The 144179-nt window shown below is 41.1% G+C and overlaps 4 protein-coding genes across 8 annotated transcripts; 1 reads left to right on the top strand and 3 right to left on the bottom strand.

The window, feature by feature from the left end:
• Positions 1-23182: 23182 nt before the first annotated feature.
• On the bottom strand, positions 23183-37817 carry LOC114215845 (methyltransferase-like protein 21E). The gene is made up of 4 exons (XM_028112051.2): positions 37748-37817; positions 26900-27060; positions 26041-26158; positions 23183-23600 (listed from the first exon to the last, which is right to left on the bottom strand). Exons 1-4 carry the CDS (start codon positions 37815-37817, stop codon positions 23197-23199), a joined length of 753 nt encoding a protein of 250 aa, XP_027967852.2. The 3' UTR covers positions 23183-23196.
• Positions 37818-43826: 6009 nt separating this feature from the next.
• ERCC5 (ERCC excision repair 5, endonuclease) lies at positions 43827-76311 on the bottom strand. Of its 2 annotated transcripts, none has more exons than XM_028112003.2 (15): positions 75840-76309; positions 70603-70778; positions 68561-68676; positions 67979-68065; positions 66564-66624; positions 64032-64175; positions 61189-61396; positions 59662-60753; positions 56271-56518; positions 53404-53523; positions 53024-53237; positions 52140-52284; positions 47465-47665; positions 46228-46312; positions 43827-44533 (listed from the first exon to the last, which is right to left on the bottom strand). In XM_028112003.2, exons 1-15 carry the CDS (start codon positions 75925-75927, stop codon positions 43925-43927), a joined length of 3594 nt encoding a protein of 1197 aa, XP_027967804.2. In that variant the 5' UTR covers positions 75928-76309; the 3' UTR covers positions 43827-43924. The 2 variants fall into 2 exon arrangements, with proteins under 2 accessions (XP_027967804.2, XP_087878018.1); XM_088021892.1 differs by having other exon boundaries at positions 44436-44533; positions 46228-46302; positions 75840-76311.
• Positions 76312-78411: 2100 nt separating this feature from the next.
• Positions 78412-120704, bottom strand: BIVM (basic, immunoglobulin-like variable motif containing). Of its 4 annotated transcripts, none has more exons than XM_088021893.1 (10): positions 120303-120704; positions 114223-114822; positions 108284-108410; positions 99957-100052; positions 99223-99327; positions 98908-99002; positions 85229-85361; positions 83849-83935; positions 82218-82314; positions 78412-80946 (listed from the first exon to the last, which is right to left on the bottom strand). In XM_088021893.1, exons 2-10 carry the CDS (start codon positions 114698-114700, stop codon positions 80653-80655), a joined length of 1512 nt encoding a protein of 503 aa, XP_087878019.1. In that variant the 5' UTR covers positions 114701-114822; positions 120303-120704; the 3' UTR covers positions 78412-80652. The 4 variants fall into 4 exon arrangements, with proteins under 4 accessions (XP_087878019.1, XP_087878020.1, XP_027967806.1 ...); XM_088021894.1 differs by having other exon boundaries at positions 83849-83932; XM_028112005.2 differs by having other exon boundaries at positions 120407-120704.
• A 112-nt stretch (positions 120705-120816) lies between these two features.
• Positions 120817-132395, top strand: POGLUT2 (protein O-glucosyltransferase 2). The gene is made up of 10 exons (XM_028112097.2): positions 120817-121331; positions 122629-122834; positions 122962-123167; positions 123530-123607; positions 125813-125985; positions 126109-126346; positions 127633-127842; positions 128750-128839; positions 130026-130133; positions 132182-132395. The coding sequence occupies exons 1-10, from the start codon at positions 121150-121152 to the stop codon at positions 132197-132199; spliced, it is 1509 nt and encodes a 502-aa protein (XP_027967898.1). The 5' UTR covers positions 120817-121149; the 3' UTR covers positions 132200-132395.
• The last annotated feature ends 11784 nt before the right edge of the window (positions 132396-144179 follow it).

Raw genomic sequence — 144179 nt, 5'->3', positions numbered from 1 at the left:
GCTTTTTATTGTTTTCATCAAGTTTTATTTATTCTTTTTCTCTCCTCTACTTGGAAGCTACAAGTTCAGTTTCCATTCTTTTAGTGTTTAGTGTTTTAGGATTTTTGAAAAACTGTCCCCATTTCTGGGTACACAAAAATAGGGGGGTTAATTGGGGTAATGGGAGTGGTATCTAAGACAGCATGTGAGGGCAGATGTGAGGTGGTCCACTTCCAGGCCTGGCCACACTCATCCTGTGTGACACCCCGGCCTCTTTCCTGTCTCAGTGTGCAGAGAAACCATGTGCTAAAGGCTGTGCTGTCCCCAAGTCGAGGAAGGTGGCTTGCTGAGTCATCACCTCAGAGGAAATCACCTTGAAATTTCAGGGCTATTTGTTACCTCAGCAGAGTCAAATGCATATTTAAGGTCCAAAGATAATCAATATCTCCAACTTTAGACAACGTTGGAATGATTTATGTCCAGACACTCCCTCCCCACCTTTAATGTTAAGATTGTGCAGTAATTTCAGTCCATCTTGAATTTTCCACCCTTCAAATTCATTGCCATGCTTGTTGCTTATACATATTTACCCACATGCTCACCACTCTTTTTTCTTTCTCTTTTTTCTGAGATGGTGGGGATGGGGGAGTAAGCGCCTGAGCAGGGGTGGGGCAGAGGGGGAAGGGAGAGAGAGAATCTCAAGCAGACTCCCCACTGAGCGTGGAGCCCGACTCGGAGCTCGATCTCAAGACCCGGAGATCATGACCTGAGCAGAAACCAAGAGTTGGATGCTTAATTGACTGCACCACCCAGGGGCCCCTGCTCACCATTCTTTCTTATACTCCTCACTCCTTCCTTCTGGGTTCCATTTCCTTCTTCCTGCAATAAATTTATGCCGATGTTTTTGATCAAGAGTTTTGTGGGTCGCAAACTACTCAGTCTTTCTCTACTTCTAAATGTCTTTATTTTGCCCTGTCCCTTTAGATACAGTTTAACTGAGTACAGAGTTGTTGCTAACCATTATTTTCCCTCGGCACTTTGAAAATATCGCTCTGTTACATCCTAGCATCTGTTTCTGCTGAGGATAAGTCTTCTGCCAGCTTAACAGTTATTCTTTTACAGATGAGCTACAGTTTTTCTCTGGTTGCTTTTAAGATCTGTTTGCCTTTGCTGTTTTGAAATTTCATCAGATTGTGTTTTGGGGTGGATTTATTTTATTTATTCAGCTCAGTACACATTGAATTTCCTAATCTGAAGATACACATCTTTAGTCAATTTTTCCAAAGTTTCAGTCATCAAATCTTCAAATATCTCCTTCCCCCTTGCTTCTCTTCTTTCACTCTACTAGAAATACGCCAGACCTTCCAGTTCTGTCCTCCGCATCTCTAAACTTCTCTTAACCTAACTCCACCTCGTACTCTTTCTGTGCCCGTGTCCTTGATAACTTCCTTAGATCAAGCTTAGCTTCCAGTCCACTAATTCTCTCTTCATCTGATCCCTACCTTTCTTTAGCTCTACTGGACTTTATTTCTCTTACCTGCTGAGATTTTTATGTTGATAAACTATATGCTTTCAATTTTAAGAAATTCTATTTGGTTCTTTGTCAAATCGCTCTGGACCATTTTGATAGTATTGTTCTCATTTTGATCACATGTTTTATGCCTTTAACGCCAGCATACTTGCTGTTCGGTACTTCTAGCACCTCACGTACGTGGAGTCAGAGCCCACTGCTCACCTTCTTTGCTCACTCCTCAGGATATACCATTTTCTAACAGGTTTGAATCCTGGTTCCATAACTGAATAGGCATGTACCTTGAGTTTCACGAGTTACTTAACTAAATTCAGTTTCCTAATCTGTAAAATGGAATGAAGAGGTAAAGCATCTCTCCCACAGTAGTGTTGCAAGTAGCAAAAGAGATAATACATATAAAGCTCTATGCTCCAAAAACATAGCTTTTGTTACTAGCCCTCAGCTCTGGATTTTCCCCAGTACCTATCAAAGGTCTGCTCCATAAATATTTGATGGAATAAAACAAAATGTAGATGAAAAACTTTAAAACTTAAAAGCACAAAATGTAGATGAAAAAAACTGAAAGTTAAGTCAGTTATGGTAAATTTTACTCCAGATGCTAGTTCTCCTTGGCCTATAAATGCCTAACTTATGTCTCAAACATCCATCCATTCATTCATTCTCTCTACAAGAACAGCCACTGTTCTAAAGATGAGATAAATGGCAATGAATGATACAAAGTTCCTGCTCTTACAGAGTTTGCATTCCAGTGGGGAGGAATTGACAATATATAGATCATCTACCAGATAAGGAAGGAAATAAGGGAGGAGGGAAGGAGGGAGGAAGAGAGGAAACAGATTATGATTAAGACTTAGAGAATCAGGGGCGCCTGGGTGGCTCAGTTGGCTGGGCGACTGCCTTCGGCTCAGGTCATGATCCTGGAGTCCCGGGATCGAGTCCCGCATCGGGCTCCCTGCTCAGCGGGGGGTCTGCTTCTCCCTCTGACCCTCCCCCCTCTCATGCTCTCTCTCTCTCATTCTCTCTCTCTCGAAAATAAATAAAATTAAAAAAAAAAAAAGACTTAGAGAATCAAACTAAATTGATACATTTTGGAAAGTCGCTGGGTTAATACTTTAGATGGAATGGACTTACTCTACAATGCCACTGAGCTGAGGCTTCAAGAGGAGGGAACCAGCTATCGAAGATATAAATAAGAACACCCAGGCAAACAGGACAATGGATAGACACAAAGGTTCTTAGGGAGCAGGTTCTGTTCTTTCAAAAAGCTCAGAAGTTAGTTTGTCTAGAATATAGTCCGATTAGGGGGCTGAGAAGGTCGGGGCCATATCTTGTAGCCCTTTGTAAACCAGGGTAAGGAGTCTGGGGTTAGCCCTACTGGTGCTGAGAAGCCATTGGAGAGTGTTGAGCAAGAAAATGTCCTCATCTGAGTTCCATTTCTAAAATCTCACACTGGTTGATCCATGTTTGAGGTGGAGAACTGTTTGAGGAGATGCTCAGCACGTGCATACTTTCTGCCTGATCCCCAACCTGCCCTAAAACTGCAGTTGCTGCCACCAGCACTGACCACACCAGCATCACTGGGTCTTCTGGTCTCGTACCGCCATCTGGTGGCCATCATAGGAACTGTCTGGGCCATCATAGGGTCTAGCCTCTGAAGATAACCCTGATGTTCCCAGAAAATCCCCCGGTCTTCTCACTTCTCAATCTCTAATCAACTGCTTTCCAGCCCCACTTTTAAAAGTATCTGTTATTCAATTTAGTTCTTTTTTGTTTTCATAAATAAAATATCAATAGGATCTCTTATCATTTTTCATTGTAAGTAAAACAAAGTCTGAACTAGATTAATAGATTAGGTTATAATCTTAGCAGTGAAGTTTATTATTAATTAAAATAGGTTTCATGGAAAATGTGAGTATCAAGTTGTCCTCCACCTTACAAATCACTAACAAACACTTCTAGAACATAACTATGGAGTAAGTATGATAATTTGTGATGTTACTTTACTCAAGAGATTGGGAAGTCAACCTCCTGTACGTATTTTTAGTTCACAATGTGGTCCTAGATGTGTAATCATAACATCTGGAACAGCTGGTATGAGCTGAAAGAAGTTCACCATTTTTTTTCTTTCCTTAAGAAAGTAGCAATTTGAAAGATGAGGCTTTGTTTCAAATGGGAAAGCTATTTATAACTGGCAGTTGGCAATTGTTGAAGCTTGCTCAGGATATATATATGAAACAAACTGCCTTTTTCAGCAGTATAATGGTCAAATCTGAAATCTGAAAACTCTCAACTTTTTCTTGCTAATACAAAGCAGCTCTTCTTATATTAATTTAAAAATATGACGCCAGGGCCACCAATCCCCTTTGAGAGGATTTTCCACTTGCAATCATGTGGCTAATTGCAATGATATAAGGAGACCTACTTCGCTACAATGATATTTTCTCATCCATCAAGTTGAAAGATCTTAAAAGAAATGCTTACTGGCTCAACTTTATTCAGGAAACTTTGACACATTATACCAAGTCTGTTAAACATTTATTTCGCTGGGCATAAAGATGTCCTGCTGCTTTGTTAGGCGGAGTTGAGGCCCTGAATTTTTACCCCGGATATAATTAGATTGACTCTTCCTTTGGGGATACTTTTGGGTCCTTCTACATCAAAGTCAGATCTGGATAAGAAGGAGCAAAAATTCCTTTTTCTGGGAAAATTAATTAAAGTGTGATTTCAGTAGCTGTTAGTGTATTATAATGAGACAGGCCTGTTGAAAACCACTGCACTCTTGGTAATGATCTTCTCTCCCCCAGCCCGGCCTTATTGCTATATTATCCCAAAGTACCTCCTCTCATGGGCATACTCTATACGAAATGAGTTAGGGGTCTTAGCCCTCTTCTTAGCAGAGACTTGTCGCAGAATCTTTCACCACCATCGGCAGCAATTAGCACTAATTGGTACCCTGAGCAGCAGTCGAAGGGAAAGGTCAGTGATGGAGTGAGCAGGCAGAAGGAATTACCCTTTCGCCTCTGGAAGTGAACTTATTGGTTCTGTGTGGAGCTGCTCTCTTCCTGCTACCTCTGCCGGGCCTGGGAGGTAGATGAAGGAAGGATTTATTCTCTCAGTCTGTCAAACAAGAGTACTGGGGAAGGTCAGCTCACTGAGCGGGCACAACAAAGCTGCTGAGTTATGACAACTTAACAGCCAGAAATAGGGCTCCCCTCTGCACCCCACGTTACCTCACCCCTTCCTATCTCTCCCTCTTGCTTTCAGCTTCTTCCTATAATATTATAAATCCAATCAAAGCAAGTGCTCTGTCAGCATTTTCCTCTCCCTTGCCACAGAGCCTACACCGTTTCTGCTCATTACTGTGCACCCAGGTCACTCGGTGGCTGGGAAGAGATGTCGTCATTTGTCTTAGCTTTGCTTCTCTATATATTCATCCTACCCACTTCATGAGGGATGAGGGGGATGAGGTGAAAATAAGTAAAATAAGGCCAGTGCAAAACTTTCTCTTTATAGAATATTAATTCTACTAAGTGCCTTTGTGTTTGCCATTTGAATCTCCTTACCATAGCTACTTTAAGTCAGTGGTTGGAGAAATCCTTGAGAGAATTGTCAGGGAACAATTAATAATCTTTCCTCTGCTACAAGTAGCCACCACATAACTTGGCATCACTTACAAGACAACAGAAGGCAAAGGAACGTTGGCATTCTGCCACCTTATAAAACTTGCCCCTCCTGTTGACTTAACTCAGATGCCAGTACTATTCTGAAGGCTGAGCAGACAGGAATATAGAAAAGGGAGTGAGCATTTGATTAACAAAATCACAACAAGTGAACTAGAATATCAGCATATAAGTCAATGCCCTTCTGTCTCCTAAGAAGGAATCTGAAATTCAACAAAAACTAGGCACTGTCCACTTTGCAGTACCTAGAAAATACTTCTCATCTGACTTTTTAAGCGTTCGCTTGGAGGAAAGAACCAAGAAATGGTTGACCTAGAAATAATTCAGCCCTGCAGAGCTGCCTGAGCCCAGATGTGAGCCAAACCCAAGAGGAACCTATCGGGATCGTTTATAACTAGATCAGTATGTCAACCAGCCCTACCCTCAACTCACTCAAGTGTTTGTTGGAATTGAAAGATTAGCCCGAAAATGAAACTGCCAGAAGAAGCATGCAAGGAAACAAATTTGTTCCACTTAGTCCTCTGTTCCCGTCCTAGAAACAATCCAAAACGAAGTTAATGAGGTACCTGGTCTAGACATCATTCTATTCTCAAAGGCTGGCAAAACACCAGACAATAGTAGTATTCACTACTGTTTGTGATATGAAAGATGGATACATAACTGGATGGTCACTTAAAAATCTAGTAGAGGAGTAAATTTTATGGCAACTAATTGACTTCATTCCATTCAGCCAAACTGATGTCCTTGGCCAAAGTCCAGAATTAAAGTGCCTGGAGCAAAATGAAAAATGTGTGACACTAGCTAAAGAGGTGACATGCTTTCATTTATTCAATCAACAAACATTTATTAACACGATGTGGCAGACCTGTGCTAGGCACTTGAGCACAATCGACTCTGCCTCAGTTTAGCATTCAGTCCATTTGAGAGAGTAGAGATGGAAGCAAATAATGACAAAGCAAGTGGTATATCTATCCTCGGCTGCACCAGCAGATAGAGAGAGGGGCTACCAGCTCTGGGGAGTTGATACAGGAAGAACATTTGAGCTGGGTCTTTAGAGAGGGAACAGGAAACCAAGATAGGAGAGGGAACAGTGTTCTGGGCTGAGAGCAGGCAGAAGAGCAAGGAACGGACTGTGAGAGATCATAGCAACCCTGGGAAGAGCAAGCAGTTGGGTATCAGGTCCATGAGGGAAAGAGAACAGGGTTGAGAAGAAAGGAAGCAGAAGAGAAGGAAGGAGAGGGAAGGGAACATGGTGAGGACTAAGAGAGCATGCATGGGAAAGTCTGACAGGGGCCCACATGCTACCTAGAAGCAAGTCTGGACTGTAAGCAGGTGCACGAAAGAGCGAGGTAGGGAAGTGACCTGGTCAGAGCAGCTGAAGGACAATTCACCCGGTTTGATCAGTGCTCCTTTTGCTCCCCGTTCACCCCCTGTGTGTCCTTCTGGATGCTCTGAATAAATAAATGTTTGCAGAGAGATACTGTAAGACTCTGGGATTTTTTTTTTTAAGATTTACTTATTTTTTTAAGATTTTATGTATTTATTTGACAGAGAGAACGAACACAAACAGGGGGAGCCACAGAGGGAGAGGGAGAAGCAGGCTCCGCACTGAGCAGGGAGCCCGATGTGGGGCTCGATCCCAGGACCCTGGGATCATGACCTGAGCCAAAGGCAGACGCTTAACCGACTGAGCCACCCAGGCAACCTATGATTTACCCATTTATTTTAGAGAGAGAGAGAGCGTGAGAGGGTGGGGGTGAGGGACAGAGGCAGAGGGAGAGAGAATCTCCAGGCGACTCCCCACTGAGCATGGAGCCTGACTCGGGGGCTCAATCTCAGGACCCTGAGATCATGACCTGAGTTGGCTCAGCAGGCACTCAACTGACTGAGCCACCCGGGCACCCTATAAGATTCTGTCCTTTAAAACAACACAGTAGGGGCACCTGGGTGGCTCAGTCGGTTAAGCAGCTGCCTTCAGCTCAGGCCATGATCCCAGAGTCCTGGGATTGAGCCCCATGTCCAGCTCCCTGCTTGGCGGAGAGCCTGCTTCTCCCTCTCCCTCTGCCTGCCTCTCTGCCTACTTGTGCTCTCTCTCTATCTCTCTGTCAAATAAATAAATAAAATCTTTAAAAAAAAATAAAAACAACACAGTAGAGGAAATCATCTGGAGTAGAAGAAAAAGCCAGGGAGACTGCTGTGTATTTTAAGGGCAATATTTAGGAGGTAAAATTGATAAGCCTTGATGATTAAATGCCCCACAAGAGAGAAGATGGATGAGGTTTCTAGAGGGACAATGGGGTGGTTGAAGAAATGCTTACCAGAAGAAGACCAGAACCTCTATTTTTAACTCCAAAAAAAGAGGCACTTGGCCCTCAAAATAGTCTCAAAATTTCCATCACTATGTTGAATGACTGTATGTTTAAAGGCATGAGCAAATGGCATGTTTCCTATTCATGTCAGAAAATAGCAAAAAATACTTTAACCCAGATGAGACTCACAGAGATCAAGGGAAGTATTATCTTAAGATATTATAGTTTCAGGAAGGTATAGTTTGTGCTTTAGGTACCTACGGTTTATAAGAAAGCAAATGTGACATTTGGAGTTAAGAACAAAAACACGTTTCAGTGAAAAAATCCCCATGTTCGTTCACTCCTAACCTCCTGATTTTAAATGCAATCTCAAATTTATCCTCATCTGAGAAGAGTATGCATTAGTTTTCCTATTAAAGTTGGAGCTCAGAAACCAGTGCCACTGCCCAAGGTCCGGAAATAATGAACAAAGGATGGAGAGGTGAACCACATTTGATGTGCATCTGAGACAGACTACGAGGCAGCAGGTCTGGGCCCGGGGTGAACCCCTCCCTCAGCCTTGCAGACGTTTGCCTGCTCTGCCCCCCATCTTTGGGGATCCAAGCCTGTCCATTATTCATTTTGCCTTTGGCACCCAGAGCACACACTTTCAAATACTCGGACAGATGGATGGACACAGCTATGCAGTCTCCTCCCCGTTGCAAAATGTACCTGAAAATCACATTTTCCCAAGCTTCCCCTCAGGCATTTTAAATACTCAAAACCAGGTAAATTTTTCCACTGACTCTGAAGTTAACAAGTCCTCCACTATGCAGGAGTTTTACTCCATTCCAAAAGGAAAGGGTGTTTTTTTTTTTTTTTAAGTTATAAGCCACTTAAGTATGGTTTTGCACAGTAAGTTATTTCATTTGGTATTTAATCTTTATCAAAACTACGTGGTAACATTATTACTACTTCCTAGCTGGTCCCAGCAAATGTTTTATGTTCCGTTCCTACTCTTTCTTTTCTTCACAATCCCAGGAAATTAAGGATAAAATGCGTGTTAACGAAATTCGTTACAAATGTACACACAGGGAAGTCAGAAGACATCTGAATAAGGTTCTGAAAGTCACTGTAATTCATCCATGCTGCTCTCATGCAAAATCATACTTCCTTGTCCTGGTTTCTAAATATATAGTTTACTGAGGAATGCATCTGGGTGGGTAAATCCCTGTTTGCAAAGAAAAATCTTCATTTTTACGTTTGTTGACTTAAATTTGTAATTCAAAGAAACTGAACTACTAAATTGTTTTACCTGTACTCTCAGTGAAGAGCATAATTTTCCTGATTGTATAGCTTGGTAACACCTATCAGGACAGTTGATCAAATCAACTATTCATAATCTACTCTGCCTCCACAAAGCTATGTCTTTTTTCTCTCCAATTCACTCTCTGAAACACACCAAAGATGATCTGAAGCATGAGCGAATTTTAATCCTATAGAAATGGTGCCTGGCATTTGTATTTCGCCTTCATTTTCAAGAAGAGCTTTTCTGATGAACTCTCTTACAGAGACTTTGAAGAAAACAGAAACGAGAGGTACCACACTGAGCAGCCTGCGGAGAGCCTCTCTACCAGAGGACCGTGGATGCTGTCTTCTGACTCAGTGCTGCCTAGACAGGATTTGTTAGTGGCAAACAACTTACTCTTCCCGAGCCCTGCATGAAACATTTTAAGGATCTAACTCCCAAGACAACAGATTACCTGACATTGAATCACAGCTACCTGGTTGTATTGCTGCTAGTCTATTAAAATTCCAAATCAGCTTATTACTGTCTTTAAGTATTTCTTCAGTGAATAAAAACAAGAATTCTAACAGAACTGTCTTTTTAAGTCAATAACAAAGCTGGAAACCATCAAAATGATAAGGCCCAAAAGCCTGGAGAATTCATTTTAAGTCGCTATCAAAGGAAAGGAAAATAAAAAATGTAGAGGTCTCTCAACATAGCAACAACCTCTCTCCTAATAAAAAAGAAAATGCCATGCGTGCAGACACTGACCAAGACAAAGGAGCAAAGTTATGTCTGTTAAAGATTTTCACCCAGACGGCCATTTTCATTTGATCCTGAGCATTGTGAGAAAATTAAGTAGATTCGAGGCATCACACCTGTACGTACCTATTTCCATGAGAGACTCAAAATAGTTTAAAACAAGATGATGTGGTAAGATGATCTATCAAGACAAATAATTTCTCTAGAAGGAACTGAAGTTAGAAAATAGAAGTTTCTCCCCAACGACGTCATGGGGACCTATGCTCTGCTTGGAAACTACATTGTCAATAGAAATAGAGCGACGAGAGGTGTCTGCGACAACTTGACATGGACTAGAGACCCCTGGAATCCCCGGCAAGGGCTTCCGGGACTTCTGCAGAAGTCTCAGGAGACTCAGAAACCTCTCCCAGTTTTTCAAGACCAAGCAAGCTTTCTTGAGCAATCCAAAGCGTAGAGCCATAATAAGACTAATATTCTTCTGCTAACCCTGGAGATTAGAGAATACCAATTTGTTCTTAATCTTTTAAAGTGGGAAGCAGAAGTATTTTTTTTTACACCAATATTATGGTTCATGTTTGTTCCATAGTAAAATATAAACAGACCTAGAAAATTCAACTCAAATGAAAAGTTGACATGAATATGCCAACTCTAGGGGTCAGTATGCCTGTCTTTGGCTCTATGCTATTTTGAAATGATGAGTCTGTGTTGAATGGTAAGTAGGATTTCTTTTTAAAAGGAAAGTTCCAAAACAGGTTTATGACTGTGACTTGAGCTTCCTGAAGAAAACAAATAGTTAAAGAAAATATTGAATGTGGCTTTCAAATTCCCTGAAATATATCTACATAGATAGGAAAAATGCCTCATGTCAAATATAAAGATCACACCCCTTCCTGACCCTTCAGTTGGGAGCCAAGTTCAGGGAGGTACTCGAAATTTCCCGGCTCTTCCCGGACAGTGCCTACTCCCTCCCACATATTACTCAACTCCTGCATGGGTTTGGGTAATGTCATCAGTTATCCAAAGGGAAACACTGAACCCTGATCTTGCCAAGCAAGTGATTCTTTGAGTGTATAGAGGGCAGGAATTTCCACAGGAAATCCCAGGTATCATACTCTCTCGGGTGGACCCAGCCATGAACACCAGTGCATTCCAGAACTGTTATTTCCTACAGACTGAAGTCAGATTCCTGGAAGCAAGAGTTCTCCATCCCTACCATATCTGTGAATTTCGACCACTGCCTGTGTGCCATTGGTAAAAAATTAAGTATTTGTCTGGAAAAAGTGCTCTCTGTCTTGGCCAGGCCACCTCTGCAGCTCTGCCTCAGGTTTTGGGGACAACAATTTAAAAGGAGTTATTGAGTGACTGGAGTATGCCAAGGGATATACTCAAAATTCTCAAAGTAATGTCCGATGACAAATGATCGAAAAAGGACTAGAGATGTTGAGCCTGAAAAAGACAAACTGTCTTATACGCTTCTCATTACAATTTTATAGAAAAGGTTTGTTTAGGAAAGTCTTCCTTTTTTGTTGGATATGAGAGGCAAGCAGATTTCAGCTCCATATAAGGAAGTACTTTCTTATAATTAGAATATACTGCCTTGTCAGAGATCAGGGTCCCCTCCCTGAAAAAAATTCCATTCACCATCTGCTAGCAATACTTTAGAAGACTATTTTGCACTAAATAAGAGGTCATACTCCTAACCTCCAAGGTAGCTTGAAATTCCAAGTTTCTAATACTTTATGTACTTGGTTAGTTCATAATATACTTACAAAAAAAAAAACTTTTTGTGCATGAGAATTCTGAATCATTTCTGGAACCAATAGTTTCTTCTAAAGCAGTTCAATAAGCCAAAAACATTTGATTTGATGCCAGTAGGTATGATTCCCATTACCTTACAGATGGGGTAGGAGATAAAACTGTGAAAGCGTAGGCTTCAATATTTGACTAAAGTTCAAATCCCTACTCCACCATTTGTAGACTATTGTGACCTAAGCAAGTCTCTTAAGCTCACTAAACTTTAATTTCCTCATCTGTAAAATAGGATAATAGTATTTAGCTACAAGATTGTCGTAAGGATTAAATGGGATAATGAATATAAAGAGCTTAGCAAAGTCCCTGGCTCAAGGAAACTCAATATAAGGCAGCTGTTATTATTAGACAACTCATATGCCCTTCACTAACCCTGTGCCTGAGCATTGCACTGTTTGCAGACTTTTCCGCCACATGCCTCCTAGACCTCCACATACAGAAGAAGGTGGATGGGGGAGGGAGAGGACAAAAACTTGTCACGCATGTATGGGTGTGTACATCACCCATATATAAACAAATACATCTTAACATACATGTCTTTTAACTTTTTGAGATAATTATGGGTTCACAGGCAGTTGTAAGAAATAATACAGAGACATCTCATGTGCTCTATACACATTACACGCCCTTTTATGTAATGTTATTTTTTTTATAAAGTTAGGCATTGTTGTCAGGTCTTTTTTCTCCATCCAACTTACTGACGCAGAGTAGAAATAATAAACGTTGCTGAAAGCCCAGAGAACCTGGGATAGCCCCCACCCTTGGGACCTGTGCATTCACTTTCGATTTTTCCCTTTAGCTTGACACATCTCACTCCCTGCTGAGGCTTCCTTTCTACGTAACACCAGTCCACAGCTTTGCGAAAAACAGAACCCCTGTTCTGGGAGACTGAACTCGGGATCTTAGAAAATGGTGGTGGTGTGGCTCATTGAGCAAAGGATGTAGTTTTTGTTTAACATGGCAATATTCCAATTTCTATTGATTAGATCAATTAATATTCCAGTGCTGAGGTGATGTAGTATGTTTGCGCTCATCCAAAAACAATTAATTAATCTGTATTGACTGAGCTCCTGGGGAAATGTATCTTAAGATATGTCTGGGGTTGGTTTCAATACAGTTAGAGGCATTCATGTGGAAAATTCTCTATTTAGCAATTACATGCAATGAGAAAAGTTGAAATTCATAAGTAGCTCAAAAGCCATGAAGAGTGTGGTAAGAGCCAAAGAGGGACAATCTGGGCATGAGTCAATACACCAAACCAATAGTTGCCCCCAAATGGCCAATCAACAGAATTGGGAATGGGAGGTTTTTAAAAATACAGATTTCCACACCAAATGCACCCATCCCAACCCCTGAGGGTTCTTATCCAATGGGTTGAGGCAGGGCCAGGGAAACATTTCTGATTGACAGCCAAGGTTGAGCACTACTGCTCTGAGCAGGCATATTTCAACATGACAAGTGTGTGCTCATATTAGGAAAGTGAAAACACACTTCCTTCCGCCCCAACTTCCAGAATTTTCTGATTGCTTTTATTTTTAAATTATTTTTTACAATGGGGATGATGAATTGCAGTTACTTCATGGACATTATCTAGTTGGAGGTATTAGTATGCCAATTTAATGGAAGAATAGGACTCTAATTCATCACAGATTTGAAAAAAAGAAAAAAAATATTATACCCTACTACCAGAATAATTCACTTGTGGTTAAAAAAAAAAAAAATCTGGTAAATGCCAATATCTACCTTATCCAGCATGCGGTGATGGTAGATTTGTGACCAAAGGGGTGCTTAACCAGGTACAATTTTTTAAAGATTTTATTTATTTATTTGAGAAAGAGAGCAAGAGAGAAGGCACAAGTGGGGGAAGGCACAGAGGGAGAGGGAGAAGCAGACTCCCCTCTGAGCAGGGAGCCCGATGCGGAGCTCGATTCCAGGATCCTGGGATCATGATCTGAGCCAAAGGCAGATGCTTAACCAACTGAGCCAACCAGGCGCCCTGGCCAGGTACACTCCTACAATGAGAGAACAAGAACTCTTCTTGGCTGAGCTTGCCACACCCCAACCTCCTCCTGACAAACCCCTTAGCACCACCACAGATCCGGCCCCAAATGCTATCACTATTTGTGTGTACTGGAACTTTCCCTATAAAGACAATATAAGGGTTGGGAGTCAAATCTCTAGTATAGGAGCATCAACACATTGTTTAATTAAAAGCCCATCTGAATATGGAGCTATTACATGCTGTAGCAATAAAATTAAACATTGTCACTGTCTGTTCTTTAATAGCTTACAAGCATTTTATATTCAGAGTCCCCAAGCTAGAATTTCCAGAAATATCCCTTTAGTCTTTGACTGTGAAATAATCTCTGTGCCATTTTTCTCATTCCCTCTTTACTTCAGTCTATTATAACTATGCTTAAAGTGTTCGACTCAAAATGGACATAAATGGTGCATAGACATAAAAGAACATTAAGTGCAAGCAAAAAAGATTAGTCTGTAATCTGCAATGTTGAATAAAGGTGTCCTCCCAACAACTTAGAAAGGATGGATGAAGCCTTCAGGGATTTACCTAGGCGGGGTTCATGGAAGGTTTCATGGGGAAGAGAAGAGTATTCATTCCAGGAAGAGGGTGCATTTTAAGATATGAATCATCAGATACAGAAGATGAATTGAATAGAAATACTTGAATAATTGAATAGAACAATTAGATGGAGGCATCTCCCTTATATGTCAAAAGGCCCTAGTCTCAAATGAAGAACTCCAAACGTTAGAATATAATGTATGACAATAGTGGTTCTCAAGGTGGGGTCCCCAGACCAGGAGCATCAGCATCACCTGAGAACCTGTTAGAAATGCAAGTTATGGGGCAGGGGCGGGGAGGGTGCCTGGGTGGCTCAGTCAGTTAAGGGTCCGACTCATGATTTCAGCTCAGGTCATGATGTCAGAGTCATAAGATTGAGCCCTGCATCGGGCTCCACGTTCAACGGGGAGTCTGCTTGAGATGCTCTCCCTCTGCCCCTCCCCCCACTCTCTCCTCCGTCTCTCTCTCAAATAACTAAATCTCTAAAAAAAAAAAAGAAAGAAAGAAATGCAAGTTATCAGGCCCCATTCCAGGTCCACTGAATCAGAAACTCTGAGCCCAGGTTTGAGAACCAATACATTATAAGAAATCAAAATCTGGCAAGTCTGGCCAGGTATTTCCTCCCCGCAGGCTGCAAGAATCAGAACCTGCCCTCCCACTGCGGTACAGTCTCTTTCAGCTACCCCCCCCCCACTCTTCTCCTCCCTCCCCGCTCACACACCTGCAGAGACACACACACACAGCCAGGTGAACACCTGTACAGCATTCAAAGACCTGGAAACCAGCCCTTACTTTCCTTTTCTTGGAGAGTTTATTTCATAACTGTGCACAGTGTTGAGGCGAAGGGTGGCATTTAAACAATCCCTAATTAAGGAGGACGGCACCACATGTTTATCACATTATACTGTTGTGTATTTACCCCTTGCCGCTCTTGATGCATTTGCATATAATCTTTCATAATTCAATTCACTTGTTTAAATCATTTCTTTTATTCTCACTTCTTTATTCGGAAGGGAACGCTCATTTTTACAGAGCACTGGGGCCCCCCAGTGGCAATCTTAGGTAATTTCAGACTCTGGTTTTAGTCTGGAAGCTTTGGAGGAATGGCATCCAAATCCTTAACTTGTCACCTACTTGTTAGAATAGGGTGGAATCAAATCCAGCTTTTTGTCTGAGGTAGATTATACGTCCTCGGATGTTGGCCTCAACTTCTTGCATCTATCAGACTCCTCGTTGAGTCACTTGTTTACTAGAGACGTCCGGCAGCAGGGGTCATTTCGTCCCGGTGGGTGTAAACCTCCACCAGGAATACATCCAACAGAAAGACGACCAGAGAAAAAAGTATCCTGCGATTCGTCTTCCACGCTAACTTGAGGTTTGCTCCCTAGAGTTTCCGTTCCTATCATCCTGCCTTTGAAGCTGTGACTGCCCAGAGAAGCCGCCTCCCACCAGAAGTTTCAGATACATCGTTTTCCCTCCTCTGGACCCTGGAACATTCCGCGGCTACCCGGGCTCACATCACTCGTCAGTGGCAATCGGCACGGTTCTCTGAGCTACACCCTCACAGGACGGCCTCTGGGAGCATGCCCTCGCCTCTGGCATCATGGAAGCACACACTGAACCACAGCGGCTCACGTCCCGCCACCTGTCCAGGCCGCCAGCCAGGGTCTGAGGCTTAGTCAGCAATCTCAACCTCCCAGAAATGAGGTGCCTGTCACCAGATGAACCTCGGGCCATTTCAACAGAGACAAGCACTTTGCCACGGAGATGCCGGTAAACTTCCAGTCTCCCTGTCAGAGTCCCTTTGCCCTCTCTTTGGCTTCAAAACCACTGCCTGAGTCAAGACTGCCCTCACCCTGAAAGACTGCTGAGAGGTGGTTTCTGGGAACTGGTGTGCTCGTCACCCCAGGGCTTAGCTCTGTGCTGATGCAGCGAGGGTCACCACCTAGTAACAGACCTGTAAACACCCGCATCAGGGACAGACAGATCGGATGATGTTTGAAAGTTCAGCCCCACCCCCTTAGCCTCTCCTGCTGAAAAGTCACCCGAGGGCATCCTATACTTCCTTCCCTTCATTCGGCCTGTGCCATCTTTCAAGAAAAAGAACAGCTTTTGCTTCCCCCTTCAAGGCACCTTTTATACAAGAGAGTCTTTTCTTTAAAAAAAAAAAAACTTTATTTGTCAGAGAGAGAGAGCATGCACACAAGCGGGGTGGGGGGGTGGAGGCAGAGGGAGAAGCAGGCTCCCCGTTGCGGGACTCGATCCCAGGACCCTGGATCAGGACCTGAGCCGAAGGCAGATGCTTAACCAACTAAGCCACCCAGGCACACAAGAGGGTCTTTTCTGACCCCCACACTGGCTGTTTGAAGATCACTACATATCTTTAATGTAATATTTGTTCAATATTCCTTGCAAAGAAAAAATTAAGTACTTGCTGGGTATATACATACATTTATAAAATCATACTCTTCTTGATATATTGCGAAAGGGAGTTCATCTTGGTAGTGTTCCACTAAAGCTAATTTGTGCTCAGGAGGCAAACAAAGACAATATTTAGTAAACTGGATTGCTCTGAATTAGCTAAAATAAAATTCAAATTTGGGATTTTCTTGCAGGGCTTAGAGTGGAAAGGGGGCACGAAACAGTACCCTGAAAAGAGCACAAGCTTTGGTGCCACAGGGACACAGGTATAACCTTGGAGAAGCTGCTCACCCCCACTGAGACTCAGTTTCTTCATATGTAAATTGGGCTAATAACTCGGGTATTAAAGGTTCAGTGAGTTGCCATATGTAAAATATCTAAAACAGTGCCAGAAACATAAATGGAGTTATTTCAGCTAGGGACAAGACAGGCTACCATTTCTCCGGTGAGTATTGCACTGTCTCTAAAGTTTCCCACATGATGCTCCTTCTGCCCAGAATGTGTCCCCTCTTCCTTCTATCTCCTTTGTCCATCTATTCAGTTTTCTTCTCTAGGAAGCCCTCGCTAACTCCCTGCTTGTGGATTAGGTCCCCTCCTATCAGGACGGTCCATTTCCCCTCCCCATGCACTGATTTCTCCATCTGCCCAGTCACACCTAACCCTAGGTCTCCAGGAGGAGTGGCCCATCTACCTTATTCACCGTGTGTCTACAGCCCCTGCTTGGCATATTGTGGGTTTTCAACAAATACTGAATTGATGAGTGAATGAATGACAGCCATCAGATGCCTTCCTAGAGAAGAATAAAATCCAAAGAAAGTAAAACTAGTTGCATTAGCTATTTTGCCTTTTTATAATTGCCTTTAAACCTCCTTGAGTTCTTTCATAAATACAGAATCTGTTCCCAACCCATAGTAGCAGCTTGTCCTCTCTACCCCAAGAATGCTGTACATTCTTATTATATGCATTTATTATAATAATTGTATAATAGGGGCACCTGGGTGGCTCAGTGGGTTAAGCATCTGACTCTTGGTTTGGTTTTGGCTCAGGTCATGATCTCATAGGTTGTGGGATAGAGGCCCTCGTCGGGCTCCACATTAAGTGAGGAGTCTGCTTAAGATTCTCTCTCTCTGCCCCTTCCCCCAGTTGCACATGCTCTCTCTCTCTCTAAAATAAATAAATCTTAAAAAATAATAATTGTATTATTATAAATAATTATAATTTTATTATAAGTATTCCTCAATTCTTTTTTAACACATGATTATGAAATGTGTTTATCATGTTTGACATCTTTCTAATTCTTAAATTGACTATCTATAAATCACAGAACTCCTAAGGAAGGAGGAAATCCTTGGTTAGAAAAGTGTTAATAATTTACTAGATGCAAAGTGTACTTTTACCTCTGAACATCAGGTGGGTAGAAAACATTACTCATGTTTTTTAATCTAAGAATTTCTTACATTTTTATGGCCTGTTCTTTGGGCTTATTTATGATGGTTTGTGACAAAGAGACAACCTTTGCTATCATGATTTATACTCTTCCAACAAAGGAAATACAGAAAGAGATAAGAAACCCAAATTAAATCATGGCACTAGATAAGAAAACCCAAATTAAATCATGACACTAAAAAAAATCCAGTGAAGGTAAGGGGCTACTCATAATTTAAAATTATGGACAATGAAAATATGAAAAGTCTCAAACCCTAAACTACAAAATCTAGCATTTACCAACTAAGTAATTTTCAGAAGTCTCGTGTCCTATATTTGCGGCATTATGAAATAACGTCTGGCTATTAAAACATTTCTTTAAGGGACTGTTTTAATTTTATTTGGCTATGCTTTTGTTTGGAAAACCAAAGAATATTTTTTTGGTATGGTAAAGTGTTAGTAGTTGACAGCAGATATCCTGTATTCTTCTATTTTTTTTTTTATTAATGCCATTTTCACAAAACTGACCTGGACATCTGTTTTCATTTTTAATGATGCTTTCAAATTCCTTGATGTTCGAGTGCCAATTCTAAAACTTGATTGGATTTCAGGGCAAGACAACTGCCTTAGAATCAAAGAAACTAGGAGAATTGAGAAGAAAAGAATCCTGCCTCTGAGCTATACCAATAAAAGCACTGTTCAAGGCAGAGGCCAAAGGTTAGTTGGGTAGAATAGACAGCCAGTGGTGTATGCCCAGCAACCTAAGTACTACACAGGTATACAAAACCTGCGTACACACCGGTGTCCAGCCTGGGCCCTCTTCGTAGAGGAACTAATAGGAACTAACTGACACTAACTAAGGCCACCGAGAACACAATTGCCCCATTAATTCGGCCACATAAGAATACAGAACACAGTCTTTGATTTTGTGTGGAACTCGAAAGCAGAGCAGACATTGAAAGTGGGCTTGCAGGTAAATACTCTAGACTGAATTTCACGTCACAAACTCAAAAATACCAAAACCTGGATGTGGAAATCATTTGTGAACTATTTCCAGGCTTCATAAAGACTTAAAGAATTAGAAACACAAACATACTCACAAATGTCTATGGTTTTTAAATTTACTTTGCCCCGATCGCCTACACTTTGTGAAATTATTTATCTGTTCCAGACCCAACTTTGTTTCTTATTATAGCCCTATAATTTGGTGAAGAAATAAATGCACGATTTTTTTCCTCTCCATGCAGACTTCACTAAAACTAAGTTAAAATGGAGTCAAAAGAGGAGGCACAATATATGAATTTCCTTCTAAGCTTATCAATAAGTATCCTTAAGTAGATCAGATACTTTTATTTCTAGAACCCAAGGTTCCCAGTTTGCCTTCAAAATTAGTACATGTAAATCTTTTCTTATATGAAAATCCTACCCAGTGGACATGTTTTACTTCCAAAGGATATTTGGAAATGATTTACCTGCCCATACACCAACAGCAAGTGGGAGATGGTCTTTGTCTCTAAAGTGGGAGATGGTCTCTGTCTCTAAAGACCAGGCATTTACAGAGAACACCATGCTCCTGGAACCCAAGGATTCAAAAAAATAAAAGAACATTCTGTTATGCTTCCTCTCTTCTTTCTTCCACAACAGTGAATTCATACTCTTGGCTCCAAATCTGTTAGGAAGTTACCCAATGTCACAATTCTTTACCCAAAAAAGAAACAGAATGAAAATATGGAATAAAAACCAATTTTTGAAAAATTCTGGTTGACAAAAATTGGCACAAGTGCAATAGATATATTAGTAAATTCTAAGATAGAAGATCTTAGTACAGTATTGTTTCCTAGAGGCGATTGATACAGTCTGGGTCACAACAACTTTTGTGGTTACGTGTGTTAACATGGACACTTTAAGCTGCAGAGTATCACTAGCAAGTTGGTATGTCTACTGTGAAGTCAAAACTATTCTGTGATAACTTCTATTAAAACCTTGACAATCAGTGTGTTTATTCTATTAGAAATCTGGAAAGTTACTCCAAGAATTGGACCAGGTTCTCAGCACAGTTTAACTTGTCAAAAAAAGAACACACACACACACACAAAGAGAAAAAAGTGGAGTAAAGGGAAAATTCACAGTCAACTCTTTTGGACTAAAGGTAACAAATCAACTAGCCATAAAATAAACTTTTAGGGTAGAAAAAGCCTACTCAAATTACATCTTTTGAAATTAAATTATTATGAAATTAAATCTAGACAAGTGTGGAGACCCTAGAGCAAAAAGATCATGGTGGGTGTTAAGATCTGCAAGTGAATGCTATAAACAGAGTAAAACAATGGCTGTAGAAACCCTTGTGTTTGACAGATTGACACCTACAGAAAGAGGAACCATATGGTTGGTTTCATCCTAACACAGTCTTTGAAAAGGACCCTTTATCTCTTCTACCTAAAAATAGCTTAGTAGTGATATACAGACATTTAGCAGAGGAACCACTTAGTTACCCCTAAAACACTCCAGAAGCCCCTGAGTCAGCTGGAAGGAAATTTAGAACTCTACTGACCAGTTCAAAAACCACTGTGGTAGTAAATTCAAATCCTTCAAAAGTCAACAGATATTAATATAACTTGTGGGTGAGGGGCAGAACCTCAAAAAAAGTCTCAAATACACACGTCTGATCTTAATGTCGGCCAGCCTCGGGGCTCCATCCTTCTCTTATTCTGTGTTCCTCCTACTCCCTGAATGAGCTTTACAAACCATCTCTAAACTGCGGACTCTAACTTGACATCCAGTAGCTGGGATCAAACACTAATTTAGAGTCAGCCTTGACTCCTCAATATGGCGGGAAGGTCTGTTGGCTCTAGCTTCCAAACGTGTGTAGAAATGACTTCTCCTCACCACCTCTAGCCCTCAATTCCCTGCTGCAGGCTCCTCCTCACCTACCTAGATAGCTGCCACAACCTCCTAACTGGTCCCTTCACCCCTTCATAGTATTCTCAAAACAGCGGCCAGAGTGGTCCTCACATGGGGTGATACTGTTCCACTCGACTCCAGATCATCTGGTGATTCTCCCCTTCCCTGGAGAAAAAGCCAAAGTTCTTTCAACGGCCTGAGAGGCAGTGGTGCACACTGTGACGTGCTGCCCAGATCCCCTCCAGACAAACTGAGTACCTGGATGCTGCAAGATGGCCCTCCGCTGAAGAGTCACCTCCTGCAAGGTCACAGAGCCTTCTGGGGGCAGCCCATATCCAGGGACGAGTGACACGGGTCGTCAAGGCCCAGAGGGCTTACCCCGAAACAGGACCACCCAGAAAGGCCAATCTCGGTCCAGGGCCCTGTGTGGTTGGGCCTGCCCTGCAGCTTGACCTCTGTCTCTCTCCCCCTCCCTCACACAGGTCTCGATCCTAGAGGCACACCGTGATAAATGCCTGGCAAACCGAACTCCACCTTAGAGTTTGCTTCTGAAGAAGCCAGATTGCCACGAAGATCGGACATGACCTGGCCCCCTTTGACCTCCCTAACCAGTGTCCCCTGCTCACCCTGCTCCAAAGCACACTGGCCTTTGCTGTTTCTGCCAGATGACTGGCATGCCCTGGGGCACAGCTGTCCCTTTTGCTTGGAACACACTTCCCTAGATATACGTACTGCTTCTTCCCTCATCTCCTTCCTGCTTTGCTTAAATGTCACCTCCCAAATGCACCTGCCCTGACCACCCAGTTAAGGCCAGAAACAAAAGGGGAAAATATAAGGAAGGGCAATTCTCACTTCTCCTAATGTATTTGCTTGCCTTTCTGGGTACCGATCCCATTTTGAAGAGATGACTTCACTCATTTACAAAAGAGCTTGAGAATTGCTGCTTTAAAAGCATATAGACAGTGCAGTGGTAAGAACACATGCCCCAAGCTCAGACAAGCCCTCTGCTCCATGTGCCTGGGGCAAGTGACCACCCTCTCAGCCCCAGCAAGGCTGGTTGTGAAGTAGGGATAATGACATTCCCTCGACTTCTTAGAAAGGTCGAAAGGATCACATGACTTCATGTAGTAATGGGCTGTGAAAACGGGAAGAGACCATGTAAACTGGGAGACAGCCCTATGTGCCACACAACCAAAAACCCACTGGGAGTATACATATGCATCCTCCTTATACATCAGGACCCTAGGAAGTCATTTTGTCAGTTGTGCTGGACCCTGCATGGCTGAGAACTTCCAGCAAAGCATAGGGCTGGGCCTAGGAAAATAAGCACCACCCCAGGGGCACTGTGACAGCCTAAGGACTATTGCAAGAGTAGCCACCCACCAACGGAGTCTGAACCACTGGGACACAATCATCATTTTTTACCCTCCCTGCACTGACTTTAATTACTTCAGTCTTTGTTATAATCTCTAAGGTCCATGTGAAAAAAAATCACATATGATTTCAAATATCTAGGTCTACATATGTGCATCACAAAAGCTTGGAACTTTAAAACCAGTCCTATGTCTGGTTATTTGAGATTAGAGGCCTAAATCTTTTCATGTGTATGTGTATTTTCAACCCAGAGTTTTTATATTTATCTCTGTTTCTGTGATTCAACATAACTGTACTTGGCTTAAAAATAAAACAATAACTCCTCCAAAATCTCAGCTGTGTTTATGTTTGCTTCCATTCATTTCTCGTTTACTAGAATGAAATGTCCTTGCCCATAACCTCAAATCCACAAGCATGATTGATTTCAGAGGTTGCACTCGAGGCCCACCCCACAAAGCAGAGACAACAGACCACCTATAAACTGGCACTAATGAAAACCACAAAATATAATCTCACATTTACCATCACATTATGCATCTGCCTTTTCAGATTTACCTGCAGATCCCATTATAAGCTATTTCTTTATTCCTAAAGAGAGAATCAGAGCTTAGGTTTAAAACAATAAGAATGTTCATTTTAGAGATATTATTAAAAATTATCCTATAGTGGGGCGCCTGGGTGGCTCAGTTGGTTAAGAGACTGCCTTCAGCTCAGGTCATGATCCTGGAGTCCCGGGATCAAGTCCCACATCGGGCTTCCTGCTCAGCGGGGAGTCTGTTTCTCCCTCTGACCCTCTTCCCTCTAGTGCTTTCTATCTCTCATTCTCTCTCTCTCTCAAATAAATAAATAAAATCTTTAAAAAAAATTATCCTATAGTTATACATTAAAAATAATAGTACCATTTATTAAAATGATAATAATAATAAATGGTGCTATAGAGGGATAAGGAAAGCAGACCTTGTCCTAACCAATGACCACACAGTATGACAGACCCAGGTGCTGTATCTGGGAAACTCCCTGTCTGGAGTGAGGCAAGTTCATTGGGGGGGGGGTGTCCCCCTTGGAAAAGTCATGCTACATCAGATCATCCAGGATCTTCTTTAAAGGAACACTCTACTAGAAACCACCTTTGCTTTTGAAGCCCTCCTTTGAGGGTATCACGCACTCCTCTGACTTTTCTTCACAGCTTTATACAACTTAATATTCAGGCTAGGGAAATTGTAAATCTCCTCTAGGTCAAACAACTCCTTAAATCTATCTATAAATTTATTTTCTTTCTCCAACCTGAATTTCATGACCCAGAGGATGATGGTAGTTTCTTTGCACAGATGGTCAAAGGTAATGAGGAGTTCTTCCAGGAAAGGGTGGGCGTAGACAACGTCAGCTGCCAGGATGTAGTCAAAATTGTTGGAAGACCTGGGGAAGTTCTCATCTAAAGCTATGCCCCAGGAGAGCTCTTTAACCTGAGGCAAATGCTTGCATTTCATTTTGGTGTTTCGGGAAATATTATATTGCAGGTTTCCAAGTAATTCAGGTAAGTCTGTGGCAGTCACGTGTGCACCTATGTATGAAACAAAGAACAGTAGGAAAAGTAACCCTCAAGGGATAAGGTAAAGCAATCAGGTTTCAAGCCAACGTGCATTTGCAATTCTGCACAATCACTAACCCCAGGGAAAGACTGGTCGCTACACACAGAAGGGAAATTCCTTCAAAACAGATGCTAAGGCAGCTTTACACCTCCCCTCAAAAAAAAATTTTAGATTCCCACTGCACTTTTTAACTCCCTTGCATTTTTCTGTTCTCCTGGGTTTTTTGTTTGTTTTACCATTGTTGCTGTGGCTATTTGCTATTTATCTACTACATGCTAGGAGAAAAATAAGCTAGAGAAAGAGAAAAATCAAAATATTTGGAATCTTCAATGGGACAATCAGAAGTCACTGTTGAAAGGCACATCTGTTCTTTGCTAAAAGAATTCTGAGCCCAAGTCATGTGAGGCCAAATGAGTGTATTACAACATCGGGCATCCTGTTGTTGAACAAGAGGAGCTCAGGTGTGCAAAGAGGGCTTTTCAATAGAATTACATTGGAAGCATCATGACGTCCATGTTTATGCCCAAGTTTTCAGCTTGACCCCCTTACAAGTATGAATCTTCCCAACAGAAAATGTTTAAAACCTAGCCACAACACGTGCATAGAGTTCCTACAGCCAAAGACCATAGATGCAGGACAGAATACTCAGATGAAGAAGATATGAACAATCTCCAAATTAAAAGTGAAGAGTAGAAGGAAGAAATTGGAAGAGGCAAAATTATAGAAACCGAAAATCAATAAAATTTGGCCCTTAAACTATGAGCTGTGGCAGAGCCTGAAAATAATGTGTAAATAAATCTAGGATTGGCCAATTCCACACATCGGACAAGAACAGACTGGGGTAAGAAATAAGAAAGCAGAACTGGGAGAGAAGTCTAGTGCAGCCCAGACCAGTTAAGAACCCATTCCTTAGTCACAATGACAAGTTTCTCTGGCCATTGTGATTATATTTTGTGGGAAATATTAAAGTGGGAGGACAATATGCGTATCATTGGCAGAATCACAGAAATATGTTGTCATATTCTAGTGTGGGTGGGTCTGTCATTTTCAACAAATCCTTTTAAAAACCCAAGAAAAGGGAGATTCCCCCATCTACAGTGAATATAAACCATCTGACTATTAAGATTTTTGTCTAGAGAGGTAAACACTAACTAAACAAAGCCTCTATCTTTTATTATTTGTGTCAAGTTATACAAGCAGCCTAAAAGGATCAATTCTTTTTAGTGAAACAAATAACTTCCCAAAGCACAAATGTGCTCCTGATCAGGAAGCCTTCCGGTATAAATCCAGTGGTACCACTGACTACCCATATTAAATGGAATGGTGACTTTAGAAAGCAATATCAGGAAGGAGCAATTTTTTAAAAAAATTATTTGGGGAGGACTTCATTTCCCCAGTGTTTAGGAAGTTGTAAATTACTAAATCTTGAAATCCTCTCAAGATTTTAGAGTGGCAGGTGTGCACTTCTAAAGATCAAGGAAATCAGGAGAGATTTGGGTAGCGCACATCAGAGAAGGCAGCTAAATTAAGGCAATGAAACAGGTAACAACAGAGAGAGACTGAAGTGAAGCAGGCTCAGGCATTCATAGAGGCTGTCACACATGTCATGAGAAAAGGAAATGCTGGTGAGATAAGAAGGGGGTCCCCAAAGAAGAATGAAGATGAGCTGAGAAAAGAAATTCAAGGGGAGCCTTGGTGGCTCTATCAGTTAAATGTCTGCCTTCCGCTCAGGTCATGATCCCAGGGTCCTGGGATCGAGCCCCGTGTCAGGCTCCCTGCTCAGTGGGGAGTCTGCTTCTCCCTCTCCCTCTGCCTCCCACTCCCCCTGCTTGTGCTCTCTCTCTCTCTCTGTCAAATAAATAAAATCTTTTAAAAAAATAAAATAAAATAAATTTTAAAAAAAGAAAAAACATTTTCCAGGGAAAATGTGTAAAATTAGAAGCAGACGTGATTGATACTACTCCTTTCTAACAGGTGCTTTCTCATGAAAGCATAGGACTTCAAAATCTACAAGGAATGTACAGCTATCTGGGAATGTTGAAATATGGCTAACATCTAAATAAAGACCACCAGAGTCAGCAGCAGAAGGTTCTGCCTGGGCCTTGTGTCCCACAAGCCTCCTCCAGCAGCCAGGTGCCTCCTCCAGCAGCCAGGAGGCCTGAGCGCACCGCCCAATTAGAATACACTTGTGACGTGGGTGCTCCATGAGCAGAACTAATACAGCTTCACAGACAATTCTCAAACAAACCAGTAAGGTGACTTTAAAATTGGTAGTGTTTCTTGATGAAGCCCATTCAAACAATTAAGGAGTTAAAAATAGGCCTAGGTCAGAGTAAACTGGGTAGTAAAAGCAGCTAATGACATCCGATCATTAAACCCTCTGACCCCGTTCAATCAAAATTACCTACTTACCAAGTAAACTTGCCACGATGGAGACTAGCCCTGTTCCAGCTCCGATTTCAATCACATTTTTGTCAACCATATTACAGTGCTTCACATTTGTTTCCAGAAAATAGCATAGAACAAGGGCCTATGAAAGTTTTTAAAAAAGAAAAAAGTAGTGCTTGGCAAGTAATAACAGAAAGTAAAATAAAAGTCTATTATATAAATATACTATATACACTAATGCTATGACGCATGGACACATGTGAATGTATGTGTGAATATATACACTTCACTACAGGGAATTATCAACAGAAGTATATCCTCCAATAGGTTCAACATTTAGACTAGAAAAAGTCCTTGGGGGTTGTTGGGAGATAAGAGAAATGAAACTATGGAACTCAGTTGCTTAGACATGATTATCTTTAAAGAAAGCAATTTCTAATAATAATAATAATAGTCACTTAAAAGAAGTACGTGGGATTGGGGCAGACAGTGGAGGGAAGGGGGTCTGGACCCTTCCTGAACAACTGCTAAAGGGTTGGTGACCGTGTAAAACATTCTGCATGTTGAGACTGATAGATTTTACTATGATTATTTAACTCAAATGGAGCCAATTGAACGGGAAATAAAAATGTTTGCTATTCTAAACTCCCATAGTCACAAAACACTGAAGGTTTAAACAGCATTCTCTATTAATCCTACAAGCCAAAAATAGAATTAATTGGTGGAAGCGTTTTCCCAATTTTGTGATTTCTAAGTTTTAGCATTGTTTGAGGTCACAAAATAGAACTATGGAAACTATTTTTTCCTTCCAAATAGTACACAATAAGGAGCAAAACTGTTTGGAAAACCAGTGAAATGTAACAAGTTTTGTTTGAAATTATACCGATGGCCAAACAACAGCACCATAACAATCCATGGCTTCAGTAATCCGAATCTCATGACCGACAAAATGAAATCCCTCCCAGGAGGTGGTTGTTATTAGACTTGGAACAAAACATCTTGCCATGATCTCTGCAACCACCTTCTTGTCATCATCTCTCTTCTCTGAAAGGAAAACAAAAAAGTCAATAGTTGTGGTTGTGTTGGTAAGAACCGGGAAAAAGAACCTGAGGGAAATGTAGCATGTCTACTCATTCTAAGTTACTTTTGAATATTCATTGACTTTAAGTGCAGTGTAAGAGTAAGGTAAACTATTTTAAAATAACTCATACTGTAAGCTAACATTTCATACAGCCACGTGAACCAAATAATAATTCATTTCTGCAAAGCCATGTGAAACAAATAATAATTGATATGCTTTTTAAAAAGCAATATATTTCAAGGGCTACCAATCTATTCATCTAGAACAAGAGAGAAAGATTGGTGATGGAACATAGGATCTTGACTATTCACATTGGCTACATAGTGTAATTCCAGCTGTCAATAATGTATAGTAGTATATCCTTTATGACCTGCCTTTACCTAGGCAAAAGATATTTAATATCATCCAAAAATATACCTTTGTATTATTTTATTATTACTTATTTTTATAGCATTACTTTGGGCAACTCATGGCACCTTAACATCCACAACATTGGATAAAGTTCATAAGCAACAATATCAATTACTGAGCACATAGTTAACAAGCCAGACCATGTTAAATATATCATATCTGATATTTCATGTAATTTCATTTTATTTCATGTAACTTTTACAATAATTTTGTGAGATAGGCATTATTATTTCCACTTTTACAGGTAACAAAACTAAGATTCAGAGAGCCTTATTAACTTGACCAAGTTCATGCAACTTGTAAAAATGAAGGAGCCAAAATGTGAGTTTTTTTTTTTTATTGTTCCAAAGCCCCCTCTCTACTCCTAAAAAGCTAGAATGTAATTTAAAAAAACTAGTTGTCTCTAAGAATTTACAAACTAGTTATGGAGCAAGACACACATCTTTCTCCCTGTCTCTGTTTCCTTCTTTGTAAAACGTGAAAGATAGAAGAACCTCCACCAAACAGTGCTGGGCGATTTAAACAAGATGCTGTATGTAAAGTGCTTAGCACCTTGGCTATTACATGGAACTCAATAAGTCATTATCATTATTATAACTTATTATATCTTGGTCATGAAACCAAATAATATTAACATGATCACCATATAAACAAAAATATTGGATTGTGAGGTATCAGAATTGAATTAATTGAAAATTCTATACTTACTCATAGAAGCAGAGAGTAGAATGGTGGTTGCCAGGGGCAGCGGTGGGGGAAATGGGGAGATATTGGTCAAAGGGTGCAAAGTTTCATTTACGCAAGATTAATAAATTCTGGAGATCCAATGCATAGCATGGTGACTATAGTTAATAATAATGTATCCTTGAAATTGGCTAAGAGAGTAGCTCTTAAGTGTTCTCATCACAAAAACAAGAAAACAGTAACTATGTGAAGTGATGGATATGTCAATTAGCTTGATTGCCGCGTTCATTTCTATATATCTATACATCTATACATCTATATATATATATCAAAACATAATTCACACACCTTAAATATCTACAATTCTTACTAGTCGATTATACCTCTAGAATAAAAGAAAATTCTAGAGTTAAATAAGTAAGGGGGAATGCACTGTGGTGAAGGTCACTAATGAATGGCTTCAGGAAGGAAATATGTCTTAAGTTTAACCTCTGATCTATGATTTGCTTTAATATTGAAGCTTTGTATTTCTTATACCAATTCTTAAAACCCATTGACTTTTCAAGTCTCGTTTCTGTTCTCTGAGTCTGGCTAGAATCCTGCTAGCTACTTCCCCGACCCAGCACTAAATCCAGGCCTAGTTCTCTTCAGCATAGTTCTTTTTTTTTTTTTCTTTTAAAAAATGTTTATTTAAGGAGCAAGTTATAGCCAGTTTTTCCTCCCAAACACCTAGGCAATTGCCCCAACTTTGTTGAATACCCCATCTTTTCTCCCTGATTTGACATGCTATCTTTACAAGAAGCTAAATTTCTGTACACAGTTGGGAAAATTTATGGACTATTCATGCCCAGATTCCTGTCTATTTCTGTGCCAATACCATTTTTTATTTACAGTAACTTTATTAAAATATTTTAATACCTTTGGGACACTTGCCCCCCTCATTACTATTATTTTTCAGCATATCTCTGACCATGCTCTTATTTTTTCTTCTTTTTATATTAATTTAGTAATATTTGACCCAAATCACCATAAATCATGTTGGTGTTTTCATTATAATTGTAGTGATTTATAGATTTAGAGAAAACGGACATCTTTATAATGTTGTATCTTTCCATCCTAAAATAATGTGTATCTTCCTCGCCTAAAACAAATTTTCTCTCCCTCAAGTTCCTAAGTAGAATTTGAGAAACTCGTGATTTTGTAAATTTACTTTTTTACTTAGCTCTTTTTATTATTTTATTGTTTTATCTGTTCTCTTGGCTTTTCTAATTTTTCTGAGTCTCTACCTTAGACATGTAGTTTATAGATAGTATAGAGTATGGTTTCATTTTTGGACTCAATCTGAGTTTTTCATTTTCTAAGGATTTTATCCCACTTTCATGTAGTGCTATCACAGAGGTTTGTTCTGCTTCTGCATTCTTATTTCAAAAAGTCTTCGTCTATTTGGACTGCTGTAACACAAATACCATAGGCTGGGTGGCTTAAACAACATTTATTTCTTCAGCATAGTTCTTAATTGCTTAAAAGAGGAAGTAGGGAAAGGGAGGGGCAGGGAAAGGAGGAAGGGAGGGGAGGGGAGGGAGGAGGGGGAACATACAGATGGATGTACATACGACGGTGGAGTCTTGCCTGATGGGAGTGCATCATGACCTGATGGGGATGATTAACTCACACCTCAGTCCTGAGATCCAAAAATAAGCAAGTAAATAAACAAATAACAAACACAAGTATTTCCAAGAAATTTGGGAGCAATACAAAAATTTCTCATTCTGGTCCTCGTAGAAGACAATCTCCTCCTAGAAAACTTATTTCCCAAATCTCAAAAATTAAAAACTTTCACAATTTCCAACACTGCAATTATTCAAAGTTTTAAAACAGATGCATCACTCAAAAATAAAATGTCATAGAATCCTAGAATGTCAGGGCACCTGGGTGGCTCAGTCACTAGTCGTCTGTCTTCAGCTCATGTCATGATCCCAGGGTCCTGGGATCGAGCCCCACATGGGGCTCCCTGCTCAGCGGGAAGCCTGCTTCTCCTCTCCCGCTCCCCCTGCTTGTGTTCTGTCAAATAAATACATAAAATCTTTAAAAAAAAAAAAAGAATCCTAGAATGTCAAGATGGAAAACACTTCAGATACCTTCTAGTCTACCCTTGCACCTCGTGCTCAGGTTGGGTGTAAACTACATATCAGCTTTTCAGCCTCTTTGAATATTCTCAATAACGGTAAATATGTTACTTCATAAGATACATTTAGAAAATATGATTATTGAAAATTCTTCTCAATATTAAGCCAAAATCTGACACCATAGATTTTTTGTCTATTACTCCTAAAAGTAAGCTCCAAGATGAGCAAACTTTTATTTTTTAAAACATGTTCCAAAATTTTAGGACAGAGGAAAACATGCCAAAAAAAATTATATATATATATATATATATATATATATATATATATATATATATATCTCTAGAGCCAGTCTTAAAAATTCTGGACTCAGGAGTATGTGAAAGCCTCAAGAGACTTTTAAACTTCTCCACTGCACTGAGGCAAGAATAAGTAGAAGTGACAGTGTTGAGTCCCTAAGTCCTAAGAGATGTTATTTCCAACCCTGTCCTATGAGATCCGATAACATCATTCCCCAGTATTTGGGGAGCAGAATGGCTAGATGGAGGTAGATCAAGTTTGACATTGTTGAAAACTTCCCTCAGAGGCCACAATTCCGGGGGGACTTCCTGTCAACATGATTTCCTGTCCTATATTCTGTGATCTCTCAGTAGAGTCCTTCTAAGGATCCACACGGAACCAGGTACTCCTAAAAAAAACTCTAACTTAACTTCATGCCATAGGAAGGGCCCAGTCTACACCCGCTCCACCACCCTCACAAACATTGACCCTTGGCAGAGATACAGGAAAACAAAGAGATGAAAAACTGATATTCTTCAGCAAGAGCCACCTCTTCAAATCCACTTCACTGTACTTCTTCAACTATGGCATGCGTTCACATGCAAGAGCTCTAAGAACCAAAAACATAGGGGCGCCTGAGTGGCTCAGTCAGTTAAGCATCTGCCTTCGGCTCAGGTCATGATCCCAGGGTCCTGGGATCGAGCCCCGCATCGGGCTCCCTGCTCCGCAGGAAGCCTGCTTCTCCCTCTCCCACTCCCGCTGATTGTGTTCTTTCTCTCTCTGTCAAATAAATAAATAAAATCTTTAAAATATATATATATAGGTAATATGTTTTACCGGAACGTGAACTTTCCTTTCATTATATTCACAGGCCTTGCTGAGATGGGTGGGGGTGGGGGCAGCATTTGCTGCAGAATTTCCTTAGGGAAAAGCAGGCAACAGTAATTGCTTCCTTGACCTTTCACTGTATGTGCCCTCTTGGGCCTCCTTGCATACTCTTTGTAAGTGGAGCACTTTTTGACAAGTCACCCAAGGTATCAGGGATTAATAGATGTTAGAGTACACTAAATCCCAGGAGCATCTCCTAAAGTTCCAATCTTTGATATAAAAACTTTGACAGTGAATATTTACTGCTACAATCTGACGTCTTTGACTTTGCAGTTTCTTTTAAAGGTTAGTGGACCAGATTAGTGCTACGGTCCTAAGAACAGTATAATAACAAATGATTCCTGGTTTTTAACTCTTTCTAAATAAACAAAACCAGCCATGTTTTTTAAATTGGCCACATCTTTACCTTTATAAGGAAGTGAGATTTAAAAACATATATGTGAATATATTATTACAATCAAAAATTACTTATACCTCCCAAAGTAAAAGATCTTCAAAGAGATTTAATGAAACAATAGCCACTATTAATTGCATATACACTTAAAAGAGCAGTTCTATCCATCTATATGTGGTCATTCAAAATTAATTACACACCCAGGATGACTATGTATCATACAGAAAATATTGTCAGGTTGAATAAAAATTAACTGATAATGTTTTATATTAATACTCTCTTTTGCATTTAAATACTATATAAACACTACAGGCATTCCATAAGAAGTCAGTCTCATAAAATGTTAGTATAATTTATAACAGGAAACCAAAATGTACCAAACTTGGCTGCTTAAAATAATTTGTCTAGATGTAATATGTAGGATTTTAAAAGCAAATATACACGTGCGGTTATTTCTATCTTAAAATTTTGACTGCTGTTTTTCAGCATTAACTTTGATTTAAAGATTTTGAGGTAACAATTTTAACAGTAGTTATTTAACAGTTTTAACAGCAGTCATTTATTTAAACCAAAAGACATGTTTAATATTAAGTTTTAGCAATATCACCACCTTGATGACAAGAGCCTCTAAACTGAAATCTAGTGGAAAGAGCTGCACTATATATCCTTATGTGAGCCTTGTAATAAAAAGGAGAAATCTATCCCCCAAATAATATTCAAAGAATATGTTCCTTAAAATACATGCTTAGTTATTTATTGAATATGGGATTGAATCTTGAGAAGATTAATGAATGAGTAGAGTAGATATTCTTTGACCTTTAGTTAAGATCTGAAGAGTAATTTTCTCCAAAAATTAATAACATTATCATACAATAGAATTCTAATTTACCTTTCTGAAGAATATTGTTTCCACACATATTCTCTCCTTGTTACCTAGCACTTAGGCCCTGAGACAAGTAACTAAAACTGAGTAATGTTACACAAAATGTTGAATCTTGACTTTCCTATATGAAAAGCAGAAAGCTGTGTCTTTTGATAAAAGCTATCTACTACAATCTTAAGAGTATTATTTTATTAATGAGTTTAATATTAAAATATAAATATCAAAACAAACTGTAAATAAAACATAATCAAGACAACATTACAATTATGTTGCTATTTTGGTCTTATCTTATTTTAATGCTCTTTGATACAAAAAAGACTTAACACCATTTTCCTGCTATTAAATCTTTGCTGATAGTGAATAAAATCTACCAGGTGCTCTTGTTCTCCTGAGAATTAACAATTTCAAGTATGAAGTGAAAATTAGCAGGATTCTGCTACATTATGATGATGCTTTTCTTAGGAGGAAAATCTAACAGTGAATTCACTTCAGAGGCTAGATTACAGCTAGCCTTCAAAAACAGAAGCACCATCTATATTTTTCTCTTTTATAATTTTAAGGTCAATAACAACAATAATAAATGGAAGGGTTACATCACAGAAATACACCAAAAAAATGTCTTTAATAGCTATGGCAGGTGAATTTAAGCTTCCATTTGAGGGCTGTCATGAAAACCTGTCAGCAAAATTTAAAGTAAAATCCCCTCTACTACATGAAAGGGTCTTGTCATTCAACAGAATCTTCTATTCAAAGATGAATGTCATGTGCCTCTTAGAAATAGCCAGAGATTTAAAAAAAAAAAATGTTAAAGATATTTTCCAATTAGTAAATGGTCACAGGCTAACCTGAAAGATAGAATTCTGAATGCCTCAGCAATGTCAAGGTCTTGGGCCTGATGTTAAAATTAATTCTTGAAAAGAGTTCACAAATATTTTTTGTCTGGAGGTCTGCTTAGTTTCAAGAATATACTGAGGCTGTCTCTTTAATCAAGTGGATCAAATGATGCTACATTTACAGAAGAAAGACAGTTCATCTTTTACTGGGCCACTCAGGATGCAAGTGGGAAAGAAAAACAAAACAAAACAAAATTAGTTGTACTCGATGTCTGCTGCTGGGATTGTTGTGGGGACAGACACCTAAGCAACTGTGAATGAAGTATGATAAGCACAATAAAAGAAGTATTTCTAAAGTGCTTTTGGGAAGCACCACTGGTTGGTGAATCAGGAGAAGCATTCTCAAAGAGGAGACATTTGAGCATGTGGAGGGAAGAGGAAGGCAGCCAGGCTGAGAAGGGAGATGAACCGCCTGCCACTGCATGGAGACAGGCCAGGGGAGTGGTCAAAAGACCCATGGAGCTGGTGTCCAAGGTACCTGTCAGGGTGTTGCAGAAAATAAGCCTATGGAAGCAGGTCGAGGTTGCACTTGCGGGAACAAATAGAACAAATGTTGACCTTTGTTCTCTAGGTGAGGAGTTAGGGCAGGAACTGATGTGAGCAAATTTGTCACTGAGGCACTCACCTCTGGCAGCAGTGGCTGAGGCTACCTTAGGAGCTCTTGGAAGACTACTGCAGTAATCCAGGCAAACCTGCACTAAAGCAGCAGCACTTGGTCTAGGAGCCAAGCATGAATTCCTGAGCCTTGGAAGTGGTGGTAGACCCCCAATCCAGGGCAACAACTGACAGGCAAACTTGATACTCAAACTTGTGTTCTGAAGACTTTTGAGGCAGATTGATATATTTAAAAGTGATTTTTATTCAATATGTGGAAAATGTATTAGTCTTAGCAGATAGTTGTTCAGGTTACTTTTTAAACACGTACCATGAGTTGATGAATGATTCTCACATTAGTAATTATACGTGCTGTAGTCCTTCAACCACTACGTTAAAACTACTGCCTCAGACTATAGTTTGATTCGTCCCTTAAACAGCAATAGAATTACTCAGATAAACTTTCTTCTTCATAATCCAACTCTGTAAAGATTTATAAAGATGCTTGTGAAAGATTTTCACCTGATATCCCAAAATAATACATTATACTCAGTTCTGAGAAGAGCCAACGGACTGGGGACCAGAAACACAAGATCATTACCAATGAGCAAACTGCAAGTCTAACAGGCCTCAGTTATAGCTAATTCATTCATTCACTCGCTTTATTCAGTAGCTGGGCGCTATGAATATAAAGATAGAGCAACATGTAAGTGTTATAATACACTCAAAAATAGAAAGAGAAAGCTCCACATCTTGGAGAGCTCAGAAAAGAATGACCTGAGCCCTGATGATGATGAGTCTACGAGTCAAATGAAAAGACAAGACACATTGTGCAGAGAAAACAGCACGTGCAAAAGCCCCCTGGCAAAAAGACTCTTGGCCAGTTTTCCAGTTTGGGAAACTCTGAGGACTAAAATGTAGGATGAGTGGGGGTTGTAGCATGAGATAAAATACTTAGGTCATGCTAAGAAGTCTTGATTTTGTCCTATTGGAAATGAGACATGGAAGAATTTTAGGCAGAAGGCGAATGTGACAGGATTTGAATTTTGAAGAGATCATGCAGCTATAGAGAAAACTAAAGAGGAAGATGTAGAGAGGAGAAAGAAAGGGCGCTGGCCCAGAGTGGGGGTAGAAGGTACTTACAACAGTCACAAGAAGAAATAATAAAGACCTGAATCAAGACAACTGGTGGTGTCAGAGGGTATGAGGAGTCAGGAAATATAAGTTGGTAAAATTGGTGGGATGGAATGATGAACGGTATGAGGAGGAGGGACCAGGATGATTCTAGATTTCTGGGCAGCCAGGGAAATAAAGTTGTCATAAACTGAGATAGAAAATATAAGTTGGGCAGGGGTGTAAATCTGCAAATTATTTTCTTAAAGTGAATTACTCTGTGGTATGACACGCTGGCCACAGAGGTATGCTGTTCAGGTTAAGGGAGGGTGCCTCTGGGAGCACAGCTGCCCAATGGCTCCAGCTGGGTCCCTTTGGCTCCTCAGAGGCCATGCCTCCCCCAGGACTGCCCGCTAACGCCACTTCCCTCCCATTCCACAGACAACATGCATCTAGTGGGAGACTTGCTCCCTCTCTTCTCGCATGTGTCAGACCTGCATTGTGATCTGATGGCTCTCCCCACCCACTTCTGTCCCCTCTTTCTTTACCATCCACAAACATTTCCCCCAGTAAATCTCCTGCACATTTAATCCCATTTTGGCATCTGTTTCTGGAGGGCTCTGAACGGACACAAGGTAGTACAGAGGACATTTTAAAGGGGCAGATTTGGGAGTCATGCACAGAAATCACTGAGCCTTGGGTTAGGACAAACCTGCTCCAAGGCCGCAGAGCCTGAGGAGCTATGTTATAACACACTGCTGTGTGGGCTAACAGCTGGAGGGTAGCTGTTGGCAAGAGGTAGGCAACACAAGATATTTGGAATAGTTAACGTGGATAAGGTTTTAGACAGCTTAGACTCTTAATGTAGCATTAGAAACCATAGACAGAGGACTATTTGGTATGTGCCATAGTCCTAACTGTAATCTGTGTATAACTTAGTGACATCCTATAATTCTTGGACCTTCAGGCCAGCGCTGAAATAGAAGAACTGGGCTATAGGTTTGCTCCATCTTTTTCAAGCACAAGATACTAAGTATAAGAGTTAGGACAGGTAAAGTCAATATCCTTCAGCACTGAAGAACTGAGTGTTCCTCTGGTTAGCGGAAGTCTTTCCAACAAAAAGCCATCTGACTCTGCCCCAACAGCACACACTTAATCTGCCTGTGAACATATTTTTAAAGCTGTAGGCTATCTGAATGATTATGGGTGTGTTTTCTCGTGTTATAAAATATTTTAATACTAGTTCTGTCTCAACCTTACCTTGAACTTCTCCCATTTCTTTTGTAATTTGACAAATTATCATATGCACAGTTGAAACCAAGCATTGTTACTAATGATAATGATAATGATGAAATTTTATTCAGAAACTGCACAGAAATTGCATCTTCATTCAAATCATCTAAATGGTTGGATTCTCTAAGTGATTATGACTTCAAATGTTTAGGTTTGCAAAAATCACTACAGTAAAACCATTGTGTTGAAGCTATGTAGGCTGCCAACACCGGGCATACGCCCAGCTCTCTTGGCCTAAAGATATGCTCACCTAGGTAGAGGCACCTGGTATGCCTAAAAAGGGGAGAGGGGAAGGACTACAATTCTTAGAAAACATCCATGTGTAGATAAAGAAGAGAGAAGAAGAAAGAAGCCAAGATAATTAAATTTGTATGACAAATGTTCTACAAAAACAGTACTAGCTCTTCAGGTCTACATCAAGAGTGTCTGTCTGCACTTTTTATTTCGAGTCAGTGGGGATAGCTACATTACATAAGCCATGCAAAGTCACTCTTGATATTTAAAATGATGTAAAAATGGGAGGTCAGTTTCAAATAACTACAGTTATAGCAGAATTCAAACTTAAAGTCTCCTTATACTGAAAGGTCAAATCAGATTATATATTTGTCTCTATTAATACATCAGAGGAACCATAAACACAGGCTAAAAATGTTTTTACAGTCTAAAATCATCTTTCATGCAGGCATTTATAAAAACTTTTAGACTTACACAAAACTAGTTTTCTCTCTCTTCCTACCTAAAAAGAAGTATGTTAGAAATCACAATCATGTATGTAGTGTATAGCACTTGGGGAAAAAATTTATTCTTCTTTTTCATATCAAAAAAAAATTCTAACTACTTAGCAAGTCTGTACATTTAATTTGTCAAAATTATCCCTAACATATCATCAGGACCATAGGTATCAGAGTAGACATTACGCATTATTATAGATATTTTCAGGTTAGCAAACAGAAGCCAAGGTGCAATATGCAATTGATAAGTCTTCACTCTCTTTAAGACGTTAGGGAACACTGAGAAGTTAAGCACTTATATTCTATTAGTTGTTTGTCTTCTTAGAATTTGTCAAATTATATAAAGAAACATAAAATAATTTACCTTTTTCAACTCCTGGATCCATTAAGCGATGAACTAATGGATGGCTATATATTGATGTTTTCTTGATCATTTCTTGAAAACTAGGCAAATAATACATTACAATATCAACTAGTAATAATTCAAAAGTGTGTGTTAAGTGCTTTTATATACCTAATAAAGCTGAAGTAACATCAAACATACCATAGAAAATTCTATTAAAATTTCATATATTAATCGTGATTTACGATAGACCCCCAAAACACAATCTATGCAGTACAAATCAAAATTTGGACAAAAGCTTCAGAGTCAGAAATTTTAAAAGCTACTGGAAGAAAAAAAGACATTACTTCACCAGAGACTACCTCAGCTATCACCAAGAAAGGCATCATCTTTATATTGACTGGTCGGATAGCAATCTTCACATTTAAGAGGTGATTAAAACATTGGGAGAAAATGAATTTCGTTCAGTGTAGTGAAAACCACAACATTAATCTAAAATAGCAATAGAGGCAAAGTTCACTTGTTTCTATCAGTACATCATTAGTAAGAACCCAATGTCTAATAGCCCAACCACCAAATGGTCTTTTGAGTAGCTTTCACTTTAAAGAACCCATACCATCTCAGCAAATATATTTAAAATTGAAGAAATTAAAGTATTTTGTGCCTCTCAAATAGAGCATATCATGTGAATAAGTTTAAACTAGCTGTTACTCCAACTTCGGGAAAAAACGATTTGATGTTTTACATCTCAGTTTTGGTTCATATTATAAATAATCACCGTACTCCCGTGAACTTATATAGCACTCCTTTCTTCCAAGGATCCCAGAACACCTTTCACAGCCACCACATTTTTCTTTGCAGTATGTCTCAATAAGTTAGAAGACAAATCATTTTCCCCTGCAGCTTACAGATGAAGAAAGCGTGAAGTTAAATAATGTCCCTGAGGTCACTGGCTAAACAACAGGAAACATGGTCACGCGTCTTGTTCCCAATTTAGTTCCTCTTCCATTTAAGGAAAAAAAAAAGCAGTCTTCCTTACACGTGTCTGCCTGAAGGTCAACGTTTATTAAATGTTAAGTCCGGACATGCCTAAACGGGTTAGCTGAGTCTCTGGAAGTTCAAAAAGTATCATCCACACAGCTTTTGTTTTGCTGGAGAGACCTCTGAGGGTGCTTGAAAGGCTAGCCCCGAAGCAAGCCTGCAGTTTCCTACTGTACACACTGGCAGCAAGTCCTCGCAGGAGGGTTTAGGATCCTGACAGCTGCAGCTTCCAAACCTCGGGGGTACAGCAATGAGGCTGGAATGCACGTAAATAAGGGGGCTGAAGAATAGGAATATTCCATGTGAGTGTCTCACGAACAGAACTAGAGCCAGTGAGTGAACATAAACCACTCCTACAAGCGAGTGAAGACTATTTGAGCAAAGTGACCCCTTTTTTTAACTTCGATGCCAAGAGTTATTTAGGACTCCACAGCTATGACGTCCAGTGAGACGGAGGCTGCATACTTTTTCTGTCACCTGTCTGGGTGTGAACAACATTTTTAGAATCAGAGAGCCGCACCAGAAAGTTAGAGAATGTGTGCATAGTGCTCTGGGCACAGGCATCAAATTGTAATTCCTTCCTACTAGGACTGAAGCGGAAAGCTGAGGGTGCCTGTTACCCATACAGTTGCACGTGAACATGCATGGCTGCATCTCAGAGCACGTATAAATCACCCTGGTCACTCAGAATGTCCTTAATAAGAAGTTACTATAGGTAACAAAATCGAGCAATATTGTAAAGTTACATAAACTTAGAGGAGTGTAGGTACAGCTTCTAAGAAATACTTTATACAAAGTTGACTTGAGGTCACGTTAATATATTGGATGGAACTAGCAGTCTGGGAGCCTAATTTTAAATTTGCTTGGGATTTGAGGCATTTACTTAATGTGTTTCTTGGCTTCCTTATCTATAAAACAGGGATATAAAAGGTACTCAATATATACTTGTGAGAGGAATATGGTAGGTAAAAAAAAAAAAATCTGCAAATTGCAAAATCCTAAACAATGAAAACTATTATTCATAGGCAGTTAATTCTGGGCAGAGGACATCCTCTTTTTTGGCTTTTTTTAAAATAAGAATAATCATTTGGTGAATAAAAATTACCTGTCTTTTTCAAGGAGTTATTTAAAAGATCATGAAACCTCAGTGCCAGATTTCTTAAGAGGCAGAATCCCTAAATTGATCATTTAAACTGACATGACAATGATTATTTCAGTTACACTGAACTGTTTGAAAAGTACATAGAGACCTCTGCCTCCACCTGTAAGTAGCTTATAGCACACCTCTGCTTCCAAGAACTAGGAAAGCAGATTACACACACACACACACACACACACGCTAGTGGTCAGGAAAGAACTGCCAAGGTAGCCAAGAATTCCATGTTTGTTTGTTTTTTTAAAGATTTTTATTTATTTATTTGACAGAGAGGGACAGCAAGAGGAGGAACACGAGCAGGGGGAGTGGGAGAGGGAGAAGCAGGCTTCCTGGCGAGCAGGGAGCCCGATGCGGGGCTCGATCCCAGGACCCTGGGATCATGACCTGAGCTGAAGGCAGATGCTTAACGACTGAGCCACCCAGGCGCCCCAAGAATTCCATGTTTTTGCTGATTATTGATAATAAAGAGGCTGAGAAGCCAAAGGGAAGACAAGGAAGGATGCCAGGAGAGCTTCCAGTGATCGATCACATAGAACTGGGAAGACAAAGAATAGTGTTGGGAGCTGGCAAGGCAGCCAGGAATTGGGAGCCCAAGATCCCAGGAAGCAAGAGAAATAAACCCCACACTCAGCACTGACCCTTCACTCAAGGCATTTACTCAATAAGCTGTTAGGGCAAGAGGCTAATTTTCCAAGCAAAGAGTAGCTGAAAGTAGAGCAAAGCTCACAATAAGAAACACCCCCGGTGTCAGTTGGTACCCCCGAAAAACTACTTTTTTAGTAATGGGGAGAAACTGGAAGACGGAGTCTTACAAAGACCGCAAGGCAGCCTTGAATTCACTAGGTCCTGCTTATAGTCAGGTGATGTTCCCCTCTGCCGCCTGCCAGAGTACCTTCCCGAGTCCTCTGCAGAGGAAGATCCACAACATCTACAATTCCTTATACACAATGTCCGGCATTCACTCCGAGTTTACTAATCATACCAAGAAACAGACAATAGAAACAAGCCCGGGCGCCTGGGTGGCTCAGTTGGTTAGGCGACTGCCTTCGGCTCAGGTCATGATCCTGGAGTCCCGGGATCGAGTCCCACATCGGGCTCCCTGCTCAGCGGGGAGTCTGCTTCTCCCTCTGACCCTCTTCCCTCTCGTGCTCTCTATCTCTCATTCTCTCTCTCAAATAAATGAATAAAATCTTTAAAAAAAAAAAAAAAAAAAAAACAAGCCCACAGGTAACCCAGATATTGGAATTGTTTAACACAGACTTTAAAGTAACTGTGATGAAGATATTCAAAGAATAGATGACAAGAATTACACCAAAGAACTAGGATCTATAAAAATTAGTCAAGAAAATAGGACTGAAAATACAATACATGAAATAAAGAACTCAACAGATGAGTTTAACAGCAAAGGTAGAGAAAGCTGAAGAAAAGATTAGTAGGCTGAAAGATGATTTTATAGAAAAAGTATATATATGATGGTTGTCATCCTACATCATACCCATGTATACCAACTCACTTTGAATAGTGATAAATTTGCTTTGCTGCTGCTGGTTTTAAACAGGCAACCGAGGGGCACCTGGGTGGCTCAGTTGGTTAAGCGACTGCCTTCGGCTCAGGTCATGATCCTGGAGTCCCGGGATCGAGTCCCACATCGGGCTCCCTGCTCAGCAGGGAGTCTGCTTCTCCCTCTGACCCTTCCCCCTCTCATGCTCTATCTCATTCTCTCTCAAATAAATAAATCTTTAAAAAAAAATAATAAACAGGCAACCTATTTTGTAGGTAAAATTGCACCCTGAATTTCAAATTAAATTTGGGGGAAAAAGAAAGATTTGGGTACTTTCCTACTGGTTGGGTGAATTTGGTAAAGTTGGTAAGTATCTCCAAGCTTGTTTCTTCATTTGTAAAAGGATATGCCTTGGTCAGAGGGTTAACAGAAAAAAGGATAAATACCAAAATGTTCTATAAATACATTTACAGCTATAAGCTGTATATCCATTTTTCCTTTTCCTGGGTACATAGTCCAGGTAGAGATTACATTTCTGGGTATTTCTGAAGAATATGCTCAGGTCGATTCAACAGAATAAGTGATTTTTAACAAAGGACATTGTCCTTCCCAGGGCTTTGGTTCTTTCCTCTTCCAGCAGGTTGAAGTGCAGATAGAGCAGTGACCATTCAAGCAAGACAGCAGCCTAGGAGATGGCTGAACCTGGGACCCTGAATGACCTCATGGTGGACAGCTGCCTAACCAGCTCAGATTGGCCAGCCTGTTGAGTAGGAGATAAATCATGGTCCAGCTTATGTAGGCCATTGTATATGAAGATCTCTTTGCTATAGCAGCTTAGCCTTCACCCCAACTAGTGTAGTGCAAAACAAATGGAAATTATCTATGAAAGGAAGCAAAATTAAATTTTAACAAAAGTAGTACTTACAAACATATATGCAGAAAACTCCCAATCATAAGTAGCTTTCAGAAATGAAAATAATGTGAAAAAGTTAATGTCTCCCTACTCCATCCCCCGAAGAAAAGTGTTCTGCTTCAAATACCTCCAGAGAGAAGACGCATTAAAAAAAGATCTGAGTTTATTTACATGGAAGTCATTGTCGACTCTAGAAGAAAGCTGCTAGGGAAGACTGGAAGAATCAGAGGAGATATTTCTAATTAGGAAAGAATAAATAAAAAGGAAAAGCGCAGCTGTAGACCAACTATCTGAGAAGAAGGGCTGAAAAGTAAATATAAATTAAAGCCTTAAAAAAAGCGTCCAGTAGTCAGTACAAGGTTGTTGAAAGTTATCTGTATTTAGCATTCACTGGGGTAAAGATTTTCAATTATTTGAAGGCAGAGGGAAGAAAATCAGCAAAGACGGAAATACCAAAGCTGTCAGAAAAGATACAGACTTGGGTAGATGGTACCTCTGAAGGCCAAAGAACCCAGGCTCCAGGTAATGGACGACGCTCTCCTCAGACTGTTCACAACTAAGCAATCAGAACTCCGGGAGTTGCTGTTGTGAGAGTGGCGGCCGGAGCAATAATAAACTAACCGAGGCTAGGCCACTCAGAAGGAACGTCTCTGTTAACAATAACCAACCCCTGAAAGCCGCTCCTAAGGGAGGCCCACCTACACCGGTTTAACCACAGCCCTGAGCCCCTACAGCCATTTACACAGAAGTCAGCTCGTGACAACCAAAGTATTTTAAAAGACAAACATTACGGTACAGAGGTTCTGTGTTTGGTTAATGCTCACAGGGGAAATCACACACCCCATCTAGGTTTCCTAATTATCTTGCTATAAGTACGGCAAACATACTCTTCAAAGTATGTTGTAGCAGTGAGGTTCCCTCTCGCCACTCTTTTAAGTGGATCCTGAGGAAAAATGGGAAGTAGTTGGGGCGGGGCGGGGGGGGGGCAGGACTTCACATAGGTGTGGGAAATGGCCACTGTTATGGAATTAAGAAATACGGATATATTCCTTCTCATCTGGGTCAGAAAGTCAAAGGAAATGCTGACTGACAGTGACTACTGATCAACAGAAATCCTTTCCCCTGGGCGCCTGGGTGGCTCAGTCCTTAAGGGTCTGCCTTCAGCTCAGGTCAGGTGAGCCCTGCATCGGGCTCCCTGCTCCACGGGAAGCCTGCTTCTCCCTCTCCCACTCCCCCTGCTTGTGTTCCCCCTCTCGCTGTGCCTCTCTCTGTCAAATAAATAAATAAATCTTTAAAAAAGAAAAGAAATCCTTTCTTTTTGTAATGCTGTAGGAAAGCATCAAACATTGTATGATAATAGAAACATGAGCAAAGACTGTGAATACAAGGAAATAGTCAATGACATGTAAAACACTAGAAAAGTGTAACATGTCAGAAAAATAAATGTCAAGTTGTGCATCCATATTTAAAAAAAAACACAATACAAAAATTGTGCGCATACTTTTAATTGTGTTATTTCCTCACAACAAATTCATTACAAAATGTTAAGTTGTGCCCGATGAGGGAGAACAAATGGGCTTAAATTAATTAGGTTGTTCTCTTCCTTCCTCTTGTACCTCTCCGTTTCCCCCTTCTCCTCCCAAACACAGATCTGGCGGTCACCAGCACTGGCACGGGGCCCTGTCTGTCATCATCACTAGAGCTGCTGCTGGTCACGCCCTGGTCGCTGGCGGGAGCTGGGGTCGCTGCGCTCTGCAAACCCGGGCTCAGCAAACCCGGGCGGCGGCCAGGTGACTCCGGGGCTGCTCTCTCCTGCTGCACGGTCACTGAAGACACACACACAGCGTCCTCACCTGAAGAGGTCCCAGATGACGGCGGCGAGAGGCAGGCCCCCCCCAAAAACCCGCCACATTTACTCTCTCGCTTAGAGTCAGAAAGCCTCTTTCTTTTCAGGCTTGATGACTCTTTCCATTTATTTGCTAGGCTTCTCTTCTGGGTGTTTCCTTCTGCCTTATCAGGGAACTCAAAGTCGTTTTCCATGGCAACGGACACTGCTTCTATTTCGCTGGCTGTGGCTTCTCTCTCTTTTCTCAGCATACAAGTCACAGCTCTGTTCAGTCTCTGGCTCCTAATACCCTTAGCATCTTGTCTCTCCTGTTGAGCTAATCTAAAGAAAGAATCAATTCGGAGCTGCGTCTAAAAAAATGAAATGAAATGATTAAAAAAAAAAAAATTTCAGGCAAGTCAGTCAACTTTCTGAAGCAAATCAAAGAGCTCCACCTTGGTCACTGGCTTTGGATGACTCTTTCAGAGAAGGTGCCTTCCTTACCTCTCAAAAGCCAAATCTCTCCCTCAGGATTTACTGAGAGTAAATTTTATTTTCTAGATCACACTTGAAGCAGTCCTCACCACCTGTCACCTAAGCCCTCCGTCCACATCTCCAATAAGAACCCCCTTCCCAGGCACTCAGAGAGAGTCAGGTGTTTTTCAGTAGCCAAATATGCCAACTTCTTTTGGAGTACCACAGTTTCGTGCGGTCTGTGTCTAAATTCCACTCCTCCCTTCTCTTCAAAACATGGTCATTGTGCAGTTCGTTGAGGAGGCAACCCACACTGCATACTGGGAAACGGTCATGGCCTTTGTTTAGCAAATCCACATTTGGCAAGACATTATTAAAATAATAGTTGCCTGTGGAGAAAGTTTTATGCCTAACGTTCATCACAGCATTATTTATGAAAACCTGAAAATCAAGGGTCCACTAAGTGCGCTGAACCCATAAGTGAAACCTCTTTGATGCAAGGTAATCTGGTCGTTTGAAATTATGAAAACCATGCAATATACAGAAAAAATCTTATGTTAATAAGTATGAGGGGGAGTTATATAGATCAAATTGCATTTATGTATGATAACAAATATATGTGCAAAGGAGGGGGGAGAGGAAAAGAAAATAAACCTATATGTTAGTATCTGTCAGAGAAAGTAAATAATGGATCATTTTAATTCACTTTTTTCTAATTTTGGGGAAATAAATTTATATAACTTCTATAATGTAAAGGAAGAAACATATTACAACACAATGTACCTGAAATTAAGGAGTAATCATCACAAAGCCGACACGCTTTCCTTGGCTGTTGGCATACAATGGCTCCATTACAGAAAGTCATCACATAAGCAAGGGAGACGCTTTTCAGAAAGGCCGTCCACCTCAGTTTTATTTATGTTGTTTCTAAATTAACCAAACCTAACGACAATAGATTTAAATACATGTACTTTCTAGGATATGGTCTCACTACTAAGTGGTTTACCTGTACATATATTTTGGAGGTTGTTCCTGGGGTGAGAACAATCTTCTGTATGGGTGGGAATATACTCACAGATAAAGCGAGACACGATGACCTACACCCACCCCACGAGAGAACTGAGAGCCATACAAAGGCCTCATCTCAAAAATCTCTCCTGCCAACATGCCATAGTGATGATGACTCATTTATAGAATGAAGGAGCATTTGTACTCGAAGAGAATTCAATGATCAGGATTTGCTTTGGACTGGACACTTCCCAGAATTTTTTTAAATGAAAATAGCTCTGAAAAACTAAAATATTCAAGCATAAACATCTCAGTATGCAATCCATTATTAGCCTGGTTTTTTCAAAGGCAGAATGAACATGCACAGACACGGAAGTCCAGCCCTAAGAGTGAAATTGAGAAATGAAGACAAAGTGCAGTTTTCCCTTTTTCTGTTTTCTTCTGTTCTCTTATCTAAAGTGTAATATTTTTGTATGTTACATGCTCTAAAATAAAAGAGTAACGGGTCTTTAATAGCTGCTACTGGCAGCCTTTCTTGGTTCACTCCTCACCCTGAAGTTAGGAAAAGAGCTGCCATGATTACCTGCTGGGCGTTCAGTTGCTTTAATACTGGAAACAGAGACTCGTCTGTCTTCGTCCTGTTCCACCCAAAATAACGCTGACAAAATATGCAGGCAGTTAAGGCTTCTACATGTTTTTAAAGATATTTAAACAAGTGATAAATAAAAAGGTGCAAAGAACTCACCTGTAATCCCATTCCCAGTATCTCTAAAGATTTTCATATTTATAAAGAATAAAGTGGTAAGAGAACAAATGACAAAACAAACTACTGCAACATAATCATGTGGCATGTCTCCTGTTCAATGTCCTCTAAGAGAAAACATACCCAACTCTCATTTTAGGACATCAAAGACTCGTTACTCTGAAAAAAGGTTAACCATTTAGAATAAAAACAAGTTTCAGATATCATACATATTTCTTTGAGAGAAAAAAACTGTAGTTAGACTAATACTATTGCAAACATTTAAGCATCTATCCAAATGATGATTTAAATATGTAAAAAGGAACATATAAATAAGAATGAATAAAACTAATCATCTTTTCTATTCTTTCAGAATGAATAATAATTATGTGGTTGTACCTTGAATGTTTATCACTACCTCTTTCAAATAAAGATCCTCTTCACTCTAAAGAGATTGTTCATAATAGCTAAAACATGGAAGCAACCCAAGTATCCACCAACAGATGAATGGATAAGCAAAATGTGGCATATCCACACAATGGAATGTTATTCAGCCTTAAAAAGAAAGGACATTCTGACACGTGGTACAGCATGGATGAGCCTTGATGACACTGTGCTCAGTGAAATAAGCCAGACACGAAAGGACCAATACTGAATGATTCCACTTGTATGAAGTACTCAAGTCCTCAAAACCCTGAAGACAGAAAGTAGACTTGGTGGTCACCAGGGTCCGAAGGGAGGAGATGGGGAGTTGTTGTTAATGGGTCTAGAGCTTCAGTTCTTTTCGGATGAAAAGAATGGGGATGGATGTGGTGACTGGTGATTGTTGCCCAACGATATGAATGTATTTAATGCCATTGAATGGTATGCTTCAAGTGTTAAGATGATAAATTTTGTTATGTACATTTTACCACCAAAAAAACAAAAACAAAACAAAAACAAAAAAACCTAAGGAAAGAGAAAAAGGAGCATCTTAAACAAAGTATTAAGAAAAAGCTGATCCAAGTGTTCCCTCCAACTCAAAGGAAAACATATATTTGGCTCAGTGCTCCTTTAGGTCGAAGGGGTAAAAGGATACTCTCTAATTTTGTCCAGATCCGGCGTCCCCCACAGAAATGACCCCCTGGACTCGTCCACCACAGGTTTGAGGTAAGCATCTGCAACGGCTGGGTTGGGAAAGCCAGGTGTGAGCTGCAGCTTGCGCAATTTTTTTTTCACTTTGGTGTCATATGGGTTGGGTCTTATCTTCTTACTTTTTTGAGCTTCATGCCACCACTCTCTACAAGGCAAAGGAGACAAGATTTCATGACATTATAGTGGATGCACTGCAGATAAAGGGCTATGCTTAGAAGATGTAAACTCAAGCCCCAGAACAAATTCCATGAGCCACAGAGGAACCATGGCAAACACTGACTGCAAGCTTACTCTGTGCCTGGCACCATGTCAGTGGTCATATATGCCGCTCGTCACCAGAGCACAGTCCTACCTACCACTGTCATCACCCCACAGAGGAAGAAACCGACCCCAAGCACAAGTCAGTACCTGCTCAAGACTTCACAGGGGGCACTGGTGCAGTCAGACCCTGAGAATCGCCCGTCAGGGCCCACAACTTCTCTGGGGCTCTTTCTCAGCAGGAAAATGAGGTCACATATCTGTATCATTTACTTCAAATCAACTACAATAACAGACCCAAGAATATTTAATAATACGTAAAAATGCCAAGAACAGGTTACATCTCAAAAATGCAGAACATGACTCTATAGAAAGTAGAACCTCAATTTTGGAGAAAATGCATATATGTGAAGAAAGGAAACATATACAAGGCAATTTAAAATAATAAAAGCAATGACAACTATTATTTTACTGTGTTAGGCAAGGTTCTAAGCAAGGATACAGCTGTTCATTTTCTTCTTTATATTTCATTCCTTTTTCAGTTTTTCCATTGTGATCAGAAATTACTATGGCAAGTTAAAGACAGCCCCACACCCTTTGCTTCTCCTCCCATCCAGAAGTGGGGCATGTCCCCTCCCTGAGCCGGGTGGGCTCTGTGACGGAGGAAGGGACGCTGTACCAGGTCTTCAGAGCCTGCTGTTTCCACATCTGGACCCTTAAGATATCTGCCTCGGAAGCAGCTGACATGCTGTGTGAGGAAGCTCCAGATGGAGGGGATCCAGATGGAGGGGATCCAGATGGAGGGCGTCCAGATGGAGGGGGTCCGAGGCCCCGGCCCACAGTTCTGGCTGAGCTCCCGGCCAACATCAGCACCACTGGCCAGACACATGGCTCCCTCACCAGCGGATCCTCTAGCCCAGCTGAGCTGCCCCCTGACACACACAGAGCCCAACAAGACATGCCCACACAGCCTCACCAAACTGCAGATCCATGGGCAAAAATCAATGACTGTTGGAAGCCACTGAGGTTTAAAGTATTTTACAACGTGGCAAGGGACAACCGGAAAAATTTATACAATTAGGAAGAATGAATGGCATAAAGTTAAAAGCAAAGAAAACCCTCACCAATCTACACATTCAATGAAACATTAAAAAAAAAAAAAAAAAAAACACTCTCTGTTGTGTTGCACTGCTTCCCATCCTTGCCAGGTGGGACATGGGACTCTGATCTGCTCTCAGCCAGTGCCTCATTTCACCAGTGCAGGAGTGCCGCCTAGCATTACAAAAGACTAACTGCAGTCTTCACTGCAGCATCAAAAGGCAAAAAGGAACTAAGATCTGTCTTCATCAGTTTTACAATACCATTTCCAGGAGTGCACTAAGAGAACACCTATAATTCTCGCCTATTCTCTTTTGAATTTCCATCTTTGAGATAAGGAATCAGGATTGTCAGCGAGGTTGAGCAGCACAACATGCCGAGCATTCATCCCACTGAGAGAATCTCCCCCTCCTTAAAGCAGGAGGGCCGGGCACTGCCATAAAGATGAAAGATGGCCTCCGCCAGTCAGCTGAACTGTGGGGAACACGGCAGGGAGTGGGAGCGACTGTGCTAGGATGGAAGGATCTGTGCCCGGGCCAGGTTGGTGGGGGTGACTGCCGTTCTCTGTCCCTGCTCTTCCAGGGACATCTGGGCATTTGGGCCCAGTGTGTTCAGATCTCATTTCCCCCCAGGAGAACCAAAAATGTTCAGTGAAATCTCCCCTAATTTAAATGTTGGTAGCCGGGACACCTGGGTGGCTCAGTCGTTAAGGGTCTGCCTTCAGTTCAGATCATGATCCCAGGTCCCTGGGATCGAGTCCTGTGTCGGGCTCCTTGCTCAGCGGGGAGTCTGCTTCTCCCTCTGCCTGCCGCTCCCCCTGCTTGTGTACTCGCTCTCTCTCTCTCTCTCTAATAAATAAATAATAAAATCTTAAAAAAAAAACATATCCCTTCTTATGGGGCGCCTGGGTGGCTCAGTCATTAAGTGTCTGCCTTCGGCTCAGGTCATGATCCCAGGGTCCTGGGATGGAGCCCCGCATCAGGCTCTCTGCTCAATGGGAAGCCTCCTTCTCCCTCTTCCACTCCCCCTGCTTGTGCTCCCTCTCTCACTGTGTCTCTCTCTGTCAAATAAATGAATAAAATAAAAATAAATTCTTCTTTAAAAAAATAAATAAATGTTGGTAGCCAATTCACAATGAAGGCTCCACAAAAGAGGGCACTGTGTAGGCCTAACCAAACAGCTAGGCTGATTTCAGTGGGCAGGCCCAGAGTAGCTCCACCTTAAAGGGGGGTGATGAGCTGGAGTCTGGTTAGGGGAAAGGGAAAGCAGAAAAGAAAGCAAGGCAACACTCTCAATTTCACTGCTCTTCCACCTCTCCTCAGGCTCTCTAACTGCATCTGTCTTCACGTCCCCGAGCCAGGAACAGCTCCGGCTGTTCCTCTCTGCCAGCCACCAGCTGGACAACCAGAGCAGAAATGGCTAAAATGTAAACCACCCAACTAACGAGAGAAAAGAAATATGGCATAAATAGGCATTCACTACTCTATCAGAAATGCAAATTTTCAACAAACAAAAAAATTCAGGATAGCAAATTAAAAATCTAAATACCATTTTTACTTATCCTATAATAATCAGATAAGAACCCAACAATATGTCTCTGAAGGCACTCAAATCACGTTTGTTCAGACTTTAAAAAAAAAGAAATAACAATAGGCATGTGATTAATTAATCACAATACATCAGAAGACTACTATGGAGTCATTAAAAACTGTTACTCATCTATACATTGTTGACAGTATGCCTTGTTCTATCACCAAATGAGTTATAGGTTAACATAAAAAGAAACAATACACACTTGTATGACTACAGATATATATATATAAAATGTCTGAGTACACTGCGCACAGAAAAGTCTAAAATTATATAAACCAAAATGTTAACTGTAACCATCTTTTTAATTCATATTTCATAATTTTTCTATTACTATTTGTAAAGTTATTTGTAGTTTTTCAAGTTATTTAAATACCATGACCTATGAGCTACCCAATAACTTACTGCCAGTATATTATTTCCTCAATAATATGGAAATCATGAGGAGAGATACAAAGAAAGTGTAAAATAAATACACTGGTACATGTGCTACAGCTAGAGAAGAGCAAACATTAAAACGACTTCTGCATTTAAGTTTTAATTTTTAATCACTGATTCTTAGACCAGAACATCAGAATTTTTCAGACACAGGAGATACAACTGGAAAGAACTCCAAAGAACCATTAAATCAACTCCTACCAAATAGTATCTCATGACAAGTTGGTGGTTAGAAATGCCATCACAACCTTGTGAATAGACTAAAAACCACTGAACTGTGAAATTTATGGTATGTGACTTATAGTCCAATTTTTTTAAATGCCATTGAGGACCAACCTTAAGAAGGAACTCCTTTCACAGACATCCTCCTCAATACCACTGTCCCAGAAACTCCATAAAGTGTACCCCAAAGGCAGCACAATGGTGGGTTCTGGGTGGAATGCACCACCATCACTAAACACATCAGAGTACACGCAGCAAGAAATGGGACAGCAGGGCCCGAGGTAAAGCTCTCAACATTGTACTTCCATGCCACTCTGAACCTCTTTCAGAGCACTCGACACAGGGAAGTGCAGGGACGTGTTTGCTTCTGTCCCCCCAAGAGCGTGGAGCTCCTTGAGAGCACAGCCTACGGCTTAGTCAACTAGGGAAAGCGGAGAAGAAGTCTACCCCAGCCTAGCAGGGCATCTGACACAAGAGCAACCACTCAATCCGTATCTGAATGAATGAAATGGGAATTTCTACTTGCCTATGGAATCCCACAGACCTGGCTATGTAGCCCCTTGAACTAGGATAAGTCTGGTGCCTCTAAAAAAATTGTCTCTGATTTCACTGAAGTCTAGAAAGGGAAAACAAATTTGGTAACCCAATCAATTCCGGTGATTTGTGACACTTCATGATACAAATAATAGTTCTGTTTGTTAAATTGGGTTGTTTTTTTTTTTAAGACTTATTTATTTGAGAGAAAGAGAGCAAGAGAAAGAGAGAGAGCAACAGAGAGTGTGTGCATGCCTGCGCAGGGGAGAAGAGCAGAGGGAGAAGAGAATCCCAAGCAGACTCCATGCTGAGCACTGAGCGCTGAGCGCAAAGCCCAACGTGGACTTGATCCCAGAAACCCGAGGCCATGACCTGAGCCAAAACCAAGAGTCAGATGCTTAACCAACTGCGCCACCCAGGCACCCTAAATCAGATATTTACATAAACATTTTAATTAAAGAAATTAAGAAAGAACTTACGAGAATTTTAGGAGAGGCTCCAGGCCATGTCCAGGGAATTCATTGAGAATTTCCATGGCTGTAACACAACCTACAGTTGGTATTCCTTCTGTATAATCACTTCCAAGCAAATAGGCCAAATTTATTAATTTGTTCCGGTCTAATCCTATAAAAGTAAAAACATTTTATATTTTTTAAATTTTTATTAGAACACACCAAGCAAGATTCTGCCTCCGGGCCTTTACTCTCTAGGCCCTTTGTCTGACATGCTCATCCTTAAGGTATGTACCACACTCACTACCTCTTTTCTTCAGGCCCTAGCCCAAAAGTGACCTATTAGTAAAGCCTTTCCTGACCACAGCTCTATATACAACAGCACATGCTCTTCCTGTGACTGCAGGTCACCCTCTCCTCTTCTACAGCTTTGTTTTTCTACATGGATTATGTTTATTATCTGTTTCTCGTACTAGACTTGTATTCTCCACTGTTTCCCCACCGCCAAGAACAAAAATTGGCATACAGGAATCACTCGATATGTATTTGTTAGATGAATGGAAAAATGAAGAATCACTGCCAGAAACACTAACACGGGGCCATGGAGCTCACTGCCTCCCTTCTCTACCACCTTTGGTTTACTCCAGAGATCTCGGATAACCAGTTAAAGTCTAAGCAGGTCAGGTAATTAAAACTGCAGAAAATGCCTAAACATTACTAGAGTTTTAATTTCTTAATTCTAATTTAAAAATCCTATTCCTCTCTAGAAGCAAAAGATCATTTACATGAAAACTTGTAGAGACCCACCATTTCCTAATTAATACATCAAACTAGTTCCTTGGAAAGGAAAAAATTCATAATACAAATTCTAAAGGTAAATCTCAAAAAGTACTCATACTCTGAAGTCTTACCAAGTTGGTTGTGAAAGTCCACATACTGGTAATACTCTACAAACTTGTTTTTATTAAAAAAGTTTTTATAGACATGCCGTGCTCCGAAGAGCCAAATATCACTATCATCAGTGATTGTTCCAGAAGTCTGATCGGTCAGATCTAGGATGGCGCACTGTGCCTCTGCTTCCATGGGAGCCTCGATGTAGGGAATGCCAAACAGGCGAAGAAGTTCCTGGAGAGTTAGAGACATGCCGTGACCCCGGGGAAATGCGGGACTCGGCCTTGACCAGAAATGGGAGCAGTGCGCACACATTTCATCGAAGGCATCCCCTTGGGGAATCGCATTAAATAAAACCAGCGGGAGGAATTGCTAAAGGAGGCCTGGCTTGTACACCTACCTGGCTTTCCAGGAACATCTGCCCTGTCACGGTAGCAGCAATCCGTTCTTGCTGCTGTTTTTGTGCTTTCAATGAATTCTGCTGTGCTAACAGGCTGCTCTCCAGAGTTTCCAGTTCCTCCTGCAAAATAATTCTATCTGTAGATAATTATATTAATGATCCAATTAAACTCATTTGTTACAAAAAGCCTGCATTTAGTCTGACTAAATTACCAAATAAGCGTTCCTCCTTAGGAAGTTTCCCACTTGGATTTCTGAGCAGGTCTGTAATATCTTTAGAGTTCCCTCACTAAATCACCCATGTTTTAGTTTAAATAAATGGAATTTTTAAAAAACACAGAGTGAGGGGCGCCTAGGTGCCCCAGTCCATTAAGCGTCTGCCTTCGGCTCAGGTCATGATCCCGGGTCCTGGGATCGAGCCCCGCGTTGGAGCCTGCTTCTCCCTCTCCCACTCCCCTTGCTCGTGCTCACTCTCTCCTTCTGTCTAATAAATAAAATCTTAAAAACAACAACAACACAGTGTGAGATACCACTTCCCACCCACTAGGGTGACCAGAATCAAAAGGCCAGTATTAGTGTTGATGAGAATGTGGAAAAACTGGAACCCTTATACACTGTTGGTGGGAACGGTGCAGCCACCTTGGAAAACAGTCTGATGGGGCCTCAAAATGTTAAACACAGCTACCTGTGACCCAGCAATTCTGTTCCTAGGTGTACACCAAAGAGAAATGAAGATATACGTCCATCCCCAAAAAAAACCTGTACATAGATGTTAACAGCAGCATTATTCATAATAGCCAAAAAGCGTAAACAACCTAAATGTCCATCAAATGATAAATGAATAAAAGGTGGTTCATATCCATATGATGGAATACTATTTGGCAATAAAAAGAAAGAGTACTAACACATGCTACAACATGGACGGACCTTGGAAACATTCTGCTAAATGAAAGGAGCCAGAAACAAAAGACCACAGATTGTATGATCCCCTTTATATGAAATGTCCAGAAAAGACAAACCCATAGAGACACACAGATGAGTGGTCCCAGAGGTGGAGAGGAAGGGACAGGGAGTGACAGCTAATGGGTACAGGGCTGTTTCTGGGGGGGATGGAAATGTTCTAAAATTGTGATAGTTGTATAACTCTGCGAATTACACTAAAAATTATGAATTGTAAAAAATAAAATGTCAATTACTATACCCTCAAAAATATGAAATAATTGGAGATAAATCTGACAAAGGATGTGTAAGATTTGTACACTGAAAACTACAAAACACTGCTGAGAAAATTTTAAAAGATCTGAATAAATCAAGATATATCCCTTGCTCATGGATCAGAAGATAGAGTGTTGCTAAGATTTAACTCCCCCCCAAATCGATCTGTATATTCAATATGATCTCATCAAAACCTTAGGCATGTTTCATACAAATTGAGAAGCTAATTCTAAAATTCATATGGAAATGCACAGGATTTATAGAAGTGAAACAACTTTGAAAAAAACAAAGTTGGAAGATTCACACTCGCACTGCCTCGTTTCAAGAGTTACTGTAAAACTACAATTTGTGATGTGTTTTGAGTTGATTTTGCTATATCACACTCAGCACCAAAGTTTTTTTTTTTTTTCCTAGGGCCAGTGCAAAGACTCTCCTTTCTCCATCCAACGGCCTTTGTAGCATTGTTGAAAATTTGTTCTCCATATATGCATGGATCCATTTCTGTACTTTCTATATTATGTTCTATTGATCTATTTATCTTTATGCCAAGAGCAACCTGTCTTGATTACTGTTGTTTGCTTCTATTGCAGGACTCTATTCCGTTCTAGTGATCCATGTATCTATCCTTTAGCCAATATCATACTCTCCTGATTACTGTAGCTTCATAGGAAATCTTGATATCAGGTAGTATAAGTCCTCCAATTTTTTTTTTCGAAATTGTTTTGACTACTCTAGCTTCCTTGCTTTCCCGTATAAATTTTAAGAATCAGCTTGTTAATATCCATCATTGGGTTTTTATTGGAATTCTATGAATCTATGGATCAGCTTGGGGAGAACTGATATCTTAATAATATTGGGTCTTCCCATCCAAAACCACATCTATTTAGGTCTTCCCTGATTTCTATCATCAGTGTTTTGTAGTTTGAAATACGTATCTTTCACATATGTTGTAAGCTCTACAGGTAAGTGTTTTATGCTTTTAGGTGTTATTGTATGTGGTTCTTGCTGTGGACTGAATTGTGTTCCCCCAAAATTCATTGTTAAAGTCCTAACCCCATATGTGACTGCATCTGGAGATGGTGTCTTTGGGAGGTAATTAAGATTGGTGGCGCCTGGGTGACTCAGTCGTTAAGCGTCTGCCTTCGGCTCAGGTCACAGTCCCAGGGTCCTGGGATCCAGCCCTGCATCGGGCTCCCTGCTCTGCGGGAAGCCTGCTTCTCCCTCGCCCACTCCCCCTGCTTGTGTTCCCTCTCTCACCGTGTCTCTCTCTGTCAAATAAACAAAATCTTTAAAAAAAAAAAAAAAGGTAATTAAGGTTAAATAAGGTCATAAGGGTGGGGCCCTAATTTGATAGGACTGTAGCCTCTCCCCCGCTCCAGCCCCCTCCCCCACCCCACCCCCCTCTCTCCCCACCACGTGAGTACATGGCAAGAAGGCAGCCATCTGCAAGCCAGAGAGCTCTCACCAGGAACCAAATTAGCCTGCACCTTGATCTTAGATTTCCCAATCCCCAGAACTACAAAAAAATAGTTAAGAAGAAAAAAAGCATGCAAATATCTGATAAATGTTCATCCAGTAACTCCTTCAAGTTCAAAAGCTATTTAACTTGGCTCTTTCTTAGCCGTAAATTAAAACTCGATGTCATATTATTACCAAATTAATATCTTGCCATTCATTGAGTGAACTGTCTGCATCTTTTTCAGCTTCTTCATGTGGCTCAGTGTCCAAAGCCTCACTTCCAGAGTTGTATCTTAGGAGGCCCTCAGAGTCACAAGTGGCTTCTTCCTTCTTAGTTCCTATCAGTTCTTCTTCATCTTGTCTGGAGGGAGATTTAGAAGCTTCATGTAACTCAGCCTGAAGTTCATCATTACTAATTATACTCTGTACTTCGATGAAACTTCCTGTACCAAAATAACAAGGTCACTTTATTTACAAGTGAAACATTAAAATTATCCCAAAGTCATCAAGAGCATTCCAAAGTATCCTGCAAAATGTTTTACCCTGAAATGATCTGAATTTACTAGAAAACATGTAAGGCTAACATATTACTATTAAATAAATTTAATAATAAAAAATGAAGGGGGGAAATCAGAGGGGGAGGAGACTATGGACTCTGAGAAACAAACTCAGGGTTCTAGAGGGGAGGGGGTGGGGGGATGGGTTAGCCTGGTGATGGGTATTAAAGAGGGCACATTCTGCATGGAGCACTGGGTGTTATGCGCAAACAATGAATCATGGAACACTACATCAAAAACTAATGATGTAATGTATGGTGATTAACATAATATTTAAAAAAAGACTATGGAGTGAAAAATAAATTCTGTTGTTTGTAAACTATTAAAAAATGCCTGTAACTTCAAAATAAGCCTTATCCATTAGATAAACTGGCACTACCTTTGAAATTGGGAACCAGGCTTTCAAAGATTTGCATATAAGCTTTATACAGATATGCTAAGTTAACTAATGTTGTTTCAGAGTTCAAAAAGGAGAATTATCAGAGGATGTCAACAGTCATGTATGTTGTTATATGTTCTCATTTCACTATGGACATAGCAAAGAATAAAGCTGTGAATTAGTGGAAAGAATCCTGGAAAAGTACTCAGGAGAAATAGCTCTTCTCTTCCACCTTCCTTCCCTCCTCTCCTGTGTCTTGCCTTGTCTTTAAAAAGAAATGTGATTCCCTTCTTTTGCTTCAGGTGGAGGGGGATGGATTTCAGGATGCAATCAGGACAGAGTAGGCTGGAGACCTCAGAGTGGGGACTGGGGCCAAGGAGACAGCCAGGACCAAGGAGAACACCAATGGGACCAGGAGATGGTTACAAGTTGAGAGAGAATAAGCAATAAGTCAATATGTTAAGGACAATGGGAGTAAGGTTTCTGTTAGAAGGGAAATTATAACAAAAGTGGAAGCTAAAATGAAATCTGTGATGTTGGATTGGAATGCAGGTATCGGTATGAACTCATAGATTTTTATACATGAAAATATACATTTATATATAAATATGTATTTATTTGTAGAGAAATAAATACAGATGGGTGTGTGCACATGCTTGTGTGTATATACATAAATATACTTCCTGCTGTGTCCCTGAGAGGGCCTGAAGCAATGACCACTCCAGTACCAGTGAGCACACTCAGGGTCCAGATCTTGGTTTCTAAACATCATGCTCTATTACCAGAGAGACCTAGGACTCTCTGGTGAACTGGCTGGATCCAGGGGCGGGGCAGGGCAGGGCAGGGAAAGTATAAGATAAATCTGGAATGTCTTGATCAGAAAGTAAAGAAATGCTCAAACTGTAAGAGGGAACTGTCAAAAGTCACAGAAGCCAGCCTGAAGGGGGCCCCCTCTGGCCAAAGCCAGGACGACTCCAACCATAAAGTACAACAGCATCATAAATCACTAAATAAAGTAGATAAACTCTTGAGTCCACACGGATATTAAAAAAACAGTAAATGGGGAAGAGGGAAAGATCTTCCTTTTTATAAAAGGACGTAAGCTGAAAAATATGTAAGGAATGATGGAATTAGAAAACTGCCATTTGGCAGCCATCATAGTAACCATTTATTTAGGTAAAAATCATCAATGAATGCTGAAATAAGTGGGCAAAAATTTGTTCAGGAACAACATATTTACACAGCCTTTCCATAAAATACTAATTACAAAGGAGAAACAGTAACTTTAGAATGGAGAAACGGGGTGGGGGGATGGGTTAGCCCGGTGATGGGTATTAAAGAGGGCACGTATTGAATGGAGCATCGGGTGTTATACGCAAACAATGAATCATGGAACACTACATCAAAAACTAATGATGTGGGAGCCTGGGTGGCTCAGATGGTTAAGCGTCTGCCTTCGGCTCAGGTCATAATCCCAGGATACTGGGATCGAGTCCCGCATCAGGCTCCCTGCTCCTTAGGAGCCTGCTTCTCCCTCTGCTTCTCTCTCTCTCTCTCTCTCCGTCTCTCATGAATAAATACATAAAAATCTTAAAAAAAAAAACCAATGATGTAATGTATGGTGACTAACATAATAAAATAAAATTAAAAAAAAAAAAAGAATGGAGAAACTCAGCAGACAGCAGGAAAAAAGTTAGCTTGTGTGTGTGTACAATCAATTCTTGTTATTCACAACAGTATGTTCTATAAAGTCACCGTGAACACTTAATCCACGAATACATCCTTGTTCATAGAGTAAATATATTTATAATTGCAAATCCTAAAAACAACCCATGTTGGCAAATTCTAATTTCTTTATCTTACAAAAGAGAAAATGAATATCAGGAGTATTAAGAGACTTGTCTGAGGCTGCCCCACTAACAGGTGCTGGAATTGGGATTCAAACCCCATCCCACTAACCCGAACCAGAGCTTCTTGGTCTACACTGCACTGCTCTCTCCCATATTAACCTTCTGGTCACCTCTGTGGGATAGCTGCCACACAAAGGCAGAGTGACACCTTGTTCAACCTCAGCTGGGAGTGGTATAGCAATTCAAACTTCTAGCCCCTTTACGCAGGTCCATGAATGACCACAAAGATACTACTGCTAAGTATTGATTCTGGGGTTACAAATAAATTTTAGTAAGTAGGCAATTTCACAAATAAGAAATCTGTGAATAATTAGGATCGACAATAGAGAAGTCTGTATAGATGTAAATATATAGTAAACATGTATATGTATATAAATATATATAAAGAGATATGATAAAGCACATGTGGTTAAATGCTAGCCATTGAGGTACTGGGTGAAGGAACCAGAATGTTCTGTAATATTCTTTCAACTTTATTAAGTTTATAATTATTTCAAAAAAAAAAAAAAGTTAAAAAAACCTAAAAGACTCACTTTCACCTTTTCCAACTGGTACTCCCTCCTTTTAAAAACAACAAAAAAGAACCAGCTGTGTGTCCTCGGGAGAGTCATTTCACCTTTCTGGGCTCCTCGTTCATCACTGGAACAAAAGTGGGAACTAGACTACACTGCAGGATCTCTCCGTTCCTGGAGATGTGAAACCCTACCGTTCTGTATATCTGGAAGAGTACAAGCACCTACCATCAGATTCACTTTCTTCAGAGTCCATTTCCATTGGCTCCATGGACTTTGGAACTGAAATTAAGTCCTGGTCTGCAGATTCCACTGTCTCATGTTCTTGGATGGTTTTCAGGAAATTCTCATGCTCTTTAGAATTAAAGGATACTGCATTTTCCAAGTTACTTATTGCCTCTGAAGGGACATTTTGTGTATTACTTGTTCCTTGCAAACTGACAGTGTCAATGATTTCAGAAATGGGATTTTTTTCACCTTCTGCTTCATCATCACTTGAAAGAACAGAGGAGTCGTATTTGGGGCCTGATGGACAAAGGTCTTGTTGTAGTCCAGGTTCTTTGGTGTATGTTTCATTTCTTGATACAGAACTTGAACTCATCAAAGGTACTGGTGTCAGTTGTCTCCCACCCTGGAGTCTAGGTGCATCGCTGTGCATCACCACTGTGCTTTCTGAAGGAACTTGGTCTTTTCTACCCTTAACTGTAGACTCATCGCTTGTCTGAAAGGTTTCACTCACCACGTGCATAAGTGACATTTCTTCTTTTAAAACACTAGATTCACTGCCTGGACAGAAGATGGGACGGGACAAATGAGCTGAGTCTGCCAGCCTCCTGTCACTGTCAGGGCTGGTTTCATGTGCAGAGTTCACACAAGTTAGATGGGGTCCTGAGGGCAACAGCATTCCTTCTCCATCTCCCTCTTTTAGGCCCCCAACAACTTCTTCATGGCAACTGTTCTCAAGCAGTGTTTTCACTCCTGACCCTCCTGCCTGCACGTCATTTCCAGCATGTGCTTCCATGTCTTCATCATCATCAAGGACCTTCTGAATGGCTAAGAGAGTAAGCGGTGATACAGGTGCATTCTTCACATCAGACTGCTTTTGAGTCTCACTCTCCCACTCCTCTTCTGAGCTGCTTCCCAGCATGGCAGTCTGCATGTCCAGGAAAGTTCTTGGAGAAGGAGGGGTAGCAGCAGGCTCTTCCTCTGGCTTCAGTTTCTCACATGGAGATGACTTCATGTCAAAAGACCTGCTGTGCATTTCGCTGGAAGAAGGAAGAGCCTCTGAACCCACCTCTGCAACTTTCTTAGCTTGAATACCTTAAGAAAAATTAAAACATTTCTCATTATATAGTTTTACAGTGAGACAATATACTTCCAGTAAGATGAATAAAAGAATACTGGTTCTCATGAATGAAGTTATAAATTTTCATTTGAACAGCACTAAGAGTTAAATTTGTTATTTAATTTTAACGTGGGTTTGTACAGGAGCACTGAGTAACGTACAGAATTGTTGAATCATTATATTGTAAACCTGAAACTAATATATAACACTGTATGTTAATTATACTGGGAGTAAATAAATAGATAAATTTTAAATAAATAATAAAAACAAAAAGGGTTGATACAATAGTAGGTAATCCATTAATAGCTACATATATTTATTATTACATAAGTAGGGTGGTAGTTCCTAGAATTCAGAGACATAACATATTTTTGGTTTTTAACCATCAGGTAAGTGATGGTACCGAATACCTCTTATTAAGATGTAATGTGAAGTATCTTCAGAGACCACTCTCCTTGACTCTACCTCCTTCAAAAAGCCCCCTTCATCTTCATATTGCCTTTGGATTTGTCCTGACTGTTGCTGATTCATTTCCTTTTGGACATTTTCTATGTGTTGGTTTAGGTAGTTTTTTTTAAGCAAGCCTTTGAGCTGATACTGTGAAAAGTCATTAGACTCCTAAAATAAAATAAGTAAAATTATTTTTTTGTATTAAATACAGATAATGTTCCCACATTTCCATCCTTTTCCCCACAAAAAGACAGAGAGCAATTGATTTTTTCCATTGGTGACATTTTCATATTATAACAGTAAAATTTGAATACTAAGGAAAAAACTGTAACTGCCTTATTAAAAAATAATCTTTAAAACAAAAAGATTTAGGCAAAAGAAATCATGGATACTGTTTGTGCCTTAATCGTTTATTCAAAAAATAATTATTAAGCAGTAATGCATGCCAAGCACTGTGACATTTTGATTATGGCTTAATAAATAGATAACCTTCTGGAACGCAAGTAAATATGCAAGTAAAGTGGGGCACCTGGTGGCTTAGCCAGCTGAGCATCCAACTCTTGGTTTCGGCTCAGGTCATAATCTCACGGTTTATGAAATCTAGACAGGCTCCACACTCGGGGCGGGGTGGGGGGGTCTACTTGAGGATTCTCTCCCTCTGCCCCTTACCCTGCTTATGCTCTCTCGTGCACGCTCTCTAATAAATAAATAAATCTTTAAAAAAATATGCAAGTAAAGTGCCTAGCACAGTCCCTGATCCATAAAAGACACCTAATAATTCATGGCAATCACAGTTAATAATGATAATAGTTCACATTTATAAGGCATTTTCTGTGAAGCCATTCTTCTAGGAGCTTTTATGTGCATCATCCCATTTTCTTTTTTTCTTTTTTTAAAGATTTTATTTATTTATTTGAGAGAGAGAATGAGAGAGAAAGAGAGCACATGAGAGGAGGGAGGGTCAGAGGGAGAAGCAGACTCCCTGCTGAGCAGGGAGCCCGATGCGGGACTTGATCCTGGAACTCCAGGATCATGACCTGAGCCGAAGGCAGTCGCTTAACCAACTGAGCCACCCAGGCGCCCATCCCATTTTATTTTCAACCACCCCATGAGACCTATGTCATTATTTCCAGTCTACAAATGAAGAAGCTGAGACAAACAGGTTGCAAGGCTAGTGAGTGGTAGATGTGGGATCAAAAACAGGTTGCCAACACTACACTGCTTCTATTGCTATTATGTTATTACTTACCATCATTACTATTCTCAATACTGCATTTGCCCAATGATACAGAGGTCCACCCTGGATGACTCAGACCCTCTCTTCCCTATCAGAATTACAGGTCCCATGGGCTGCTGAGCCACACTACCCTCTACCCTACCATCTACCAATCCCAGGCTCCATGATGATGGGAAAAGAACAAAGGGGAACAAATCATTAGGGACAATCTCCCTTCTTCCCATGCCTTCCCAACGTTGTTTACATAACCCAAATTCCATTTCCTCAAAGGCCAGCCCGAGATCCTTTCACACTCAAGAAATAAAGTGCTTGATACACAGGCTAAGCCTGGATTTTTTCCCCTGAAATGAAAACAAATTTACTTCTGTCCTTTCTATATCATTTCTGTGCACCTTAGCATTTTCCTATGTTCACAATGTTTGTGGAAAAACCAAAGGACTGACAGAGAAAGAAATAGGACCTGTCTACCTTTTTCATATTTTGGTATCAATTTAAGAAATGTCCAAAAGTTTATAGAAAAAAAACCACTACATCCATTCATTAGGAACAATGCTGCTGCAAAATGTACATTCTGTCCTACAGTGAGTTAGAGAATGATGTGAGAAATAATAGGTGGTAGCAGTAGAAAGGAAAACAAAGCTCATTCACCCACTAAAAGCAGTAGTAATTAATGGTGTACCATGATCAGGAGACAAGCCTGACCCCAACTCGGCACACCACCTGCTCCAAGTTTCTGTGGCTGTAGAGCCACCAGAACATGCTCCAAGTTGAAGAATTTACCACTGAATTTCCTATTACCTCTGTCTAGAAAGAGGAAGAGGGAAGGTGAAGGTCCAATTGCATTTCTAGGCCTGCAGCCAAAGAAGAGACACCTGGAATATCAAGTTAGATTAGATTCTATATTACTATTAGTATTCTACAGACAATGCATATTATGGGTTAAAATAACTTTTATGAACTAACCTAAGAATTGAACCACTAAACATACACTGAACACTTACTATGTGAAAGATACTGACCTAGGTGCTGAAAATACAGAAGCGACAAAACGGGCACATTTGGATGCTAAGAACCATAAAGAGACATTATAGGGTGTTATGAGAACACAGAGCAGGAGATAAGACCTCGTGGTTTTTATTTCATTTTTTATAGACTTATTTATTTTAGAGAGAGAGAGAGCATGCACAAGCAAGGGGAGAGTGAGGGAGAGAAAGAATCTCAAGCAGACTCCGTGCTGAGCATGGAGCCCGATGCAGGGGCTCGATCCCATGACTCCGAGATCATGACCCGAGCTGAAATCAAGAATCAGAACCTTAACTGAATGAGCCACCCAGGCATCCCAAGACCCGGTCTTAAGTGGAAAGTCAAAAGGTTTCTTTGAAGAAATATGCATAAGTTCAAACTTATAAATACATGATGCTTCACAGAATCTCTGAGACACAAATGCTGTTTACTAGAAACAGATACTATATAAGTAATACTTATCAATTTCCTCTTTTTTCTAATAAAAAATTTTGCTGAAGCTCTAAGCATTCTAAGGATTAATGTGCTGTTGTATTATTTCACCTCTGGCATTGCTTCAAATAAGGTTCGTCTTCGCTTGGTAAATTCTTTCATATCAGTCAAGATTTCATGCTTTATTTCAAGAGGCAGGCTGCTGAAATCTTCAGACTCAATATCTATGGCATGAGGATTATGAAAGAACTCTTCCTGTAAAGAGTAAAAACGTAACCATGAAATTTACATTTTGTAAACTTAATTCTATTTACCCTGATATTTACTGCACTTATGATAAATAGTTCTACAAAATCTACAACAGATTAAACACAGTTGTACATAATCTGCAATAATCAATGAATAGGCAGATTGGGGAATGTAGCTGTTCACTCACTGGTTCACTCTGAAGAAAAAGTACTTACCAGACACCCCTAATGTGCCAGGCACTGTTCTAGGTGCTAGGGTACTGTGCAGATCATGCCAGACAAGGTCCCTACTCTTAGGGGTAGAGTAAGACAGAATAACCAAATAAATAAATGAACAAGAAAATAAAGTGGGTTAATCTGATAAGAGAGTTGATTAGGAGAACAGGAAGAGAGAAAACATTTATTTGATAGACAGAGAAGACCTCATTAAAAAATGACGTGTGATGGGGCGCCTGGGTGGCTCAGATGGTAAGCGACTGCCTTCGGCTCAGGTCATGATCCTGGAGTCCTAGGATCGAGTCCCACATCGGGCTCCCTGCTCGGCAGGGAGTCTGCTTCTCCCTCTGACCCTCCCCCGTCTCATGTGCTCTCTCTCTCTCTCTCAAATAAATAAAATAAAATCTTAAAAAAAAATGACATGTGAGCAGGGACTTGAAAGACACCAACAAGACTGATCAGGACATCCCAGGCTGCAGGAACAGCAACGACAAAGGCCCTAAGGCAGGGATGAGCCTTATGCATTTGAACAATATCTGTAATTCCCTTAATTAGATTAGTTTTGTTTTGCTCTTCACCCATAATCAGAAGTGAAGACAAGTGAGAAATTCACAGGCATGAAAAAGTATAAAACTTTTCTAAATTTAACTAATTACCAAAAGTACTTTAAAATTCTTCATTAGTAAAGAAAATAAAATAATAGAACGTGCTTTCCTGTAGGTAGGTATGTTGTATGTGCATGTGCCAACCAGTCAGCACTCAGGACAGGCCAGTCATGCACAGAACACCCCTTGCGTTCCCCATACAAAGGGAACACCTTAATGTTCCCATCAGCCCTCTGAGGAAGGCATCATTATCATTTTTGTTTCACAAAAAAAGGGGGGGAGATGGGAAATAAAGCCTGGGAGAAGTTAATTTGTCTAAGATCACACAGCTAGTGCACAGGAGAGCCTGGACTTAAGTGCAGGTCTTTCTGACCACGATGTTCATGGTCTTCACCAAGGCTGCTCTCCATTTGCTGTCCTAATAATGCAGAACCTCTACAAGTTGAAGGAGCCTGAGGTTGTAGCGCAAAAGTCTTTCTCCAGATGCACCAAAATAATAGGAACATACAAAAACCAGTTAACTTGGGAATCAAAGAATGTTATCCACTATTCAAGAAACTTGAAAAAAACTCCAAAAACTTGTTTATTACAGTACAACCTCAATTTGTAAAAATGTCATTCATTAAAATATGTGTGGTGGTGGTTTTAAAACATGACCACAGGTTCTCTGACACCTCTTTTCATCTAATTCCCACCCCTTAAATAAGGGCTGGCCTCACTGACCAGCTTCTCACAGACAGAATGTGTAGGAAGAGAGGCTGCGCTATGTCCGAAGCTGACTAGAAAAGGCCACAGAGTCCCGGCAGGCAACTGCTCTCAGGATGCCTGCCCTTGGAACACAGTGCCATGCCGTGAGCGAACGCAGGCCACATGGAGAAGCCACAGGCAGGTGTCCTGACAGCCAGTGTCAACCACCAGACATGCAAGTAAGGAAGCCTTGGAGGGGATGCCAGCCCCAGCTATGGTCAGCCTGCATTTACATGGGAGCCATGCAGACAGGACTGCCTCACTGAGCTCAGGACCCCCAGAACAGCAGGAGGATGATAACAAACAACCGTTTTCACGCCACCAAGTTACATAGCAATGGAGAACTGGAACATAAGCACAGACATACGTTTACATATATATGCACACATGTGCACCTGACATGCATACACATACCCAAATACACACACGGATATTCAACCATAAGGAGAGGGGCAGGAGAATGGGCTAATATATATCAAAATGTTACTTGAAGTTATTTATGGGTGGTATGTTTTCTATATTTTTATAGAAGTACGTATTACTATTTATACCCATTTATTGTTTAGTTGATTCGTTGTAAAAGAAAGAAGGCTTATTTTGGATATCCAGACAAGCATGATGATAAATGCCATACAAATGTGTATGGGTGCCTGTGTGTTTGTACAGATGTACACATGCACACACGTATACACACACACACAATAAAGAAGGCATGTGTCTATTTTTTATCAGGAACTTCCACAAATTCATACTACCTCATTATTCATTTTCATATCACCCATTTCAAATAACAGAATATATTCTGAATTCAAAAATTACGTAAGTACCTGTAATGCTTGTTTTTGACTCATTCTTTCTTGCCATTCTCTTTCATCTTCTTCTTCTGAACTGAAAGTCAAGCATACATTTACAGTATCTATGATTTAATGACAACTTATAAAAATACCTCTGGAGGCAAGGGGCCACTAGTTCTAGGGGCTACGATGGTGACTAGGTTGGCACGAAACACACCATCATTGTTCCCAGAGCCAGGAGGGGACACGTACCAGGGAGCAATTACAGTAGGATCTGATGATGTCCATCACAAGGGAGGAGCAGGTTGCTCCAGGTTGCAAGAAGGGGAGTCACCTCTCTCCAATTGGGGGGGTGGGCGGTCCCTAAAGTTTCCTGGAGTCTCTGGCAACTGCACTGCTTGGACTTAGCCACAAATAAGAGAGGGGTCTAGTTGTAGGGTCTGCAGAACGTTCATGGAGACAAGTGTTCCAGGCAGAAACACTACGTTCTATAAACATCTGGAAACAAGGGAAGGAAAGCCTGCCTGGAGACAGTGTAAAGAGGGCCTGGTGAGGTAGGGGAGGCATGTGATTAAGAGGCTGGAGTTTTATCCTAAAGAAATGAGAAGCTAGGAACTGTTTCAAGCTCCAAAATAACATTATCAGGTTTGGGTTTTAACAGATTCTACACCACAAAGCAGAGATTGAACTTGACTGGTAGGGGTTCCAGCGAAAGGGAAGATCAAAGACAAAGACAGAGAAAGAAGTGTGGAAGCCTTTATGGTACCTCAAGCAAGGGTGATGGTGGCAGCGATGAAGAGAAACAGAACTGGCCTGATTCAAAAGCCACTTGGTGTCTCAGAAGCCCCTGGGAAAGGAATGCAGGCAGGTGGGGGCAGAGACACACTGCCAGGCCCTCCGCCTGCACTTCAGCCACAGAAACAGCTGACAGTGAACAGAGAGCCAGAGGAAGAGTCCACAGAGGAGCCTGAGAAAGAGTGGCCGGAGAGGTTCCCAGACAGCAGGACAGCACAGGTGCCGAGACACGTGCCACTAAAAAGTACAGTAAGCTGACACCTGCAGAGCTTCTACTGGATTTAGCAAGGAGGACATTGTGTATGGTCTCTTGGCGTGGTGGTAAGAGTCAGAAGACACAGGCTGAGAAACAGGTAGAGATAGTACGTAAAAGCAAAGGGTAGGAAACATGAAAATCCACATCTTCAGGAATTACACACGAACAGTGCTAGCACAGGATCTGCAGAATGAAGAGACAAACCAGCACAAACTACCAAAACACAAGGCAAGTTAGTCACTAAAAAATTTAGTCTTTGAAAAACATTCTAAAAGGTGTCAAGAATGCATTTGCAGATGCATTAATTCCCACATGCCTTAACATGTAGATAAACACAAAGGTCTGTATCTGTCTGAATACATAGACAATTACTATTTTTAAATAGTTGAACATTTACCTATTTTTCTCTTCCTTCTGTAAAGGTGGCAAAACATAGATGTCATCTTCTCTTTGAACTTGAGTAAGACTGGGCAGTGCTTCATGTCTGAAAACACACACAGACGTAGGCAGAGGTGACAGGAACTAGGACACTGAGTCAGGAAGACTCCCCTGCTTACACAAGCCCTGCTGACGGGGTGAGAGGGGGAAAACCACGGGGCGGGAACAGGTTTCTCCCTGCTGCCCAGGCTGCCCAGGCCGCTGCTGTAGGAAGCAAGCGTGGCCTCGAGAGAAAGGGGAAGCCTCCTGCGGCTCCCAGCACCTGGCCACAGCCTCAACTGCAGGCGCGGAGACGTGCCTTATGAAAGTACAAAGTGCGGGCAACGCAACACTACGGTTTTTCTCTCTCCGTATCCAAGCTGACTCTCAGCTAACAGAGAATTTTCACGACTTCCAATTACTGGGTCAAACGGGCCTACTTATCCCTCTGATTTCACCATCTGTTATCTGCCGAGTTAAAATCAAGGAAAGGGAACCACAAGAATTCAAAGCGAAAGTTAAAAGCCTTTAATCTTTAAAATTAATGTAATTTGCCTCTTGCCTTTTGCTTTTTAAGGCAGTTTTGATAGCTTGTCTTTTCAAAAATGTTTTCAAAAGCTTCTCTGTAGTTTTTCTGGAATCAGTGGTTGCCAAATCCTTTCTGTGCCTTCTCTTAGCCTGTGAAAACAAAGGACATAGGATTCTGTTTCAGGGTATTAGTATATTAAAAACATTTCTGTGACTTTTTTCCATAGAATTTGGTTTGTCTGAGTTTCAGATTATGACTGCTTTAGTATTTCCTCCAACTGTCGTATCAGTGGGTATATTCAGGTTTCTGCTACGTAAAGGACACTGAGTCTCCATCTACCTACTACTAAATGGACTAGCTAGGATACAGTATTTGGCAAACTATTAATTTACTTTCAGTTTCTTTTAAATGGCCCTTAATGTCCCCAAGAAGCCTACAACTTAATAATATACAATTAAGTAAACGTTTCTCAAAAGGGATTATATTAATGTATTCTTTAAAATGTTACTGTTACACCAAAACCAATTTCTGGTATTGGTCTTTATAAAAATACATTACCTGGGACACCTGGGTGGCTCAGCTGGTTAAGTGTCTGACTCTTGACTTCAGCTCAGGTCATGATCTCATGGGTCATGGGATCAAGCCCTATATCAGGCTCCATGCTTAGCAGGGAGTCTGCTTGAGATTCTCTTTCCCTCTGCCTCTGCCCCTCCCCCTGCTCTTTCTCTAGCTCCTGCTCTCTCAAAAAGCATAAAAAATAAAAAAATACGTTACTTACATGCCACTCTGTCCCTCAACATTCAAGTTTATATCATAAGAAATCCTCAAATGTATAGGTTATCTTGTAAGAAATGTCCATGTAGGAAAAAATGGAATACTCTGCATGCTTATGGTGGAATATAAGGAGGAAATACCAAAACATTCTTTTCCTTTTTTAATTAAGATATAACTGACCTATAACACTGTGGAAGTTTAAGGTGTTTATATATTACAAATGATTACTAGAGTAGTGTTAACACCTTTATCATGAGGCTGGGGAATTGGGGAGATGTTATTTACTAGCAAATAAATAAATTCTGGAGTTCTTTTTTCCTGTCTAATCCTTCCAAGGTGTACCTGATAGAATGTGCCTTGGATAATTTAAAACTGCAACATGCAAGTCTAGATCTAGACCTTTTCCTAAGGGAATAAATGTCCCCAGGCATTTACCAATCCTTACTTTTATCCTACATCCTCACTTAGACAATGTGTGTCTGGTGTGAGCATGAAGTGACAAGCTGGCATTTTCAACACATAAAAGTCCTATGTCCAAATGGGTGCTGTCATTCGTGGGGGGGGGGGGGGGCGGGGAGCGGTTAATACAATTACTCCAAAGTTCACAACTTTGTTCCAACACTGTTTTAAACTATCTTCAGAATAAAGAAACTCAATGTCATTCTTTCATATCCTGGTCAATTTCCTTCTTCAATAATCCACTTCAGCCACACCTGGCACCACATAAAATCCAATTACTCTTTACTCCAATTACTCTGATCTCAGATTCAGGGAGGCATTTTCCCCAACAGCCTCTTTATCATGCTCGGCAGCATAGCTAAAACACACATGGGACACCTAAGATACTCTAAAAGGAAAACTCTCAATTGTAAGAATTTTAGTTGTTTTTTTTTTTTTTCAGATTTGATTTATTTATTTGAGAGAGCAAGCATGGGGAGCCCTACTTGGGGCTCGATCCTAGGATCCTGGGATCATAACCTGAACCTAACTGACTGAGCCACCCAGATGCCCTCCCCTTTTTTTTAAGATTTTATTTATTTGAGAGAGAGAATTTTAGTAGTTCTATTAAAAGTTGAATTTTATCATGGCACCCAGGACGTAGTCTCACAAATAATCCTTTTTTAAGGAAAAAGTGTTGATTTTTCAAGATAAACTAAAAAAAAAGTTGAAATTAAGTGGAATATATGTCAAAATAAGTCTTGGCTTCCAAATTCTAAAGAGAAAATTAAAATTCTACATGAACTTTTCTTTCTTTCTAGTAATTCAGGAAGAAAAAAAAAAAAAAAACAGATGACTCTTACCAAAGTTTGTTTCTTCAATAGTGGAGCATCCCCATCAAACACAAAAATAGGACGAATTCGAAAAAATAAGAGTTTGCAGAGCCGATGAAACAAAGTGAGAAGATGGGGATTTTCTATTGAGTTCCCATGGCGATCCCGGACTCCTCTCAGTGCCTGGTTTAACCAAATACTGATATCTGGAGGAACTGTTAAAGGAAAGTGTTTTGGAATTTCTTCCCTCATCCCCACAATTTCAACTTCCCAATAACTGATATTATCTAAACACTAAAACTAAGCCCTCATCACAGTTCATGTGAAACTGAAAAATGTTTAGCCCTGATGGAATCTGCCTAAAATCCGTTAACTTTATTTGAACCCTTGTTACTGTTCGCAGACTGATTTTAAAACGTTACATCGACAGATGTGTCCTTTAAAATATCTAATTGCAAACGCTTCTTTAAAAAAAACTAATACGCTCTATAGAATTTTAATAAATTAGCACAACTCTTGTGGAGAATAATTTGGCAATCCATAGCAAAAAATGTAAAAACTGACATTCTATTTTACTCCTTCTATCTCCAGACACTTATTCTCAGAAAATCATCATAGATTTACAGTAAGAGTTACTTCTAAGAATGTCTGCAGCGATAAAAATATGATAAATGGGGCGCCTGGGTGGCTCAGTTAAGCGTCTGCCTTTGGCTCAGGTCATGATCCCAGGGTCCTGGGATCAAGCCCTGCATTGGGCTCCCTGCTCGGCGGGAAGCCTGCTTCTCCCTCTCCCACTCCCCCTGCTCATGTTCCCTCTCTCACTGTGTCTCTCTCTGTCAAATAGATGAATGAAATCTTTAAAAAAAGAAAGAAAGAAAGAAAATATGATAAACAATGTAAAAGTTTTCCAACAGGTCTTTACTTAAACTAAATTGTGATATACCGAATTGTTGGAATATCAAACAGCCCTCAAAAAAGGAAGCTACGGAAGCATCGATAGTGATAAGAAAGACAGGCACAAAATATTAAAGGACACAAAACAGGTTACAAAACAATGGAATGCATAATTACGTTTTATAACATGTGATCCGTTAAATACAAAAAACTAGAAGCTCAGATGCCAAAATATTAAACAATAGTTAGCTCTTCTGTAATTATAAGTAATTTATGTTTTCTTGGGTGTTTTCTTATGTTTAACTTTTGTAAAAACTGCTTCTTACCAAATTATTTCCTATTTGTCCGTAAGACAGAGGGAAGTGGCACCGCTGGTGTTCCTGCTCTGTCTCTTCCCCTGCTCCCCTAACTTGCCACTCAAGAGCGACTTCAGCAGAGCTCTCCTGCGGGCCCTTCCCCTCCCCCTGCTGTACTGGCTCCCCAGGCTACCTTAGCACCCCCACACCACACCCCCTTCGTGTGTGCAGGCTGCCCCAGGGCTCTGTCCTGACGCCCAGACTAGATGGTCTTGCAGACATTCCCAACTTGACATGATCAAAACTGAACTCATCTTTTCTTTATTTAAATTCAATTTAGTCAACATACAGTGTATTACCAGTGTCAGGGGCAGAATTTAGTGAGTCATCAGTTGCATATAACACCCAGTGCTCATTACATCACATGCCCTCCTCAACGCCCATCACCCAGTTATCCAATCCCCCCACCCACTGCCCCTCCAGCAACCCTCAGTCTGTTCCCTGGGAGTCTCTTATGGCTTGTCCTCATCTCCATGCCTCTTCTGCCAGGCTGCTTATGCCCCCATTGCAGTGAATGTTACCCCAGTCACCGAAGCCAGAAGGCTCAATGCCATCCCCTATGCTCCCCTCATCCAAACACTACCGGATTCTATCAATTCCATCTTTTAATGTATCTTGAAGGTAGACCCTTCCTGCCTCCAGGGGCCTCTCACATGCTCCTTCCGCTGCCTGAGTTTTTCCCTCTCTTAGCTTAGTGTTCTCTCATAAGTCTCAGTCCATGGGTCACTTCCTCAGCCCAGATAAAGACCTCCACTTATACGTTCCTATTCAAAAATGTATTGCTGCTCATGTGGCAGAAATCCCACTGGAGATACAGGCCTGAACAAAACAAAGGGTTTGCCCTTGTGGAGTTTACAATCTAACAGAGGGAAAAACCAAACCATGAGCTCCATGCCTTGTCTAGACTACACTTCTGTGCGCTGCTCTCTCTTTCACAGGGCACGTAGGAGGCAACAAATACTTGCTATTAATGAGCTGAACAGTTAAGTATTTAAATGAATGTACATTACCTAATTTATAACCATAAAACAAATTGGCCCATCAACAATTAACTCAATAAACACTGTAACAAAATAACTAGTGGAAAGCAAGCTATTATTATACTCAATCCAATATTTGAGTGCTACTATGTGCCAGCATATCCAAGGTCCCAAGATCTTGGGATGGGCAGCAAACAACATAGCCCTGAACAAAACAGATAGTGTGTCTATCTCCAAGAAACTTGCACTCTACTGGGGAAGATGGACAGTAAAAAAGAAAAAAAAAATGAAGCAATAGATATATAATACCACTATATGTTATAGATATACTGTAATACATATAGTTATGTAACACAAAAAAGCAAATCGAGCAGAGTAAAAGGACGAGACTGGAGGTCAGTGCAGAGCTAAGTCAACACCAAATCCGACTTCCAGGGCAGATCCTTTATCCTACCACCTCTCACTGTCTCACCTTTTACTAGGGCTATTATAACTAGTTTTAAAACTAGTTTCAAAGAAAAAAACAAACTAGTTTCCTAAAGGACTTAGCTCTGCACTGTACTGGATAAACATTTCTGCTTGGCTTTTTTCTGGTTGCTACACTGTTGTACAGGACTAAGTTTCCACTTAAACCATGACTTTAAATGTTATAATCAATGAGAAAATCTAATTTCAGATCAGTGGCTCTCAACTTCTGCTATCCTTTCGAACTGTATATAAAGGTTTTAAAACACAGATTACTAACATACATATGCCTAAAATTCTAAATCCTAGAAACTACGATGGGTCTTTTTTTATTATTATTATTCATAGGTAGTCTCAACTAGGGTTAAAAGTTCCAGCTCGAAATTATTTTTTTAAAATACATGTAAAACTAGGCATTCTGAAAATATGTGCATAATTTGACTTGTCTAATTTCAGTAATTTCTTTTTTATAAAAAGAAAATAAATTTTCTTTTTATAAAGAAAAAAGGGGAACATTAAATTTGTCCCAGGGCTGAAAAAAAGTTAAATCCACAGCAAAGCCAGATCATTTTATAGAGAAGACCCAAAGGATCAATAACATTTTGAAATGAAAGATAAATTACTTTAGTTCTATTGTTAGGTGACTTACAATTTAATATCCGTTAGTATGCATAGTCTAAATCTAAAGAAAGTGTAATATTTTGCTAATAGACTTAAATGCATTTCACAAATGTTAAGGCCCATAAGAGATTAAAGTTAAACTGTTATTGGATACATTTAGATTGTATAAATAAACAAGGCACTCACCTATAGATGGTTAAAAAAAATATATTTTAGGAGACCAAGAGTAAATTATGAACCTAGTGTGTCATGGATAATTTCTTAACAAGGAAGACAAAAAATGTAATATAGGTCAGATATTTGAATGTGAATTCCCATGAAAATGAAACAAAGCAAAATCAATTATAAAACAGCAATCAAATATTCTTTTACATATGTATTTATACACATATACATATGAGATTGTAATTATAACTGGAAGATCTTTGACAGTCCTCTTTATATGATTTGCCCCTTCAGAAAAAATAACCTCATGAAAATTACTTCATGTCCCAAAACTGCTCCTGAGTCATTTAAAAATAGATAATCTAAATTCTAAATTAAATGCTTTAACCTCCTTCCTTTGGGCAACGTCCTAAAAAATTAGAATGCCGAACTTCATGCGTCATCTTAATGATGTTACAAGTTATTAATTCTTCATAGGGGCTACGACATACAATACCTAAGTCAGCTGAAGTTTGAAGGGTTCCTGTTATTGAAAACTGTGCTTTCCTTCACATTGGGTTCTAGGAAGAAAATTTTCAGAAAGCAGTGATTCGACGAACCACTAGAGGGCAGCAATCACACACGCACGCACACGCGCACGCACGCACGCACGCACACGCGCACACACGCACGCACGCACACGCACACGCGCACACACGCACGCACGCACACGCACACGGTATCGTGCATAAAAACGTTTAAGCAAACAAAACTCACTACGGATGTATTTCAAGATTATTCACACTGAAAAAAATATCATCATCATCTTAACTTTGTTTGAAAAATTACCACTGTCCCATTAGGTATAAGTTGTCTCCATGGTAAATAATGGCTCCTCTCTCAGTGGCTCCTTCCGCGTGATTCCCACCTATTCTTACACTGCATTTACCACCGACAGCAGTTATTTACACGACTCTCTCCACCTCGCTTATGAACTCCTGGGCTCCCAGGTTCCCGGAGGGAACCGGCGGAAGGCACCACCAGCTTCCAGAACGGCCACCCAGAAAAGGAGGAGGCTACTCAACGAATAAAAAGACCAAAACTTCAGAAACAGCATTCATATGTTTTGATGAAGAAGAAAAACATCTGATTACAGAAACAGCAAACCAGCCAACACAGACACAGACGACAGTCCCTTATGAAAGTCCATCGTAGAGGCTGGGAGGAAACGAAACCCAACACCGTGTGCCTTCGGATGCCTCTCCAGTGTTGTACCCCATCAGTTTCCTGTTCCAAAACTCGTAATAAAAAACAATGAGAGTTACTTTTAAAAAAGCAAAAAGGTCAAACACCTGTTCACACTATCCTAGCAAACCTGAGTGCAGCCGGACTCAGGACGGCAGGCGAACTGCGGGTGCGAAGTCCACTCCCTGTTCTCCACGCCGACCTCCCAGCAGGACAGTATTTTTAGGCTTTACCATGTTAACTAAGCTCCTCTTGCTTACACAACCCCTTATTCCTTACACCAACCCCGTGTGTAGATACATACCGCTGTCGCCCCCACTTTCCAGAGGAGAGAAGTGAAGCACCGCCCCTAAGTGATAAAGCCTGAGGACTGCAATCCAACGAGGCGGGACCGCAAAGCGGGGACGAGCAGACGCCCCGAGAAAGAAAACGTCGAGAAGGAGACGCCATCGCTACCCTGAGAGGGGCTGTCATCCTACCAAAACCATTCCGCGCTCAGGGAGAAGCCGGGGCGCGCAAAACACCTGCGCGAATCCCCGCACCGAGAACACGTCAAGGATACCCACGGCGAGGATCTTCCCTTCCAGCGTCTCCGGGCTCAGCCGCCGCCCGGAGCACTCCAGCAGCTTCCAGAGCCCGTGGACGCCCATGAGGCCCCCGCGGCAGGCGGGGGCGGGGGGCCGGGATTCTCCCGCAGCCTGCACCCGCGCCGAGCTCCCGCCCAGGGAAGACGGAAAATAATTCAGAGCACGCCGTTCTCCAAGGCACACCCGCACGGGCGAGAGCGGTACTTCGCGGCGGCTGACCCTGCCTCACGGAAGAAGGGCAGGACCAGAGAACGGCCGGCGTCGGGAAGGAGCAGGTCCTCCTCTCACCCAAGGTCTGGCCCAGATGTAAGCACTCTTAACGGGAGAGCAGGGCGAGAGCACAGCGCAGGCGAGACGAACAGCCAGGGGTTCCCCCGCCACCACCCGCCTTCCTGAGTCAGTGCGTAACAGCCCCGCGAAAGGGGGCCTCTCGGCTTCCGTCTGCTGCGACGCCCAAGGTGGAAGTCCCGCCTCACGGCGCTACGTGTGTTTGCGGCGCCTGTCCATTCCTGACGCGCGGGGGCGTCTGCAGTCCCTGCGTTGGCGTCCTGTTAGCTCCGAGCCTTCCCCGCCTTGGCGCTTTGTCGCCGCCAGACGCTACAGCTCTTCGCCGAGTCGCCGCTTGCTGAGGTGACCGTTTTCTACGTCTCTTCTGCGCATCCGCTTCTGCCCACCAGCCTCCACCTGTGCACGCTCAGTACCAAGTATTGTTTCACACGAGAGGCGGCAAGAGGAAGGTGGACGGGTGCTTCGCTGGTGTCTTTTAAAATTCGCAAGTGTTCTGTCTGATAACTCGTAGTAGCTAGATAATAACAGGCCATCATTTTAAGTTAGGCACCTTTTAGAAGGCTTCACCCTTCAGATTACGTTTGGTTTTCTCTGGCGTCTAAATTTGGGGCAGTAATGGCGAGAAACGGTGGCCGCCAGTAGCTCTTGGAAGGCGTTCTAGAACCCTCAGGCCGGAGCCAGGCCCCCACGCCTTAGTGCGCGGCGCTGTTCGAGCAGCGTCGTTCGGAGCTTGTTTCTTCCTCTGCAAACTGGGCACAAAACCGGCCTTCGCAGACTGCTTTAGCTAGGATCAGAGGTGGTGTGTGTAGACCACTTGTCATTTCTAAGTGATAGCCCTTGTCGGACACACTGGTGCCGACTTGAAGGACTGAAACGGAATGCAGTCTCAGTGGAAAGGTTGGTTTAAATGAGGTGATTTCGTCAAAGGAGCCCTTGATGACAGAACTGTCAAAAATTAATGTTTAGCAAAACCCTTGCACAAAGTGCTTTTTTTTTTTGGCATTTCCTCCATCTGTGGAGTAATTCCCAGAAATAGCGCCTAGCTGTATTTTACAGAGATTAATATAAATTGCCGCTTCAATTTTTGCCTCGCCTCCAGCACACACACACCCCAGACACTTGGCAGGTGTTCCACAGATACTACCCAACGACCTCCTCAGCCTCTAGCCTCCAGCGGTCAGGTGGGTCTTGCACCGCCCCGGAAGAACCTCCTCCCCAGTCAGGCAGCCTTTGGTCCCAATCCTGGCTGAGCCGCATAATAACGCCTTGTTAACGGGGTCAGGTGCGTTCAGCGCCAACATTTATTTTGAAGCCCTAAACCCCACCACCTCAGAATGGGACTGTATTTGGAGATAGGGCCTTTTAAAGGCGATTAAGTTAAAATGAGGCTGTGAGGGTGAACCCAACCCAAACTGACTGTTGTCCTTATAAGAGGAAATTTGAGCACACAGACACCAGGGATGTGCGCACAGAGGAGAGGCCCTGGGAGCACGTAGCGAGAAGGTGGCCATCTGTAAGCCAAGGAGAAAGGCTCAGGAAAAACCAAACCTGTCAACACCCCCAGACGTCCCGCCTCCAGAACTGTGAGAAAATAAATTTCTGCTCTTTAAGCCCCCCGGTCTGTGGTATTTTGTTACAGCTAAGACACCCTATGATCCTTAGCAAGGTTCTTCACCAATGAGAGTCTGGAAAAAATGAAGACGCCGCCTTCTTCTGGGGGTTGTTCTGAGATCAGTGATTTAATACGAAACACCTAGTGGCTGATGGTGTTCAAATTCGTTTGCTGAGTGAATGACTGAGGGAGAAAATGCCAAGGGTAAAGCGGATATACAAACCGATGGGTCCTAGAGCAACTTGCCTGAGCCCCTCTCGTGTCAGGGAGAAGGCAAGTTTGGATGTGTTGTAGCTGCCGCACCAGCCTGGCCTAATGACGGCCAACATAGTAGCGGGGAGAGGAACAGCTTCAGGACTTGGTCTAAATATTATTTTATGCCTACGAGCTGGGTAAAAACAAATAGCCAATGTAGGCCTTTGAGTATTATAAGTGCTTTTGAGACCAGAACATTTCTTGAATACAAAATATTCTTTGGAAGGAACAGTAACTAAGGGGTGTATGTTTGACTTATAGCATCCTTTAGATGCTGCTGAAAGAGCTCTCAAGATTCTGAGTAGTATACACATCTTTTGGAGTAATAATAGCAAGCACTGTCTGGAAAGCACTGTTCTAAACACTGTACATGCATTAACGTATTTATTCTTCAAAACATTTTTATAAAATATATGCTATTATCGCCACCTTACCAATGAGGAAACAAGCACAGAAACATTAATCTTAACTTGCCCAAGGTGATACAGCTAGCGAGTACAGAGCCAGTATTTGAACTTTCAATGCTTCTATGAAGACTCTTAAGAAGAGTTGACCAAGAAATCAAATATGACAGGAATGTTACTAATCTTGAAAGAGAAGCGTGCAGTCACTTGCACATAGTTTTTGGAAAATTAGTCTCTATAAACCTTAATGTGCTCTTAATAACTGCCGAACTTATATATCAAGTTATTCAGTAATCATATATATCAAGACTTCGGTAAAAATTGTTTATGGTGGGCGCCTGGGTGGCTCAGATGGTTGGGCGTCTGCCTTCAGCTCAGGTAGTGATCCCGGGGTCCTGGGATCGAGCCCCACATTGGGATCCTGGCTCGGCGGGGAACCTGCTTCTCCCCCTCCCCCTGCTCATGCTCTCTCTCTCTCTCTCTCTCTCTCTCTCTCAAATGAATAAATAAAACCTTAAAAAAATTATTTATGGCCAATAGGCAATCTCTATAAACTCATCCTTTCTTAGGTGTCACCGTATTCCTTATGTTGCATTTGTCTCCTTTCCTCTTGGTTCTTCCTGTCCACCTCTTCTCTGAAATGTTTCATTGAACTCTACGAAATTGCTGATATTCAACTATATTTGACCTACAAAAATGACAGCTTCGTTTGGTTCAAGCTAATATAACTAAATTTTCTATTTCCTATTATAAAGTCTTATAGGAATCTAAAATTATAGTCATAATGTATATTGTTTCATTGATTATAAAAGTCTGATACAAGACAATTTCTTATAATACACTACTTAGGCACAATTGTCACATACTTCAAACAGAATTCCAAGGGTACTCCCTACCTAAAACAAAGGTTCAAAACATTCACATTATTAAAAGTAGAAAACAAAACTTTATTTGATGAAAACTTCTTAAAAGTTCCAGTGTGAAGTAACAAAATCAACAACCTACAAAGCTCTTTCAGTCCTTTGCATTTCACGCAAAATATTCTCTTCAGAAAAATGACCATTTCATAATATATATCCCTCTCTGTAGGCTAGGCGTGTCTGAATGGATAAATGGATATAAAATTCAAAAGAGAAGAAAATGAAAATATTTTAAAAATAAAAATCTGAACCCTCTCCTTGAGGTGTATTGCAATATGGTTACCAACATATTCAGCACCTTGTAATAATCAAGTTACTGATCTGAGTCATGGAACAGCCCTGAAAAGAAAGAACAAGTCATAGGTTGGAAGCAGAAGAAAAATTGACATCAAGAGAGGAGCTCAAATATATGAAATCCACTCTTTCTGAACTATTTAACACTCACATCAAACAGCTAATTGTACAGATTTAAAAAAGCAGCTCAGAGTTGGGAATACGGATATTTCCCTAATGCATCTTTAATGCTGTTAACAACATAGGACTCCACGCTGAGAGGCTAATCGAATATCAGAAGATCTCATTTCACAGATTACCTCAGATGTAGAAACTTTGGATCCCACTTGTTCTTTTATTCTATCCCAAAACAAGGTTCATTGGATAGTAAGATACCAAGTCAAAAAAGTCAAGAATATCCTGAATCAATGCACCAGTAGAAAAGATGAGTTTCTTGAGTCTTCTCTTTTGCCTCTTTATTGAGGATCCTGAGAAAGTTAGGAAACAAATGAGGCAGGCAGATACTGCTTACAAGTAAAAGAATTCTAGATTCACTAAATAATTTTAAATGAGCTTTAACCATGAGAGGAAACTAGAAATCAACAGCCCAATTGTGTTTAAAAGGGCAGATGGTGCTTACATCTTGAGTTTAGGAATAAAACTATCTGCAGCAAATGTCTGGTGATTAAGTCATAAATAATTTCATGCTTAAGTATTGCAAATCATGATGCTATTAAGTGAATTTGTGTTTGATCTGTTTATATGCAATTTATTGGATTTTGTGAAATGTTTTCATATTCTTAACTTTAAAAGGACAGTAATCTGTGCTTATCTGCTTATATATCTGAAATCACCCATCATAATCATACACAAGCTTACTTACTGGAGAACTACAAGGTTATGTTGTACCATATGTATCTTGTACCACAAAATCTGTTCCTATTTAGGGTAGACTTAATAAAACTTCTACTGTCTTAATGCAGTCTTGTATAAACCAGTCATGTGTGTAACACAAGATGTTCAGTGCCCAGCATGGTCAGTCATTCCCGTCATAATCACTGTAACCCTGGTAGCCACTGTTCCTTCTCTCATGGATACTGGACATCTTTTTCCATGCCAAGTCCTGATGGAAACTAGCACTGAAAGACCGGCCCAGACGCCCGTGCTGCTTCTTGGAGATATTATCTTCACTCTCCGATTTGGCAATCCCCTGGGCATGTGTTGGAGGTTGTGATTCTTGTCTCATGGTTCCAAACGGAAAGTTCCAAAGGCCAAATCTTTGCCAGTTAAGTCTCTGGAATGCTATGATGCAATGCAAATTTCCCCCAACCTGAAGAGAAAAGAAAGTTGGATTAAGAAAATAAAAGGAATTATGCTAATAATGTGGGTTCCTATGAATTCCCTTATTTTTCCTCCTTCACCTGCCTCAAAACAGACCATCAGATTGCCTTACCCTGCATCTTTCTTGACCAACTGCCTTTACAAAAATAGAACAATGCCCCCAGGGGCCAAAACACCTTCCCTCCATATGCCTCTCCACCGGTCACATACACTGTAACCTCCCCATTTGCCTAATCCAAACTCCAAGATTTGGGGTGCCTAGATGGCTCAGTCAGTTAAGCGTCCAACTCTTGATTTCAGCTCGGGTCATGATCTCAGGGTTGTGAGATCGAGCCCCACGTCTGGCTCTGTACTCAGTGCAGTCTACTTGGGATTCTCTCTCCCTCTGTCCCTCTGCCCCTCCTCCCCCACTCACTCTCACACTTGCTCACTCTCAAATAAATAAATAAATAAATAAATAAATAAATATCTTCAAACACCAAGATAATTCCTCTTCCTATCTCCCATACGTTCTTGATGTTAGTAGGATCATATCAGTGGGATGTCAATTCACAGAATCTACCTTTCCCTGAGAACTTCCCCCAGCCACCTTGTGCACATATGGCTCTGCTTCATGGCCACAGTTCACTGGGCTCAGGAGTGAACACCTGACCTAAGCTGGGCCAAAACTATGGAACTGGGCCAGAGGCAGGTGAGTCTCAGTCTAGCCTGCTCATCTGAAAGGGAGATGTAAGCTGCAGTTCCTGATCTTTAGGAAGTAAATAATCAGATAAATAAGAATAGCATACAAATCCCAAAAGAATAAGACAGATTAGGGGCGCCTGGGTGGCTCAGTCATTAAGCGTCTGCCTTCGGTTCAGGTCATGATTTCAGGGTCCTGGGATCGAGCCCTGCACTGGGCCCCCTGCTCAGCAGGCAGCCTGCTTCTCCCTCTCCCACTCCCCCTGCTTGTGTTCCCTCTCTTGCTGTGTCTCTCTCTGTCAAATAAATAAAATCTTAAAAAAAAAAAAAAAGAATGAGACAGATTAGCTACTTGGCCCCTGCTAACATTCTTTTGGTTGATACCCGTCCCTTATGAATCCAGGCTATAGTCTTTGCCTTTTCATTCTAAAGATACCCTTGTGTCCTGAAAGTAATTTTCACTTTTCTATCTAAGATAATCCAAAGTGGATTTCTATTATTTACAACCTAAAGAGTGCTGAGTAGAATACTGTATTTTGGCTGATTGGGAAATATCTTCAAATACTATTGTGTTCTTACCTTCTTTGTTTTTCGATACTGCAGCCCCCTCTCCAAGTGTCGGATATCTAGATATTCTGGATTTTGAGTGTTGAGATCAGTAACAATATCTGCCCACCTATAGCGAAAAAGGAAGGATAAAGCACACTTTAAGTACAAAATACCATTGTAATGGAATGTTTTTAAAAGATGTTATTTATTAATCTATTTATTTATTAGAGAGTGAGAGCACACGAGCAGGGCGGGGAGAGACAAGGTGACTCTGCACTGAGTGCAGAGCCCAGTGCAGGGCTAGATCTCACAACCCTTCAGGATCTGTACAGCATGGTGACTATAGTTAATAACATTGTATTGTATACTTGAAATTTGCTAAAAGAGTAGATCTTAAGTGTTCTCACCACACACACAGAAAAGGTAACTATGTAAGCTGATGGATATGTTAATTAACACTTGATTGTGGTAATCATTTCATAAAATATATGTCAAATCAGTACACTGTACACTTTAATATATGCAGTTGTATATGTGCATTATACCTCAATAAAGCTGGGAAAATAAAAAAAATTTAAGTAAAAAAAGGAATAACAATATCAAATATTGGTGAAGGCATGAAGAACAACTGGACTCTCCATACAATGCTGGTGGGAGTGTAAAATGGTACAACCCCACAGGAGAACGTTCTCCCAGTTTCTTAAATATACATCCATCCTATGATCAGCAATTCCACTCCTAGATATCTACCCAAGAGAAACAAAACATATAAACATGTCCTCAAAAAACTTGCACAAGAAAACGTGGCATATCCATACAACAGAAAATTACTTGGCCATATAAAGGAATGTAGTTCTGGTCCATGCTACAACACAGATGAACATTGAAAACATTATTGTAAGTGAAAAAAGAAAGACACAAAAGGCCACACGTTTTATGATTCCATTTATATGAAATGTCCATATTAGGCAAATGCACAGACAAAGTAGACCAGGCGCTGGGGGGAGGGGGCTTGGGAGTGACTGCTAATTGGTATGAGGTTTCATTTGGGGGTGATGAAAATGTCCTGGAATTAGGTCATGGGGACTGATGTTCAACTCTAAATACACTAAAATCCATTGAACATTTTTTACATTTTTAAAGGGTGCACTTTATGGTATGTGAAATTTATTTCAATGAAGCTGTCACTCAAAATTTTTTTAAAGACATGTACATTAATGGTCCCAACAGCTTTACCCACAATAGACCACACTCAAAACAATCCAAATGGTCATCAACAGGAAAACAGGTAACAAACTGTAGTATACCTACAGTACCTAATACCACTCAGCAATAAAAAGAGAAGCATGACATGCATGACAAAGTGGATGAATCTCACAAGGCCAGACAAGAAAGAATACTGTATGACTCCACTGACATGACTTTCAAGGACATGCAAAGCAATTCCACAGTGATAGAACAGAGACTGTCTCTGGAGACTGACAGGAAAAGAGAATGAGGGTACTTTCAATGCAATGAAACTCTTCCATATCTTGATTGGGGTGGTGATTACACAGGTGTATTCAGTTTCCAAAATCCACCTAATTATACAATTAAGATCTGTGCATTTCACTATGTGTAAATCTTACCTAAATTAAAGAGAAAAGGGGAAATTAACATACTTTTTACAGTGAATAGCAGGATGTTTTCTACTTGATTCTCCAATTAAGATCCAATATTCTACTTCCTGTGGTGAGAGGGGGCCCCTGCTAAATATAAAATACATTCATAGTAAGCTTAGTATAGGCCATTCACTCCTTTGAAATATTGCCTCAACTATGTTAATAAAAGATATACTAAAGTTTATTCAAATATGACATTCATTAATGCTAGAATAGATACTGGAGTATAGGCTTGAACAAATTTCTTAAGGCCATTAAAGAGAAAGCATAAATCACGCTTAGGTCTTAATCCCTATTATAAAATATAGGACTAAAAAAAATTAAATATACCACCTCTCTCAGCATCTAAAAAGAAAAAAAAATCCTAGCATGCTACCAGCATTCTCCAGCTAATCCTCTCCTTTCACTGTGCATTTAAAAAGTTTCAAAAGGCATCCTAAAAATAAAACCCTAAAGTGTACCAATGCCCTAATCCCACCTCTGGAAACTAATTCAAGTAAATCTGGAGTAGAGCGAGGGGAGGGATTTGCCCAACTGTAAAGGCATCTCAGGCGATTGTTAGGTACAGGCAGAGGTAGAGAACTCTCCCCTAATGGGTACAAAGTAGGAGGACCTACTGTTTCACATTTTATATTCGATAGATGTCTGGAGTAAGGTGAAGTTGCAGAATGAATCCACAGAAAAAACAACATACCTCACCTCCAGAGCAAAGAAGAAAACATTTCAGGATTTGGAGAGATCAAGTAGTTTCCCCCTTGCTCCCCATTCACAAAAATACAGTGTCCAGCTTCCTGGTTCCCCCAGGTCTCAGGATCCTGTCCCAGGACCCCGCTACCCCACAGCGCCTTGAGAGGGACTCATGCTGCATGGCCTCCAGCCTCAAAGAACCCATCCTACCCCCAGATGACTGAGCCATGCTCTCCCTGCCTGACCCTCAGGTTTTACTGAAAGAGCAATTGCTACCCCTTCCTTCTCCTCAAGTACCGAGGCCACTCACCCGGGACAAAGGGGGAACACCGATAAATTCCACATTTTTCACCATGAGAAAAGAAGATGCTGCTTAATGTACTCAGTTGGGACAATCTTTTGGTATTAGACTCCATAATTCATTTTTCCATGTGGGACAGTGGATGAAAACACCATGACATAAGATGGGACGTCCTATGCAACCATTTTATAATAAATGTAAACGTGATTTTTCAAACGTGTTTCCCTTCATGAGTCTGAACAACAGTATCTAAGTGGATAATGTAAAAGCACAACTAACCAAATGCAATTCTGCAAAAGAATTAGCTAAAATATTAAATAATAGTCTAACTTGAAAAAAAATAACACACATTTTCTTGGTGAATTATCCACATAAAATATGTAAATGCTTACCTGAATGCTTTATTAGCTTTAACAGGGGTTGCTTCAAAGCCAATTGGACAAAAATAATGATTTTGGCAGTGATAGATATAAGCCAGCGATTCATCTTTCAATCCATGAGTTAACTTCGACAAGGCCCCTGAAGCTACACAAAACAAAAGCAAACAAACTGAGGGACCATAAAGCACTGTAGATGCTTTACACAAACTACTAGTTAAGGACTGAAAGACATTACTTGGAACGCACGGACACTGCTGAGGAAGAGTGAGAAACTATTGACAGATACAAAAACTATTAATACATTTACTTTCAGTTTTACCCTTTCGACTGAAATTCAGATAAACCGAACCGCAAACTAAAGACCTGAACGGTGCCCTTGCTTATCAAAACCTTCTAGGGGCGCCTGGGTGGCTCAGTTGCTAAGCGTCTGCCTTCAGCTCAGGTCATGATCCCAGGGTCCTGGGATCGAGCCCCACACTGGGCTCTCCGCTCTGCGGGAAGCCTGCTTCTCCCTCTCCCACTCCCTCTCTCTCTGTCTCTCTCTCTCTAATAAATAAATAAAATCTTAAAAAAAAAAACCCTTCTAATAGCACATCCTTGTCTACAAAATTTAATGACCACATAAAACCCAATACCTAGTGTAAACAACAATGGTCTCAACTTTCCTGGTTGTGCATATCTGTCACTGGAAATTTCTCAATAGACATGCCCATTAGAAGCATTTTTGTTTACAGACTATATAGACTACTGTACTAATATGACTTTGTAAAAGATATACAAAAGGTAAGAATTTTTTCATTAAATTAAAATACTGGCATTCTAATATGTTCTTCCCATTCCACAGCGGTGATCTTGCACAGCTCCGGTGATATGTACACTGATGTTGATGGGTAAATGTAAACTCTAGATAAGACACAAACCTCCAAAATGCAAACTTTTCCCCACAACACACACTTTAGTCTTTCTACAAAAGCTACCCAGACTAGAGGGACAGCTTTCATAAGCCAAGTGATGAGATAAGAACATCTCTCAGACAGGCTGGTCATACCACAGAATCCTCTTAATAACCGTTCCTCCTTTTATATTTCCCACAGCTCTATTAGTTGTGAAGTCATTTCAAAAGTCTTACCATAAGCAGTAAGTTTTTACCAGCACTCAATACTTAAAGCCATTAACTGAGGTTTCGTTAACTTGCATCTCCTGGAAGAAACTAAATTATTAATGAACAAATAGCCCGTTAAAACTGGAAATCCTAAAAATAGGTGAAGTCGATGAAAGGTGGCAATTTATGGTTTCCCTGATTGACTTTCTGGCCACTGACATAGCTGAAGACCTCTAAGAACAGCAGGTCAAAGCTAACGCAGCAGGACGCCACTGCACCCCTGTAGACACAATTTGTGAGCTGCATGGGGACAATAACATTTTTAGCTTCAATCTGTTCTCCAAGTCTTCATCTAGGTCTTTCCCATAGATTTCTATTTCATGGCCTACCACCAGGGCATATCTGCATGGCACGGTGAAGTTTTCCACTAAAATTTCTATTTCATAATGACAAGTGATAAATCTTTCTGCAGCTTTTGGTTGACTTCCCTCGGCAATTTAAAAACTAACACCCAGGGCATCTGGGTGGCTCAGTCGATTGGGCATCTGCCTTCAGCTTGGGTTGTGATCCCGGAGTCCTGGGATCGAGTCCCACATCGGGCTTCCTGCTCTCTGGGGAGCCTGCTTCTCCTTCTGCCTCTTCCTCTCTCTCTCTCTTTCTGTCTCTCATGAATAAATAAAGGAAATCTTAAAAAAAAAAAAAAACTAACATCAAGGGCAGTTCTAATGAATGCCCAACAGAACTAAAATTCAGAAGAGGGTCTTATGTCATTACCATGGTTGAACGTCATTATAGATAGGTTCCAGGATCGTGAGCAAATGTAAATGTATGCATTTGGACTCCTAACAAATTCAATAATTACAAAAGATGGGTATACACATAACTGGTTTAGAAAAAAACTCTTAAAATCTTTTTTAAAATTGTGAAAATGTCAAATAGAAAGTTTTCCCAAATAACTAAAACCTTTACTGAATAACTAAAACTTATAATAAAAGGGATTTTTATCATAGCTTTTTAATGGATATCTTTAAGTATTTCACATTTTCCTTCTTTAAAGTCAAATGTAATACAAAACACCTGACTTCATTAGTGTGCCTGTGAAGAGTAATGACTCTAATGTCCTGGAATATATTCAAGATTTCAGGAGCAAATGAGATAGGTAAGAAAATTTGCTCTCATTATCCTCATTACCCTTCACATCTTTTTGTCTGCTGCAAGCACTCTTTTTTTTCCTTTTTTTAAAGAGTACAGGTGCTACAAACACTCTTTGACCATGTCCTTTTTTCTAGAAGACATGAGGTGGGGGGTTTTTTCTATAGAGTAATAATTATGGGCTTAGTGCTAGTCAGGGATGTTCCTGCTCCTTACTTCAAGGTTCTGGTTGGTTCAGATTAGGGATTAGCAAACTTTTTCTTAAAGGGCCAGAGAGTAAATATTTGAGGTTTGTCGGTCATGAGCACACCTCATACTAGTCACCTCTGCCTTTGTAGCATGAAGCAGCCATAGGGAATGTGTAAGCAAATGGTTATGACTGTGTTCCAATCAAACTTTGTTTACAAAAAGGACTGTAATTTGATGACCTCTAATTTAATAATAATTTTCAAACTTTTTTGGACATGCAACCCCTCTGTAAGGAAAGTTGACATGGCAGGCTAGTGCATTTAAAGGCTAAAAGCAGAGTTGTCATGGCCAAAAAGGAGGTAGGGAATCTGGATGCCTGGTCCTCTCCCCTCTCAGCACCAAAGTACTGCCATAGGATTCCCATGGCTCAGTTGAGCGCAATTTGAAAATCACTGAATTCCCTATCAATGGAAGACCCAGCTCTTGATAGAAAGACTACAGCAATAGTTCTCAAGCTCGACACACAGGGCTTGCTAAACAACTGATTGCTGGTACCCACCCCCACAGTGTGTGACCCAGTAGGTCTGGAGTGGGGACCAAAAACTTGCATGTCCAACAAGAACTTGCATGTCTAACAAGTTAGCAGGTGATGCTGATATTGGTCCAAGGATCACATTTTGAGACTTGGTCTAGAGTTAATGGAAAATTCCATTTAACTCAATGTAGTAAACCATTTGTGAGCACCTACTAACTATACCAGGAACTGCAGGAAAACAAGAGGCAAGTAATGCATAGTACCTCGACCTGCCCTCCTAGGGAAGATAAAACAAGTATTATTACATTATTATTTACTATAGAGTGGAATAAGACAGTGCCACAGAAAAGGGATATAATTCAAAGGAGAAGAGCACATCAGGTTTGAAGAATCAAGAAGGGTGCCACTCAAGACAGACCTTAACGAAGTGGTAGGATTTCAACAATCCAGACAGAGGAAAGGCCAGGAGGAGAAAACAAAATCATTGCAGGGGAGGGATGTAATCAGGGAACAGCAGGTGGGTGGTCTAGTTTAGAATACAGGGTATGACAGCATAGTGAATCCTACCGTAGGGCACCCCCAGAATTTCAGGACAAGGTCAGAAAAAGATCACCCTCTGAAATAAAAGACAGTAAATACAATATTTAATACATTAAGGTAGTCACCCAGGGAAGTACTTCTAGGCAGGAGAAGACACAAAAATGTGTTACTGATAGAAATGAAATTCAGCACCATGTTCAGCCTAAACCAGAGTATTTCTAAAAAATCCAAAACCTACATGACAAAGCAACCACTTCCAACTGCAGGGCCTGATCTGTATGGCGCACAAGAACTACTAGAACCAGCTGGACTGCTATACAGTGAGAAGGAACATACTTCCTGAGCGGCCAACGAGAGAATTCTGGTCCCTTTGGTTATATATTTCTCACTCTAAGTTAATATATAAACATTCTGGTATTCTCTGAGTCTGTTTAGTGCAAGTTTGTTCTATAGGGCCTGATCATCTATAGGAAAACTACAGAGAATTCTGGAAGAATTTGTCACAAGTATTTTACACCTTCAAAGACAAGAACCAGATTCTTTAATCCAGGAACATAACATTATCCTGCAAGGTTCTTCCTCCCTTGACACCTTTTAAATGCAGCTGGTCCGTGGAGGACAGCAGTGGAAGGCCAATCTGCATTGGCTTTGAATGATGCTAAGGATTTTATGCTTTAAGCAAGCACTGGAGAGCTCCTGAAGTAGATGGATCTATTAGCACTGCACACTGAAAAGTGCCGTGGTGTCTAGTAAGAACTGGGAGAAACCAGCAGATGAGGAAAACAGAATATTGATGCATAGTCCACCTGAGATGTGCTAAGACACAGTGGTAAGCTCCTAACAGTGGCCACAGTGAGAGTATATATGAGTCACATCGGGAAAGGGTAGAGGTAGCTGTTTTCGGTTAAGCGAAACTAAGAAGTTATAATACATACCAGCATAAAAATGAAATACATGAACATTAGTATAATTGTCAAGCTAGCTGATTAAAAAAAAATTAATCTAGGGGCACCAGAATCACTCAGTCAGTTAAGCATCTGCCTTTGGCTTAGGTCAGGATCCCAGGGTCCTGGGAGGGAGCCCCGTGTCTGGCTCCCGGGAGAGTCTGCTTCTCCCTCTCCCTTTGCCCCTGCCCTGCCCCCACTGGTGAACTCTCTCTCTCTCAGATAAATAAATAAAATCTTTTTTAAAAAATAAAAAAAATTAATCTAGACTTTCCTGGCACAAATGTTGGTGGCTAAGTGAACCAACAGTTTTTTTTGTTTTTTTTTTTTTTAAGATTTTATTTATTTATTTGACAGCGAGAGACAGAGCAAGAGAGGGAACACTGCAGGGGGAGTGGGAGAGGGAGAAGCAGGGAGCCCGATGCGGGGCTCGATCCCAGGACCCTGGGACCGTGACCTGAGCCGAAGGCAGACACTTAATGACTGAGCCGCCCAGGCGCCCCTGAACCAACAGTTTTAAGTTACCCGAATAATAATAATAGCAATAATTATATTATATTATGTTATGTTTATTATATTATATATTATATTATATTACATTATATTATATTTCTTATATTATATGAACCAATAGTTTGAACTAGTTGTTGACCACTTACCACACAAACTTTTATTATGAGTAATTACAACTCTGAAAAAAATACTTCTACTCATATTAACAGTTAATCTGTTAATTTCACCAAAACCCCTGCATTTTGCTTTTATTCCTGAGTGAGCTCGATTTCCATTTACTGAGGGCCCCCTGGAAATGAGCATGTCAGCAAGCACTGGGGAGTTACAAAGTCGAAGAAGACTAGTACCCAGGAAAACAGACCTAATAATTCTTTAAAAATAATTGAAACAAAAAGAGAATATGCATCTCAAAGTGTTTTTCAAGTGAACAGCAACAAGGGACAATGGTTTTCACTACCGAACATCCCAGAGACAAATGAGAAAAGCCTATTTCTCAACTCTTTCTTCCACAGAGGGAGAACAGAAAGGTCTTTTGCTTGACATTGTACCACCCCTCCCTCTGAACACGGTCAGAAGTTCGAGGGCAGCCCCTGCAAGGTCATGGTCACCATACACGGACTCAGGGCTATTGAAAGATGTCCCTATGGTCAAGGAGCTGGACGAACACACTGAAAAGATGAAACATAAGGCTGCAGAGGCCAAATGCCAAACGACAGATGCAAATGATCAGTCTTGTAGGAAGAGGAAGTGGCACATGAAGTGGCAGGGGGCGCTTCAGCGATAGAGCAGGGTTTGCACCAGACAACTGATTATTGAGGAGGAAGACAAGAAAATGCCAAGGTGGGAAGCAGATCAATTATCCTTCAGGAAATACGCATAGAAAAAGACAAAGTCAGGAGTTAAGTATTGTAATAGGGAAAATGAAAACATAAAGAAAACTGAGAAAATATATTATTTTCATTTGAAGAAATGGCAGCAACCCCGCCCCCCCCCCACCAAGGAAAGGGGGTTGGGGCAGGGGAACAGGTGAATGAGTAGTTTATTCCATTCCTCGCTGAAAAAGACCTGGCAGATATTGGAGGAAATGTGAACATATGGGTAAAAAAGTCCGTAGGGCCCAGGGCCACACAGCCTAGATTATTAGGGACACTGGTGAATCTACACATCAAATCATTAAGTTAAAAAAGTCATGAAGGTGGGGCACCTGGGTGGCTCTGTCCATTAAGCATCTGCCTTTGGCTCAGGTCATGATCCCAGGGTCCTGGGATTGAGACCCGCATTGGGCTCCCTGCTCAGCGGGGAGCCTGCTTCTCCCTCTCCCACTCCCCTTGTTTGTGTTCCCTCTCTCACTGTGTCTCCCTCTGTCAAATAAATAAATAAAATCTTAAAAAAAATAAAGTCATGAAGGACTACTAGGCTATTAGGAAATAAATAAAATACAAACCCTGAAAAGATCTGCAAATGAGAGAGTTTCCAATAAAAGTAGGGCATAAAATCTTAAAGTCAGATGGGACATTTGGACAAAACAAATTGAAAATTCCAGAACAGCAGTTCCCAAATCAACTGTCTCCAGGGCCCTATTAGTATTTTCCTACATTCCATTAATAAGTAACTACATTCTCTTACCTTGGGAATTCGTTTAAATTTACATAACTGATGCTTCTGCTATGCTCAGATTTTCTTTGATACTATATTCTTTCTGATATCAAATTTCCTTTCATATTATAATTTCTGAGCCTTGGTGATTCCCCTGGTTTCCTTGGATTTTAGTGACCCTTCTCTGCGTAGGTCCTGCCCCTCTATCCAGATGCTGCTGATAGTAATACAACAAAAATCCATGAACTTCTCTATGAAATCCTCTTCTGACTGGCAAGTAATAAGACAAGCAAGTAACGGACTCATGAGTCTTAGGCTGGTGTCTCCAGGGCCCCACTCACAACGCAGTCTTGGGACAGCAGCCCGAGAACAGTATCACAGTACTTTTCCACGTCTCGGACACATAAATGTGACATTCTCTCCATCGATTATTGCATTATTTATAGAAAAGTTCTGCCAATCGCTGCTGTAGGTTTATGATTCTCAGTGTGGACACATCCAAGTGGTTACACAAGACCCCTTGGGGCACAGACACAAAATATTAGAACATTTACTTTTCTTTATTGTCTCACACTAAAAAAACAATTAAGTTTTACTAATATTTATTCTATGGACTGAGCATGCATGTCATGAAAGATCCCATGTCACACACGCGCAGTTGTCAGAGAAGGGTGGGAGTCCCACGGGGGGGGGGCCGGGTGCTGGCTCACATCACTAATTACTGTTCCGAGACACCCTTGCTCATCCACTTGCTTCCAGCAAACTTCCATCTTCAGTGTAAATTTTATAAGACCTTTAATGAAGAGAATCATTACCATACTTTGTAACAACTGGAGGACGTTTAAATCTTTGGGGCCAGAAAAACATTCTACTTATCTTGTGAAAATCTTATGATAAAATCAAGGTCTGGGACACCTGGGTGGCTCAATCGGTTGAGCATCTGCCTTCGGCTCAGGTCATGATCTTGGGGTCATGGGATCGAGCCCCGTCAGGCTCCCTGCTTCTCACCCTCTCTCATTATCTCTGTTGCTATCTCTCTTTCTCTAATAAATGAATAAATAAAATCTTAAAAAAAAAATCTGAAATCAAACAGAACCCTTGTGCTAAGGAGACATGAAGCATTCTGGGGAAAAAAATGTTTAGCAATGTTTCTATCAGTATATAATTTTGTTGCTGAAAATGACGTATGTTAATTATAAAAAATGTTAACCATATAATAGCTCTAAAATGTACTAGGATCGTTAAAAGAACACAACAGTGGGACCCACAGAACAACAAGTGGTTAGGTTTGAAATCTGAAATCAGGCGGACGAGTTCTGACACCTGACTCTACCACTCACTAGCTGTGCAACCCTGTTCTGCTTACTGAACTTTCCATGTCTGTTTCCCCATCAGGGAAGGGGGGATGGTACATCTATACAGGATTGCTACCGAATTAAAGCAAGGAAGTCTGCACGGTGCCTAGCACACATGAAACATCTGCTAAAAGATGGTTTTACTACTATAAAATTAATTTTTAAAACTGAGAAGTAGGAATGTATAGTAAAATGTATGGAAATGCCCTTAAATTTAAATGAAATTACCTGGGGCACCTGGGTGGCTCAGTCAGTTAAGCCTCCGACTCCTTATTTCAGACCAGGTCACAATCTCAGGTCCTCAAAATCAAGCTCAGCAGCTGGCCCCATGCTCAGCAAGGGGTCTGCTAGTCCCTCTTCCCCTGCTCACGAGCTCACACACTCTCTCTTTCTCTCTCTCAAATAAAGAAATAAATAATCTTTAAAAAAAATGAAATTACCCTCAAAAGTTAATATCATATGAAAGATGACAGTGGTCAATATGATATATAATATGATCTTGGTAATGATGAGTATCTTGTTTTACAGACTGATATTATAAGCTAGCATCACCATAAACTAAAATACAGATCTGGCTAGGATAAAAATCTAGAACCAACATAATTAATATTATTTTCCTTTAATTTGAAGAAATAAAGTATAAGATGTCTCTTTCCTAGAACAAAACATACACATTCTTAGGAAATGTGTCATGGGGCTAACAGGCAGAAATTATTAAATATTAGTAAAAAGTACATTAAGGAATCACCAGGATTACCAAAGATGCTCCTTACTTGTCAAGGCTGATTAAAAAACAAACAAAAACAAACAAAAAAGAAAAAAACAGACCAAAGACCTTAAAACCCCAAAACTGTATAAAACATTCAGTATTAAAGCAGGAATAATTAATATACCAAATGAAAGTCAAGCCACTAATCTGAATGATACAGTTTACGGAAAACTCTATATATATCCATAACTGGTACTGATATGGAAAACAAAGGCAAAAGAAATGTAGCTTAAATTAAAATCTCCTTACAGCTTGCAGCCCATTGATGGACACCTGAAACACGCAGAGCATGACCTTCCTCAAGGAACCCATGGCTGCCTTAGTGCCTTCAAGTTTAAAAGGAACCTTATCTTAGCAGCACCTGGGCCCTCACGGTCCTGAAAGCCTTGCTTCCAGATTCCTTGGAGATGGGCGCTATTCCCTAACCCCCATTAATTAAAAAGTATACAGTCAGTCACTCCTCACAATCCCCATATAGCTCTCTCTGCCCACAGGTCCCAGCCCGTGAATAGGGGAAGGGGTGAAGGTCAGGCAGGAGAGACAGGAGGCCCCTGACTAGGCTCCGGAACTATTCCTGGCAGGTGGAGATGCTGAGACAGAGAAGAACAAGACATAAGGGAACAAACCAAGGTTGCAGAAGAATCTCAAGGCCACACGCTTTCCAGTCAGTTCTCAATAGAAGACTGCCAGTAAAAGCCCATGGTGACAACCCATTCAGGACCCCTCTCAGAGTTTTTTTCCAGACCCCTCTGGAGAGTTTTTTTCTTTCCTTTCTGCTCTCACCTCCACTTAATAAACTTTCACTTGACTTCACCCTTTTGTGTCGCAAGATTCATTCTTGGACTCTGTGAGACAAGAGCCCTGCAATCCTGCAACAGTACCACTGCTAATTAAACTGTGCTTGATTTAATCCCTATATGCATATCTACAAATAAATCTGGTTTAAAGAGATAGACGTTGATCGTAATACATAAGTTTAATCACAGAAAGATTCATAGCATTCACAGTATATTGTTGTCTAAAGAATTCTGAGTTTAGGATTGTTCCATTCAACAGAATATAAATGTGAAAATAAACACAAATACATAAAACATAGTTTTTAAACTGATCCATCAGTTTTTCTTCCTTGGGATACAGAGACCCTAAATAACCCTGCCAATGACATAACAAATGTACTGGATAAAATATTTAAAAGAGCTGTTAAAATACATAACTGAAGAATTTCCAGAGACTAAAAAATAAATAAAAGTAGAGGTCCTATGAAGGTCTTTGTCCTGAAGGTTTCTGCTAAACCCCATAAAAGGTAAAGTTCTACTCTGATGGCTGCAGGAGGTCTGCAGGAAATAAGGCTGGGGGCAGGGGGCAGAATGGAGCGGGAAGGAAACCAAAATATGCCTGTCACCCAAAATATGCCTCTCTGACATAAAAATTATTTTGAGCTGAAGGCAATTAAGAAGCCGCAAATGCAGGAAAAGCTCTCTCAACCCTCCCCTTCCCTACCTAAAGGCAGGATGTAAATTCTCCTTTTACCGGAGACAGACTCTTAGCCCAGAAATGGCACCAGAGGAATCTGCAAACAAACCTTCCTCCATTAGTTCCCTTCCACATAAGTAACCTTCCCTGGGATGCCCTGGGCTCCCCAGATAGCCGTCACTTCTCTACAAATGTATTGTTCTTTGTTGCAGATGCTAAGTAAGCCATTCTAAGCCACCAGGCTGAGTTCCTTTTCACTGAGGTTTCTCCCACATGAAGTGCGCCGTACGTGTTAATAAACTGGCTCATCTGTCTTTTTGCTACATGTCCCAGCTGAAAACCTAAGATGGGTAGAGGTAAAGTTTTGCCTTCTCTTGAAGAGGACAAGAGGAGAAAACCCATGCAAAGCTGGAACAACATGAGGCAGTATAGAGGGGAACCAGAAATAAAGTGACCACATGGAACAGAGACCAAAGAAATGTGCCAGTCTAAACTTTGGATTGATGGTGCAGCCAAGATTTCCTCTAAGAATTCAAAATCATAAACCAGTTCAGAATGATGCCATCTGTATCATCAAAAAAAAAAAAAAAAAAACCTCAATTAGAGAGTTTAAATAAAAATTGTCCCAGTACTCCAGGAAATGGGCAAAACTAAATGCAAATCTTCTCTCAAGATTTTTAAATCCAAACCAAGCCCCAAACCCTGCCACAGAAGTAGATCCAACTAAACAGATAACAGTTTTAAAAAATTATACACACAAGGAAACACAACATCTCAACTGAAATCCAAAAGAAACAAGAGAAAGTAGAATCAGACAAATTTTAGATATTAGATCAAATACAGGGAAAAAAAGGTTTAATGTATTTGAAAAAAAATAAAGGGGGCTTGAAATTATAAGAAACAACAGACTTTAAAAAATAAAATGGGTTAAGCGTCTGGATGGTTCATGTCATGATCCCAGGTCCTGGGTGCATCGGGCTCCCTGCTCAGCGGGCAGCCTGCTTCTCCCTCCCCCACTCCCCCTACTTGTGTTCCCTCTCTCTCTGTCTCGCTCTCTGTCAAATAAATAAATAAAATCTTTTTTAAAAAAGATAAAAAAATAAAAAATAAAATAAAATAGGGAAGGTGAAATGTGTGAAGGTGATTAAAGGCACAAATTTCCAGTTATAAAATAAGCCAGATATGGGGATACAATGTACAGCTGGAGACTATGCTTAATAATGCTGTATTTTATAGTTGAAAGCTGTAAAGTAAGTAAAGCTTGACAGTCCTCATCACAAGAAAAAAAATCTGTAAGTACGTGTGGTGACAGGTGTGAGCTACACCTATTGTGGTGGTCCTTTTGCAATGTATACAATAGCAAATCATTATTATGTTATATAGCTGAAACTAATGTCATGTTATATGCCAACTCTACCTCAGGTTTAAAAATTTTTTTTATTTAAAGATTTTATTTCTTTATTCATGAAAGACAGAGAGAGAGGCAGAGGGAGAAGCAGGCTCCCAAGGAGCAGGGAGCCCGACGTGGAACTCGATCCCAGGACCCTGGGATCATGACCTAAGCCGAAGGCATACGCTTAACCATCTGAGCCACCCAGGCGCCCTAAAAAATTTTTTTTAAGATTTGAAAAAGAACTAGGTAGTTCTGGAATAAAAAACATGACTGAATTTTTTTTTAAACTGAAATTCAGTAGACACTTTTCTTTATTAAAAAAAAAAAAGCAAACTAAACACAGGGGAAGAGAAAATTAGCAACCTGGAAAGTATATCCTTTGTTAGTTTTTAACTGTCTGACCAATTCCTGAGGAAGTGTGTTGAGTCTCACCAGAAACAGAAAAGAAAAAAAAAATACCATTCATTTAAAGCTGTTTTTTCCACAGGGACAGGCTCTCTGCAAATGCGCAGAATTTAGGGAGTAAGAATAAAAGCTAACATTTACTGAGTCCTTACTCTGTGTCACACAAGGGGCTAGGTATATATAATATATGTCTCTTTTTATCTTCACAGTGACCCTATGGGATGGGTACAAATATGGAAAGACAAAGGTCTACACTGGACTCAGTAAGTGGTCCTAACTGCCTTGTTCAAGGTCACAGAACCAGAATGTATAGAAACCAACACATGTCAACTCCCAAGTGTGCCTGACTCATAACCAACTTGCTATACCTGCTACAGGTCAACAGGCTATAACCTGCTCTCTGTTTCAGTCCTTCACCTTGGTAAACCATGTACCCTCTCTCTTTAACCAGACTGGTTAAGTTCCTCGGAGCCCTCTTCTCCAGTAGGACTCCACCTCAGGCTTCTGTGTCCGTCCTTGGTTGGTCCAATTTTAGCAAGAACCCTGCTAAGCCAGTTTAAGGAGACTCTGTCACCCTTAATACCTGCTCAGTTTCCTTATGCCCCACTCTTGATGTCTAAGCCTGTAGCCTGCCCTTGGCCTGCCTACCACAAGAATCCTCTCAGAGCAGTTAGCAAGGATCCCCCTAACCCCCCCCTTCATGCCCCCTTATAGTAACCTCCCAACCACTCACTTTGCTAATTGGCTATAAATCTCAGTAGTCTTTGTTGTACTCAGGGTTGAATCCCATCTCTGCTCCCATTATAATAACCCACTACAATAGTCTTGAATAAAGCCTCCATGATCATTTTAACAAGTGTCAAATAATTTTTTCCTTAACTATATTATAATTTTCTAATTAGTAAAGTCAAAAGGCTATGATGAAATGTGAAAGATGGAAATTGTCCAATATAACTAACATATAACTAAAATAGTCCTGGGGCGCCTGGGTGGCTCAGTCGTTAAGCGTCTGCCTTCGGCTCAGGTCATGATCCCAGGGTCTTGGGATCGAGCCCCACATCGGGCTCCCTGCTCTGCGGGAAGCCTGCTTCGCTTCTCCCTCTCCCACTCCTCCTGCTTGTGTTCCCTCTCTCACTGTGTCTCTCTCTGTCAAATAAATAAATAAAATCTTTAAAAAAAAAAAAATAAAAAAATAAAATAAAATAGTCCTGAAGATCAGTTCCATTACTCTCTGTTACAGCCAAGACTTCTGTAATAGAACTCTGTCACTTTCAAAGACCATTGTCCTGTTGTTAGATGTTACTGTGCAGGCCTACCATCAGATATTCTAAAATCCTGGCATTCCTTTTTAGGAAGAGGAACTGCAAATTCCATGTTGCTTCCTGAAAGAGTTTTACCAGCACACACACACACACACACACACACACGCACACACGCACACACGCCATAGGCCCAAACAATACAAGCAATGCATTAAAGTAGTGTTTAGGACATACTTGAAAATTCTAAAAGTTCTACATGCAAAGATGAGAAGAGCTAAAAATATTCACCCATGTTATGAAAGTACCCTACAGATTTCTATTATGATTTCCCCCTTGGATAAAGACATATAAAAATAAGAGATTGTATTCAAGGTTTGCATAATGTCCCATGAACCAAATCAGCCAATCTTTGAGACAGATCCTAAGGCGTGTGTGTGTAAAAATCTTCTATATGCTTACTTACCAGTTTCTCCAGCTGTTTTGTTCTTCCCATGAGGCTTATATAGAACATACGAGCATCCTCTTACATGGAAGTGGTCATTAATTTGTCTAAACCATCTGAAAATGACAAGAAAGTTTGCTCATAGCCAACAGTTCCATAGCACAGATGGCACTATTCCAATTCCAGCAAAATTCGGGCAGCACCCAAGTTTGGTGTATCTACCAAAGGCTGGGGCCCAGCAGCTGGAAACATGGTTTTACTGTCAACACACATCTACAGCATTGTTATTTCACAGAACTAGAAATCAGGTGTTGTCTGTAAGCGAGGACTTCATACCTCATAAGTGTTGTATTTCCAGTGAAAGGGCCGAACCTAATATCTTCAAATGGGGGTTGAAAGCCCAAAATACGTAAAGCTTCTTCTTGGGTAATAGGTGGAAGACTACAAAAGAAACATTACCTTTCATTTTACAATTCCAATCATATGGAAATATAACCTGCCTCAATGTTCATATGTCCATCTGATTTGCAAACAATTTTAGTAATACAGTTGACCCTTGAACAACATGGGTTTAAACCACACAGGTCCACTTATACACAGAAAATTTTTTTTTATAAATACAATGCAGTACTTTAAATGCATTTCTCTTCCTTATGATACTCTTAACATTTTTTCTCTAGCTTACTTTATTGTAAGAATACAGTATATAATACATATAACACACAAGGTATGTATTCATCTACTGTTTATGTTATTGGTAAGGCTTGTAGTCAACAGTAGGCCATGAGTCATTAAGTTCTTGGGGAGTCAAAAGTTTTATGTGGATTTGAGACTGCCCTAACCCCTGTGTTTTTCAAGGGTCAACTATATTCTTAATACTTATTTTATCACAAATAATACATGCTTATTATTTTTAGCTAAAGGCTTATAACAAAATGCAGCAATTTTTTTCTTGATGTATGAAAAACTTATTCTTAAAACCCTTCAATTACAGAAAAAGCGTATTGCTTTTTACTAAAAAACTTCTGAATTTGGAATTTAGGGATACCAATAAATTAATAAATACTTACTTTCCAGCTCCCATCGTGCTATATAAAAAATTCCAACACGAAATTAATGAGGAGATACCACAAGAAGTCTTATATTGTGGTCGGCTTATGCAGTACCTGAGAAAACAAAAGACTGTTTTCTTCACTTGAATGAATACAAAATGTGGATACAGAAATATAATATTCATGGCAACTAAATGTGTTAGCATAATGAAAACTTTACTCATATAAGCCAATGTAAAATCTTTACTCACTTAAAATATTTTTTTATTTATTAAATATATTGTAAATGTATAACAACAATAAACCATCCAGTTTAATAAAGTTAGCTAAGTTTAACTAACGACTCTTTAAAGTAGATGTTATCTAAACCAATGGAAAAGAAATAATAATATATAAATGTAGGCACCAACTACTAAAATTTCAGTGTAAGCTCCTAACTGAGCTGCATACATGATTATTTGCAACTTCAAAAATACTGGAGAAACGAAACAAAGCACTGTCCCCATGTATCAATTTTTCAGATTCTTCAACTCAGACTAAAAAACAATTCACCACCCATTTATCACCAACTATGTCCAACTAAAAACCCTTGGGTGAGAAGCAATGGTTCCATTGTCACAGAGAATTTTAAAGTGTAACACAAAATCCTTCCATGGCACAATTTCATTGCACTGAGTAATCGAGACAATTTTCTAAATTGTCACATGTCAAGAGAAGTGACTGCAGCTAATGTGAACTGAGGAGAAAAGAAGCAGACTATTCAATCAGAAAAAAAGAAATAGTATTGGCTTTCAAATTACCTTTTCACAACTGCTTTTTTTTTTTTCTAGATTTTATTTTTTTTAAGGAATCTCTACACCCAGTGCGGGGCTCAAACTCACAACCCCAAGATGAAGAGTCACACACTCTATGGACTAAGCCAGCCAGGTGCACCTCCCAACTGCTTTTTAATGAAGGTGCTGACAGTGGCCAAAACAAAAAGGAGAAATAAGACTTATCACTAAACACAGTTTTGGTCTTACCTTAAAGTTAATTACAAAAAGAAAAATTACAGATACATGTATATATATTCGTATATGTCTACATAATATGCATAATGGCGCCTATACAAATCAACAACCCTTGTATCTATAGGCTGAACTAGAACCTTTAAGACTAGATACAAAGGATTCTTATGGTCCTTAACTATATGGTTATTATGTAGCCACATAATACACGAATTGTTATGGACTGAACTACACCACCCTAAAAAGATACGTTGAAGTCCTAACCACAGAAGCCTATGAATACAACCTTACTTGGAAACAGGGTCTTTGCAGAAGGAATTGCATTAAGAGGAGGTCACACTGGAGTAGGGGTGGGCCCTTAATCCAAGATGACCGGTGTCCTTATAAAAAGAGAAGAAGGACACACAGAGAGGAGAATGCCTGCCGGACGAAGACCCAGACACATGGTGGGGGAAACAGAGATGGAGGCAGAAGCGTCGAAGCTTCAAGCCTAGGAATGCCAAGGGCTGCCAACAAAGCACTGGGAGTTAGAATGAAGCAAAAAATTCTACCCCATGGCTTCAAAGGGAATGTGGCCTTGCCAATACCTTGACTTCAGACTTCCAACCTCCAGAACTATGAGACGGTTTCTATTGTTTTCAGCCACCCAATTTATGGCACTTTGTTATGGTAGCCCTAGGAAACTAGAATCATCCTCCAGAAAAGACTACAAAATAACTGGTTTACATCCACAAAAGAAAAAAACCAATGAACACATTAGAATGATTTTGTTTATATCTATTCGCAAGGCTGTTTAAAAAAGAATTCCTACCCACAGAAATGATCCTGGCCTGAGAAAGCGTTGGCATTATACAGCTCCCGTTTCAAACTCAGAAGCTAACTTCCCTAAGTGCTCAGGTATTCATAGCTCCCTCCAACATTCCGTTCTGCAACTAAATTTCCTCCAAATGGACTTAGCAGTCAACATGACTTGTTTCCTACTGCTTTCCATTCCTTTCTTTACCCGCAATATCTTGGTTGGTTTACATCCCTTGTTGAATGGCTAAGAGCTCATGGGTTTTGTAGTCACTGAATTCTCACATGATTCGGAGTCTGTTGCTACCACACTCGAATGACAATGTGAATGTGACATCTGGGTGACTTTTTCTCTCCTGAGAAACATGACTCCACTGTAGCCTGGCAGCCAGTGCTGCCATGGTGAAGACAGAGACCAAAGGGATAATTTCCCTTTGTACAACTGGTTTTGCACCTGGGCACCCAAGACTCCTTATACTTGAATTTCAGTAACTCCCCTAGAACATGCCTTGATGCTCATCAATCTGTATCGACTTTCCTTTCCTGGGACACAATTTACCCTTTCAAATCTGCAGACTCTAGCCTTTCCTCATTTGGGGAACATTCCTTCCAGTTGTGTCTTCAAATTATTTTCTTTTCTATGCTCTGATCTCTTCCTCAAGAATACAAGTTAGTACTATTTGGAGCCTCTGTCTGTTATCCGTATTTATCTGTTCTTTTTCTTTTTTAAGATTTTATTTTTAAATAAACTCAAACTCAAAACCTCAGGATCAAGAGTCACACACTCCACCAACTGAGCCAACCAGGCGCCCCAATATTTATCTGTTCTTTCATCATTTTTACATCTTTGTTCTTTTCCATGTGAGTTTTGTGCGATTTCCTCACACTGGCTCGCCATTGACTTATTATGTTTTTCATTGGGTTGGGTTTTTTTTTTCCTTGCTTCGAATGTGGTTTTCACCTCTACAATGACTTTTTTTTTTTCTCCACTTCTTTCCAAGGACCTGTCAATTATTTCCTTCTGTTGTCATACAATGTCTTCTTTGACTTCATTTTGAGAAAGTGTGTAAATTACAACTTTTTTGATAAAGAGGGCTTATTCTGAATTTTAACTTTACTTCCTAGACTAACTCTCCCAAAGATGTATATGCCTTCTGCAGTTGTCCCTGTTTTTGCTTATTTGCAACTTTTATATACATGTATCAAGTTGCTTCCTCTATGATTTTACTCATCCTTGAATAGAGCCCATTATCACAGAAGAGTTGTCTGCTATCTTCGACTCTCCACTGTCAAATCTGCCCCCATTTTTGTTTTTTTTTTATATAATTTTGGTAGAAACACAACATAAAATTTACCATCTTAACCATTTTTAAGGGTACAGGTGAGTGATGTTAGCTATATTCATATTGTTGTGAAAGAGATCTCTAGAACCTTTTCATCTTGCAAGACTGAAACTCTACACCCACTGGACGACACCCTTTTCCCCCTCCCCTCAGCCTCTGACAACCACCACTCTACTTTCTATTTTTATGAGTTTGACTACTTTATACATCATATAAATGGAATCTACAGTATTTATCTTTTCGTCACTGGCAACCACCATTCTACATTCTGTCTCTATGATTTTGACCACTCTTAAGTACCTCTTATAAGTGAATCACATATCATTGATCTTTTTGTGTTGGCTTATTTCATCAAGCATAATGTCCTTCCTCAAAGTTCATGTATGTTGTAGCATGCGTCAGAATTCCTACTATTTTAAGGCAGAATAATATTCCATTCTAGGTACATAGCACATTTTCTTTATTCCTTTATCAATGAACACTTGGGCTGCTTCCCCCTCTCAGCTATTGTGAATAATGCTGCAATGAACATAGTATGCAAATATCTCTTCAAGATCCTGCTTTCAATTCTTTTGGATATATACCCAGAATTGGGATTACTGGACCATATGGTGCCTTAGCTCAGGCAGCTATAACAAATTGCAATGGACCTAGTAGCTTCAACAACAAACATTTATTTCTCACAGTTCTGGAGGCTGAGAAGTCCAAGATCAAGATGCCAGCAAATCCAATGTCTGGTGAGAAGCTGCCTCCTGTTTAGCATATGACCACCCTCTCCTTGTATCCTCACATCATGGAGCAGAGACAGAGGGGAGGAAGCAAGCTCCCTCTTCCTGTCTCTTTCTATACAGGCTCCACTTCCTAATTCCATCACCTTGGGGGTAGTTAGGATTTCAATATCTGAATTGAGGGGAGACACAAACATTCGGCCCATAACATACATACCATTTTTAATTTTTTGAGAAACTTCCATACTTTTCCATAGGTGCTGTACCATTTTATAATTTTATATTCCTACCAACAGCACACAAAAGTTCCAATTTCTCTACATCCTTGCCAATAATTATTATTTTCTGCATTTTTGATAGTGGCCATCCTAATGGGTGTGAGGTAATATCACACTGCAATTTTGATTTGCATTTCTCTGATGATTAATGATGTTGAACATCTTTTTGTATGCTTGTTGGCCATTTGCATATTCTTTGGAGAAATGTCAATTCAAGTCCTTTGCCCATTTTTTAATCAGGTTCTTTGATATTTTTTGTTGTTGCTGAATTGTAGGAGTTTTTACAGATTCTGGATATTAACCCCTTATCAGATATATGATCTGCAAATATTTTCTCCCATTCTGGAGGATGCCTTTTCATTGTGTTGATTGTTTCCTTTGATGCACAGAAGTTTTAAGGCTTGGCATAATTCCATTTGTCTATTTTTACTTTTATTACCTGTCTTTTTGGTGTTATATCTCAGATATTGTTGTCAAATCCAATGTGATGAAATTTCCTCCTATGTTCTCTGCTAGGAGTTTTATAGTTTTAGATCTTTATATTTATGTCTTTAATCTATTTTGAGTTCATTTTTGTGTATGGTGAAAAGTAAGGGTCAAGTTCATGCTTTTGCAGAAGGATAGCCACTTTTCCCAGCACCATTTGCTGAAGACACTGTCCTTCCTCTATTCTGTGGTCTTGGCACCCGTACTGAAGATTGTTTGCCTATTTACACGAGTGTTTATTTCTGGGCTTTCTATTCTGACCCCTTTGTCTACATATCTGTCTTTATGCCAGGACCACACTGTTTTGATTATGTGCCTCTGTAATGTTTTGAAATCAGGAAATATGTGGCCTGTGTTTCACTCTTGCCGTCACCAACCTTCCCAGCAATTCACCAGAGGCACTGTCCTTGGCTGGAAATGAAGGGGTAAGATAATCAAGTGGCAATCAGATCAGCAGGAGGTCTCCTTCCATAGCCCCTACCTGCATTTCTGTAGCGCTGAACTGGATCTCCACCAAGAACTCCAATGTTTCTCCACTGGTGCAGCTGTAACACCCCTGGATCTAACCAAAGGGTCACCATATGGTTTTAGGACTGCCACACAAACATTAGGGAAACCTGTGCTGTTTGAGGCCCACCATAGTCTGTGTAGCCCTTGGTGTCCTCTCTCTGTTGGTCCAGAGTGCACAGGATTTGAGACGCTTGAATTAAAACCTATGGTTTGGGAATGTTGCTATTTCTTTGTTTCAGGGAAGATAGAGTTTTTCCCTATTTTTTTTTTAAATTTTGTTATTGTTTCCATGGGTTTGAGGTGTAGGTGCCAAGAGCAGGTCACCCCAAGATGGACCACTTTGGCATGAACATTATTTTGAGTTAAAAGCAATCCAAACCCAGCAGATTCAGAAAAAGCTCTCTACCACCCCCCCAAATGCCTGCTTTTTAAGAGGAAGAGAGCTATTGACAGAGACTCTCCTTTACCTAAGAAACTGATCTGCATAATAGGGCAAACTCTGTTTTTCAGAACATCTCCTTTCCCCTTCCTGCTAATGGCCTTCCTCCCCTTTGTATCCTCAGACCCCTACCCCCTCCTTAGCTCACTAAGCTTCATGTTACCTCATTGTCTTTGGAATTTCCATGTCTGTGTGGGTTCCCTATACATACATTATTAAATTTGATTTTCTCCTGTTCATCTGTCTCATGTCAATCTGATTCTAAGTCCAGCTAGAAGAACCTTGAAGGGCAGAGGAAGGTCTACTTCCCCAACAGAGAGAAGGAATGGAGTAAAAAGAGTTATTCTGTCATATTTAAATCTCTCCCTTCCATCTTAAACACTTCTTCACAAAGCCTTAGGATCAATCCTAGGCAGCCTTAAGATTTTCCCTATTTCTTCATCCATCCAAACTTGTTTTACTGGTCTTGCTCGTGACTGGCCTACAACTTTAATTGACTTTCTACTCTTTCCTATGGGTGTTTCCACTGCAACCCTAATCTTGTAATATTCTCGGTGGGAAATGAGCTTGTCATCCTGAATTTTTCCCCTCAGGTTATTGCTCCCATCTATCCTCTTCATCCAAGCCTTTACAACTTTACATATTGTACTGTTAAAATACAATTATCCAAATTTGTTTCTAAAACATATCATAAACCTAAGGGATTAGAAGCAAAAATGGGCAAAGCCTTTATCCAAAGAAATTAACATTACTGTTTTGGATTATAGTGTCTTTCTCCAACATGCTCTACATACTTATTACTACCAGTTTGTCTTTGTAAAATGCTCTTTTGTTAAGAAATCATCAATGGGGCGCCTGGATGGCTCAGTCATTAAGCGTCTGCCTTCGGCTCAGGTCATGATCCCAGGGACATGGGATCGAGTCCCACATCGGGCTTCCTGCTCAGCAGGAAGCCTGCTTTTCCCTCTCCCACTCCCCCTGCTTGTGTTCCCTCTTTCGCTGTGTCTCTCTCTGTCAAATAAATAAGTAAAATCTTTAAAAAAAAAAAGAAAAAAAAAGAAATCATCAGTGGTTTCTCTCTACATCATAAGAAAAAAAGCTAAATCCTTAGCCTGGTGTCCAAGATATAGATCATGACAGGTGTTACAAAGAAAGAATATGAACTTTGGAGTCTGGCTCTCTTCAGTTTCAATACAAGATCTACTTATTCACCATGTGATGTTGGGCGAGTTTCTAGGCTTCTCTGAGCTTCACTCCAAACAAGCTTGTCATATCTTCATTACCAACAAGCAAGACACTTTCCTACCATCCATTCAAAGACCTTTGGACACTCCATCCCCTCAGATTTCCTCTCTTAAGACCTAGCTCCTCGGGCACCTGGGTGGCTCAGTTGGTTAAGCGACTGCCTTCGGCTCAGGCCATGATCCTGGAGTCCCGGGATCGAGTCCCGCATCGGGCTCCCTGCTCAGCAGTGAGTCTGCTTCTCCCTCGGACCCTCCCCCCTCTCATGCTCTCTCTCTCTATCTCATTCTCTCTCTCAAATCAATAAATAAAATCTTTAAAAAAAAAAAAAAAGACCTAGGTCCTCAGTGAAGCCTCTCTTACGACCAAGCTCCTCATTACCTCCTCTACTAATGGTAGCTTATTCATACTCATCATCTGACAGATTGCCTGAGATATTTTATGTTTTTTCTGCTTAGTTCCCATTTCTCACCTAGATTCTAAACCTTGAGAAAACAAGGGCCATGTTTTGTGCATCTCTATTCTCAACCCACAGTAAAGGGTCTAATATATGAAATAACTGATAAAATCTAGCATTTTTCAACCTCATACAATTTTTAAAACCTCAAATCATAGACTAGTAATATTTAAAAGCTATCATTAATTAAACATTTTTTTCTTTAGAATAGGAACTGTATTCTAAGGTAACCAAATAGCCCCAGCTGATGAGTGAACGTTCTTCTTATTAGAAGAATATCAGCTAATAAAAGGAGAAGAAATGATAGAAATTTGAAATATCACCATTTTGCAACAAGGATTCAGGCAACAATTGTCAATGGGGTTTGGCCAAAACCATTAGGTGAAAAGTTGATGGGGACAGGATATTAGCCTGATGCCACTGCCACCCCACTGATTACATGACGTTGCAGAGGGGAACAAAGAACCTTGGTAATGTGGGCTAGGCTGTCACCATTGAAATCCAGCGATCACTCTTAGAATCTAATCCTGGATGACCAGATACTATGTACCTCCTGATGTGATGCAATACAGAGGACACAGGATCACACTTAGGCAGTACTCTTGCCTAAAATGTTCAACCAGAATCTAAACCAAGTCTTTATATCTAATTTCTAGCTTTCAGGAAATACTAAGGTTATAGAAATAATTTAGACAACTATCAAGGGAAAAAAATTAGACAAATCCAGAAGGTAGGACACTCTACAAGACATCTGGCCAAGTCTCTTTAAGAAGTCAATCTCCTAGAATTAAAAACAAAACAAAACAAAACAAAAACCATGAAGGAAGTGAGGTAGAGACTGTTCTAGATTAGGAGAGACATATAGGCCACAACAAACAAACACAAGGTGTGGCTCATGGTTGGGTCCCACTATGAACAACCAAGCGTGAAGTTACTTCAGAAAAACCTGGGAAATCTAACTTTAGCCTGGGAATCAGATACAATGGAAATATTATTAATTTTATTAAGTATGACAATGGTATTGTGTGGTTAAGGAAAAAAGTCAATTTTTAGAGATTACCATCTTCTGAGATCTAATACTTTCCGCTGCTTAATGTCTTCAAGAGGAGAATACTGAGGCCACTCCCTTTGATGTCTTCCTTTTTTATCTGAAGTTTTTTTCTTGGAAATTTGTTTCTTTACATTGCCTAGAATACACGAATATAAAATAAGCAAAATGCTCAAGATGAAATAAACTACCATGGAAATACAATTAATTATGTAACAAAATTAAAAAGCAATGCCGCTAGTTCTCAAAATACTCGCGAACATATTGAAGAAATACATGTATCTTCAAGAATACTCCCCTGGCTTAAAGAGAGAGAATAAAAACAAGTTTAAGCAACCACGAGTGTTAGTTCCTATTAGATTCTTATATTCCAATTCCTGATCTGGTTGCTCAGCTAGTAAAAGACGCAATCACAAAATTTTTGGTTTAGAAAATCAAATTACCAACAGTAAACTATTTAACTAGGCCACTTTCCAAAAATGAATCCTTTCTACAAAACAATAAAACCACATTAATGTAACTCTGTTAAGAAAGTAAAAGCACTAGATCCAATAATGCAATAATGTGATATTTAAAAATATCTCCAGGCCTTGCAGAGACCACAAAACAAATTAAGAATGATACTCACATGTATATTATTAAAATGCAACTTTAGCACCAGAAACTAGAAGGGAAAACAAAGTCTCCTTTCTGTGTGTGTGTGTGTGTGTGTGTGTGTGTGCGTGCGCTTATGCATGAACACACACGCGCATGCACGCGCACATACACACAATCTCTCCAAAAGACACATAATGCAAATAATAGTAGTTACCTAAGGAGGAGGAGAATTGGGAGCTAGACAAAAAGGAGACAAAAGTGAAATTAGACTTTGCACTGTTTAATTTTTACACTTTTTATTTCTGAATAATGCTAATGGATTACTTAGGCAAAAATTATTTAGTTAAAATCTTAACCATAGAGAACAAACTGATGGTCACCAGAAGGGATGGGTGAGCTAGGTGATGGGGATTACGGAGCATACTTGCAATGAGCACCGGGTGATGTATGGAAGTGTTGAATTACTATATTGTACACCTGAAACTAATAAAACACTGTCTGTTAACTAACTGGAATCTAAATAAAAACTTTAAAATATATATTAATAAATACCATTCAAGTTTCATGTCACTAAAATACCATTAACATTTCAGACAGCTATGCTCAAATATTTAATAATTTTTACACATAACATATTTTCAATGCAATAATCAAATCTGCTATAAAAATTAAATAAAAGCTAATGTTTTATTTTTATGAGTTATGCATAATTATAAAATATAGATTATATAGATATACGCCTAGAAACAGACATGGAAAGGGGCTTGTTTCATTCATTCAAGATGCTCTACAATAAAACCCAAACCAGCTGGAACTCAGAAACTCTTGTGACACAGGGGATTTCTTTGATTTTTGTAAGATGTCATAGGGACAAACACTATAATATCCAGAAACCAGTTTTTCCCCATTCCCTCTAGCTATTCTCGTTAAGTCTTCATAGAGAACACAAAATTTCTACAGAGCTGAACAACCACTGGCAAACATGAGTTAAGTCTTATTCTGAAAAGTTTCTTTTCACTAATAAAATAAATCTTAGAGAGTAAGAAGATGGAAAAACAACTTTGCAACATTTTTTTCCCATGTCTTCACTGCCCAATTGTGCCTTAATGCCCTACATAGCTTTCCCAACCATTTAAAATCTTAGAGGCCAATGAAGTGTGGTAATCTGTGATCCGAGCAGCCCCCAGAGTGGTCTGGACCCGCATATTTCCTCTAAGGCTCACCTGAGCCTGCCCTCCGTTCCCTTCTACTTTACTCCTAGGAACCCCCTCGGCTAAGTAAGTGTGGATTCCAAATGCACACCCTTCATGAAGTCCCCACATTGCCACAGGGAGAGCTGGTCCCACAGACAAAATTCCATGCAGTTCGAGAGAGGGAAGCTCTGGCAAAGTGGAAGCTAAGTTTGAGAAGGGAACATAACAGATCAACACCTCAACACCCTGTCTCCCCATCTCATCAACTCCAGGAACCTTTGCCCACCTTCCCTTAACATTGTCATATTCCTTCTTCCATTCCTCACGCTACCAATAACACACCCATCTAGCCCCAACACCAAAGAAACATACATACATACACACCTACCTCTAGTCATCACACTGGCTTTTAGAGAAAGGTCTGAGGGTAGCAAATGTAAGTAGAATATCTGCCGTTCTTTTGACTTGAGGAACTACGGGACAGAGTTTTGGGCGATCACTGTCACTGGAAAGTAAGGTAGGTGGGGAGACCAGAAATAAAAGAGCCAGAAAAGGGGAGACTCAAATTTTGTGTATACATTTGGCCCAAATCTTAGGCTGATCCCTGAACCATGCATAAAGCAGACCCCAAACAGCACAGCTAAGGCTTAAAATATTGGACAGAGATTTGAAATGTCCTCCAGAGACAAAATCTGCAGTTTTAATCAAACCAAATTCATTGCTGCTAAAATTAAAAACAAACAAACAAATGAACAAACTTAAATCCACTCTCTGGAGGAATATACCAGAATCCCAAATCACCACAACATTTCCAATACCTCGGATACCATCCAAAATTATTGAACTTGTAAGGAACCTGAAAAATATGACACCTTCTCAAGGAAAAAAGAAAAGATAAGACCAACTCTGAGATGACCCAGGTCTTAAAACTGGCAGATAAGGACTTTAAAGTGGATATTATAACTACGCTTTATGAGATAGATACAGTCTTCCAGTAATGAATGAAAAGATAGCAAATCCAAGATAGGAACCAAAACTATTTTAAAAATCTAAATTCCAGAACTAAAAGAAACAATACCTGAAACAAGTAGTTCATTGACTATACTTAAAAGCTATCTTTAAGAGATGCACTTTAGGGTGCCTAGGGTGGCTCAGTCGGTTAAGCATCTGCCTTCGGCTCAGGTCATGATCCCAGGGTTCTAGGATCGAGCCCCGCATCGGGATCTCCCCTCGGTGGGGAGCCTGCTTCTCCCTCTCCCTCTGCTGCCTCTGCCTACTTGTGCTCTCTCTCTGTCAAATGAATAATAAAAAAAAAAAAAAATCTTTAAGAGATGCACTTTACTTTTTTTCAGTTATAAGATTTTTATCAAGAGGAAGATGAATCATGTCTTTTCTTTTTTGAGTGGATTTGACACACAATGGTACATTAGTTTCAGGTACACAACACAGTGATTCAACAATTTTAGATATTATGCTCATCTCAAAAGTAGCTACCATCCGTCACTATACAACGCAATTACAGAATCACTGGCTATATTCCCTGTGCTGTACCTTTTATTCCCATAAGGTATTCATTCCATAACTGGAAACTGTTATCTTTCACTCCCCTTCACCCATTTTGCCTGTCCCCTCCACCCTCCTCCCCTCTGCCAACCATCAATTTGTTCTCTGTATTTATAGGCCTGATTCTACCTTTTGTTTGTTTATTCATTAGTTTTGGGTTTTAGATTCCACGTACAAGTGAAATCATACGGTATTTTCTCTGTCTGACTTATTTCACTTAGTATGATGCCCTCTAGGTCCATCCATGTTGTGCCAAATGGCAAAATCTCATCGTTTTTTATGGTTGAGTAGGAGACATGGACTTGAAATATAAAAAGATACAAGTTGAAAATAAATGGATGGAAAAGGGTATACCATGCAAACACCAGTCAAAAGAAAGGTGGAGTAGCTAGATTAATATCTAAGTCACTTTCAGAATAAGAAATATTACCAGGAATAATGAGGGACATTTCATAACGATAGAAAAGTCAATGCAACAAGAGGAAATAAAAATCATAATTGTGTGTGCACTTAATAATAGAGTTTCAAATTGCACAGAAGCAAAAATCAACAGGATTAAATGCAGAAAAGACGACAATCACAGCTGATTTTTAACACCCCATTTTCAGCAATTGATAGAGCAAGACAAAAATTAAGTAGTAACATAGAAGATGTGAACAACACTCTCAAACACTTTGACCCAATAAATATTTATAGAACACTACGACCAACAACTACAGAAGGGGCAGGCATTCTTTTCAAATGCACATGGTACATTCACCAACATGGACAGTATGTTGGGTCATAAAACTAGTCTCAACCCATCCTAAAAGATAGAGATCATATGTCCTCTGTCCACCATGGAATCAAATTCGAAATCAACATTTAGCAAAAGCCTCAAAATATTTGGAAATTAAGCAGCACAGTTCTAAACAGTAATGCATATATCAAAGAAGAAATCACAAGGGAAATTAGAAAATACTTCACATTAAAGGACAATGAAAATAAAGTGTATCAACAGTCGTAGGCTGTGGCTAAAACAGTACTCACAGAGCAATTTAAAGCACTAAATGCTATAGGAGAAAAGTCTCGAATCAAAAAGCTGAAGAACAAAGTAAACCCAAAGTAAGTAGAAGGAAGAAAATAAGCACAAATCAGTAGAATAGCAAACAAACAATCGAGAAAATTAACAAAGCTAAATGCTGGTTATTTGGAAAGATGAACAAAATTGATAAAGCCCTAGCCAGGAAAAAAAGAGAACATCCATGACCAGTATCAAGAATGAAAGAGGAATTATTACTAAAGACCCTGTAGGTATTAGAGGGATAAAGAGAACTATTAGAAATAACTTTATGCCAACAAAACCAACAACTTAGATAAAATGGACAAACTAAAATTTGACAGAATTAATGGGAATCAAGACAACTCCATAATCACCGTTAGAGATTTTTTTAAGATTTTATTTATTTATTTGACAGAAAGAGACACAGCGAGAGAGGGAACACAGGCGGGGGGAGTGGGAGAGGGAGAGGCAGGCTTCCCGCGGAGCGGGGAGCCCGATGCGGAGCTCGATCCCAGGACCCCGGGATCCTGACCTGAGCCAAAGGCAGACGCTTAACGACTGAGCCACCCAGGCGCCCCCTACTGCTACAGATTTTTAACACCCCTCTGAAAACCCCTCAGAAAACAGGAGAGATCACTTCCCAACTTGTCTTAGGAGACCTGCATAGCCCTAATGCCAACACCTGAAAAAGATATTATGAAAAAATTATAGGCCAATCACCCATAAAAAATAGACACAAAGTGAAACCCTCCAACACACCGAGAATTACGAATTTACATAATATTCTGTGAAACAAGTTGATCTGGCAGATGAACAAGTAAGGAGGTTTTACAAAATGGTCAAAGAAGCCTAGAACAAATCCCAGTTCTACCTCTTACTAGCTATCAACTTTCCACAAGCAACTTATCCCCTCTGAGCCTCAATTTCTTTACCTATAAAATGAGGATAAGTGTACCTACCACAAAAAAATCCTTTATTACTGTGAGTCCAAAAGAAAGAAATGAAAAGCTGTAGTTTCTGATGCAGGGCCACCACACTGCAATTTCCAAAACTGTATGGGACCCTAGGTGAACAGCACCCTCTTAAATTGTGCAGGACACAACCTACTCAGTGGTACCTGGAGACCCTGTTGGGTGCTCTAAAATTTTAACAAGAGAAAGCCACAATGTTATATGGTAGAAAACTAAGCATTTAATTGGGAAAGATGAATTCATGTCTCTGCAAAACTACAAAATAGTGGTATGTTATTCTAGTGAACCTCATGAACCATTTCTAAGCTACCACATACTTATCTGCAATACCTGTATTTTACAGCATTCTTAGATTTTTCAAAGCTCTCAAAATGCACAGGTTATGTGTGAAGTTTCCAGTGGTAACCCATTAATGAACTAAATGTCCTCTGCCCAAAGTTATATTTTAACTACAATGACAGACAACACCACAGCAATGTTCCTTGTTCAGCGTTATAAAAGGAAACCATGTTTAATGGCAAGCTTAAACAAGATATATTGTTTTCTGATTATTTTCACATGTGAAATTCAAGCCTCCTTCCTTACCTGATTTGTGTTTCATATTTGTGGTCACCCCATCAAATTCAGATTTATCGATTTCCCATGCAAGAGGTAGCTTGCCCAGGCTATTGGATAAGTTTTCCAAGCTATTTTCTTCATTGTAGATGATTTCTGATGTACTCGTTGGGATGCCAATGTATCTTGATGGATTATTTCCAGCAGATAGAGAGGTACTATCAGAGAGGCAAGAAGAGTGGGCTGAATTTGGAGTTTTATAGATTGAGGTTGCCTGGTTGAGAAAGGCATAGTCTGAACAGATGGCATAAATTTTCTCCCGAGTGTGGGTCACTGGACAGCTCCACGGATAATGACCATCTCCTTTGGGACCCAAGGGTGCCCCTGAGGCACGAGGGCAGAAAGACTGGACAGCACCTTGTAGATTCTCTTCAGGAGACTTTCTCTCGGATTTGTGCTCACCATTTCCAGAATCATTTGCCCTTTCTGCTTCTGCAATGTTAGGCATTGAATGCAACTAGGAAAGTTCTGTTACGAAGGAGAAGTTGCAACTCTTTCTATGACTTGAAAAACAACTGTGACGATTGTTTACAGCATTCTACAGAAATTTGAGAGCTGCAAGATGGGCTCCTAAGAAAAGAAGGAGGAGAAAGAAGCATCAACAATCCACTAGACACTACAAAAGCACTAAGAAAAGGAATCAAGTATTTCACATGCCTTCATTCAATAAATATTTATTTTACAACTACTATACACTTAGAGCCACAATCACTGGCCATGTGTCTTATTAAAAAATTATTTTACAATAATGCTTTATAATAACATAAAAGAACTCAATAAAAAATGGGCAAAATATCTGAATAGTCACTTCTCCAAAGACAGTGCAGAAACGGCCAATAAACACATGAAAAGATGTCAGTATCATTAGTCATCATGGAAATGCAAATCAAAACCACAAGATACTATGTCACACCCAGCAGGATGGCTCTAATCAAAAATATAGATAATAAAAAGGATTGTTGAAGACCTGGAGAAACTGGAACCCTCATACCCTTCTGATGGGAATGCAAAATGGTCCAGTCACCTTGGAAAACAGTTCCTCAAACATTTAGAGTTACCATATGAGCAACCAATTTCACTCTTAAGTATACATCTAAGAGGAAGGAAGACATACATCCACACAAATGTTCATAGCAGCATTATTTCTGATAGCCAAAAAGGAGAGACAACCCAAAGGTCCATCAATTGCTGAATGGATAAATAAAATGTAGTATATTCATGCAATAGGATATTTTTTGGGCAATAAAAATAAATGAAGCTCTGACCCATGCTACAACATGGATGAGCCTTGAAAGCATTATGCTAAATGAATGAAGCCTGTCATGAAAGAGCCTAATAGTGTATGATTCCATTTATATGAAATGTAAAATAGGCAAGTCTCTAGTGACAGAAATTAGATTAGTGGGTTACCTAGGGCTGGGAGGGAGGAGGAGGTTGGGGATGATGGGGTTTCTTTTTGGAGTAATGAAAATATTCTATAATTGAGATAATGAACACACAACTTTGTGAATACAAAGCTATTGCATTGGACATTTTAAACAGGGGCATTGTATGGTGTGTGAATTTCATCTCAATAAAGCTGTGCATTCATCACCACAATCAATTATAGTTAGTAGTCACTAACTTCTGATCAGTCTCAGGAAAAACCAATTTTCAAGTCTACACCAATTCCTTTGGGGAAGAAACAGAGAACAGTTCAAAAAGCAACCAAGTGCATTTGAGGAAGCTGAAGATTTATATAAAAGCAAGACCTTGATAAGTCAGACCATTACAGGTGGTAGAGGAGTACTCGATGCAGGTGCCAGGCTGAGTGTGCCCACTTCCAGGGCTCTAGCAATGTGGCTCAAGAGACACAACCCACCCCGGGTGACCGTTTTGATGTTTACTAGTTAAAATCTCTGCCCATTCACTTATTTAAAAAATTAGAAATGAGAGTAATTTTCATAAGTTACAGAAAAATGATTATATAAAACCCATCATACAAATACTGAGTGACAAAAACCTCTAAGGCAATAAGAAATAACAGAAGAATGGTCACGCTAAGTCTGTGAGGAGAAACCAATAAAGGTAATGTCTGTCCTTCACGTAATTTAAGGCAACAGAGCTCATTACAAGGAGGACTCCACATAACCTAGAAAAGATTCCATTTTCTTTATTTTTAAGGAATGCTTTCCCTCTATTCAAATCTTCAGATAGTGATTTTTTTTTTTTTTTTTTTTTAGTAATTGGTGCAGAGTTTATAGCTCTTTGCAAGAAGGTCAGTTTGGCTGGAGCTTCACCACCAAAGATGGAAACCCCAACAGTATCTTTTGGAAACTTTTTTCAAGAAATCCTAGGAGCACTTAGAGCGGATCTCTAGACAGGAAGCTTTTATGCCTTCTCTTTCTTCCTCATCTCCTGGCATCCTGGTCATGTTGGAGGAAGATGCAAAGAGAAGGTCGGTGCCTGATGTCACACAGACTAAACTGGGGTTTTCTGAGGAGTTGGTTTCTCTGATTCTTAGCAGATGAACCGACAGAGCATTTTCTACTGATCCATTACCCTCATGCCTTTCTCGAAGAGCTGGCGTGGTGGGCAGAGGTAGGTATTATTTGTGGTATTGGGGAACCGGAGGGTATTATGCTAAGCGAAATAAGTCAATCAGAGAAAGACAAGTATCATATGATCTCACTGATATGAGGAATTCTTAATCTCAGCAAACAAACTGAGGGTTGCTGGAGTGGTCGGGGATGGGAGGGATGGGGTGGCTGGGTGATGGACACTGGGGAGGGTATGTGCTATGGTGAGCCCTGTGAATTGTGTAAGACTGATGAATCACAGACCTGTACCTCTGAAAGAAATAAATTATATGTTTTAAAAAAAGAAGAAGATAGCAGGAAGGGAAAAATGAAGGGGGACAATCAGAGGGGGAGACGAACCATGAGAGACTATGGACTCTGAGAAACAAACTGAGGGTTCTAGAGGGGAGGGGGTGGGGGGATGGGTTAGCCTGGTGATGGGTATTAAGGAGGGCACGTTCTGCATGGAGCACTGGGTGTTATGCGCAAACAATGAATCATGGAACATTGCATCAAAGACTAATGATGTAATGTATGGTGATTAACATAATAAAATAAAATTAATAAAAAATAATGGTCACTAAACAAGAATGATCTCTTTGGCTGTACTTCTACCAAAAAAAAAAAAAAATGAAGATCATCAACATAAGGACATATTGTATAGTGATTGTCAATAAAAGCCAACAGTGGTCTGAAAACTTTCTCATCTGAACCATTGTTTATGGAAATTTCTCTGAAAAACTGTGTGATATTTCTAGATTTTTACCATAGAAGTAAAACAAATGACAGAAAAATACTGCAAAGTACCAAGATATTACACAGAAAGTGAAAATTATCCAAATTCCATGACCCAAACACTGTCGGAGTTTCTTTTCTTTCCCTGTTCTCTGTCACATCCACATCTGTCCTCCCCGTGTCAGTGGGGGCCCTTGAGGCTAAGGGTGCTTGTTACTATCATGTCCCCAGGCTTTCCTACAAGTGAACTGAGCACAAGTTATTACTGACGACAGAATCATTAGAGACAGCAATTGCTGTATTATGTTGTAATTATAGCCTGAGGAAATACTGAGACACAGAGGGGCACTTTGTCCCTCCACTAAATAGCCTGCAGCCCCACCATTTTGTCCTATCTTGTATCTCCTTTTGTTCCTAGTTTTGTTCCATTCCCAGTTCCATCCCCACTCCTAGCCCTGGCACCACCGCCACCATCCCCAGCCCCTGGCTGGGTTGACATTTCTAATCCGGCCTGTGCGGAGGTATTAGGAAATAAATCTTGGACACATATATGATCTTATAACTCCCCTTCCTAAAACCTTCTGCTCTTAGAAAGAAGCCAACTCCTTGTCTGGCCCCATGATCTATTTCTTTAACTCTACCTCCTTCCTCTACCCCCTTCCTCCTTCCAACTTTCCATTCTCTGGATGTGGTCTCCTACTGACCTCCCCGTCTTCAGTTAATTCCCATTTGTACTGCACATATCCTTCAATGTCACTTTCAGGGAATTCTTTCTTTGCTCCCCAAACTAGGCTTGGTCACCCTGTACGAACTCAGTATCTTTCTTTCACAAGGCTTGCCAGGGTTATCCTTAGGGATGGGCATTTGTGAAAGTCTCATCAACAAATAGTTATGTTTAAGTGCCTACATCATTCCGGGCATTATTTTAAGCTCCAGATTAGGAGCCTAGATTCCAGGGGGCTTTACTAGGAGAGGCCTTAGGAATCAGGAGCTGGACTTTTAGCCAAGAGGCCTCTTTTTCTCCTCCGTGGTTCTCATCTGTGAGATCTGAGTTTCCAGAGAGGTGATGCTCTATTAAGATTTTACAAGGAATGATTGCATAAGGCTCAATTTAATGATGTATTCTTAGGATCACGGCACAAGCCACTGAACAAAATTTTATAAAATGCGCCGCTAGAGTAACGATTTCTAAAAGTCACTAAAATGAACTGTTCTGTAAAATCAACGTTCCATTTTTAAGGTCAATATTTATCGCCTAGGCTACATTCTTTTCGCGTTGTATTTTCAATCCGTATTTTTTAAATATTCAAGTTTGCTTAGGGAACGACGATCTTCAGAAGGGTCTGCAGCAAAGCCTCCCCCAAAGGACAACTGTTATGGTCTATTATATGCTGTGTGGAAGGCCACGGAGACGCAGGAGCCTGAAAGTGACTTACTGATGGTGAAATATGCGCCCCGGGGCCGGGCCAGAGGCGCTAAGCCCCAGCAGGTCAGGTCCCGGTCCTACCCCCGGGTGCCAGCCCCACGCGCTCCGGGCTCCCTGCGGGGTCGGCCCCGAGCCCCTCCCCCGGCTGAGGCCGCCGGCCTACGAAGGATACCGGGTCCTCCCGCGCGCCGCAGCAGCGTCCCACCCAGGCTCCGAGGCAGGCGAACGGAGCTCCCACCGCGCTACTCCGCGAAGCCCGCGGCGCCGCCGGGCTCAGAAGCCGCCGGGACCCAGGCGACGGTCTCGCAGGCCTGTCCCCGCCGCGCCGAGCCGATGTGTGCGGAGGCGGCGCCGGCCGACAGGAGGAGCGAGGCCGCGCTCTCTGCCTGCGCTTCTCCGGCGGCCTCCCAGACCCACGAGCGCTCCCCCGGGCCGGGCGTCCCCCAGTCGCCGTCCCCGCAGCGAGGCCTCCGGGCCCCTCCGTCCGCCTCCCTCCGCGGCCGGAAGCCAGGGTTCGCCGCTAGAGGGAGCGGGCGGAGGCCGGTGGAGTGAGCGCCTCCAACCAGCCTGGGGCCGGGGGAGGCTCCCGGCGCCCGAGGCTCCAGGGCCGCTGGGACGCGGGCAGTCTACTAACCCCCCCGCCAAGGGGGAGCAGCCGATTCGAGCTTTGAATGCACCAGTTGATATCAATACTCAAGACAACTGCAAAAAAAAAAAAAAAAAGGAAAACAGAAAAGCCCCGCCTGGGCCTCCACCCAGGACAGCTTTGGCCCGCGGAGCCACCCGGCCCGTCTGGGTTTTCGGGGCAGCTGGCAAGGGTCCAGAGAGGGAAGAGGGAGGGAGAGCAGGGGGCTCTGGGTCCGATTCCGGAGCTGACCGTGACCGCTCCTGGTGACCGCCTGGCCGCACAGCCGGCATACGCTGAAGAAGGGACGACCACCGCACACTCCCGGCCAGGCCCGGCCTTGCGTGGCGTGGAGACCCGCGCCGGGCAGGAGCCACCGGTATCCACGCGGGCATCTCCAAGTCAGGCTTTGTTCCCGAGAGCACTCGTCCCTTGTCTCCCTAACACTTCCCCCATCTTGCTGCCCAGCTCTTCACCCCACTTTTTCCCGGAGGAGGACGGGCACGGATGCAGCGGCCTCCCCTTGGACGGCCCCGGGGCTCCCGAGAGGCCGTGGCCCCTGGCCACCAGGCAGCATAGGCGGCGTCCAGAGCCGGCGGGCGGCAGCTGGCCGGGCCCGCGGCGCTCGCGTGCCAGGCAGAGGGCCCCGCGCACTGGGCGCACAGAAGCGGGCCGCCACCTTCGCCCAGCCCACAGCCCCGGATACCTCTGGCCTGACCGGCGGGGTCGAGTCGCTGCGGCCGCCGCAGAGCGGGCGCCGGACTCGGATCACAGCTTCCCGCGCGCGGCCCGCGACGCGCCTCCGGTTACCCTGGGGCTGGCGTCTCTCGTCCCATCGGAGCGCGTGGGGACAGCGCCCTGGACGGCTGTGTCCGGCGACCGGTTGCCGGATATCATTGACAACACCTTCCTTTCATCGTTTTATAGCTGCCCTCTGCACGTGCGGAGGATATGGTGACAATTTTTTAAAAATCTTAGTTGTGTCCCCGCACGCCACTCTATTGGGCATCTAGTATATAACTGTTCCCTGAAAGCGGTGACCGCAAAGTAAATAAATGAGTGAGAGGTGGTAAAACCTGGCAAGATTTCCGCTAGTCCTGTCGCGAACTACAAGTCCCAGGAAGCCTTTGAGCACAGACGCCACTGAGCCATCCACTTGGAGAAGGCCTTACTCAGCCCAGCCGACACGCAGGCCAATCCCCTCGCCCTGCACCTTGGGCTGGAACCTGAGACCGATTCGCCCCCAATGATGCTCCAGTTGCAGGAGCAACACAAATTTGTTTATCTTTGTCCCACGAAAGAGGAGTAGCGTGGTTTCTGCTCGTTTGAGCAAAACGACTGGCATCCGTCAGCTGGACAAGCCAGCGCTCCGCCTGTGATTTTTCTGGGGGAAAAGTGGAGACCCGCGCGCCTGCCCTGCACAGCAAGGGACACCTTTTGGAGTCGTGTTTGCTGCTGTGATCGGCCAACGTGCCCCTGCCCAAGGCACGGCTGGTCCCGATCACCTCTTACACTTCATTTATCCGTGGATCATTTGAGAGTCGGTCTTGTAAATGTTTAGCATTTTGCTGCTTTACTGCTTCTTTTGGGGGACAGTGCCGGCACTCGCCGAGACCGGCAGAGACAGGCGACTGAGTCCAGAGAAGAGCGAAGTATGGGGACCCGGGCTGAAGGCAGCCGTCGTCCTTCCCGCACGCTATTTCTACATTCAGGCGGTGGATACATCAGGAAATAAGTAAGTCGAGAAACGGCTCCCTAACTCTTTTGGAATGCAGTTAAAATGTACTGTTTCTCCCGCCCAAGATCCCGTTTTTCCACAGCAGTTTAAATTTCACGATATTTGGATGCTATCCACATCTGGTTGTAACAGTCTTCCCCGTCGCAATCAATTTTATTCTCTGTAGTTTTAGAAATAATTCCGGATTAGCTCTTCTCCTGGCTGTTTTGATAGGAACTCACACAGGACTGGAGAGACAAAGCCCCTGGACTTTGCTAGAAGTACCTTTTCCACCTACTTTGGCATAAGCTGTTGTAAGGAATGTAAACCCAGTTGTTAAAAACTTGGTTGGTTCATCTTTCTCTGGTGCTGCCCTCTGTTTTCAGGGAGACATCTGCAGGTAAGCATGTTTTGAAACTCAGAAAGAAAAATGAAGCACTCTTTGAAACTTTAAAGTTACAGAAACTTATCAGAAAGTATCTGATACAGAATTTGATACAGTATTTGATACAGAAAGTATCAAAGTGTGAATCTCCTACGCATTTGTAAGGAACATTATTTCATTCCACTGAATTCCAGCAATTAAAATGATAACTCAAAGCTTAGTTTTAGAATTCACATACTCCCGAAGTGATTGTCTTTTTTTATTGGTGGATGCTGACCGTGTATATTTTGCAGGAAAAAAAAAAATCTTGGGTATTTTAAGAAAAACTACCAAGAAGTTTTCCAAAGCAGAAGGAGAAAAAAGTTATCAGTTTTGTCACGTGGTTATAACAATTGGGGGAACTAAATACCATCTTAAAAATCTTCATAGCGAGAGCACTCACATTAAAAAAAAAAAATTTTTTATACAGTGTCACTTAGATGATACACAACCTACTGACTTTTGCCCGTGGCTGAACATGATTTATAATACTGCTCTTTTAAAGAATCATTGAGAGAGACTTTTCAAAAGGTCATTATCTTTAGAGGCAAATTACCAGGTGCATGAAATAAATAGATTGATAAGAATATTTTTATATATAGAATGCGTAAGTGGGTCCTATGTTTACATAAATATGTAGTCTTTATATATTCCTTTGTAATTTTCTAATAAAATGTTTATGTTATTGTGGACATTTGTCATCCTCTGCTTTTTTTTTAAAAAATCTCTGATCCATCACATTCATTCTGATACTACAAGCATATGAGAGAAGCAGCAAGCATATATGTTAGGGAGAGAGTATGGAAGAAAACAGGCTAATAGACAAGAGCATAATCTTTGGCATTTGTGCCTTGAAATAATCTTTATGTCTTGTTGTTCTTCCCATGACAGGTTCACATCTTCTCCAGGTGAAAAGGTGTTCCAAATTAAAATCTCGGCACCGGAAGAGCAGTTCACTAGAGTTGGAGTCCAGGTTTTAGACCGAAAGGATGGGTCCTTCATAGTAAGATACAGAATGTATGCAAGCTACAAAAATCTGAAGATAGAAGTTAAATTCCAAGGTCAACATGTTGCCAAATCTCCATATATTTTAAAAGGTAATTTGTAACATAATTTAAAAAAAAAACAACAGTATTTATGAAGCCATATAATGGATATTTCTTAGCTGTTTTGAATGCTGAGTGAAATTATTACTGTGATATTTTGTTACTTGTGTGTAATTAGGGCCGGTTTACCATGAAAACTGTGACTGTCCTTTGGAAGATAGTGCAGCCTGGTTACAGGAGATGAACTGCCCAGGAACCATTACTCAGATTCAGAGAGATCTGGCACATTTCCCTGCTGTTGATCCAGAAAAGATTGCAGAAGAAATCCCAAAAAGATTTGGACAAAGACAAAGCTTATGTCATTATACCTTGAAGGATAACAAGGTCTGATTTGTGATTAAGGTTTGCTTGTTTGCCTTAGTGATTTTTTATTTGTTTTGACCATTTGGCAGTAAGTAGCTACAGAGTTTTATTAAAAATCATTCTGTGGAATGCTTGGCTGGCTCAGTTGGTGGAGCCTGTGACTCTTGATCTCAGGGTGTGGGTTCAAGCCCCAGGTTGGGTGTGGGGATTACTTAAAAATAAAATCTTAAAAGAAAAAAATCATTCTGAGGATCATTGTGATAAGCTTTACCTCAATGAAATCTGCCAGTACTTTTAGATTAACATAATAAACACAATGGAAATAAGGGTGATGGGAAATAAACCATTTCTAGGTTAACTTAATAAATGTTCAATTCTCTTAGGTTTATATCAAGACTCATGGTGAACATGTAGGTTTTCGAATTTTCATGGATGCCATACTACTTTCTTTGACTAGAAAAGTAAGTATTTTCTCTTAGGTATAATAGACAGTTTCAGCCCAGGTTTTACTATATAATTAAAAAAAAAATAACAGCATCAGTGGTGTTCTATTCTGGAACCTTATTATAATACTATTCTGAGGCTCTATGTCACATAGGGTACCTGTATGAATTTCCTAGGGTTGCTGTCACAAAGTACTGCAAACTTGGTCGCATAAAACCGCAGAAATGTTTGTTCTCTCCTAGTTCTGGAGGCTACAAGTCTGAGAGCAAGGCGTCAGCAGGCCCCCCCCCCCCCCCGAGATATAGGGGAGAACCCTTTCTTCCTCTCCCTGCTTCTGGTGCCCGGCTGGCCATCTTGGGGCTCCTTGGCTTGCAGCCACCTCACTCCAGCCTCTGCCCCTTACCACCCGCTTCCCCCGTGTGTCTGTCTCTTTCTTCTCTTCTGGTAAGGACACTAATCATATCGGATCAGGGCCCGCCCTACTCCAGTAGGACCTCAGCTTAGCTAATTGTATCTGCAACAACCCTAGTTCCAAATAAAGGTCACATTCTGAGATGCTGGGGTTTTGGACTTCAGCTTATCTTTTGGGGGGACAAACCCCCAATGCCCACAGCAATACCTTATAAGGGAAAATGTCTTAGAATAAAATTGTTTTAGTACTAAACCTACTTTGAGCCCAGAGAAGGCTTACTGTTATGCTGAATCCTGTTTCTTGGTATAAAGTGCTTTTCGTGAGGTTCTAGTGGAGACCCTCACAGTGATAGTAAACTGGCTGATGGGAAAAACTCTACCCACGTTGTTACCGGTTGCTTAATAACAATTTATTGGATAATCTGTGTCTATATCTTGATTGAATTACTCATGGAAAATCACAGTACCTTCTCAAGCTTGCAGAGCACTTACAGTGAGTTTATTCTGAACATAGGCAGCTACAAAGCATCTGTATTCTGTCTCCTTCAGCTAAGACTTCAGGATGCTAGCAAGTTCTCCTTGCTCATCTGTGTCAATCCATGGAAAAATAAAGACTGTTCAGGACTCCAGTTTCTCAAGATACTTTTCAGACTGACCAAAAACCCCAAGCATTTACCTGTGGCTTGATTTAAAAAAAAGAAAAACCAAACAGTTTCTTTGAACACGTTTGTACCACTTGTCAGTAGAGGCGGTCTAGTTTGGAAATCCTTAGAGCTGGCTTTGGTGTTGGGCTTCCAGAGTTCAGATTCTGGTCCCCCCACTATCTGGGGTGGGGGGTATATTTTTTAAATGGGCACATATGGCTCATTAACCAGGAACTAGGGTTAGAGTCCCAGTGCTTTGTGCTGTAATTGTTTTCCAGTAATTCCCTCTCTCTTTCTGATCATCCTAGAGTCTCTTGGCAGCATTAGAACTGATATTATCTATGTCATTTCATCTCTTTTTGAAGCCAGTCTATTGGCCAATTTGTACATCACAGAAAGGATATCTAGTATGCTTATATATATGACAGTATTCTGAAAAATTACCCACTATCCAAATTGGGGTAATTATCATCACCTGAAGCTTGTAAAGTTGGTATTTCATTTGGTACAATTTCTAAATTTTCTTGTGTTTCCAGAATTTCTAATTTCTAATTTTCTTGTGACCACTGGGTGGTCTGGCTGTGCTGCAGGATAGGATATTACGTGAATCCGGCCAAAGTGAAAAGGCAGGTAAATGCCACCCAAAGAAGAAACCTGTGAGGGATTCAAGGTTGCTGAGAACAGACAGCACGCATACCAGCCTCAAGGGCTGTAGCGCTTACTTATAACGGAGGAAAGGGAACAAGATCCAGTCCCTTGTTCTGTGGCAGTCCCCCGGGCATGCAGATCTGCTCACCGCCCCCCGCCCCGATACCCCCCCCCACCACGCACTGTTGCTGCAAGCACCTCACTTCTTGCTGCAGTGGAAGCTCCCTGTCCCTCCCTGTGGGGTCTGAAATACGGCAAGCTGGGCAGCCTGAGGGCCGTGGACACCTGCGCTTAAGCAGAACAAGAAGTACATTCGCTCACAAGGAGGTGAGCCCCGCCCAGACTGCGAGGGCTCTATCTCTTGGTAAAGAAGTGTTCCAGACCTGAGACCCGTTCTTATGTGGCCAAGCAGGGGTGGAAAGACTGCATGCACGAGGCTGCCTTTCCCCACACATTGATCCATAGAAGGGATTATCCATTGCCAGTAATGTAGATAAGCTCTTTACCCTCCTTTTCCAGGTGAAGATGCCAGATGTGGAGTTTTTTGTTAACTTGGGAGACTGGCCTTTAGAAAAAAAGAAATCCAGCTCACACATCCATCCAATCTTTTCCTGGTGTGGCTCCACGGATTCCAAGGATATTGTGATGCCTACCTACGACTTGACTGACTCTGTTCTAGAAACCATGGGCCGGTGAGAGACGGGTCTAAGATGACCCAGAGCCTTGGTTTTCTTTCCTTGCTGAGTTTTCTTTCTCAGCCACCTTTGCACTGTGATGGTTGGGGAGGAAAATCTGTGGTGCTTTCTGTCTTCCAGAGTAAGTCTGGACATGATGTCTGTGCAAGCTAACACGGGTCCTCCCTGGGAAAGCAAGAACTCCACCGCTATGTGGAGAGGGCGTGACAGCCGCAAAGAGAGGCTGGAGCTGGTTAAGCTTAGCAGGAAACACCCGGAACTCATAGACGCTGCCTTCACCAACTTCTTCTTCTTTAAACACGATGAAAGCCTATATGGTCCTATTGTGAAACACATTTCATTTTTCGATTTCTTCAAGGTACGACCTCAGTTGTGTCCAATCCTTTTTGTTTTTCCAAATGCCTTCATTTGGGGGAGGGAAACTGAGGCCTATAAACGATAGGGGGTGAGAGAGGTGAACATCAACGCATGAGGCCCCAGGGACCACTGTGGCAACGTGGGTTGTACAAAGTACCCAGACCTGACCTTAAATCTGCATCAAGGGAGCTTGGGGCCTCGGGTCAAGGTAAGCACGTTTCAGCTCCAAATCCTTTCTTATTATTAAATGTATGTATGTGATTTTACAAATACTTCTCCCAGAGCATTGCAACAGACTAAAGAAGATATAAACCAGGTGTCTCTTATCAGACTTTCTGATGGGGAAATGTCTTGAAACCCATCCAAATGATTGCCTGGGAATTCTGGGAATTAGGGAGGGCTTTCTGTATCTAAAACCTGCATTGCTCATGTTTCCTGGGGAGGGATCCTTTTTCTAACTCTTTCTTTTAGGCAGTGGGACACTGCCCTGTTCTCCAAACCACTAAGTGGTTTCTAAACACCCATGTCATGGAAGGAATGGTGGACAAAAGGTAGTCACCTGTCCTCTGTATGTGGAAGGCAAGTGATTAGCAAACTCTATCTGTGCTGTAGATAGCCAGGTTTTCTTTTGATGGGTTACATGGCAGCAGGTAGACCTACACAATGCTGTAAGTTGAATTGTCAGTGTTTCCTCCATCTGCATATCACAAAGACTTCTGAAAGAAATGGTTATAGAACCAAAGAGAGCTGTCATCAGCCACCCCTCATCAGAGGGTGTTCTGTCATGCCTTTGCTTTATTCCTACCTGTCGAATTTGCTACAACTAAAGACTAATTGATGACCACAGCTCTATGAATATTTTTATTCATAGACGCCCTTGCCCCAGAGCTTGTTAATTTCCTCAAAACTTGTGTGTAGCCATCTGATGTAAAAAAAGATGGCTAACATGGCATAGCTGCCATCCTTAGGTGCTCACATGTGATCAATAAAGCAGTAGAGGGATTACAGAGTCATGATAAATCTATCTTCAGACAGCAGTCTTATTATTTTATTGTCTGTTTTAGCATCAGACTCGTGGCCCCTTTGTGAAATTCAGGAGAGCATTGCAATAAGCCTTTAGCTCTAGGTCAGGTGTTCTATAATAGCATTTACTCCATGGCAGAGGCAGAGGGCAAAATCTGGCCAGTTTGCACCCGACAATGATGAGGCTTCAAGTGTGGAAAGAGGAGAATCAAGAGTGGAGAAAGGCAATTTAATAACGGCTTTTATTTTACCACTGTCTTGCAGCATAAGTATCAAATAAACATCGATGGCACTGTTGCCGCGTATCGCCTGCCATATCTCCTAGTCGGTGACAGTGTTGTGCTAAAGCAGGACTCCATCTACTACGAACACTTTTACAACGAGCTGCAGCCCTGGAAACATTACATTCCTGTCAAAAGCAACCTGAGTGATCTCCTAGAAAAACTCAAGTGGGCAAAAGATAATGATGAAGAGGTAAGGTCAGTCTCCTCTACCCCAATAGCAGGGGTTCATTTTAAATGTCTTGTCCCTGAAAAGCATTCAGGATGCTCAGATTTAGACCCTTACCTGTAAATGGAACACCACCTCCCCATGGCAGCACATCAGTCCTCCTCGGGGTGAACACAGGTGTCCAGGCTTGGATTCACTGTCCACTCTGCACTTGAAACCAAAAGCTAAATGTTGCCCTTGAGGATGCTTTCTCTTTTGGTCAGTTTGATCGGAGCCCCAAGCACTGCCTCACCTCTGCTAGCAATATGAAAATTAAGATGGCCAGACTGGCAGGAAGGAAAACTAACTGCTGTAGATTAAAAGGCGGGATTGCATGAAGTAAACTGAAGACGAGTTGCTGAGAACTGTTAAGGCAGTGTGTTAAGCCTTGTCTTGAATTTACTTTACAATGTCATTGTCACTCCATTAAATGTGTGCCCTCTCTCTGCAAGAGAGGCTTAATTCTGAAAGGTCCAGTATGATTCCTCAAACTTTCAAGTCTAAAAAAACCTCTGTCTGGGCGCCTGGGTGGCTCAGTCATTAAGCGTGTGCCTTCAGCTCAGGTCATGATCCCAGGGTCCTGGGATCGGGCCCCGCATCAGACTCCATGCTCAGCGGGAAGCCTGCTTCTCCCTCTCCCACTCCCTCTGCTTGTGTTCCCTCTCTCGCGGTGTCTCTCTCTATCAAATAAATAAATAAAATATTTTAAAAACCTCCCTTTAATCTGAGTGCACCCTCTTAAACATTCCCTTAACCACGTAAGACTACCCTCAAAGAAATTCCTCCTGCCATTGTCCCATTATATGTGGACTCTGAAGATCAGTTTGCATATGTCTGCATGGAAAAAAAAAAAATGTTTCATTAAAGGCTTCTGTTGTCATTGTTCCTATAGGCAAAGAAGATAGCAAAAGCAGGACAGGAATTTGCAAGAAATAATCTCATGGGTGATGACATATTCTGTTACTATTTTAAACTTTTCCAGGTCAGTATTTTCTAAGAGAACAGACATACAATTTGTAATTGGACATGTTAGCAGCAAATAATATTTCACTTAATAATTTCTTAAAGTGTATTAATATAATGAGATATATATATATATATATATATATATACTTATGTGGGCTAAAAACAGGGACCAACATCAAATAGTAATGTAAATAGTACAAAACCAAAGATTAGCTAGAGGAGGATGCTACAACATAACGGGAAAAGTATTTATGTTCACACTCTGTGTTGTGTGGTTAGGAAATTGGCCTCTGATCCTGCAAAGTTACTGTACGTGGATCCGTATCTTATCTTTGTACAATCTTGCTGCTGCCTTACCAGTTCTTTGTCTAAACAGTGCACAGTATCTTCAGACCTATAATGCTGATCCCATATGAGCTATGATGTCTCTCGGAAAGTGTTTTCATGGACCTAAGCATTTAGGGATTATAATCAATGTATAGCTGATCATTTAAAAGGCTAGTAAACAAGTAATTTGCTAATAATACTACTAGATCTAAATTAGGATTTTTGTTTTAATCTCAGAATTGCAGGTATTGAGCCCCAAATCTTAGACTCTGCTATAGAACAAAGTCGGTCTGTTTCTGGTCTGCACTGGCCCCTCCCCCCTTTTCACCTTCCTAGGGGATGGTGAAGGGATGGAGAGGGTGAAGTGTGTAAACTGAAGGATCAGGGGATTCGCTGTCCAAATTCCTAAAGATCCATGGGGGTTGTGTTCATTCGTTCAGATTGCATTTACTAGAGCATCATCGCCTAGCCCAGAGCAAGCACGTTATAAACGGAGGTGGTGTCTGAGGCTGTGCAGGCTATGGTGGGAATACTCTCTGTTCTCAAATTCCCAGTCTAGGGGAGATCGTGTGCACAGTTATTTTCACTTCAAGGCAGATGGTAGTAAAACCAAAACCCTACAAGTTGTATAAATAAAGGAGAGAATAAGAAGAGGTCCATTAGCAATTGGCAGCCAGTGTCCAAAGGACAGCCCCCTCTCAGAAGCTCTGGTGTTGGGTGTTTAAGGGGAGTATGAAATATTTTGCTTATCACAACTTGTCACATATGAGTTAAAAGGACCATATTCTAGCAAATTACAGTGTAGTGTATCTAATTTGGTTGGTGAATGTACTTTAAGTTACATAAGGAATGCTTTTGAATTGTTGCTTACACAGGAATATGCCAGTCTGCAAGTGAGTGAGCCCCAAATCCGAGAGGGCATGAAGAGGGTAGAACCACAGGCTGAGGATGACCTCTTTCCTTGCACGTGCCATAGGAAAAAGGTAACCAGAACTGGCCAACGTCAGAGTAAGAACTAGTGCTGTTCCAAGTCCTCATTCGTTCCTTTAGTCATTGAGTCAGACAGCAAGAATTTGAGCTCCTCCAGGGGGCTCCATGCAGTTCAGTCCACCAGAGAGGCGGATGCCATGGACAACCAGGCCGAAGAAAGGGCGCTGACATGCAGATAAGAAAGAAGACACAGGAACCCCCCTCCCCGCCCCCCCCCGCAAAGCCTTTTTTCAATGTGAGAATTCAAATCACGTGGCATTTGAATAGATTTTTACAGTTTGAAAAGTATTTTCACATGCATCATGTGAGATAGGTTTGGCAAAGTTCATTACCTCGATTTAGAGATGAAAAAAATATATGACCGTGATTATTCATGTTATCAGATTATTCATTTAAGAAGCAATCTCTGTTGATACCAGCGCATACTGATTTCATTTATAAAAGGCAGATTCACATAGACTTGTAAGGCTAAAAAGGACCTTAGGGGTCACCCAGTAATGCCTTCATTTTATGGTTAAAAAACTGAGCTTGAAGAAGAATTTAGCTCAGAATCATCTAGCTAGATTATAGAAAAGCTAAGACGAAAAACTAGTCTCCGTCATCAGATTGTGTGTCTGGTTGTGTATAAAGACATGGTGTGGCAGGGGAGGGTTGTTTTGAATGTACTTGTTTTTTGTTTGAATGAACATATATTGTATAAAAATTGTAATATATATCACACATATATACCTATGTATACATATATATTACATATATATACATATACATATATAATATACAGGCTTGATATTTTTCTAAGCAATATCCTCATGTCTCTAAATGGACAACAAACTCAAAACTGTGGTATTGTGACCAAAGATGAGAAGGCAGATTTGGCAATTATCATGCCTGTCTCACAAGGAGGTTTAAAAGGAATAAAGTGACCACTCTCCCTAGTGGTGTGATGGAACCAGTTGATATGAGCTCACTGACTGGGACATATTCAGGAATTTTGCACACTGGTTAATTTCCAGGAGCTTGGAATCCACCTGGTGGGAGAGTCACCATGACAACAGCAGGTGCTACAAATCAGAGTTTTGGTTATTTTGTTTTTATTTTGTTCTTTGGGAGTACCGACTTGCCACTAAGTAACTAACCCCCAAGAAGTGGTAATTGATCAGTATTAACCCCTGTCAGTGCTGGAAGTTCATAAAATGAATTAAAGCCATTGAGCAAAGAAAAATTGCCAGAATCACGGGCACCTGGCTGGCTCAGTCTGTAGAGCCTGCGACTCTTGATCTCGGGGTCATAAGTTCGAGCCCCACGTTGGGTGTAGAGATAACTTAAAAATCTTAAAAAACGGGCGCCTGGATGGCTCAGTTGGTTAAGTGACTGCCTTCAGCTCAGGTCATGATCCTGGAGTCCCGGGATCGAGTGCCACATCAGGCTTCCTGCTCACAGCAGGAAGTCTGCTTCTCCCTCTGAGCCTCTTCCCTCTCGTGCTTTCTATCTCTCATTCTCTCTCTCTCTCTCAGATAAATAAATAAAATCTTTTAAAAAAAAATCTTAAAAAAAATTATCCAACTTGAAATGTACCCTCATGAGATTTGTGATTGGGTATCATAACACTTGTTGGCTCCAGATGAAACTGGGCAGCTCCGTTCTTCAGTCCCTCCCCCCTTTTTTTTTTTATTTTTCCTCTTTGTCTAAGTGATTTTGAGGAGTGCTAAATCAGTATCTTCCCCTGACTGGTGCACTGAAGGCCTTTGTTAATTTCCTTCTCGTTGTCTGCTCTAGCCCTTCACTGACATGATTCACAGCTCAGACACTTTATGGGAATACAGACGCTTAGATGTTTGTGTTGGCCATCAGTAATCCCATAAACCACAATGTGACTTTCTCCAGAGGTGATTCCAAGCATAATCCTAGGCCCTACAAGCCTCCAACTTGCCTTTTTTCCTCCTCCCATCTTTAGGGGAAAATGATTAATAGACTAACGTAAGTTTTCTTGACTCATCTAAGACTTCTTGATGGCACTAAATATTTTGCTTCTTAATTGCAGACCAAAGATGAACTCTGATATGCAAAATACCTTCCCTTCAAATAATGGTGCTCCGAAGACTCTTCTTAACTGAAAAGAAGAATGTTTTTTAAATATTAATTCCATGGACAGTGTAAAATCCACTGTGTGACTGTCTGGATTATGAACATATCTTTCTTCTTATGATGCAGTATTCCCACGACGATCCTTTAAAGCACGGTTTTAAAATTTTATAATAAAACCAATTTTATTTTAAAGGCCTGTGTTGTGCTGATTATTAGCTGTGTTTGGGCCACGGAGCGGCGCGCAGAGCAGGGCTGGGCCCTGGCCTTGGTGTGGCGCATCATGGCAGCCACTACCCACCCGGGCACAAGGCTTAAATGACAAAGCTGTGAACTGCGGTCTTTATGCCACTGTGATTTTGGATATTCAGCCTCATGGCCAAACATACTCCTTTACCTTACAAGGCCTTTCATAACCGGCCTCTGCCTGCATCTGTAATCCAGTTTCTCACAAACCTCCTAACATGTACCCTGAGGCCCAGCAACACCACCCCCTTACCATTCTGTAGGGGCCTTGCTTCATACCTTCCTTGGTTATTTGTTCACTTGGTCTGGAATGCCAGGATTGTCTTCTCCTGGCTTGGATACCCTCCAGTGCACATCTCAGGAATCCCTCTTCCAAATCTCCCCATCTGCATACTTGTATGGCTGTCGTTACCCCATGGTGTGGTAATGATCTCATCATCGCCAGATTTGAAGCAACTTGACTGCAGAGACCATGATCTCCCTTGTAACCCAATAGGGTGCCTGCAACTGGAAAGACTCAATATTGAATGGGGGGATATTGAAAATCACCTAGAAATGTGATTAAGAGAATTAAAAAGGAACTAGAAAGCCTAACACTGAAACCATAATATAATGTCCTACAAATTCCTTGACCCAATAGTTTTCCCTTCCATCTAACCACTGGTTAAATTATCTATTGCAAATTTTTTTTAAATTGTGGGACATGGGGCGCCTGGGTGGCTCAGTCGTTAAGCATCTGCCTTCGGCTCAGGTCCTGGTCCCAGGGTCCTGGGATCGAGCCCCGCATCGGGCTCCCTGCTCCACGGGAAGCCTGCTTCTCCCTCTCCCGCTCCCCCTGCTTATGTTCCCTCTCTCGCTGTGTCTCTGCCAAATAAATAAAATCTTTAAAAATAAATAAATAAATTGTGGGACATATCCTATACACAGAAAAATATAAAACATATCTGCGTCTTAAAAATATAAGAAAACACCCATGTAATTACTGACAGATTCTGCTTGACCAAGCTTCAGTCAAACTCCTGAACCTTCAAGGCCATCTGCACTTGGTAGTAAGATCTCATTGGGGCAAGCACTCTGCTACGTCGGTTTAGAAAGAACTCCCATCCTCATATCCCATCACTCTTGTTACCTAATTGGGTTCCTGGTCCTCCCCCATCCCCCAGGTGATTGATTATGCTGGTGTATTCTCAGCAAAAACCCTGTCGGGTCAGATTTGCAAGAACCCTGTTGGGTCAAATTTCCCCCCCATAACCCTGATGATGATTCCTTAGTAATTTTCTATCCAATGACCTCCACCCTGCTCCTTGGCTGTAAATTCCCACTTGCCCATGCTGTATTTGGAATTGAGCTGGTTTTATACTGAGATCTCCTTTCCCCTATTGCAATGGTCCTGAGTAACATTTTTTTTTTACCATTTTACCGTCTAGCTCTGATTTTGCTTTGATCTTCCCACTCGGGGTGAGAAATGGAATGCTGCTGGTTCCTTAGAAGTAAGCTGTCTCCCACTCTATTATCTCCCGCTTACTTGCTCCCATGCAACCACTACTGTGATGGTTGTGATCTTTTCCTTACTCTCACCTACATATACTTCCCTAAGAAATGTAGTTGAATCTTGCCTATTTTTAAATTGGTATAAATGGAATCACATTGAAGGTATTTTTGTTACTTGCCTGTTGATGCATATAGTGGCATTACATTCATTTATACATGTACACAGAATTTCATTGTATGAATAGGATCACTCTTTTATCCCTTCTATTGTAGATGGACATTTGGGGTGTTCCCATTTTTTGGCAATTCCAATGAAAGCTACTATGAGGGCGCCTGGGTGGCTCAGTTGGTTAAGCGACTGCCTTCGGCTCAGGTCATGATCTCAAGGTCCTGGGATCGAGCCCCACATCAGGCTCCCTGCTCGGCGGGAAGCCTGCTTTTCCCTCTCCCACTATCCCTGCTTGTATTCCCTCTCTCGCTATCTCTTTCTCTATCAAATAAACTAAAAAAAAAAAAAGAAGAAGAAGAAAGAAAGAAAGCTACTATGAGCATTCCTATTCATGTTTCCTGACTCCATTTGCCTAGGAATAAAATTACTGGGTTATAGAGTATGTACGTCTGCAATTTTACTAGATATTGATTGTCCCAGTTTACATTCTCCAGTGGAGTCGAGGATTTCCGGTTGTTTTACTTCCTTGCCAATACTTGATATTATCAGATTTTTAAAATTTTTTGCTAATCTGGGGTAAAATGGTAACTCATTATGTTCTAATTTCCATGTGTCTAATTACTAATGAGGCTGACCATCTTTTCATATGATCGTAAGCCATTTGTTTTGCATTTCCTATACAATTTTTATTTGTTCATTTACTTAGTTTAGTTCATTTCCCTACTAAGTTGTTTGACTTCCTGGTAGATTCATAGAAGTATATTTTGGAGCTAGTACTTTGTTGACTGAATCTGCCACATGCCTCCTATTTTATGGCACGTCTTAGATTCTTATTGCAATATCTTTTAATGTTCAAAAGATGATTTTTTTTCATAATTGAGTTTCTATCGGTTATTCTCAGGATCAATACAGACATTTTAATTTGCACACAATGCTTTTTTTTTAGGATTTTATTTTTTCATTTGAGAGAGAGAGCACAAGCAGAGGGGAGAGGCAGAGGGAGAAGGAGAAGTGGAGCTGGGAACCTGACGTGGGGCTCCCTCCCAGGACCTGGAGATCATGACCTGATCCAAAGGCAGATGCCCAACCATCTGAGCCACCCACGTGCCCCAGTTTGTACCCAATTCTTAATGTACATACCAAAAATCTAAAAAATCATGTAGCTGTGATTCTTTTCTAAAACTGACTCCAGTGACTTTCCAGCTTAAAGTTTGGAGGCGAATTTTCCTTAACAGTATATCAAGCACCAATATCTTTAAATGTTGATAGGCTATTACACTGTTAAGTCCCATTAATTCACAATTTAATGTCATGTACACTACATACTCGGATCTTTCAATCTTGCATGGCACATTAACAAAGTTACTATGAAAACAACGATCAAGACCAAGATGTTACAGAATTCACAAAATTCTGACAGGGAGAGCCACGATCAAGGAGTGGTTTTCTTTAGGAAATAATCCTACCAAAAACGACAGGGGTATAGAGGTCATTTAAAATGTCCAGGACAGTGCTCGCTTCGGCAGCACATATACTAAAATGTCCAGGACAGGGGCGCTTGGGTGGCTCAGTCGGTTAAGTGTCTGCCTTCGGCTCGGGTCATGATCTCAGGGTCCTGGATTGAGCCCCGAGTCGGGCTCCTTGCTCGGCGGGGAGCCTGCCTCTCCCTCTTCCTCATTCTCTCTCTCGCTATCTCTGTCTCTCTCTCTCTCAAATAAATAAAATCTTTTTTTTGAAGATTTTATTTATTTATTTGAGAGAGACACAGCGAGAGAGGGAACACAAGCAGGGGGAGTGGGAGAGGGAGAAGCAGGCTTCCCGCAGAGCGGAGAGCCCCACGTGGGGCTCGATCCCAAGACCCTGGGATCATGACCTGAGCCGAAGGCAGACGCTTAACGACTGAGCCACCCAGGCGCCCAATAAATAAAATCTTAAAAAAAAAAGTCCAAGACATATTAAATGCACAACTGACTCCCAATTGCCATTTAATATGCTTTGTATTATAAAATATAAAAACTACCCCAGCTATGGAATGTTGAGCGGACACCCAGGACAATCAAAGCATCCCCTATTCACTATCCCACTATTTTCTGATTGTAGCAAAAAATAAACAACCAGCAAATGACTTCACCTCTTTAAAAAAAAAAAAAAACATTTACACTAAAAAATGGGATGAGGTGGGAATCCTTCCTTCTTAAAATTGTTTCTAGAGCTACTAAAAAACTTGCATTAACAAAACAGTTGATAAAAATATTCCTCTGGATTGTACAAGGAGGGAGACAGGGACCGCTGATAAGGCAAGGTATCAGACTTGGCTTCTTTCTCTCCCGTTTCATCAGAGGCTGGACTCTGCTTGTTTTTAGTTTCCCCAGTTTCTGCAAGTTTTATTTCTTGGTTAGCCACTTCAGCCTGGCTTCCCTTTGTTCTCCTTTTCCCCTTTGTTTGCACTTTTTTGTCCGAAGATTTATCCTTTCCTGCCGCATTTTTGGCTTCATTTCCATTTTTGCGGGAGCAGGTTTGGCTAACAACCTCCCCCAGCCTGGGGCGGAGCTAACCTTCCTCTTGGGCATCCAGGCAGCAGGGCCAGCGCACAGAGCCTTTTCGAAGTCTGGCTGCCTGGCCAATGCCACTCCTCCTGCCCCCAAAGATGATGATTGTAACATGGAGGAATACATCAATCTTTTCTTTTATGGCTAGTGCTTTTTGTAACTTGTTTAAGGAACCCTTCCTTATCCCCTGAATCACGGAGCGGTCTCTTACGTTATCTTCGGTGTAAGTTTCCTAGGGCTACCTTGGCAAATTATTATAAAATTGGTGACTTAAAACAGTAGAAATTTATTCTCTCAGAGTTCTGGGCGCCTGAAGTCTGAAATCAAGGGGTTGGCAGTGATGGTTCCTTCCAGAAGCTCCCTCCCTTCAGGCCTCGCTTCTAGCTTCTGGCGGCTTCTAGCAATTCTTGGTGCTTATTGGCTGGTAGACACATCACTCCAGTTTCTGCCTAGGTCTTCACAGTGGTCTTCCCCTCTGTGTGTCTCTGTATCTTCTCCTTCTCTGTCTCTTATAAAGACACTAGTCATCACATTTAGGGCCCACCCTAAAACCAGGATAATCTCATGTTGAAAGCTATAATTATATGTGCAAAGACTTTATTTCTAAGTAAGTACATTTCATAGGTAGGCATGTTAGGACTTGGACATATCTTTTTCAGGCCACTATTCTACCCACTACATCTTCTAAAAACATTCCTTTTGAAGTTAGGAACATGAGGATTCCCACCATCCCACAGTACTGTTCAATGTATTGCTGGAGGTCTGAGCTAGCACAGTAAATCTAGAAAAAAAAGGTAGAAAGTAGGATTGAAAAAATAATAAATAAAACTGTCATTAAAAGCAAATAACCAGCTTCAGTACACAGAAAACCCAAATGAATCTACAGATAAATTGTTAGAATTAACAAGAGAATTTTGCATTTGCTAAATACAAAACCAACATATAAAGTTCAATTGCATTTCAACATACCAGTTAGTAACAGAAAACGAAATAAAAATGTTTAATATAGCACTTTCAAAGCACAATAGCTTTGAAAACTACGAAGTACATATTTGAGGAACTGACTAACAAAAATGGACAAGACTTTTACAGAGAAAATCATGAAAACTTTAAAAAAAAACTGATTAAATTAAAAAAAATTACATGTTCATGGATTGGCAAAATCAATATAAAAGATGTTATTTCTCTCCCACATGGTATATAGAATCAATGTAATGCCAACCAAAATATGCCTTGCCCCTTTTTATGTGGAACTTTGTGAACTTTTTCTTTAAAAATGTACAGGCTTGTGAAGTACAGGAAAAATTAAACACTCTCGAGGAAGGATGAATTGTGAGAACTTTCCCCACGACGCAGCAAGACTTTTTATAATGCTATAGTATTTAAGACCATGTGATACTGGTGCAGTATAGAATAACAGAATAGTGCTGCATAAACAGACACAGACCCGTGTATATGTAGAAACTCAATCTAGAATCAAAACCGCAGGAAGGTTGGATAAAGGTTGCACATTGCAGTGCAAGAAGCTGGGACACCTGGGTTTAATGATTCTGGTCCTAATTCCAATGTGGGGGGGGGGTTCCCCACACTACCAAGCAGTTCTCACACACCGGCTGGGTATCCTGCAATTCAACTCCATTCTGACACTATCTACCTAGAGAGGCATCAGGTTCCACAGGTTAAGAGCTCAGTCCCACAAGACTGCCCTCCATTTCAGACTGCAATCTCAAATCCAGGTTGTTACCGGTACTTCCGACCAACTGCTATAAGTCATAGATTACCAGGAACCCTTCTTTGGTTTCAATTGACTTGCTTCAGTGGTTCACAAAAGTCAGGAAACCAGTTTACTCACTAGAACCCTGGCTTGTTACAAAGGGTATCAAGGGTATGAATCACAGCCAGATAAAGAAATACATAGGATGAGGTCCTTAACAAAGCAGTTTATGTTCTTGGGCCCAGTAGCACATGGTTCTGGCTCACCAGTCTGGAAACTCCCTAACCCTCATCCTTTTGGGGTTTTATGGAGGTTTTATTACAAAGACGTGATTGATCAAATCATTGGCCATTAGTGATTGACTCAACCTCAAACGCCTCTTCCCTCCTAGGGAGATTGGGGGCTGGAGCTGGAAGTTCCAATCCACTAATCACCTGGTTGGTTTTCTTGGCAACCAGCCCCCATCCCTAGCTACTTTGCAAAAGCCACCTCATTGCCATAACAAGAGACACACTGATCACTCTCTTAGAAAATTCCAAGGGTTTTAGGAGCTGAGGGCCAGAAATGGGGACAAAGACCAAATCTGTATATTTCTTATTATAAATCACAATATCACAGGTACCCTTATATGGAAGAAAAGCAATTCAATCCCTAGCACACACTATATCTGAAGATCAGCTCCAGGAGAAGATTAGTGACAAAACACAAAACATAATTTCTTTTTAAGATTTTATTTATTCATTTGAGACACAGAGATAGAGAGAGAGATACAGAGAGAGAGAGAGAGAGAGCATGAGCAGGGAGAGAGGCAGAGGGAGAGGGAGAAGCACGCTTCCCGCTGAGCCAGGACCCTGATGTTGGGCTCGATCCCAGGACCCTGGGATCATGACCCGAGCTGAAGGCAGACGCTTAACCATCCAAGCCACCCAGGTGCCCAAAACATAATATTTTTAATCAGCAAAGAGGCTGTCTCTACATTATGCTGGTAGTATAAACTTTAGCAGCTGAAATGGCTGAAGAATTATTACTTCCTTCACATTGTGGCTCTGATCAATAAAGCCTTAGGAGTTTTTACCAAAAACTCTAGAAGTTTCCAGAACATGTGTTTCTCATTGCACAAGTCTTTTCCCCCCTCAGCCTGAGAAGGTTGCCATTTCAATCTATCACAATGACACCGCGACTGATGGCCTGTGTGTGTTCCCTGGGCCTCAAATGACACGCTAGCATAGCAGGAATTCCTCTTCTGAGCACCGTGTCTAGTTGTAAAAACAAGTGAAAAGTAGGTGCTGACAGGATGGCATTCATAACACACCTCCGCCTGTCTTATAAATCTTGTGTTTAAGTGTAAATGAGGAGAGTTGAGATTCCAATAAGGAATTCAAGAGGGGTGACTTTGATTGTTGAGCACAGAATGTGTGACCTGCTGACGGATGGTAACCTTGGCAAGTCTCATGGGTCAGTGTCCTTCAAAGTCTGATTTAGAGAACCAGACTTCAGTTTGAACATTTGAGTTAGGGTATGAGAAATTGAACTGAAAGCTTCATATGCTCATATAAATGTATATGAATTTTTCCCTCTCCAAAAAAACGTTTTCTGCAACTTTATCTCTTTTCTGCAATTTTTTCACTCAACAATTCCTCAAGGATCATGGCAAGATATGCTTGCAGTTGTAATGCTTCTTGCCGCATAAGAAGGGAGAAGTCTGGCATGTCCCTGGATTTACCCTACCCATCAAGGGTTCATAGTAAAATAGTCCTGCCGTTGACATCGCAAAAAAAGAAAAACAACAACAAAAACCAAATAAGAAAACCACAATACATCATGGATCTGTTTCTGAAAGAGGACTTTCACTACCTCCATTTGGAATGCAAACCTAATTAAGTTCTTCTTTCCAGCTTTCTCTTAACTTAGGAAAAAGACTGTGGGGGGGGGCACAGCATCCCCTAAATGGAACCCAAACTACCCCCTCACGCAATAAGAACTTCCCTCAGCCAACAGGACGCCATGTGATTGACTCCCAGACAATGATCGCTCTGACCTTCAATGCCCACCTGCATGTACCCACTAATCTTTGCCCTACATTTTCCTTATGTAAGCCTGGAAGTACTTCTGGCACTTTGGAGATGGTCTTTGAGACGCTAGTCCACTGTCTTCTGGGTGTTGGCTTCACTGAAATGAACTTTCTTGTGTCACCACCGCTCATCTCTCTGCCTCTGGATCAGTGGGAGCAGCTGAACCTAGTCTGTTTGGGACCCTGGGAGCCAGGCGCTCTTGTGCCCTCCTCCCAAGCTACCTGTCCATAGTCTTACATTACATTTTTCTTAAAAAGAATATTTTGGATATGGAGAGAGGATGTGGCTATAAAGGGTAGCGTGGGGGATGCTTGTGGTGACGGATCAGCCCTGTATCTTGATCATAGTGCTGGTTAGCAGAATATAGCACGTGATAAAACTACATAGAACCACACACACACACGTGCACGCACACACACACACACAAACACACGAGTGACAAAGAAGAGGACAGTTACCACTTGCACTGGGCTTGGGGTAGATTTATTCATTCAAGAAATACTGATTTGCCCAGGCATGATTCCACACACAGGAGATTCAAGGTAAGACAACCACAACAAAACACCCTGCTTTCGTGGAGTCTGCAGTTCGGTGAGGCGACAGATGCATTCACAGGGTGTCAGGGAACCGGGATAGGATAGGAAGACTGGGTGAGGTGATTAGGGAAGGCCACACTGAGAAAATGCCACGTAAGTGAAGACCCCAAGGAGATGCAGGGTTAGCCACTGGAGGAAGAACAGCCAGGGCAAAAATCCTGCACTGGGGGCATGTCTGGTGGGTTCTACCGTGAGGACAGCAAAGAGGCCTGGGTGCCTAGAGCTGAAGGAGCCAGGGAAGATGACCAGCGGGAAACAGAAAAGGAAGACGTGACAGGACTGATCATATTGTTAAAAGGGAAACCACAGGCCCCAAATGGAGTCACTTAGAGTAAGACCCCATGTCAGCAAACCAAGACTTAATACTAACTTAACTGCAGTTTCGATCCCCACCCCCACCGCCAATGTAACCTTTAACCAGGCAACATGGAATTTCCCGGTCAGCACTACAGCACTAGGAAATTTACTGATAGACCCCTTCCGTTCCCCTTAGGAGGAGGACCTTGCCTAAAACAATGCATTACTTGCTAACAATTTCCTTTCCCCCAACATTCCCCCCCACCCCACCCCACCCCCGCCTTTAGAAACCTTTCTTCTTCCACAGCTTGATGGAGCTCCCTTTTATTTGCTAGATAGGATGCTGCCCAATTCATGAATCATTCAATAAAGCCAATTTGACCTTGTAGGGGCCAAGGGCAGGCTGCCTTAAAATGTGCCACTTTGGAAATTGATTATTTTAAATAAAAGTTACTTATGAGACAGCCTGTGCAAGGACACTCAGACCATCTTCTGCCCCCTGAAAGCAGGAAATGAATCTCCCCTGCGAAAAGTACTCTCCCTGTACCAGTAGGTAAAGAGTCATCCTTATCACCAGATATGGAAATTTTAGAGCTGAGGAAGCTGTATAAACAACCTTTGTTAATTTTTTTTTTTTAAGATTTTATTTATTTATTTGACAGAGAGAGACACAGCGAGAGAGGGAACACAAGCAGGGGGAGTGGGAGAGGGAGAAGCAGGCTTCCCGCCGAGCAGGGAGCCCGATGCGGGGCTCGATCCCAGGACCCTGGGATCATGACCCGAGCCGAAGGCAGACGCTTAACGACTGAGCCACCCAGGCGCCCCCAACCTTTCTTATTACTTTTTACTGATTTGCTTCCACGACCCAAATTCTGTTTAGAATTCCTTACTGATTCAAGCCCCCAGAGTTTTCTTTGTTCTGTCAGTTAAAAAGTATAAAAAGTGCCTGTCTTGATCATTTCTTTAGATCTCAATTTCATAATTGGGCCTCTGTGCACATGTAATAACACTTTAGGGTTTTTTTTTTCTCCTGTTAATCTGTCTCATGTAAATTTAATTCTTAGTCCACCTGGAAGATCTCGAAAGATAGAGAATTTTTTCTTCCCTTCAATCTGTTAAACTAGTCAGTTGAGTTTTTATTGTTTAACAATATAAAACCGAGGAGCTAAGATGGCAGAGTAGTAGGAGGACCTTAGGCTTGCCTCTTCCCTGGAACACAGCTAGATAAATACCAAATCATTCTGAATACCTGAGAAATCGATCTGAGGACTGACAGGACGAACTGCACAACTAGAGGGAGAGAAGAGGCTCCATTATGGAACGTAGGAGGTGCGGAGACACGAACTGGGGAGAAACGGATCACAGGTGCTGCAGAGGGGAGGGAGCCCTGTCATGGAGAGAGGCTAGAGGGACAGAGGAACACATGGGGGATCGCACAAGGAAAACACTCCCCCAAAGCCACTGACTGGGAACACGAGAGGGGCTGGTTTTTGTGAGTTTTTACAACGAGCAGGGCTCAAAGACTGGAGTTTTAGAGGTCCATGGCATGGCTGGTGTGGAGCCCTGAGGGCGAAGCAGTGCTCCTGGAGAAGGAGGGCAGGTAGCCCGGTAGCAGACTGCAGCAATCTGAGGATCCACTGGGATGCACAGGGAGAGACGGTTCCCCCTTCTTGGAATGCATCTGGGAGAGGTGGCATTGTCTCTCTGAGACAAAAGAGCTGGAGGGTGCCATTACCCGCCCCTGCCCCTCAGCATAAGCACAGAGACGCCTGCTGAGGGCTGCTAACCCGGACACTGGCTCTTTCCTGCACTGTTCTCCAGACTCCACATCCTTGCGCTTTGGTGCAACTGCCCTTCTGGGACAAACCGGTACTGGCCCCAGCATGGAAGAACCTCCCCCAGAGGACCAGCGTGGGTCCATGCTGCACTGGTCCCTAAAGTTTGGAGTTTTAAAACTCAGCTGGCCTGCCAGGGATAGAACACAGGTGCACTGCACAGCCAGGCCGGCAGGTGGCCCGGACATAGACAAGGTGAAGGCGGGGATCTCAGGAACACCTGGGACACATGAGGGGAGATTGTTCACTCTTCTGAGAAGGCTTCTCAGACACTGGTAGGTACGAACTCCCCACTCTGGGATGAGGAAGAGGGCCCGTGCCATTTCTCTCCCCTGCCCCCTACATAAACAAACTTCAGTAAGCAGCATAGTGCCAACTCTGGCGGCCTAAACTGCTTACACCAAGCCCCATTCCCCCTGCGTTCTGCAGGTGCTGCTTTTCTCAGAAGACCAGCACAAACCCCCCCCCCCCCCACATGCACCACGTCTACTGACCATAGAGTTCTGCAAAGCTTCAGCTCTAGTAGAAATAGCATCAGGTCTCTTTCAACAAACAGACCAGGGGCCCACCTAGTTAAAACTTGTCACAGTCTGGCCAAGGTCCTAACACTCCCCACTACAGGCAAGGAGAAACGCTGCAGAAGACTGACCTAAGGGAAACAGTAGCCAAAACACACAGCAGAGTGCACACAGCACACACCAGAGACGCTTCCTAAAGCACCAGGCCCTGGACAGTATATGACGACTTCTTTATAAAGCCATTACTCTCAGTAGCAGGAAACCTAACAGGCTTTCCTAACACACAGAAGAAGACAGAGACCTAGACAAAATGCCAAGATGGAGGAATTCACCCCAAAAGAAAGAAAAAGAAAAGGTTACTGCCAGGGATCCAATTGAAACAGATATAAGTAATATGCCTGATCCAGAATTTAAAGCAACAATCATAAGCATACTGGCTGGGCTTAAGAAAAGCATAGAAGACACAGGGA

The sequence above is a fragment of the Eumetopias jubatus genome, unplaced genomic scaffold (assembly GCF_037043125.1).
Source record: "Eumetopias jubatus isolate StellerSeaLion01/CBP00866 unplaced genomic scaffold, mEumJub1_p1.0 scaffold_3, whole genome shotgun sequence".
Classification (NCBI taxonomy): Eukaryota; Metazoa; Chordata; class Mammalia; order Carnivora; family Otariidae; genus Eumetopias; species Eumetopias jubatus.
Note: the sequence above shows the minus strand (reverse complement) of the source record. Positions and strands in the feature narration are given on the sequence as shown.

Coding starts and splice junctions, on each gene's coding strand:
- LOC114215845 (XM_028112051.2), bottom strand. CDS start 37,817: ATGATCAAGAAAACATCAATATATAGCCATCCATTAGTTCATCGCTTA. Junction 27,061..37,747: donor GGATCCAGGAGTTGAAAAAG/GTAAATTATTTT, acceptor TTTTCCTTTCAG/AGAAGAGAGATGATGACAAG. Junction 26,159..26,899: donor GTGCTGTTGTTTGGCCATCG/GTATAATTTCAA, acceptor AAACTTTCATAG/GCCCTTGTTCTATGCTATTT.
- ERCC5 (XM_028112003.2), bottom strand. CDS start 75,927: ATGGGCGTCCACGGGCTCTGGAAGCTGCTGGAGTGCTCCGGGCGGCGG. Junction 61,397..64,031: donor TATTTGAAGCAATGCCAGAG/GTGAAATAATAC, acceptor ATTTTATTTTAG/GAGTCTAATGACTTTTCACA. Junction 56,519..59,661: donor TGAAGAAAGTGAATCTGATG/GTAGGTGCTTGT, acceptor ATTTTGGTACAG/GAAGTTTCATCGAAGTACAG.
- BIVM (XM_088021893.1), bottom strand. CDS start 114,700: ATGCCTAACATTGCAGAAGCAGAAAGGGCAAATGATTCTGGAAATGGT. Junction 99,003..99,222: donor GGAAATACAACACTTATGAG/GTATGAAGTCCT, acceptor TGTCATTTTCAG/ATGGTTTAGACAAATTAATG. Junction 83,936..85,228: donor AAAGCTAATAAAGCATTCAG/GTAAGCATTTAC, acceptor TTTTATATTTAG/CAGGGGCCCCCTCTCACCAC.
- POGLUT2 (XM_028112097.2), top strand. CDS start 121,150: ATGTTTAGCATTTTGCTGCTTTACTGCTTCTTTTGGGGGACAGTGCCG. Junction 122,835..122,961: donor ATCTCCATATATTTTAAAAG/GTAATTTGTAAC, acceptor GTGTGTAATTAG/GGCCGGTTTACCATGAAAAC. Junction 126,347..127,632: donor CATTTTTCGATTTCTTCAAG/GTACGACCTCAG, acceptor ACTGTCTTGCAG/CATAAGTATCAAATAAACAT.